The sequence below is a fragment of the Camellia sinensis genome, chromosome 3 (genome assembly GCF_055761805.1).
Source record: "Camellia sinensis isolate YWXY chromosome 3, ASM5576180v1, whole genome shotgun sequence".
NCBI lineage: Eukaryota > Viridiplantae > Streptophyta > Magnoliopsida > Ericales > Theaceae > Camellia > Camellia sinensis.
Window position 1 is genome coordinate 188756622 of NC_138963.1, and position 144179 is coordinate 188900800.

At 35.5% G+C, this 144179-nt stretch overlaps 8 protein-coding genes and 1 long non-coding RNA gene across 21 annotated transcripts; 3 read left to right on the forward strand and 6 right to left on the reverse strand.

Moving 5' to 3' along the window:
- Nucleotides 1-12298: 12298 nt before the first annotated feature.
- Nucleotides 12299-33966, forward strand: LOC114286005 (putative ubiquitin-like-specific protease 2B). 7 transcript variants are annotated; one of them, XM_082921730.1, is made up of 16 exons: nt 12299-12814; nt 14134-14465; nt 14554-14638; nt 14743-14792; nt 15769-15963; nt 16054-16129; nt 17528-17636; nt 19129-19203; nt 27511-27642; nt 28010-28210; nt 28302-28357; nt 28450-28543; nt 29424-29514; nt 30321-30440; nt 31747-32178; nt 33063-33966. In XM_082921730.1, exons 1-16 carry the CDS (start codon nt 12682-12684, stop codon nt 33765-33767), a joined length of 2886 nt encoding a protein of 961 aa, XP_082777856.1. In that variant the 5' UTR covers nt 12299-12681; the 3' UTR covers nt 33768-33966. The 7 variants fall into 7 exon arrangements, with proteins under 7 accessions (XP_082777856.1, XP_082777855.1, XP_082777857.1 ...); XM_082921729.1 differs by having other exon boundaries at nt 12397-12814; nt 19126-19203; XM_082921731.1 differs by having other exon boundaries at nt 12411-12814; nt 16060-16129; nt 19126-19203.
- Nucleotides 33967-42307: 8341 nt separating this feature from the next.
- LOC145822108 (serine/threonine-protein phosphatase 7 long form homolog) lies at nt 42308-43246 on the reverse strand. Its single transcript, XM_082918701.1, has 2 exons — nt 42837-43246; nt 42308-42745 (listed from the first exon to the last, which is right to left on the reverse strand). The coding sequence occupies exons 1-2, from the start codon at nt 43194-43196 to the stop codon at nt 42308-42310; spliced, it is 798 nt and encodes a 265-aa protein (XP_082774827.1). The 5' UTR covers nt 43197-43246.
- A 73-nt stretch (nt 43247-43319) lies between these two features.
- LOC145821223 (serine/threonine-protein phosphatase 7 long form homolog) lies at nt 43320-44515 on the reverse strand. The gene is made up of 3 exons (XM_082917749.1): nt 44417-44515; nt 43642-44307; nt 43320-43562 (listed from the first exon to the last, which is right to left on the reverse strand). The coding sequence occupies exons 1-3, from the start codon at nt 44486-44488 to the stop codon at nt 43335-43337; spliced, it is 966 nt and encodes a 321-aa protein (XP_082773875.1). The 5' UTR covers nt 44489-44515; the 3' UTR covers nt 43320-43334.
- Nucleotides 44516-45152: 637 nt separating this feature from the next.
- On the reverse strand, nt 45153-49736 carry LOC145821224 (uncharacterized). Its single transcript, XM_082917750.1, has 3 exons — nt 46980-49736; nt 45824-46854; nt 45153-45723 (listed from the first exon to the last, which is right to left on the reverse strand). Exons 1-3 carry the CDS (start codon nt 48165-48167, stop codon nt 45282-45284), a joined length of 2661 nt encoding a protein of 886 aa, XP_082773876.1. The 5' UTR covers nt 48168-49736; the 3' UTR covers nt 45153-45281.
- A 3621-nt stretch (nt 49737-53357) lies between these two features.
- Nucleotides 53358-63834, forward strand: LOC114286004 (O-fucosyltransferase 31). 2 transcript variants are annotated; one of them, XM_082921738.1, is made up of 11 exons: nt 53401-53532; nt 53566-53759; nt 55089-55151; nt 55244-55325; nt 55478-55548; nt 55696-55784; nt 55882-56085; nt 62111-62378; nt 62532-62759; nt 63085-63282; nt 63487-63834. In XM_082921738.1, exons 2-11 carry the CDS (start codon nt 53631-53633, stop codon nt 63694-63696), a joined length of 1542 nt encoding a protein of 513 aa, XP_082777864.1. In that variant the 5' UTR covers nt 53401-53532; nt 53566-53630; the 3' UTR covers nt 63697-63834. The 2 variants fall into 2 exon arrangements, with proteins under 2 accessions (XP_028084891.2, XP_082777864.1); XM_028229090.2 differs by having other exon boundaries at nt 53358-53759.
- A 161-nt stretch (nt 63835-63995) lies between these two features.
- On the reverse strand, nt 63996-75917 carry LOC114285977 (mechanosensitive ion channel protein 2, chloroplastic). Of its 5 annotated transcripts, none has more exons than XM_082921734.1 (14): nt 75588-75917; nt 73941-74095; nt 73767-73826; nt 69153-69310; nt 68464-68587; nt 68240-68334; nt 68024-68137; nt 67572-67632; nt 66898-67047; nt 66638-66748; nt 66271-66438; nt 66045-66158; nt 65329-65385; nt 63996-64943 (listed from the first exon to the last, which is right to left on the reverse strand). In XM_082921734.1, the coding sequence occupies exons 2-14, from the start codon at nt 74016-74018 to the stop codon at nt 64173-64175; spliced, it is 2061 nt and encodes a 686-aa protein (XP_082777860.1). In that variant the 5' UTR covers nt 74019-74095; nt 75588-75917; the 3' UTR covers nt 63996-64172. The 5 variants fall into 5 exon arrangements, with proteins under 5 accessions (XP_082777860.1, XP_082777859.1, XP_082777862.1 ...); XM_082921733.1 differs by having other exon boundaries at nt 68240-68337; XM_082921736.1 differs by having other exon boundaries at nt 69153-69304; nt 75588-75871.
- A 13326-nt stretch (nt 75918-89243) lies between these two features.
- LOC114286002 (P-loop containing nucleoside triphosphate hydrolases superfamily protein) lies at nt 89244-100151 on the forward strand. Its single transcript, XM_028229088.2, has 28 exons — nt 89244-89377; nt 89697-89845; nt 89963-90109; nt 90359-90511; nt 90615-90871; nt 91943-92121; nt 92338-92462; nt 93374-93410; nt 93538-93629; nt 93711-93827; nt 93911-94024; nt 94127-94210; nt 94294-94513; nt 94709-94809; nt 95547-95645; nt 95729-95842; nt 95951-96067; nt 96154-96234; nt 96837-96908; nt 96990-97074; nt 97155-97186; nt 97363-97448; nt 97819-97890; nt 98012-98239; nt 98332-98467; nt 98571-98669; nt 98815-99456; nt 99542-100151. The coding sequence occupies exons 2-28, from the start codon at nt 89726-89728 to the stop codon at nt 99866-99868; spliced, it is 3936 nt and encodes a 1311-aa protein (XP_028084889.2). The 5' UTR covers nt 89244-89377; nt 89697-89725; the 3' UTR covers nt 99869-100151.
- A 1278-nt stretch (nt 100152-101429) lies between these two features.
- LOC114286003 (L-Aspartase-like family protein) lies at nt 101430-107789 on the reverse strand. Its single transcript, XM_028229089.2, has 7 exons — nt 107348-107789; nt 106336-106599; nt 105763-105879; nt 105371-105519; nt 103417-103708; nt 102950-103114; nt 101430-102005 (listed from the first exon to the last, which is right to left on the reverse strand). Exons 1-7 carry the CDS (start codon nt 107684-107686, stop codon nt 101742-101744), a joined length of 1590 nt encoding a protein of 529 aa, XP_028084890.2. The 5' UTR covers nt 107687-107789; the 3' UTR covers nt 101430-101741.
- Nucleotides 107790-111000: 3211 nt separating this feature from the next.
- On the reverse strand, nt 111001-113749 carry LOC114285959 (uncharacterized). Of its 2 annotated transcripts, XR_003637367.2 has the most exons (3): nt 113512-113749; nt 111820-111855; nt 111001-111293 (listed from the first exon to the last, which is right to left on the reverse strand). It is a non-coding gene; the product is annotated as an uncharacterized LOC114285959 (long non-coding RNA). The 2 variants fall into 2 exon arrangements; XR_014363256.1 differs by lacking the exon at nt 111820-111855.
- Between the last annotated feature and the right edge of the window lie 30430 nt (nt 113750-144179).

Genomic DNA, 144179 nt, shown 5'->3' on the forward strand with positions numbered 1-144179 from the left:
TAAATAATATCAAAATTATCTTTTTAAAAACTTCACACTCATTGAAATGCATACTCCTCAGCACATTCTTAAAAATCATTTACTGTTTAGTTCTAGAAAATTTAGTTCATTTTTCAAAAGATTGAAATTTTTATTTTTTGTATTTTTTTTGTTTTTAGTTAATTTTTATAATATTTGATGCAATTTTTTATTTTTTAAATACATCTAATATAAATATACTTAAAAAGTATAATATTTGTTAAACAAATCTTTAAAAAATTCACCAAATATAAAAAAATATATATAAAATAAAAAGAAAATTCAATATATTTTCATATTTTGTTGTATTCAATAATTTTTTAAAAAAAAAAAAATATTTGTACACATTTTTTACTTTTTAAGTATATTAGGATAAGTGAATATAAAATTTTAAAAAATGATTAAAATATTTTTTAAAAAATCATTAAAAATATAAAAATACAAATTGAAAATTCAGAAAAAGCTGTTTTTTCAAATTGAAAACCAAACAGGGCCATCTCCTAAAATCCTAAAAGTTCAAATCTGAAGTTCATCATAAAGACCTCCCTGTCGATCACGTTAACCACTCTCATGGAAGTATCTCTCTTGCTATCTCCCATGGCGATATCTCTTTCACTCTTTACAGTTTTTTTCCTCTCTCTCTCAAAAGTTGTTGTTCTGAAACCCATCTTCTCCTCACTCTCCCTTGCGATATTTGAGATGGGTATTTCAACAAACAACCATTAAAGGCTCTGCTAGTTGGCATTTAGGTTTTGAATTTCCATGGAAATTCAAAAGAATGTTCGCCATCACCTTAAAATATATAACAATACAAATTAAATTTAAGAATGTGATCGGTAAAACAAGTCCAAATAAAATTCATATGTTCAAAACTAAGGTGTTGAATGTATGAATAATGTTCAGTTATTCGTTGTAGAACCAATGTCTTTAATTCGATCCTGTATTGCCCTTTTTTTGTCATATGTTCAGGAGTTTAATATTAAACAAATTGAACCATTTTCACAATTTTTATCCGTATTTTTTAATAGACTTACCATTACAATATCAACATCCTCTAACTTGCAAACACCATATGAACCTCCTTTGAGTTTACATTGTTGTACTCCATTCGTCTAATGGAATTGTGATTGTCAGAAAAAAAAAAACTTCCATTCATTGTTATTGCCGGAGAAATGTGTATAATCGAATGATTGCTACCTTTGTCGGCAGCATATTGCCACCGAAAGGTTATCAAGGTTTTTAGGTTGGGTAAGTTTTGAAGTGCGTGGGTGATGATAGAAGTGGGTGTTCTCATAAATCACATCTTATGATTAAGTGGGTGTGTGGACTTAATTGTGAAATGGGGTATCTTAGAATAATTGATATTCTTTTTAATAATTTAATTTGAGATTATTAGTGTAAAAAAAAATGAAAAGTCGAAAGTAATAAGTGGGTGCTAACAGCGACACTCATATTCAAGAGTTTAACAATAATAATAATAATAATAATAAAAAAGTGCTTATAAACAATATTAAATGTATACAAAAACATGGAGCCGCCACTACTTAACCCATTCCATCATACTAGCTTTGGTAAGTACTTTATTCCCCGTTGTTCCCAACTCCAGCGACCATCGACAGCCACTCTTTCTCCTTGTTCTATTTTCTCTTAGTCACTCTAATTCTCTTTTCCATATATAAGGTCCCAGTGTCCCACATCATAAATGGATGGAGAGTTTATGGGCTATAAAAGTAAAAACATGTAACCTTATATAGTATCCAGGTCTTTTCTTGGGTAGTGAAATCCCTAGCAGAAGTATGCAACTAAGTGTGTTTAAGCTGGAGTAATTTTAGGATGGGTACCCATTAAGAAGAAAAAATCCGTGTGGACGTAACCTAAAGCGGATAATATCGATGACATGTGAAGGGTTAGGTAAGGTGTTGCAAATGGTATCAGAGCTGGTTCTCCGGAGTATCGAGTGTGGGCCCCTGGCGTCTCTCGGTGCATGTGGGTGAGCTTATGAGCTGGTAGGCTATTGAACGGGGATATGCAGCCCTAAGATTGGTGGATTGTAAAGTCATTGTGCCCCACATCGGAAATGGATAGGGAGTTCTTGGACTATAAAAGTAAAAACTTGTACCCTTATATAGCATCGAGACCTTTTCCCAGGTGGTGAAATCCCTAAGAGAACTACACAGTTAAGTGTGCTTAGGCTGGAGTAGTTTTGGGATTGGTGACCCACTGGAACGAACAAATCTGTGCGGCGCGTGACCTAAAGCGGACAATATTGATGACATGTGAAGAGTTGGGGTGTTACACCATAACTTTATCTTAGTCGAAGTTGATGCCATCAATGTGCAATGACACGATGGATTGGTTATGCAATTGTAATCGCAAATGGTAGTTATCACAACAATATTAGATTGTGAAATGTGGGTATTGCGAAGATAAGGGTAGGCTTGCAGCAAGGAAAGAAAACATTGAAAGGGAAAAGTGGGAATGTTTCAATTTGATGGGGTTGTTGGATGAGAGATGATGGAGAAGGGTCGTTGAACTAGACACAACGATGACCATAGGTCATAATGGAAGGTAGGGATGATACTTAGACATTATTTGACATAAACTAAGCCCCAGTTTGGTTTTCATATTGGGCTAAATATTCACAAGATGACAAAAAAAAATCAAAAAGTCAAAAAAATTAACAAAAAAGTTTGCCATTCCAAAACCAAACAAGAAAACCAAACAAGCAAAAAGTCATAGTCTAAAAAAGTCAAAAAAACCAAAAAATTAAATAAAAAAGTCATTGCCAAACGACCCCTAGATAAGTGCACTTATTTAGATAAGTGCACTTATTTGGATTACATCACCTCTCTACTTTTCTGCATATTTTTTCGTAAAAAGTCAAAAAGTATACTTTTTAGATTATCCTAAACAACCCATATGGCTGGAGGATTTGGAAAATGAAAGGAAAAATATGTGTGAGACTAAGTGAAATGTAAATATATTTTCTTTTTCCATTTATAAATCTCTTTCCAAATCTTCTCACCAAACACAGCTTTAGGGAATGAAGGTAGAATTTTGAATAAGGTTAGGGTAAAAAAAAATAAATTGGAGGTGATGGCCTCGTTTGGGATGTGGGTTAGTTTTGCGACTTTCTGAATTTTTTAGTTTGGGGCTAAAAAATATCGTTTTGGGATGAGTTTTTTGTTTTTTTTTTTACTTTTGTGAGAGAAAAAATAAAATTATTATGGTTTGAATGTGACGTTTTATCTTATTGACTTTTTAATCTATTTTTTTTTTTTTTTTACTATTTTAGCCAAAAAATTCAAAACTTTTTCTTCCCAAACGAGAGCTAAGTAAATTGACAGAGGCAAATAAAAGCACTTAATTTGCAAAATTATTTGGCATATTTTTCTTCATGTTGTTTGTTTATTTAATTTTTTTATTAAAAATTTTGTTTGCCGAACAGATTTCAATATATATATTGGTTGAATACACCAAATTTCAAGAAGGAAAATGTTTGGACCTCAAAATTTTGTGGCTCAAATGACTTAAATTTGTCAAAACGATATTGTTTTAAAATCATTTACAATAAAAACGACGTCGTTTTGAGTGATTTGAGTTATTTGAGTCACAAAATTTTGAGCTACCTAACATTGTTGTTTCAATAAATATAAACAAAGTAATTTTGAAAACTTTGAAATCACAAAAAGAAAAAATATATTAAAATAAATTTTGTTTCCAAAACGTAACAATCATAAATACAGAAAACAATCCCCAAAACTTTGAAATCACAAAAAGAAAAAATATATTAAAATAAATTTTGTTTCCAAAACATAGCAATCGCAAATACAAAAAACAATCCCCAAGACTTGGAAATCACAAAAAGAAAAAATATATTAAAATAAATTTTGTTTCCAAAACATAACAATCATAAATACAGAAAACAATCCCCACTTCTCAATGATTCCATGATTTCAATCTTCTAATAAATTGGTAAATTAAGCCAAAAAGCATTATAAAAAAATTAAAAAAAAAACACATAAAATTGCTATACTCATAAAATTCATGTATAAAAAAATGTTCAGTGTGTTTTGTTTCAATTTTTTGAATTTAATTTTTTTTAAATTGAGTTTTTTGTTTTTTGTTTTTTGTTTTTTGTTTTTCGTATTTTTTATTTTTAGTGAATATTTTTAAAATTTTAAACATTTTATATATTTTTTTAGATGCATATTTCTTAAATATTTATAAAAATAATAAATACATAAGAATATGAAAAATGTATTGAATTTTAATTTTTTTTATATTTTTGATATTTAGCGAATTTTTTAAAGTTTTTTTCATAAATATTATACTTTTTAAATGTATTTATATTAAGTATATCTAAAAATTTTAAAAATTACTTAGAATATTAAAAAAAATTAGTGGAAAAAAAATACAAAAAATAAAAAAATTAATTTTTTAAAAAAAGAATCTTGAATATCCAAACCAAACAAACTGATTTACAGTATGATCCACATTCATCATTTCACTTCAAGTTCATATATTTATAACATTTATTTATTTTTTGTACCATTTTTTTTATTGAATTATTTTTTATAGCCCTTTAAAATAAAATCTTGAATTGTTGTATACGATTTTCATTTATAATGAAATCATTATCCTTATTCTTATATTTTATTTGTTTTTGATAAGGGATTTTTGTTGATAAATCCATTTTAGAGTTATTATAACCCATTAGGTCCACAAAGGAATATTATAACCTGATTAGTCTCATATACTTTTCTTTTTATTCCATAAGGTCCATTTTACTAATTTTATATTTTTACCTGGACTATTATGCCCTTATATATATATATATATATACACACACTGTGTTAATACATAGCACGTTTCTTATTTTTTCGTTGATTCAGTTTTGGAGTTTTGGTGTTTTTATGTGCTTTGGTTCGTCACGTAATTGTTGGAGATCAGTCATTGATCGGAGGTGGAGAACGATTACAGAATTTCTTTCTCAAGGTTAGTATCATCTTGTTTATGAATGCATGTTCATTTATGTGAAGGATTGCATGCTCTGTTTTTTATTCATGTGCATTTTCTAAAATACATGGGTAATGCAAGTGCATGTTTGATGAATGAGGTTCTGATTTTTTTACTAGTAATGCATGTATATTTTTGTTGTTTGAGTTTCGGATATTTAACAGAGATGCATATACAGTTGTTTGAACAAATTAATTATGGTGGATCATTGGTGAAAAGTTGCATATACAGTTATTTTGATTTTTTTGTTAACCTTATTATTAATCAGTATTAATATTCACATTATCTATAATGGAAATTTGTTATTTGTTTTATCAATCAATGTGAATATTCACACATCCATATAATATTGAATAGTGTACATATTTTCATTGTGTTCATTGCCACTATGCAAAATGTTAAAGTTCACATTAGATCATTGTATTCAATCATATAATTACAAGCCACAATGTTTATTTAGATACAAAAATGATATGAATATTCATTTCCTTATTTTGTTTCATCTCTGTTTGGTTAGATAATTCAGAATATGTGAACAATGTAAATGTTCACATATCATTGGCTATAATGTGTTTATTTATTTCCTTGTTTTTGTATTTTTTGCAGCAGATGGATACATTTATGTTTGTGGTGTGCTCATATAGGTGTAGTACTATTGTAATAAATGTGGTGCAAGCTCTGTCTTGTTCACTTTTCGTGGAGTGTGTGTGTGAAAAATTGAGCGCGTTATCTACTGATTGTGTTTCATTGTTCTATCGACTACTTGGGATTAATAGGTGTTATTTTGGACGGTGATGATGAGCTTCAAAGTATGTTCTTACTTGCCAAATCAATAAGGGTTCAACATGCAGAGGTTGTTGTTGGATTGATGTAATGTTGGAATTGCATGATGAAGATGAGAATATGGGTGATGGTTTTTTTGTTTTTTTAGAGTTTGAGATTTTATGGGTTTTTTTGTTTCTGGATTTTTGGTTTTTTGTATTGAAATTTTGTCATATGTATTGTCAATTAATGTTAATATTTACACTTTTATATAATATTGAATGGTGTATATGTTTTTGTTGTGTTCATTACCATTATGCAATATTGATGATATGAATATTCAATGACCATTTTGTTTTAGACACAAACATGATGTGAATATTCACAATGTAATAAATAGATGTGAAGATTCACATTAATTATGATATGTTTGTTCATGGGCAGTACACCTAATTAATGTATAATGTGAATATTAGCATTTGTAGTCAACCACAGTTTGATGTGAATATTCACAATGCAATAAATAGACGTGAAGATTCACGTTTATTCTAATATGATCATACATATGATTAATGTACAATGTGAATATTAACATCGGTAGTTAGCCACAATAAACATAAGACATAATTTGAACATTCACATTTATTGAACATAAATTAAGATGTAAACATTTACACAAACTTCAACATAAGAAAACAAATGTGAATGTTCACAGTCTATATTGTTTAGCACACGCAATACATCAACACTAAATATACCATCAAAAGACATAGGCATGTGAGAAGTATATCATTGATTTATATATATATGTTGTCAAGTGTTTTCAACTGCAAGTTATCAAAGTTACAAAAAATAAAAAAAAAAAACAAAAAAAAAAAAACTAGCACTATATTCTGGTATAGCTAGTGAATAGTAGACAACCCCAACTATCGAACAACGAAGTTTGCCTCAAGTAGTCCAGCTGAAAATCCGAGAACTTGTTGCTTCTCATCGGTTTTACTTAGCCTGTAATGTTTGATCAATAATTGACATGTCGCATGTTGATGTGGGTGTTGCTCTCTAGAGGCATGCTCTCTTCTTTGACATAATAATCCTCCCTCTTCCTTTTTGTGCAAAATTTAGATGCAACATCTGTTACATGGGCATGTACAAATAGTGAGTGTTTGTATGAACGTTAAATTTGATTTCAATAGAATTTGTAGGGTAGGCATGTACATTGACATCAGCACATCATTAATCAGTGTGGATGTTCACATTCAACGATATTCATATAAGCAAAAGCAACAAAGTGCTATTTAAGTGACGAACATAGCAATGTGAACGTTCACATCATTGGAGATATGAATATTCACATTACTACTAGGGTACAAATAGTAGTGGTCACACCAAATGTTAATATTTAAATATCCATATAATATTAGGTATGTCTATGTGCATAGAAGAGAATGTTAAAGTTCACATCAACATTTGGTTACAACAATTCACAGTATGACAATGATTATATGTACACATTTGTAAGCAAATAGCACCAATGTAAATATTCATAGTGGCTATAAACAACCAAACAACATGACAGCATCACCCATTCATTACCCACAAACCACAAATTTTCAATGTACACAACTATGATGTGAATAATAAGTGGATAAATATAAACAACATTAACCCTCACAATGTCAAGGTTCATGTCAAAATTGAACTACAAGTAGAAGAAACGTTTTTATTTTGAGATTTGCTTGACACAATGTTCACAATCATGTAACAAATTTATTCATGACATGTCTCCACGTGAATGTTGACATCATGCCAACAACAACAATATCCAAAACAATGACAATTTTATGTTTTCTAAGAAAGCAACAAATTTGGGAGTTTACATAATTTCAACAATACCAACAACAACAAAAAGAGAAAAAATAACAGCAAAATCATGAACAACAAGGACCAAAAATAATAATGGCAACATGTGAGAAAGTTTGCATTAGGACCCAAAAAAATGTAATTTGATTACACAAAAAAGGAAAAAAAAGGGTGCTTGCATTTGGTCTCCATGTTGAGTTGATACACTCTGATAAATATAAATCTTCACAGCGTTATTTCTTCTTCGTTGGAGTATGGTTCCAATAGTCGACAACATTTCGATAACGGTGGAATGGTTGGAGAACGGAAAGACACAAACGATGGGTCGACCCGCCGCATGTCAACATTGTTGCTAGTGTTTGCATGTGGGTTTTCTTCTTTGACATGATACTCATCTATTTTTCGCTTTGAGGCTTTCTTCTGTGCAATATTTGCAAAATAAAGCATAAAAAAAATTAAGACAAGGCTTATGTGATTAAAACAGTGGCACAAATGTAAACATTCATAACATTGGCATAGATGTGAATGCTCACAGTTGTGTGCATGGGTGCGAATGTCTACAGTTGTGTGCATAGATGCGAATATCCATATCTGTCCATGGATGTGGATGTTCACTGTGTCAACAAAAACAGAATGTGCATTGCGTGTGTGTGTGTAAAAATCAATGTGTGTTTATATATTAATGAACAACATTCAAGAACATATGGATGTTAATCCAAATAGATTAAAGGATGTTGTGAACATTCACAGTACTAATTTGGCTAACAATACACAGACTTACTACAATCATGTTATGCCAATTTTATAGTACAACCTCAAAATTGAAATATGGTTTCAAACATGGGATAACAAAAGTGATATATTTCTTCTAAATATAGTAGTGAATGTTCACAAAGTGTCTAATTAATTTACATATGTTATGTATATTCACAACATAATTATACATCACAACAACATCTGATATAAGGAAATTGGACCATGATTCTTTATTTTCATGTGAATGTTCAATACGGTTAACAACAACAATTTGATTGGCCAAACATTTTCAATCCATATGAATGTTCACATCTTTCAACAACAACAACAACAACAATAACATCTGAAACAATTTGATTGGCCCAACATTTTTTAATCCATATGAATGTTCACATCTTTCAACAACAGCAACAACAACAACTAAAATAATTTGTGTGTCCAACAATTTTCAATTTCATGTGAATGTTTACATCTTTCAACAACAATAACAATAACATTTGAAATAATCTGATTGGCCCAACATTTTTCAATCCTTATGAATGTTCACATCTTTCAACAATAACAACTGAAACAATTTGCTTGCCCAATAATTTTCAATTCCATGTGAATGTTTACATATTTCAACAATAACATCTGAAATAATTTGATTGGCTCAATATATTTCAATCCATGTGAATGTTCATATCTTTCAACAACAACAACTAAAACAATTTGCTTGCCCAACAATTTTCAATTTTATGTGAATAGTCATATCTTTCAACAACAATAATAATAACATCTGAAATAATTTGATTGGCCCAACATCTTTCAATCCATTTGAATGTTCACAGATTTAAACATAATATAATGGCAACTGTAATGTTTTTGGGTGAAAAAACCCATATAATTGGGTATAGGGATTGAGGGTTAAAATTAACGATTAGGGCATGAACAATAACAATTTGAAGTTCCATATATTATATGCATAAAAACAGGGGATATTGGTGAAAGTTCACAATATTGTTTGTTGAATAAGAGATTTAGGGTTTGCATATAAGAATGATTTAATTACTTACATTTTTTGCCCATTTCGATGATTGCGTTGTCACAAATGGTCGTTGATAGTGATTTTGACGAAGATAGAACTTATAGATGCTCAACAATGGTGATTTCCATGATTTTAGCGACTGGCGATGTAGGGATGACGAAGAAAATGATGCGATGATGCGATAAGGAAAGTCTTTTGGGCGTTGAGACGATATGGAATTCAATTTTGGATTTTTTGAATAGTGGAGATATTGTACATGATTTTCTGCAAAAAGAGAGGGGAAGAGAGAGATGACTATTTTATTCAAAGATAGGCGCGTGTTTGTTTGAGGGTTTTTCAGTCTTTTAGTATGAAACAAGACCTGATGGAATATTACAAAACACTATGGGTGTGTTTGATTGGGGGGATTAGGAGGGGGGACTATCCACTATTTGGATTGTAATCCAAATAGTGCACCTTATCCGTCGTTTGATTTTTTTTTAGTCCGGTGAACTCCATGTCCGGCCGGACTCCATGTCCCCCATATGGGGGACTATCCTGTCCTGGAGGGGGGGTGGGATAGAAAGTGGGGGACTAATCACTGTTTGGATTATATGCGAAAATGACCATTTTGACCCTCTACTATTTAATTATGTATTATATTTAATAAAATTCAATAAAATTTAAATGTCTTAATTTAAAAATAAAATAATTTTATTTAACTTTTTATTAATGTTTTATTTATTTAATTTTTTAAAATAATTTTTTATAGATATTTTATTGATGTTTTATTTTAAAATTTTGTTTATGTTTTATTTAATTTCATTGTTTAAATTTAATAGATGTTTTAATAGATGTTTTATTTAAACAATTAAATGTTTAATTTCAACAATAAATAATTTCATTTATTTAAATTATGTTTTATTTAAACATTTAAACATTTGTACATCAACATGTTTATTAAATTATTTCAACATTTGTACATCAACATGTATATTTATTTAACATCTATTAAATTATGTTTTAATACGTCAACATTTGATTACATCTACATTTGTTAATTGTTAATTACATCAACATTTGTTAATTGTTTAAACATAATCTATACATCAACATTTATTTAATTGTTAATTGTTAATTGTTTAAACATAATCTGTACATCAAAATAATTTCAATGTTAATTGTTTAAATAAAAATTTAAACATTTAACCATTAGTATGTTTAATTTCAACAATAAATTTTTATTTGTTTAAATAAAAATAATCTATACCAGTCAAATTTTTTTATCAATATTAGTATGTTTAAATATCTTTAAACAAAATTTAACCATTAGTATGTTTAATGTTTACTAAAAATAATTAAAATATTAAAGATATGTTTAATATTGCTATTACATAGTAAACAATTGAAAAAGGGTAAAATAGTCTTTTGTTCATTTATCCTATCTAGTCCGTCCAACCAAACGTTGGATTCACTGAAAATAGTCCTATCCAGACATCTAATCCCATGAAAAAACAAACACAGGATACATATCCAATCCGACCAAATAGTCCGGGGGATTCACAGTCCCAGGACTCAAGTCCGATGGATTCTAATCCCCTCTTTTTCAGTCCGTCCAATCAAACACACCCTATAAGTCCAATGAAATAAGACTCTGGGTGTGTTTTATTGGGGGGATTAGGAGGGGGGACTATCCACTATTTGGATTGTAATCCAAATAGTGCACCTTATCTGTCGTTTGATTTTTTTTTAGTCCGGCGGACTCCATGTCCGGCCGGACTCCATGTCCCCCATATGGGGGACTATCCTGTCCTGGGGGGGTGGGACAGAAAGTGGGGGACTAATCACTGTTTGGATTATATGCGAAAATGACCATTTTGACCCTCTACTATTTAATTATGTATTATATTTAATAAAATTCAATAAAATTTAAATGTCTCAATTTAAAAATAAAATAATTTTATTTAACTTTTTATTAATGCTTTATTTATTTAATTTTTTAAAATAATTTTTTATAGATATTTTATTGATGTTTTATTTTAAAATTTTGTTTATGTTTTATTTAATTTCATTGTTTAAATTTAATAGATGTTTTAATAGATGTTTTATTTAAACAATTAAATGTTTAATTTCAACAATAAATAATTTCATTTATTTAAATTATGTTTTATTTAAACATTTAAACATTTGTATATCAACATGTTTATTAAATTATTTCAACATCTGTACATCAACATGTATATTTATTTAACATCTATTAAATTATGTTTTAATACGTCAACATTTGATTACATCTACATTTGTTAATTGTTAATTACATCAACATTTGTTAATTGTTTAAACATAATCTATACATCAACATTTATTTAATTGTTAATTGTTTAAACATAATCTGTACATCAAAATAATTTCAATGTTAACTGTTTAAATAAAAATTTAAACATTTAACCATTAGTATGTTTAATTTCAACAATAAATTTTTATTTGTTTAAATAAAAATAATCTATACCAGTCAAATTTTTTTATCAATATTAGTATGTTTAAATATCTTTAAACAAAATTTAACCATTAGTATGTTTAATGTTTACTAAAAATAATTAAAATATTAAAGATATGTTTAATATTGCTATTACATAGTAAACAATTGAAAAAGGGTAAAATAGTCTTTTGTTCATTTATCCTATCCAGTCCGTCCAACCAAACGTTGGATTCACTGAAAATAGTCCTATCCAGACATCTAATCCCATGAAAAAACAAACACAGGATACATATCCAATCCGACCAAATAGTCCGGAGAATTCACAGTCCCAGGATTCAAGTCCGATGGATTCTAATCCCCTTTTCCAGTCCGTCCAATCAAACACACCCTTGGAGAATGAATTTACTAAAAAAAAAGCTCCCTCTTGATAATGTATATTCTTTATTAATTTTGATAATGTATATTCTCCATTAATTTTCGATGATAATGCCCTTTATTTAATTTTTATGTAAACCGGAAGCCAAACAGATCCTTTACACAATTTCCCCCCAGAGCTGACTCGGACGCGCTTTCCCTCGTCTCCGGTCAAAACTATTAATCCCATCTCCCGTCTCTCTCTCTCTCTCACTGATAAACCCTAACTTTGCTCCGACCCCCAAAACTACGTACAACACAACGATTACGCTTGCAAGCGAAACCCTAGTTTGAACCCTAAAACCGCCTTTGATCTCCGACTCCTCGCCCATTGATCTATGTCTTTTTGTCTTCTATATCTTCAACGATGAACAGTTCTTGTAAAAATTTGGACGTTTTCGATTTCAAGGAGGACGAATTATCGGAGTGTCCATCTTCCAAGTTGTTCAGCAAATTCAAAAACCCTAATGCCATTGACAAATATAGTTTCCTCGAAGAGGGTAAGCGTGTATATGTTTGTATGTATTCAATTCTATCAGTATTTATGCAATTCTGTGTGCTAGCTGAGACATACATTTGTATATATAGATATCTGGGGTTTATTCTAGATATAGCTAGAATTGTATACAGACATTTGGTTTGGTTTGTTTTGTTTGAGGAGGTAATTGGTAGATGTGTATTGTCAATTATATTTGCTTTTTCTGTTTTGGTAATGCTTAACTGGTTGATGGGCACATGTGGAGTTTGAATTGAACTGAGATGCCAAGTTGTGTTGTATGAATGTCAGTTGAATCTGTTTCAAAAGTCCCTTAGGTCATGTTGGTATTGATGCTTTCTTTTTTCAGGGAAAGCAATAGAAACAAATGGGCATTGGCCACATAAGTTTTACTGCGGGCAAAATATTATTTTTATATCTGTCATGAATATAAAGTAGAATTATGTAGCTTGTTATATATTTTTTTTACTTGAATGGTTGGAGATTACATTGTGAATGACTTCTATCTCAAGTTTGCTAGCCCAAATTGAGTTTCATGCCTGCACTGTATTGGTTAATTCTTAATACATTGCAGATAATAAAAAGGACACGGTACTGTGAATGGCCGTACCTCCAATGGTTACAAACTTACAGTGTTATTTTTCCCATGATTTTTAGTACAAGTTTTGTTTTGGCCTGCCTATAATTAACTAGTTCACTACTTCAACATGGCACATTTTTCCCCATTGCATGTAAATACAAGTTTGTTGCTTTTGTTACTTGATCTAACATTTCAGTAGGCCAGAAACCAAATTTTCCAATCTTGTGACAGCCTTCTTACATCTCCATTGCTTTTGGTTATCTGATGCTTTTTTTTTGTTTTGTTTTGTTTTTTTTGCATATATATATATATATATATATTTTTGGGTGCAAAACAAAAGAAAGAAAATCCTCTTTGAGTGTAGTGAGTGGATGTATGGTGTTATGTTTTTCCTATGCGGAAATGACTGCAGTCAAAGATCTTGATATGTCTTTGAACAACTGACATGCTATATGTTAAATATGGCACTGGTCAACTTTTCATTTATCAAGTGATTTATTACTTTCTCATACCAAACTTATCCTATCACCCCTCCAAAACAAAACAAATCTCAGGCCAGGCTCCTTTGTAGTTGTCTCTAGGTCAAATAATTATTGCTTGTTCCTATTTACTCAACTATTGTTCTCATTTTAAACTTAAATGTAATGAATGTAATCTGAAAGTACTTATTGTCAATGTCTCTGTGCCTTTTTTTTAAAATGTTTTTTTCTTTTACTTTTTAACTTTTGTGGTATTGCTTCCAGTTGCTGATGGAACCAACTTTCAATCAAAAGAAATAGATAATTTACCATGTGTGGATGTTGATGCAATGGACAATGTTCACAGTTGTGACAATGCTGTCTCACATATCCCAATTGGCTTGGAAGGAGAAGACCCTGCTCCCAATAAAATGTCTGGGTTGGATGATTTTTTGCTATTTAATTCCACAAATCATGAACAGCAGGCTCAATTTATTCCTGATAAACTCAAACCTGGAAGTTTCTCTGCTCAACTAGAACCAAGAGCTTCAAACCCTGGAGAAGTTTCACTTGGCATCAGCCAATTAAAATTTTCCCTTCAAGAGTCTCCATCCAGCGTAATTAAATTTCTATGTTTAACTTATTTATGCTGAGAATCCAGAATGCATTATTAAGATATGCTCATTCAAGCTGAAATCTTTTCAGGATGAGTCAGTTGATGTGATTTCAGATGCTGATGAAAGCATATGTGAAAGTTCTCCATCAACTTCTGATGTTTCAGGAGATGACTGTACATCATCGCTTCTATGATTTGTTACTTTCTGCCTTGTCATATGTTTATGCAAGCTGAATGCACCATGATGTTTCTAACTATAATCTGTTCTGTTTTTGCAGATCCTTTAGATGGGCCATTATCTGATGATTTCTTGGGTGGTTGGGAAATGGTATTTTCTCTCATTGTCTCTTTGATAAGTCCAGTGTGCTCTCTTTCTTCAAACCAAGTGTTTTACTATGCACCAAAAAATGGGGAAAAAAACACACTCAAGTATGTGAAAGATGAAGATCTGAAATAAAAATGTTGTTTGTGCATGTTAAAATGGACAATTTATTTGTTTATAAAATTGTTTATCATGTTATTTGTTGGTTATCAAACTACTCCTTTCTGCTGTGTCTACCTTCTTTTTGTCTTCTTAGTTTATCAAGTGATGCTTATTCATATTTCTTGAAATGGATTTTATGCTTTGTTTTCAACCTAATATTATTTGGTTTCAGTTGTAATTATGGCTTTAGGGAATTTTTCAGTTGTATTTGGTTTCTGTTGTTTTCAACCTTGGTCAGAATGCTTCTTTTGTTAAATATCAGCCTAGTTATGGCTTAAGGGAATCTTTGGTTGACTAACACTAATCTTCAGATGGTAAACATGTTTGAGCCATTTTTCTTATGTAATTAACTTAGACGTCATTTAATTAACAAAATGCTTTTGCTTCAGTTGGTATGTGGTCAAATTATCTATTATGTTGCTATGTAACTTATACTCAAATGATATAGAATTGCATAGAATAGTATAGAACCAGAAAGTTGAAAATTCCACTTTGCATTTAGTACAGTTGATGTGAATAATAGTTAATTTTTTTTCTCTCTTGGGTGACAATAGTCGAGCTGCATTTTTTAATGTTCATGCAAATACCAATAACATGATGTTATCCGTGCAGTTAGCTTTGTATTTCTACAAGTTCTACTCTAGTTCATAAATTTCCACTTTTTTTTGTTTATTCTCAACATTCTTTTTGCTGTTCTTGTGGGGTTTACAAAATGTTTCTTCTTCGCTAGCTGGAACATGCATTTATAGCAGGACTTCAAACTGCACATTTGTCAACTGTATTCCTTTAGTTGTGACTATTTATTTTGTGTGGTTGGCAGGGCGACAGGAATGCGGTAGTCGTTTGTCCCGATTATATTGTATATTGCGGTAGATTTTGTACAGAGTCCGTGTTGATTTTTTCCAGCAATTGCATTGAAGTGAAGGGTTCAACTACCTATAGAAATGACAGAACCTTTAACTTTCAATGGGGAATCGATGATATTGTTGATATTGAATCACAGTGGTCGCAAAGTGTGAGTCCCAAAAAACTCTTATTTGAGTCCCTTTTTTTATTATGTTGCTTGTTTATGAAAAACTCATTTTCTTATGTTATTTGTACTCAGCTTCAGATAGCTAAGGTAAAGCTTTGCTTGATGTCAAAAGATGCAATGCAAGCTGATGATGCACAAGGCACTTCAGGTTGGTGCACATTAGGCGAAATCTATTCCCATTCTGCTTCCTGTTTATTTCAGTTGGTTAAATTCTCATTATTACCGTTCTTGTTTGGTTGGAATTTTTGCCTTAGTTTTGTTTAGTCTTTGGAATGTTTTATGGTTGAAATAGAAGCCTTCCCAAAGGTTCCTGTAATTAGCACAGGCATCCCCTGTGGTTTTTTTTATTAGTACAACTTCTGTTCAGGTTCTGTATTATCGTTCAATTAGCTTTCCTCGTCAGATTCTTCAGCAAGTTATGTCAGCTCTATTTGTAATAGACATTCCAGTTTCCCTCAGGGTATAGAGTTGGTATGTTGCATTTTGGAGATGAAGTTACCGAGTTGATGTTCTAGAAGGTTTTTGGACATGTGCATGTGGAAAAGTGAGTTATATGCAAATGGGGATATGGGACTAGTGAGAGTTGTTAAAATGTGTATTTTATGATTCAACATCAATTTTTTTGTTTTGTTTTGTTTTTTTTTTTAATTTGAAAATAAGTTGGAAAAATAGAAGCGTTTAATCAAAACTACTTAATATCTGAGAAATGGAGCAAGCAACAAGCAGTGGCCATGTTGATAGAAAACAAGTCAATGTTCTTACAGTCAACTATTGGAAAAGTAAGAAGTACAAACACTTCTATTGAGAAGATGTGTCGTGTCGAACACCCGTGTCAAACATGACACTCTGCAGACACTCTTAAAAGCGTGTTCTTCTTCAATGCGTCTTAATTAAAAATTTAAATTTGAATCAGATACTTTGCTGACACTTCTCAAATATTTTGATGACACTTCTTGATCCTTCCGAGCATGACCTATGTGGTGAATCTCTTCATTCAGCTTTCTTCAGAATGCAACTTGTGTACTTAAAATATGTTTTAAACTTTTATAAGATTAATATATTATGTGTATTTTAAATGTTTCACAATTGTTTTGCATTTTTTTAAATGCAATTGTTGTGTGAATGATATCTTGATGTTTAAGCTATGAAATATAGGATTTTTTAATTTTAATTAGGTCTCTTTTGGGATGAACTAAAAAAGCGAGGTTATTGGCTTATTTGGGTCACACCATCTCTCTATTTTTCTGCATGTCTTTTCGTAATAAGCAAAAAAGCCAGCTTATAAGCCACACCTTAGTGTTAGATTACTTTTTTGCATTGCCTTCAAATAAATTGTTCATATTTTGACAAATAATAAATTTATAAAAATTTAAAATTTTAACATGTCCTAAGTGTATAACGTCCTGCATATTTTGAAAATCATAGTGTGCGCGTGGAAACCTTACCTTTTGTTGTGGTGTTCTATTTTTTCTACTATATGTTTGTGGGGTTTAATTTGATTTATGCAATGAATGTCAATTTTTTTCCGTTCCTTTGCAAATTGCAGGCATTGAGGAGTTAAAGTTTGCTGTACATGACTCTAACTGGTACGAGAAGCGGGAACAGATAACATCTTTGGACGTGCGATATAAGGCACTATGGAAAGTTGAGTTTGAGTGAGTTTTTTATTTATTTTTATTTTTTTAAATTAGTTTATTTCTGTTTATGTTTCTTGTTATTGTTTGTAGTTTTTTTTTTCCCCTAATAAATTATAAACCTAGGTTTCCAGTAATAATCACTAATTTTGAATAGTTGATTGTTGAGTTTGTTTTTCCGAATGGATCTGGCTTCCAATTCTGAAGTAATTTCACTTATTTGTACTTAGATATAGATCTCTTGCATTTGTTGAGGTAACATAGATAATGAATTTTTAAATGAGATTATGAGAGATATGCATAGTATACAAAAGTTATTATATGGTTGTAAACCTTTTGGGGGTTTATTATAAAATAATTTGCCATTCTCTTTTTGTCATGCACAGAAAAAAGAGGGGGAAAAGGGGGGAATCATATCAGTTTATTTTGGCCAGTGTTACATGGACTCTTCTCTATTCCACTAGTGTACGACCTCCCATTCAAATTGGAGGCTTGTATCCTCTAATATCTGATGATGGAAGAGGAAGAACTCATAATTGTTAATAAAGAATTCTTTCTTGCTTCTCACATGGATATGGAAATATCCCATTTAGTTTCAAGCATATCCATAATTAATAACATTCTCTGTACAAAATAAAATACAATGTATTTGATATATATGATGTGCACCAACTTTTGGGTACATATCCTTGTACTCCAAGGTTGTAGGTTTAGGGAGGTCTGATACTCATACTAGAGTGTCAAAAAAAAAAAAAAAAAATATTGTGGCTGGTCTCCATTACTTTAGTAGCACTATGCTATGGCTGTTTGTATAGGATCAATAATTGGACATTTACTGTACGTTTGAATAGATGGGAATCGCTCACCAACTTTCTCGAGATGGAACTGATGGCATTAATGCTAAGAGACAATAATTATTGTTGTTATTAGGATAGTTGATAGTGTTTAACTTTAGTGGGTATCATAGATTTTTCAATCCTTGTTAAAGAAAGGATTATTTGAAGGATAGTGGCAGGTCAAGTTAACAAGCAAAAACATAATCTTCATTTTGTTGAGTTTGTCATGTTCTAGTTTGTAGGGGATTGGTGGGAGTCCCTATGGTTTGGCCCCAATGGCATTGCACTTGAATTCAAGCATTTGGGCAACGGAAAAAGCACATTATCACCCAAATCTTGTTGTGGTTCATTGTTTGTTGTATACTATTATTGTTTTACCCTATTAGTTTTGCATAGAGATGATATAACAGTGGTTTTTTTTTTTTTTTATATCTTGCTATCTGCGAATTTGTTTTAAACGTTTTATCATGTTCTCAAAATATAAATCTGGGCTCTTTGCTCAAATTGTTGCAAAGTTGTTTGGATTTGAATATTCAATATTGTTTTGAGGGACCTTTTTTTGGTTTGGTATTGCTATAGTTGTAGTATGCTTTGGTTTTTAGTTCTTATCCATCAAAATGTAACTTGTTTATTGCCGATCAAAAAAAAAATGTAACGTGTTTATTTCCTTGTAGTAGTTGCATAGGAGGTGATGGAGTGGCTTTACCTGGGCAGAATGGCATACACATTCCAAAGAAAAGATATTTTCCCAAGTGAGTGACTGAATTCATATTTTCTTTGTCAAATGCCCTTGGAGATGCTACTTTTGGTGCTTATTGGATTCATTTTGTTATTTTGTTGCTTCTTTTGCTATCTGTCAGCATTCATATGCTCATTCAAGTTCCCCCATTCCAATTTGTACTGATGGTATATTCTTGTTCTATTTAGAAATTTGCAAGCTATTTTAATATCTGATTGTTTGTGGTATTTGGCTGTATTACTTTGGTTTACCATCCATGGCCAATTTTGTACCCAGTGGTGATGTATGCTGAATTCAATGAGATGTCTTATTCTTATTTTTATCAGCAACAAGACACTTTTATTGAATATAGAAAAAAGGGTAGTACAAATAAGTTCAAGGAGGACAAGTGGTTCCCTAAGAGAAAATAAGACAAAAACAAAATAACAAATCACACCCAGGCATGGCTTTCCAATTTCTAGGAATTAAAAACAAATGACCCCCTTAAAAGTGGGGCTGACACTGAAGCCCATAAATCAGACAAGTGACAAATCTGATCCCATAAGCCTCCCCTATAATCAAACTTATCCTCAAAAGTTCTTGGTTTTTTTCTTCTTCATTGACTATGTTAAAAATTGTTGATTCATGTGAAATTTACTTTTAAGTTAGTATTAAGTTACTATTGTTGCTTGGACTAGGTGATGCAAGCATCTCTTGGGGACAACTTGACAAAGATCTCCTTTCATGCAATTAATTGTGCTCCTTGATGGGAAATATGTTTGTTTTAGAGAATATCAAAACTTAGGGAATGACAATAACATCATCCCCCTTTATATTCGTCAACCAACTGTTACAAGGAGAGTCCTAAGGCACTAATTAAGGAATACAAAATAATCTAAGGAAACAAATAATAAGGAAACAAATAATAGAAATATTCTAACATACATTCTAACACTCCCCCTCAAGTTGGTACAAAGATATCTCTCATGCCCAGCTTGCCAAGAATATCATAAAATGGTTTACTCTCAACTCCCTTGGTGAGGATATTTGCAAGTTGTTCACCAGACTGCACAAATGAAGTACATATTGTGCCACTAGTGAGCTTCTCTTTGATGAAGTGACGATTAATCTCAACATGTTTTGCTCTGTAATGTTGAACTGGATTATGAGCTATGTTGATGGCAGCTTTATTATCACAATATAGTCATATAGAGTCTGTTTGGGCAATTCCCAAGTCATGCAACAACAACTTGATCCACAAGAGCTCACACACACCTTGTGCCATAGTACTCTAAACTCAGCTTCTGCACTAGACCTGACAACCACATTTTGTTTTTTACTTCTCCAAGTAACCAAATTGCCTCCAACAAAGGTACAATACCCAGAAGTGGACCTCCTATCAGTGACTGATCCTGCCCAATTAGCACCTGTATAAGCTTCCACACTAAGATGATCATGTTTGAAAAAATAAAGACCTTTTCCAGGAGAAGATTTCAAGTATCTCAAAATTTTCATAACTGCTGCCAAGTGTGTTTCATGAGGAGCATGCATAAATTGGCTGACCACACTAACAACAATAGCAATATCAGGACGAGAATGAGATAAGTAAATGAGCTTACCCATTACCCTTTGATAACGCTCCCTGTCAACAACTGCTCCCCCACTATCATCACAAAGTTTCTAATTAGGCTCCAGTGGTGTGTTACAGGCGTTGCTTTCGAGCATCCTTGTTTCCTTTAAAATAGGTCAAGAACATATTTTCTCTGACAGATGAAAATTCCATCTTTCAACCTAGTCACTTTAGTACCCAGAAAGTATTTTAGGTTCCCCAAGTCTTTGATTTCAAACTCACTTGCCAAATACTTTTTCAACAAAAGAATTTCCTCAACATCATCTCCTGTAAGAACTATGTCATCCACATATACAATGAGAGCTGTAGTCTTACTATGAGAGGAATGTTTAACAAACAGAGTATGATCAGCTTGACTCTATTTGAAGTCACATTTCAGCATGGCTTGAGTGAACCTTTCAAACCAAGTCCTAGGAGACTATTTGAGGCCATATAATGACTTCCAAAGTTGACACACCTTACCCTGAGTTTGAAGAGTTTCAAAGCCAGGAGGAATATTCATATACACCTCCTCTTCTAGGTCACCATGCAGGAAAGCATTCTTCACATCAAACTGATGAAGTGACCAATCTAGATTAGCTGCCAGAGAGAGAAGTACTCGGACTGAATTCATCTTCGCAACTGGTGCAAATGTTTCTTGATAGTCCACACCATAAGTCTGAGTAAAATCCTTTACCACAAGTCGAACTTTATATCGCTCAATTGGACCATCTGCCTTGTGCTTCACAATATACATCCATTTGCATCCCACAGTTCGTTTGCGCCTAGGTAGCTCAGTCAAATCCCAAGTGCCATTTTTATGAAGTACTTTCATTTCCTCCACCATGGCCAGTTTCTACTTAGGAATAGTAAGAGCATCTTGAAAATGATTAGGTATACTAACAGAGGAAATTTTTGACACAAAGGCTTTATATGAAGAGGATAAATGAGAATGAGACACAAAGTTAAAAATAGGATGATGAGTGCAAGATCTCACACTCTTTCTCTTGGCAATGGGTATATCAAGATCAGTAGGCTCAAGCTCAGGAGTTTCAGGGTTAGCGGGACCTTTATCGAGAGAAGGAGACGGCAATGATTGATCAGAAATGATCTCTTGTATCCAAGTAACTTTATGCCTTTCTTTATCCATAAAATAGACCTGTCCTTCTTTATTCTTGGCAACATCGGATTCAATATTGCTAGTGATAGATACCACTGGCAGTGATAATGGATCAGGAATAATAGAAGCAACTGGATTCTCTACACACCAACACTCCCCTTGAAGAGATGCCTGGGACATTGGACTAGAGAATAAGTAGGATTGAGACTCAAAAAAGGTGACATCCATTGACACAAACTATTTACAAGAGGGAGGATGATAACACTTGTACCCTTTTTGTGTAGGTGAGTAACCCAAGAACACACATTTGAGATAACGAGGACCCATCTTACTCCCAGAAGGAGAATGATTGTGAACAAAGCACACACGCCTAAAGGTTTGGAGGAATGGAAAATCGAGACTCAGAACCTAAGAGTACTTGAAGAGGTGCCCGTTTCTGCAAGACTTGGGTAGGAAGACGGTTAATGAGATAGGCAATAGTGAGAACAACCTCAGCCAAATAGCCCAAGGGACACCTATAGAATAACACATACACCGAGCCACATCAAGGAGATGACGGTTCTTGCGCTCAGCAATACCATTCTGTTGAGGGGTGTCAGTGCAAGACGTTTGATGGACAATGCCATGAGTGGAAAAATATTGGGCCAACCCCTTATCAATGTACTCACCCCCATTATTAGAACGCAGGACTTTGACAACTGCCCCAAATTGAGTACCAACCATCTTATGGAAGTTTTGGAGCACAGAAAAAACTTCACTTTTCTTTCGCAGGAGGTACGCCCAAGTAGTACGAGAGCAATCATCTATAAAAGTAACAAACCATCGATGACCCTTCATAGACCTTATACGAGAGGGACCCTAAACATCCGAATGAATTAAAGAAAAAAGAACTGAACTTTTATTATTACTAGGAGCAAAAGAAGCTCGGTGTTGTTTGCCAAGTTGGCAGGACTCGCAATGAAACTCCGAGACTTTATTTTTAATGAAAACGGAAGGAAATAATTACCGAAGTAATAAAAAAGATGGATGTCCTAGACGGTGATGCCACAGCCATAAATCTTCCTTGGTCGATAGAGACTGGATGGAATGATGAGCCTGCTACTGGTCAGTCTGATCGAGGACATAGAGACCATTTTTTGTTCTACCACTACCAATCGTCTTCTTCGTGAGAAGGTCTTGAAAAAGACAAGAATCAGGGAAAAATGTGACACTACAATACAAATCGTAAGTAAGACGACTTAAAGACAATAGGTTAACAGAAAAATTAGGAACATGTAAAACAGAAGACAAAGGTAGAGAAGGGGTGGCACAGATTAAATCTTTCCCAGAGACAGAGGAAATAGTACCATCGGCAATCCTAACTTTATCCTGACCGGAGGTTGGGGTATAGTCTGAGAAGAGATTAGAAGACCCAGACATATGATCTAAGGCACCAGAATCAATAATCCAAGGCAAGGTCTTATGGGATAAAAAGGCACTAGAAGATGAGGCTAAGTTACTTGAACATGCAAACGATGAAGAAGCAGAAGATGCGCCTGGAAGAATAGGAGACCATCGATCCAACAGATTGCGCATAGCGTCCTCAAACTCAGAGGATGACATACTAGAGACTAGATCAGAAGTTTGCATCATTGAAGAGGAATCATATGGCTCTATAGTACTGGATTAATGAGCACGAGAGTGAGACCCACTTCCTCTTGACTGACTAGAACGACCGCCTTGATGACCAGAGCGATCTCCTCGACCTGTTGATGGAGTCCCATGAAGCTTCCAACAAGTCTCATGGGTATGCCTTGGTCGACGACAGTAATCACAGAACAAATTATCCTTCCCGGAAGGATGAGAAGAAGGAAGTGGCAAACTAGCCCCATCCCGAGAAGGTGCAGAAAGTAATGTTGATCGGTCTATAGAAGTCGGAGGTAACATAGCAGAATGATGACTTTCTTCATTCTGGACATAAGCAAAGGCCACCTGAAGAGATGGAAGAACATCCATGCCAAGGACACGATTCCGAATAGGGTCAAACTCCACATTGAGGCCTTCTAGGAACTTGAAGACTCTCTCTTGGGCAAGAAACTTTCGATAACTAACTGAGTCAACTGTGCAGACAGGTTTGTAATCCAAGAGATGATCTAAACGTTTCCAACCATTAGTCAGAAAGGTATAATACTGAAGAATTGTCTGTTCCCCATGTACTGAGCGCTCAATAGATCGGTGCAACTCAAATGTCTGAGAAAAATTTCCCTTTCGGGAATATGTAGCAGGTACTTCCTCCCAAACGTCTTGGGTAGTCTCCCATGGATAAATAACCTTCACCAAGCTCAGGAACCATGGAATGAACGAGCCACCCCATGATCAAAGAGTTGGTAATCTCCTATTGGTCATTGCTCAGATTAGTGATGCTTGGTGCCGGGATCCTCCTATCAACATAGCCCATCTTCCCTCTACTCTTCAAGAAGAGTGTCAGACATTGTGACCAAGCAAGGTAATTCTGACCATTAAATGGGGAGGTGGTGATTTTTATGTTAGGATTTAGGTTTTCAGATGTAGTAATCATAATGGGACTCCCCCTGTAGGCTATGTTACACGGACTCTTTAAAATTTCGGAGGTACCCGTGTCGACACGACACGACACGACACGACACGACACGGGTACGGGTGCGGGATGCGGCCGGGATACGGCTCATTACAAATGGATACAGCTATGTTTTGCCCTAAATATAGAAGCAACGAAATAGCCCTAAGTACAGAAGAATGGAAAGAGGAGAGAGCAAGAACTTGGTCGTTGACTTCTCTCTAGTCGCAGGCTTCGATCTCACCCCAATCGATCCTTCACTCTTGATCTCATCTCTCGATCGACCTCGTCTCTGTCTCGCGCCAATCGATTCTTCGATCTCGTCTTTCAATCGATCTTCTCTGTCGATCTCCTCTTCTCTCTCTCAGTCGATCCATCTCCTCTTTTTCTTCTTCTTCTCTCTCTCTCTCTCCCCCCGATCTGTTTTCTCTCTGTTATCGATATGTTCTCTCTCTCTCTTCCACTCTTTTGTCGATCTATTTCTTTCTTCTCTCGCTCTTCTCTTGTCTCTGGTTTACCATATAATAAATAAATCATATAATTTGTTATATAATAATATCTAATTAAATCATATATAATAAAAAAAAATAAAAAATCTAATAAAATCTATAAATTACATTATTTATTTTAACATAATTTGTTATTCCTTATTTATTATATATTTTTTATTTATAATATATATATGTCAATTAAAAGTAAAAAAATAAATTAAAAATATTATCAATAAAAATAATACATAAGATAAAAAATAATAAATATATTTAAAAAATAACTATTTAACTCATCTTTATATAATAAATATATTTTAAAAAACCAACTATTTAACGTATCCCCGTACCCATATTCAAATTTGGATCCATATCTACGTATCCTCAATTTTTAATTTTGAGATGTCCGACCCCTAGATACACACCCGCACCCGATACCCATAGCCGAGTCCGTGTAATGTAGCTTGTAGGCGGCTGAGAAGTAGTGGTGGATTCACTAGTAAGGTCAGCCATTTAGATTCTGCAAACTGAATAACAACTTGCACTAATCACAAATACTGGAAGAGGGAATAAAATCAACTAAAATCAATTGGACCAAGTAATATCAATTACAGACCATGATAGGAGTATACCAATCAGTCAAAGCTGGGTAAGGGGGCCATATAAGGACCTGAAAGATAAATAAAATAAAATAAAGTATCCTCCAATCAAAACAGTGGCTGGAATATTCTCAAAAGAAAAAAACTTAGCTTTAGGTAAAGATCCAAATTTTAGATGGGTCAATCAATGCATATGGTCGACTGGGTAGACATGCCAACCCAAGAAAAGAAGAAACAAGACCAGCAGGGGCTCACGAAGCTGTCCACAGAAGGGTGGTAGATGGTGTGCAGCCCTTAGAAAAGCATCAACAAGGGCTGATACGGACAGAGAGGGTGTCGGAAGTGCCAAACAACAGAGAGACTGTCGTAGATGGTGAGCGACCCTTAGAGAAGCATCAGCAAGGGCCGACGCTGACAGAGTGGTTGTCGGAAGGTGCTGGGTGGTCTCCAGCTGTGGTTAGAAGCTGTTGTGAGCCCTAGAAAGATGAGAGATGGGCCAAAACAGGGTGGGTAATGATCGGCTGCAGATGGGTGATGATGGAAGGTGAGATACTAGCCTTAAAGCTCTGATACCATGTTTGTTTTAGAGAAAATCAAAACTTAGGGAATGACATTATCATCACTTTTTATATTCATCAACCAACTGTTACAAGGAGAGTCCTAAGGCACTAATCAAGGAATACAGAATAATCTAAGTAAGGAAACAAATAATAGAAATATTCTAGCAAAATAAGCATTCAGGAGTATATTTTGTGACTTCTTGTCCAAATGCACGAGTGATGTGCACTTAATGATTTTTGTTTTAGAATTGTTGAAGTGGAAGGTTATACAAATGAGTTGTTTCAACTGTGTTCACCTCTTTGAAACTAGAAGGAATATTTACGTTTTCAGCAAATGTGGCAAGCAATAACTAAGGCTAAAGGATAAAGAGATAAGTTGTATCTATAATGGAAGACATGTTCGAAGAGTAATTTGGTATACATTCAGTGTGTGTGTGTCTAGGCACAAGATCTGAAGTGGGTGATCTGGGGATGTCACCCAGGTATCAAAGCATCCCAAATATTTGTAATGATATAAAGGAAGGTTGGTGGTGCCGAAGTCTGATTGATGTGTGCAATTGTCTAAATAAATGTTTACTCGGCACTTTTGTTTCATGTTGGTGGTGCTGAAGTCTGCTTGGTTTGTGCTTGTGCTTATGTTACATTAGTATTATTACTAAGTTTTGATGAGTGGGAAAAATTGAGGGGCTGCTTGGTAAATATACAGATGATTATTTTAGTTTGTGATGGTTTATCCTACTATGATTTTGCTGTTGATTTTGCATCCATGTTCTCTTTATTGAAAGGATTAATCTTTTTTTAGGTAGCCACTATCGGATATTGCTAGTGTGTGTATGTAAATATATATACATATACATGTATATAATTGTCACGTATTGAATACACACAAATATGTACAGGACCGATGTTGAACTTGTAAAAGTAAGTGGTGTTACTATTCTTGATATTTGTAGTGTAGTTATTACAATTGGAATTTAGCTTTTAGATCTTATCTTAAAGTTGACTTGCAATTTCCTCTTCTAGCTTTTCTTCAATGTCCTTAATTAATTAATTAACTAGTGTTTGGTGCACGTGCGCAATTCAAATAAGTAAAAACAAAACAAAGCACTTACTATATGTCGTGTGCCACTCAAGTAGTAAGAGTATTCTTCCTTAAATCTAAGGTCTTGGGTTCAAGTCTTCCCACCCTCGAATACAAATTGAGGTTTTATTTTTTTTATTTTTATATAGAAAAATGGGACACTTGGCATAAAGAGATGCAAAGGCTTTAGGATGCCAACTGAAGCCTTTGCGTTATGTAATAGTATAGATTATTTTAATAAGCAACACAATATATTTAATTTATGCTTCATTCTTTATGAGTACGCTAAATCAATGTCAAATGTTGCAGGTTTGATGAGCCTTTTGAGGAAGTTGTCTATCCCAAGGGTGATGCTGATGCTGTTTCCATTAGTAAGAGAGATGTTGATCTATTACAGCCAGACACATTTGTCAATGATACAATCATTGATTTCTACATCAAGTATGTTACTTTGTGCATTACATTATCTAATTCTGGTTTTCAAGAGTTGTTGAGAAGCAAATGATTTTCTTTGGCCTAAAAGAAAGTCAACTTCTGAATTGGAAGATTTAACAGTTCTACCCTTAGACTTGACCCTTTTTTTGGGTGGCAGGTGATAGCACTCAAACTACAGAGGGGGTTGGGGGGGGGGGGGGGGGGGGCGGGGGGAATTACATAAATGAAATGACTTTAATTGGATTTTTTTTTTTTTTTTGGTGCAGTATTAGTGGGTTCCTATATCTTTTTCTTTACTTTTCGTTTTGAGGATTTTACCATAGTTGCTTTGCTGCATCTAACATGCTTCACTGAACATAATGATTGATGACAGATATTTGAAGAATGAAATGCAACCTCAGGAGAGGCAAAGATTCCATTTTTTTAACAGTTTCTTCTTTCGGAAGCTGATTGACCTTGATAAAGATCCATCTAGTGCTTTTGAAGGCAGGGCTGCGTTTCAGCGTGTTCGTAAATGGACAAGAAAAGTGAATCTATTTGAAAAGGATTATGTCTTCATTCCTGTAAACTTTAAGTAAGTCATTAGCTGACCAATTCTTTTCTTTTCGTTAGAAAAGATCTTAAATCGAGGACTTACTTGCAATGTGTACATGTGTTATTGATAGTTATCACTGGAGCTTAATCGTAATATGTCATCCTGGTGAAATCTCTAAGTTTCAAGGCTAGTTCTTCTAGAACTTACAGTTCTTGTGATTCATGTGTGGCAAATTGCTAATCTTTTCTTATTGATGCCTGTATGCCATAATATTTCAGATGTAGACATGGAGAAGTCACTTAAAGTGCCATGCATATTGCATATGGATTCTATCAAGGGAACTCATACAGGCCTGAAAGATCTTGTTCAGAGGTACTATGGTTGTTTTGAAATTCATCATGTAATTTCATTCATTGATTTATATATTTTGTTGCTTTGAAGATTAAGGCTTTTTGCTTATCCAATTTTTCTTTTTATGCTTCTTTTTTAACTTCCATTGAACGTATTTATGTTAGTGGAGTTGATCTAGAAGAGGAATTTGTAAGGCAGTTGCACTAAACTCTGTTGGAAATTATGTTTCTTCGTTATATAATCTAAGAAGCACGGGCGTTGACCCATATGTGGACACAGACACAGACATAGACACACAACACAGTGATTTAAAAAAAATTGGGACACAAACACAGACATGGTAAGGATATGACAATAAAATATTTTTTCATACGTGTCTCCGCTGTGTATGGCATGCCTGACACTACTACGGCACGTCGACACTTGTTTTGAAGTGTCTGCTTCATAGGTTATAATCTTTTTTCTATCATTAATTGTCGATACCGAAATGTAAAATAAAGATCTTATATACATTTTTCCAAACTTAAAGCTCTGTCAGTTTTTAGAACTGATGAAAACTAGTCATTGTAGCTCGTTATAATTTTAGCTGAGGTCGATTCATGCAGACTTAGCGTTTTGACTTGAATAGGATCTTTTAGAACGACAAGGACTAAATTGTCACAAGGGACAAACAACGTGCACTACGAGTGTAATTTGCCCTTTGTTTTAACTTTAATTGTCAATTGCTATCTAGTTTTTCTTTTTGTTTAAGGCTTACATTTGTCTGTACCTTGTTAATGTCTAAGTATCCAACTTGTAACTGTTTTAATAGCTGATTTTGATAGTTGTTAAACTTCACTTCTTGTTTTTTTTTTTTTTTTTTTTTTTGGGGGGGGGGGGGGGGGGTGGTTTCAATTTACAGTTACCTATGGGAGGAGTGGAAAGAGAGGCAAAAGGAGGCATCTGAAGATTTCTCCTCAAAATTTTTTAATTTGAGATTTGTCCCACTTGAGGTATTGCGTCTGCTCTCAGCTAATATTTGGCATTTATTTTTTAATTTGAGATTTGTCCCACTTTCAAGCGATGCTCATTGTAAAAGCAGATTCTAGTTTCTAGGATGGTGAAGGAAAGAAATGAAGTTGAGGGGCTGAGATGAGGCATCTTAATGTTACACTTACACCTGTAATATATTAGTTAGGGTAATGAGGTGCCATTTTCAGTTTTCTTTATCTAATTAGTTATTCTCAAAGTCAAAGACGTGATGAAGGCAATAGAAAAATTTTCAATGGATTTTGTTATCTGATATTCGGGTGAGTAAATAATTGCCAGAAGAGGTTTATGAAGCTGAGTGAATAATTGTAATTTATTATTAAATACAATCCCAAAGTACTGTATGTTCAGTAAATAATTATGTAGTTTTTGAGAAGAGAGGTGGTTCTAGCAATTGTAGTTGTCTTCTTATCTCTTTCGAGAGGTTCATCAACTCATTGGAACATATTCCTGAGCAGGAGGTTTAGAAGTTTAAAGTGAAACAAGATATGCAACAAAAAGCGAAGCAAAGGAGTCAATAGGATATCTAGCTTCAAATGGAATATAGAACTGAGAAATTATACCTGAGAGATTCTAGGCTCTTTGAAAATCAGCCAGATGAAAACCTGTGCATTAATCTGGTTTGAACACCAAAAAGTAAGCAAATAGATGGGTAGAGTATTAATATGTGTTTGCCTTGTACTCTGACCTTGCTTAATTCTATCTCTCTCTCTCTCTGGGTAGGGGTAAGTACAGGGTTGTACTGACGTTTACTTTATGCTTTGTACAGCTACCACAGCAGCAAAATTCATTTGATTGTGGTCTCTTCTTGCTCCACTATGTGGAACGCTTTTTGGGGGATGCTCCTCTTAACTTCAGCCCTTTCAAAATAACAAAGTTCTCCAACTTTGTAAGTGGACTCCTAGTTCTCACTTAATTCCCTGAGCTTCCAATTGTTTTAATTCTTTGGTCTTAATGCTTTGCTTTGGATGATATATTAGTACTAGTGGAACCAGATGATACCAATTCTATGTGCACTGGTGGGGCATAATTTTCTCATTATATCTGTTTCTCATTTTGAGATTGTTCAGAGCCTCTTTTTTTTAATCTTATTTTATTGTTTGTATCATGTGAAATGGGGAAAACTTCATGGATTCTTTGGCTGGATGGTTGTTTAGAATTTCTGCCACAATAGTGTAAAGGGAAGTAGTTCGTGACCATATGCAATAAATCATATGACTAATTTCATATAAAATTGACAAAACTATTATATGTAAGTGTCAACAAATTACTGATTCCACAATATTGTCATGGGATAAAATATTAATATATTGAATCCGCTTCTTGGTGACAAAAGCATCAACTCAAACATACATGTACATGAAGAAATTTGTGCCAAAGGAGATGAAAGGAGAGTAATTACATATGCTACCAAACTTTTAATAAAAAATCAAAATATAAGTACCTGATTTTATAAAAATCATTAATATTCTCTTTCTAACAAAGGAAACCATGCATAGATTTTGATTAGTGAATATTATTTTAGGACAATAAATCTATGAAGAAGAAGAAAAAAAATTTTGAACCCATTTCTATAGTTTCAATAAGATTCTAATGGGGTCAATTTTTAAAAATCTTAAAATTATGAACAATATTCAACTTGCGCGTCTTTTTGAAATTTGAGTGGGGCCAAGTGACACCACTAAGATTCATGTGTACCCATCCATGCCTTCATCTATCAATCTATTTTTTGTGCATCTCGTTGGAAATTTCATCCTTATTTAGTTATGTGGGCACACATTGAAATGCATCCTATCTTATTGTTCAAAGGGAAAAGGCCTGATTTCTTTTCCCCAATATTTTAAAAGATCCTGAAATCTTTGCTTTAGGGGTTTTAATTGGTCTACTGTGTGGACCTATTCAGATTTAAAAGCCCTACTGAATATGGATGTATGTCTATGAGCCTTTGATTGTCAAATTTTGTGCTGAAAATTGCTTTCAGGACCTTGGGTTCAAACTACCTTCTGCTATCAACTGTTGAGAATTGGATATCCTAAAATGCTTCTTAAGATTGTTTTTAATAGTCAGCTATACTGATTAGTAATTTTTTTAAGAATTAATTTTATTAATGTGTCTCACAGGAATCTCAGTTTAATTCATGGCTTTTTCATTTTAATGCCTTTTTGTTTTACATAAATGACATGTCCCTCTTCCAGCTTAACATGGATTGGTTTCCGCCTGCTGAGCCTTCTCTCAAGCGTGTTCACATCCAGAGGCTTATCTGCGAAATCCTTGAAAGGGAAAACCCTCCAGCTGCTTGCCGCGGCGAGCCTTGTGCCTCTGACTACCCTGAAAGTAAAAATGAGATTGAAGCCGGTGTGGATTTTACTTCAGAGAGACACATTCATTTAAAGAGTTGTCATGGGAATTTATCAAGCTCTCAAGCTAGTCAGGGGATTGAATTAACTTTATTGCCATCTTCTTCGTTCAAGAGTTCTGAATTTACTAGTGATTCAGGCTCAGTTTTAAGGGAGTTTTTGGAGGCAGGAGCCACTGCATCTGCATTAGCATTTCTTAATGGACAATACCCAACTTTTGAACGAACGTCGTCTTTTAGTGAGTTTAAAGGTGCTATGTCATCAATTGAGGTATTTTGCATTTCATCATCTTCTAATAATCTGGCATAATTGGAATCAAAATAGGCATGTGATATTGAATAATTTGGTTACAACCACTCTAAGTTGATATATTCCAATTCAAACTCTCATTGTGTTGGGATATTGCATTGAAGTGCACTTTCTGTCATAATTCTTAAGGGCTATAAAACATGTATATTCTTGAGATTTAAAGGAACAATTTTCTACCAAAAAGTGGAATAAATTTTTACTTCAGAAAGTAACAAGATTGCTTGCAGGTTTGTCATTGGATGAAGCTTGGGATTTTCAACAGCCTCTAGATGTTAGTAATTGATTTTCTTATCAATAAGTGAATGACATTGGAGAAAGAGGAAAAAGGAACTTTCTTTTTGTGTTTTAGTTTGCTTTTGTAGACATATGGTAATGATAATGTGTCAAACAGGTGAAGAAATAGACACTAGTTAGGAATTTTTTGCACAAAGATCCCAAAACCTCCCCATTCCCTTAGAAAGTAGAGGAATAGTATGATACATTTGGATTCTTCATAGAAAAATCATTGTATTTTTGGTTTTAGGGAAAAGAAGCATTTGGAAAAAAAAAGGAAAAAAAAAGGAATTTCAAAGATACGAGGGAAGGTAGCACTCAGCAGTCATTTCCCATGAATGAAATGGCTTTATAGCTGGTGTGGTTGTTGTATATTGCAATTAGTTAAGGTTTCTTGAAACAAAGTGACACATAACCTGTATCCATGTTGATGCAACGACAATTTATTTGGCTCGTTTCACCTTCAAAGTTTTATTTGCTCTTTTGGTCTATGTCTACTTCTTAGCTGGCTTCATCAACAGGCTGCAAAGTTTTGACTGGAAATTGCATAACCATTTGTTTCTGTGTAACAGGAAGATGTAGAACCTGGCAAGCAATTCGTCTATTCACCATCAAACAGAACCGGTTTTCGGGAATTAAATGGAATCACCCCCGAAGGTTGTGTTTTTACCTATTCATCCAGAGATTTTGGAGCAGAGACTTCCTGGAACCTGGGAATCTCTGTTCACCAAGCTGGGCATGAAGATATTGACGCATCGCCAGCAACATCAATTTGTGCCTCTGATGATTCCTTAGAAGTCAAGATCAACCAAAACAACATAGATCAGGAAGATGAAGATCTTAGTAAAGAGAGAATAGCTCAACCAAGATCTCCATCAACAGAAAACGTTGTGTGTCTGACTGAAAACTTTGCCTCTGTTCCTAGTGATGTGGTTGAAAATTCTCAGTACTCCAATCATGATGCTGACGGTAATGATGATGATCTTATCTCTTGTCCATATAATCTTCCTGGATTGTCAAATCAAGAAAATGGGAATGGTGCGTGTTTGATTGGAGATAGTTCAGTGCCCGAATCAGATGAACAGAAGGTTTTAGAAAGAACCGGCAATGATTCAGTGCTAGAGTCAGATGAGCAACAGGCTGGAAAAAGGATTGGTGATGATTCGGAGTTGGGGTTAGATGAGCTTCAGCCGGTTAAAAGACTGAAACTGACACTACCCTTAGAAGAAGAGGAAAGAAGGCTCACAAGAAGTCTATCAGAAGATGAGCAATTGTAAATTGGGATGGCTAGGTCTTTTTCTTTGTCTCTTTTATCCTCTCTTTTCTAACCTTAAAAGATGGGATCTCACTAGGATATGATATTTGAGTGCCATGCTGTCAATAGTGTTATGGTTTTAGAGATTGACAATGTATACACCTCTCAAAGTCTTCCATTTAGTTTGGAGAGTGATATTATAGGACGCTTTTGATTTTGTATGATCTCTTGCGTGGCATGCATTGGTGGAGGCTTCTGATGAGTGCAACTTATTGGGACAATGTATGAATTTTGATATTGGGAATGTGCGCTAGAATGCTTCGTATGAGTTCTAGCTAAATTGCTTAAGTTGAAAAAATATAGATTATTAGAAGTTAGGTAAATTTTATCTTGGATGATCGACTTACAAAACTCTACGCCAAACAGAACTGGTGTATTATTTGATTCAAATCTAAACCTCCATCGCTTTCATCTATGCAAAATATATACAAAAGCAATGATTTGTCTATGATTATTGTTTTCAGCTTCAAGGGTGGATGCTAGTGAAAGAGCAATGGAAACTTGCATTTGTGTGTTGCAATTAAAATTTAGGATTAATAGATAGTCTTTAATTTATTTATTTTTTAATTTTAGCTAAAATCGTTCAAAAAATTACTTCAGTTTTCCACGTGGGAGCTCTTTTCGCTCTCTCCTAGCATCCCGTTGGCATTCCTATGCGAGCCTAGGGGATAGTACTTCTCATTGCTGGTATTAAAATAAAAAGAAAGCTATTAAAAAAATGCTATCAATCTCGTGGCTCTTTTCTCATACCGCATCGGGAGATTTAAATCATAAAGCTGGACATGAACATGTATGAAGGAATGTAATCGGTTCGGTACGGTTAGTATTTAGGTAAAAAATTACATCGAATTGACAATGTCGGTTTTATTATTTTGAAAACCGATACAGACCATTACTCACGTCAAACTGCACCGAACCGAACCAATTGAAATGGTTCAGTTTTGTGCGGTTTAATCGGTTTAGAATTTTTTAAACTTGAGCCATTTTTAAATATAGTCATTAATCTATATAAAAATATTAAACTAATTATTTGTCTACCATTTCAAACATATCCAATCCATCCATTTAATACATATTTTTTAATTCCTAAATTAACAAAAATAAAAACAAAAAAAAAAAGTTTAAAAATACTAAGGTTTTAAGAATAATGAGTTAGAGTTAAAATTGTATATAATAAGAATTTACAAACTTAGGTTATAAAGATGATAATGTTAATTAATTAATGTTAATAATTTATTATACTTATTAATATCATTAGATTATTAGATTATATATATATATATATATATATTATAAATACAATATATGTTGAAGCTGTCGGCTTCGATTTAGGTTGGTGCACAAAGTGCTTAAATCAATACCGAACCGAAAATCGAAAAAATTCAAATTTTAAAACCGTATAGACCGATTCTTATTAAAAAACAGACCAAATGTAGCCGGTTTGGTCTGGTTCAATCAGTTTAGTCGGTTTAGTCAGTTTTTTCGATTTTTCTTACATCCTTATGATTTAAGTTGTTGAAAGTTGTTGAAATTATATTTTTGCCTATTAACTTGGGGTTCATATTGAATTCTCAAAATTTTAAGGACTAAATATATAAATTTGATAATTTAAAAATAGAAATAAATAATAATTATTATTATATAATTAAAAAAATAAAAGTAAAATTCACCTGAAATTTTTGCGTACGGGTTTAGATATTACCAATTCTACAACTCTCTGTGATTGTTCGTTATTTGGAAATTGGAGCGTTCGTTCGAGGGGCATTTCCCAATATAAGCCATTTTTGTATCGTATTTCCAAAACTAGGCCAACTTCTGACGGAATTCCAAAACTAAGTTAAAACGCTATTACTATTCGCGCTTTCACTGTTAGGAGCGGAAAAGTAGGTGAACAGTAAAATCGCTATTACAAATAGCGACTTTGATTAATAAGTCGCTATTACAAATAGCGCTTCTAGGGTTATTTTTTTCCCAATAAAAAACGCTGTTCTTAACAGCGCTTTTCACACAAATTTTTGTTGCAAAAAAACGCTATTATCAATAGCGATTTTAACAAAAACAAATTCCCCAAAAAACGCTGTTTATAGTAGCGATTTTAACATAATTTTTTTTGCAAAAAAAACGCTATTCATAATAGCGATTTCAGTTAAAATTTTGTTCCAAAAAACGCTATTCCTAATAGCGATTTTAACAGAAATTTTTTTTTTACCATAAACTTTGTTGGAATAAAACGCTATTTTCAAGATAAAACAAAAGGAAAAAACATAAAGCAATTATCATGTTAAAATATGTTTTTTTTTTTCTTTTTTTTGTTTAGAATGTGTAATTCATAAATTTTACATAATATGAAAAAAAACCTCTTCTCATATATTAATTTTACATACTATTTTTCATATATATAATTTCAAAATCATATTCATGTAGATTATTGAATTTTTTTTGGGAAAATTTTACATAGCGATTTAGCTATTATAAAAAATGTAATTAAAGCTCATTTAGCTATTATCAATAGTATATTAATTTTACATAGCGATTTTTCATTATTTCATAGCGAATTGTTTCAAGTTAAATGAGCTTTAATTACATTTTTTTAATTACATTTTTTTGGGAAAATTTTTTTTGTTAAAATCGCTATTGTTTTACAAAATGTAATTAAAAAAAAATTTTCGTCTTCACTAAAGTTGTTTTCATGTAAAATATTTTTTTGCTTATTGTTTTGTGTAATTAATTATTTTTTTTTCGCTTTACTAAAGTCGTTTTCATGTAAATTTTTTTTTTCTTTTGTCTTTATTTTGGGTTGGAATGTGTTATTTTGAAAATTATTTTGGCTTTACGAAAGCCGTTTTCATTTAAACATAAATATATATTTATTCTTTTGTTTTGGGTTAGAAGGTGAGAATGTAATTCAGAAAATCAGTTTAGTAAACCAGTTTAGTAAAACCGTTTTGTACCCGTTTTCATTTAAATTTATTTTGTTATGGGTTAGAATGTGATATGCATGCTGTACAGTTCGAAGCACACCCACACATTGTGCAACTCGACGAGCAACGACGAAGGGTGAGACGCGAAGACCACCGCGGAGTAGGCCAAGAAGACAAAGGCCACAGCGAGAGCTCCTAAAATAAATTTTCTCAACATTTTTGTAATAATACTTAATACATAATATACGAAGTCAGTACTTTACAAAATACTCTTACGGGTATGAAAACAACATAACTGAAGTTGCAAATGTAATAGTTTTCAGTTACGTAGGTAGTACAGACATAATTCTCCCACAAAAATACATTATGGACACCATGAACTGAACACACATTACATACATCCTGGACACTCTTAACTGAACACACAATACATAAACATAACAATTAGATAGAGAAACACCTAATTCATGACCTAATATTGCATATTAGTAGCCGTAACATTTGACAGACACAATACATATACATAAACATAAACTTAAACATAAACATAACATAACATAACAGTTATACTTACTCTAACACAGACATTACATATTAATGGAAGTTGTTATATTGCCGAAGTGTAGACATTAACACCTAATTCGCGCTTAAATCGGCAGGTGGCTCAGAATCTGAACAATCCGAAAGCTCAGCGTCAGAGACAAGTTCAGGATCCTCCATGATAGCCTTGATAGCCGCAACATTTGGTTCTGTTTTGTTCTTCTGGGCATCCTTCTTAAGTATGAGTAGCTGCATATCGCGGGCCAATCTACGACCCATTTGAGAAATCTCACGTTCTAGTGTTTGACATAGTCGATCAACATTATCAGGATCTTCCTTTTGGATCTCAACAGAACGTGCTTTTGGCACCTTCAGTCCTCTTTCCCGACATAATCTTTCGTTTTGCACTCGCTCTATAAATAGTGCGGGCCACTTAAGAAGTCTAGCCTTTGCATAACCATATCCTGTTTGATTTTCTGATGGATCCTCCACCAAACCACATGGATCTCGATAGTACTTGGGCATGACGAAATGTCGCTTCCCAAACCTATCATGATAAGCACAAGAGGCATCCAAGAAAGGAAATGGTGTTTCATCTTCAGCATCGCCACTTCCCCTTCCCCCTCCTCGTCGTGAACTTTCACCCCTTTGCAAGTTCCTACCACCTCTGCGACCCCCACTCCCTCCTATGAACCATGTAGCCATGCTAATTTTTTAAAACAAATGAATAATAATTTCGTAGGGCGAAATGAGTTGTAAGGTTGTGTCTTCACCTTGAGTTGTAAGGTTGTGTCTTCACCTTTACTCGTTTATATAGTTGATTATGAACGGATAAATGAGAATCCCACATATATGCATGCTGACTGGAAGGTAAATCAGTAGATTCACTGTTGCCATGTGACTTTCTAAATTGAGAATCCCACATATATCAATACGAGATGAGTTATCACTGTAACAAAAAAGTCGAGCAAAAAATGGAGAAAACCAAAGCATGTGGACCAAGTCACATCACTTCACAATCCATCTGCATATACGAACAAAATAAGGGCATGGTGACTGTAAGGTAATTCAGTGAATTCACTGTTGCCATGTGACTTTCTAAGTTGAGAATCCCACATATATCAATAATAGATGAGTTGTCACTGTAATAAAAAAAATCGAGCAACAAATCGAGGAAACCAAAGCCTGTGCACCAATTCACATGACAAAGACCATCCATCTGCATATAAGGACAAAATAAAGGCATGCTGTTGTTAACAGATGACAAAGAATCTCACATATATCAATAACAGATGCGTTGTAATAAAAAAAATCGAGCAAAAAATCGAGAAAACCAAAGACTCTGCACCAAGTCACATGACTTCACAATCCATCTGCATATACAGACAAAATAAAGGCAGGCTGACAATAAGGTAAATCAATGAATTCACTGTTGCCATGTGACTTTCTGAGTTGAGAATCCCACATATGTAAATAAGAGATGAGTTGTGACTGTAATAAACAAATCAATAAAACCGAAGACTGTGCACCAGGTCACATGACTTCACAATCTATCTGCATATACTGACAAGTCTCTCCACGATTTGACTACTCAATGTGTGAAAAAATGAAGGTCATGAAGCTTACGACCCGCTATTTGTATTTCATTGAAAAGTATGACTATTTTAATTGTTCTTGTCATTTGGGAAGCTATTTACCGACCTACCTGTTATGTTTTATGTGTTGTTGAAGGCGGTAGTTCGATTCACCGAGTTTAGTTTTTTGTCAACCCCTCATTCATTACCGGAGTCATAATTTTTACTGGACTTTCAATAATTGTAAGGTGACTCTTTCTTCTTTCCTGATGGAGATTGAAATTCGTTGTGATTTCATCCCTATTTCAGCAGCCCCAGTTAAGGGAACCTTTTCTCCGAGTTGCCTGATCTATTTTATGTGTTTTAAGTATTCACATAATTGAACATACATTAATCCATTAATTAATCCAGAACATTCATGAACAAATTGCAATTCAATAAAGAAAGTCATGAACTCATAAATGTGTACTTATAAATGTAGGTATTTCATAAACTTCAGGTGCATAACAAAAATACTTGAAATACATCCGTACGTTACACCAACAACAACGTTGTCTTACACTCCAGGAACGAACATATGAAAGATAACGGTGTTTGATTTCTTATTCATCATCTGACATGTAGTAGTCAGAGAGATATTTTTCATTGTTGAAGACATTATTTCGCTCAACCATTGTCAAATCTCTGTTGCTTGCTTCTGCCATTTCAGTGGCTAGCTGAAGCATGAAATGTCGACATCTCCGCATCAACATCCTGTTGTTCTCCTTCTTAATTCTGCTAACTGCTTTTTCATAGTCACTCACATTTCGTCTAGCCATGGTCAATGAACGACGATGAGGTACCGGTGCCCCAAAGTTACGTAGATCATTATACAATCCTTCTTGCTCCGTTACCCTGAACGCCCATTCTGCTCGGATACCAGCATAATAATCCTTCGGACTTGAGTACTTTTCGCTCTTGTAGTCATACATAAATGGAGGTAGCAGCCACACTTTCGGATTTCTTTGCTGGCGTGAACTTCCTGCACCTCTTGAAGACATTGTTAATAAAATTAAAAATAATAATAATAATAGTAATTGTATATCTATTACTATTGTTATGCCTTCAACAAACATCATACTGGGGTATTTATAGACATGATAGTGGTGCTAGGGCACTATGGAATAAGTGATACACGTGATATTATTTGATATTGTTCATTTCATGTAATTTTGATTACCCGTGACTTTGTGTACCTGTGATGTAGTCACGGATGTGGTTGTAAGATAAAATAATAATTGTAGGCTATAGAATCACAATGCTATCCCTTCATATTCGAGCAGTGCGTTGTCAAATAAAACAAAATGCAGTGAGTTGTCACATCTGCACATGAAACTATTTTGTCATGCTTACTTTTGTAATACAATAAGTACTCACTTGGAATTGACGATTTCAGTACGTATAAGTGTTTTCGAGAAATTATAAATCAAATCGAAAATGAAATTTTCTTTGTATTCAAGTAATATTGTTCATAAACTATCATTGTTTTTCTCACCAACATAACAAAATGGTCACCTGCTAGGTAAACACGATTGGAACGTTGGTGCCTATATTTTATCTTATTTTCAGTTAAAGAACTTCACAGTTATCCGATTTTTATTGTCATTACACAATCGTCCATCATATTTTTTTACCAACATAATAGCATTTCTGCTTCTTTTCACAGTCATAATAATGTGACTTAGATGAATTCTGAAATGTGCGGAAAAAACAAAGCATGTAAGTTGCACTGCAGAAGTCACATGCATCACGTAATGTCAAGAAACAAGTCACAACGTATACAAGCATGGCAAAGTAAGAAAGTCACATGCATTACTGCATCACTGCATAAAGTGACATGCATCATTGCATCACTGCACAAAGTCACATGCCTCCTACGTACTGTGCCCATTGCAATTATGCACAAAGTCACAGGCATCGCTGCATCTTCGGCACAATAGCCGATGCTACAGGCCGTTGATTCGTTCATGACTGCACAAAGTCGAGTCCTGACAGCCGTATCCACTGGATAAGGTCAGTGGCATGCATGTGATCGAACAGGAAATTGCATACACACAGGTACCATGTGTGTATATGGTATAAATATCGTAGCATACCACAACAAAAGTTTTACAGCTATTTCTACCGATATGATCATGACATATACGGTGGTTGATCTATATTCAGCAATGGGTCGCTATTGGGTTGCAGATGGAGATGAATTTCAATACCCATTAAATCCAAATTTGCGTTACTCACGTGCCACCGTCAATACCATGAGAGCTGAGTGGGAATTTCGCAAAACTCGAGCAAACGTTCTCGTTGAGCTATGCCGTGAAGTTAATCTTAAATTTCCTCGCCGGTTAGCCATGCGTATGCCAACTGACACTCCACAGTTGTTGCAAAGGGCATTGCATCGTATCCGCGACGAGGTTAATCGCATGACACAACGTTTGCAGAGGTCTGAACTAATGAAGACCGCAAATGAGCGTGCCGAAGATGGGTTAATGGATGATGCACACCAGTACTACGCCTGGAGCATGGATGTTATGTATGAATCTGATATTGAGATGTCAGATGATGATGATAATGAATGAAATTGTTTGGATGAACGCCCAGGGCATTTCTGTAATGCATGCAATTTGTAATGCTTATCCATGACTTATCAATAAAACGAGATATTTCAATTATTTTTAGCCTTCAACGAACATTTTTTTTATAGCTTCTTTACACATTTTGTTCAAACCAAACGCGTTTGTAATTTATGTTCTCCTAAATTACGGATAATGAGAGAGGGGTAGAGATGTGAAACAGATTTGTGTGATTCATCAATATAAATAAGAATAAAAAATTGTGAAATGATAATTGCGAATAAATAAGTATGACACTTACATCAGCTGTACAAGTTTGACACATACAAACAAAAAAGAAAAAAATAAAAAAACCTATATAGTCCATATCGCAACCGCTAATGCCCTAACCTGCCCCCAGTCCCACAACCCCGACCGTGGATCTCCCTCCTCGGTCTCCTACGGTAGACTCTCTGAATATCTGGCACTCTCTCCCCTGCATGCTGCCCTCCACTGACTGCCTGCGGAGCCTGTGAGTGTGAGTGTGACCCCCCCTCTCCTGCATCTGATGCCCCTGATCCTGCCTGTGCCTGTAGATCATATACTGCTGTGAGCTGTGAAACTCCCACTCCCTCATCTGGTGCAACTGTATCACGATCTGCAGCTCGACCACGACCTCTGCCTCTGCCCGCACCCCGACCTCGGCCGCGACGTCCCCCACGACCATAACCTCTCCCTCGCGCTCTGGGGGGGGGCTCAATATGGCCCTCATCATCAATGTGTGAGATGTCAGTGAGAACTGCATCATGTGTACTCCTGGGCGCGGTCGAAGTAGTCCCCATAAAAGCAGGTGATAACTGGGTGGGTGGGGTAGCAACATCATGCATGAACGGGGGGGGCGGTCGAAGTACTCCCCAGAAAAGTAGGATGTAACTGGGTGGGTGGGGTAATAACATCATGTATGAAGCGGGGCGGTGACCAATCAGGGTCAGGGTCAGCATGCTGGGTAAGATGTACGTGTGGGGAATATGGAGAAATGTATGGGGTATCATGTGGTGGGGTGCCTGAAGTCGAAGGACCTGCTGTGGCTGGCGCTGAACTGGAAGGCACTGACGTGGACGGGACTGATGTGTCTGGAGCAGCTGCTGCAGTGTGTACACCGTAGTCCCCAAAATGCAGACGATCTACCCGATGGGCATGCTGGATCCCCTCGTACAATAACTCTCTGATCTCTACAAGGGCCTGCAGACCAAGCTGTCCATCACGTCTGAAAATAGCATCCTCAGCCAAGTGATATGACCTCCCAGCTCGAACCACCTGTCAAAAAAATAGATATATTAGGCTATAGTTGACTGAAAATAATCAATTATGATATTAACAATTATCGGAGATATAGTACGCTACTCACCAATGACTCGAGAGAAGGCCCAACTCCCTGATATCCGTCCTCGGACAGGTGGCTCGGATTACCGACAAGTAGGTGTGTATGTCGCCGATACCACAACATGTAAGGGTCGGGAGAGGGGAGGACCCCATCGCTCCAGTCAGCCTGTACAATAGTGTCGCGACGGGCATCCCACAACTGTATGTATCGCATATGATGCTGACTCCAGTCAGTGCTGCCTCGGCCACGTCTATCCGTCGCATGCAACCGCCACTCGGTGTCACATCGATCCGGCACGGGCTGGACCCGACCAAACTGTCGGAGGACACGATCAGGGAGATGCCACTCAACCACGTCATAACAAATGAGTGGTACTCTCGCCATCCATATATCCTCACCTAGGCGGCAGTAGTCTGGGAGCGTGTGCAGGACATCAGCATAAGGCTGCCAGATAAACTACAATAACGACAAGTCTATTAAAAATCGGTCATAAACGTATACAGTCCATATGACAATTAAAATTTAGGTATATAAATTTGATACCTCGCCGTCTATCATCCGGTCAAGCTGGTCTCTATACACGACCACTACGTGGGTCGATACGACCTCGTGGCTCATGTCAACCCTCCATCGGCTACCTCGAGGTCCGGCCGGCATCTGCATGTCTCCCTGCCCGATGGGAACCTCACCAGGAGCAACTACTTGCCGCCTAGCCGGGGCAATGCGAATCAATCTCTCCCACGCCCAAATCTGCAATAGTTTGAACGCAATTACAATACTGATATATGCCATACAATATGAATTGACATGTAATAAAATTCTTACTAACCTGTAGCAAGACAAGGGGTCCTCCGATCTGAGTCACACCCACCTGAGTGGCTCGACATAACATCCTATACAAGCATGCCAAAGCCGCGGCGCCCCAGCTGTACTGGCCGATGACGTCAATGTCTCTCAACAGTGGCAAATACATCAGCTTGAGCAGGTTCTGTGACTTATCAGGGAGAAGTACCCCCCCAATAAGCCACAGAATATATGCTCGCGCATGCTGCTGTACTAACTCATCTGCAGCATCATCTGGAAAATCGCCCTGAAAATGCTCCGACAGCCACCTCACCCTCACTCTACCTGCCTGTAAGTCTGCAGGTGTAGGTGCTACTCCCAATAGCTCAGCACATAGCGCTATCCACTGCTCCGTCGTCAATGATGGGTCAAGTCCAGTAACTGCTCGCCCATCAATCCGTAGACCGTATAGGACAGATACGTCCTGCAATGTGACGGTGGCCTCACCGGTCGGGAAATGAAATGTATGAGTCTCTGTGCGCCATCTCTCGACGAGAGCAGTAATGAGTGGGTGGTCCAGTCTGATATGGCCTATACGATATACACCATAGAATCCCGCGCGTAGTAGACACTGCAAGACTCTATGGTGCAATGGACGATCCCACAGGCCGGAATCTCCCCGTCGGCATGCCACCACGGTGCGTGACTGGTCCTGCATAACAGAATGAGTATTTTAAATTATAGCATTATCAAGGAAATGAAAAACAAAATGCAGTGTATTTTCATTGTACGCGTAAAGTCCAACAAACGTTATTGCATACCGGGTCCTCCCATATACTGTCAGCCCGATGTGGATGACTAAAAAGGGGGACCTCATCAGGTAGATGTGCCATGAAGCCTGTACAGTTGAAAAACAAATACATTTTGACAAACTGTATTGGTGAGCATGTAATTTAACTATATCAATTAAGCTGAAATTATTATGTACATGACGACTTGAAAAATAAATGTGGTCGATTATTTTAAAAGTATAAATTTGTGTGCCATTAACTAAAATCAAAAGTTTGCATATTATGTGCCCATTAAATATGATAAACAATTCAACATAACCTATCGTTATCTATGCTTCAGACTAATATAAAAATCTTTTACAAAGTCATTTTACGATATCAGTTACATAAGCTTAATAATGACCAATAACATGTGGATAGTTTTTGTATGTCAATATTTACAAACAAAATGGAATGATCAATTTTTTTTTTTCAAAACTTCATTATTGATTTTGGCATATTTGACATAACGTCATTATTGATTTTGACATATTTGACAAAATTCGTTACATTTATGGCATATTCGACAACTTCATTATTGATTTTGTAATTTTTGTTTTGCAATAAAATAAAAAATTTGTAAATTACGTACATGTAATTCACAAAATTCTGTAATAAACATTTTCAATGAAGTAGAGAATAAAAACTATGATAGTTGTAAATTTCGTCAAGCAAATAAAACAATTACAATATATAAAGAATTAAACAACAGAAATGATATATTACAAATAAAAAATGTTCTATTACATGTATGGCCCCGTTTACAAATAATGAATTACAAAAGAAAATAAAATGATCTATTACAAATAAAGAATTACAAAAAGATCTATTACAATATGTAAGTATTACATAGTCTTCATCGACCAAGTCGCGCCGGACATGTTCGCCTGTCATGACCTGTCTGCTGGCACTCACTGCAACGAGCGGTCAAACGCCTATCTGATATGTCCATCTCATTCGGAATACGAGACATAGATGCACGACCCCGTTTCACTTGTCGCAGACGCAGTACATTAGGCATTAAAGTCCACTGCGGATCAGCCCAATAATCTTGATGCGGTATTGGATTGAATTTAGTTTCCCAAACTCTAATGTATACAGGAAGCCTATATACTGGATCAACGTACTCGAATGGATTGTCACCGCATTCAGACATTACAGCGAGCATATGAGAACATGGATAGTGTCGTATCTCATATTTCCCACAACTGCACGTGGGTTGATTCATCCGCACAATTTGTGTATTGCGACCTCGTCCATGGCGAAAAGATGTTTGCACCTCAAACACGCGGCGTGGCCTATAAAAAAATTATAGTAGAAACTAATGAAGTTCATGTTTTTAGGTGTAGTTAAATTGACAACATAATAACAATAATTTAATTTATATTACAAACTAACCTGTCATATGATATCAACTTGAAAGTATTTGCCCTTGCGATGCCATCCTCAATAGTTTTTTGCATCTGTCTAGGGTATTGGAACTCATTTCGTACATCTAGTTCAGCTTGGGCTCCCATCTCGTCAAAATATTTTACAAGCCGCCGAAATGTAAATTCTACCATAGCTGAGATAGGTAAGTTCCTTGCACCTTTCAAGACGCTATTGAAGCACTCTGCATCATTGCTAGTCAATACCCCCCAGCGATGCCCACCGTCATACGAAAGGGCCCACTCCTCAGGATTCATCTTGTAAACCCAAGTGATGGCTTCTTGGTCAATAGCCTGTATTTGTTGTAAGTAACCATTACACTTTCGTCGTTGATGAGCACTTCCTGCTTTCCATAGAAGTTGTTTCAGCTCCTTATTTCTGAACGTAGTGTTAAAGTTACTACAAACATGTCGAAGGCAGTGCCGATGATATCCAACAAATTGGAGCGAGGGATTCAACCAATGCCGCCTCACAGCAGCTAAAATACTCTCAGCTCGATCGGATATCAAAGTCACTCCCTGTCGGTCCATGACAATATGTTCCTTGATATTTGAAATGAAGAACGACCAAGACTCCAAACTCTCCTTGTCGACAACAGCAAATGCAAGCGGTAGTAGTTTGCCATTGGCGGTGACAATCGTTGCTACAAGCAACACACCAGTGTATTTCCCGTATAAGAATGTACCATCTATGGTTATAACAGGCCTACAATGTCTGAATCCATCGATGACGGGTTTGAAAGACCAAAAAACAAAGTGGAAAACGGGCATAATGGTTGTATTTCCGGTATATCTATGCTTCCATTGCACGATGGTACCAGGATTAGATGTTTGTAATGCATACATGAATTTAGGCAACATCATATATGATTCATCCCAATCTCCGAATACCATTCGAATTGCCTTTGCCCTTGCATGCCACGCCTTCTTGTAATGTATAGTATAGTTCATGGATTTTTTTATGTCTTCGATGACATTCTTAATGGGCATATCAGGTTCGTTCTGCATACAACAATACCTATGAGTCAGATTATTTTGGTGTGAACACTTTAAAGACACAATTTTGGTGTGAACACTTTAAATGAACAATGTGTATATAAATGTAAACATTTATTTTGTATACTCACCGCAACTTGTCCCAAAAGATGAGAAGCAATGTAACTGGAGCTAATATTTGTGTGGTCCCTATTCGTTCGTGGGTATAAACAATGGTGAGGACCCCTATACTGCTTTATTTCAAAAAGCCCATGTCTCTTACTAAGAGATGCACGCAACCACCATCTACAGTCGTGCTTGCAAGCACACACCCAAACGTCTCGCTTGGAGGTTACGACTTTGTACTCTCGATTATTTGTTGCATGGTACAATTTGACAGCATGTACGAGTTGCTTCTTATCAACGAAAACCATCCCTTTGTCCAACTCTGGATTTTCAGCATTCCAGATTCGGTTACGGGGAACGACATCGCGGTTACTAATGTCAAAATCACCACCCATGTGAATGTTTTCAAAGAAAGGGATTTCAGGTCTAGGTGGAATGGGGGCATTCTGAATATCAACGGGAGCGTCGACATCATCTTCTTCTTCATCATCATCATCATCTGATCCGCCCAATAAATTTTCTTCATCACACATTTCATTCTCATCATTGTCTAGGGCGACATCAGGACCGTACATGTCACTATCAGCAAACTGCACAAAATTAACCGTTTCAGCCATATTACCAGCAACTTCAACTGGAGTCGTATGATGGCTATAGGTGGGCACATCTTGGGTGTTATTGTGAAATTCAGTCTCGTATCCACCATGTGAACTTGATTCTCCACCATGGCCATGAAATGTCTGTTGTGTGTAGCCAGCTGCATAACATTCATTTGATTCATACATAGGAGACTGAAATGCTGTCGTGTCAACCCCATGTGTCAGCAATGTAGTGAACGGATGCGATTCCATCTGTGTTACATTCGGAAGATTCTGTACAACCTCTTTCTGAATGTACACTTCCAAACAATTTGGTGGTTCGAAATTTCCACCGATACTTAAAACGGTGTTCAACGCCTCATCGTCATTTATCGGTAATATTTTGTATTTGCTGGTTGCTTGCCACTGGCGATAAGGATATCTACATTTGAAGATCAATCGGACTGTTTCCCCGTAACTTGCGACCTTGGACATAAACATCTCCTCCAAATTGCCAAGTGTGGTGCCAAGTTGCACCATATATATCCCTTTCGGCTCAGCATCATATGACACACCTTCATCGGGATCCCGAATTATGTTTCCCCCCCAGTAAAAGATAATTGGAACAGTTGCCATATACTTGCTTCAATGAAACAATAAATATTAAAATATCAACAATATACATATATTGAATTGTACTTGTAAAATAAACATTAAAATTTGCAGAAGCCACAAATAAAAGCAACCCTCTAATTTTTTATCAATTTATATTTTCCAGGGTTGAAGGAACTGTAGAGGTGAAACATTAATTCAATTTCTATTTTGTCAACTATATATTTGTGTCTCAACTTGATTATTACTTTTTATTCAATAATCTTGTTCACTTATTTTTATTCGTATAACAGAACAGCTGAGATTTCATCTATACGTGGAGTTACATATTGTGTCTCATTTACTTCGTATGTGAAGACTCTTATCTTTTCAACGTGAATGTTCTTTGTTGTCATTGCTCTATTGTCTTCATCTAAAAAACACATAACAAGAAGTATACATGTTGTCTTAATTCTTTCGAATTAGTGGCGAAAAATAAAATAGGTTGACAGATATTTAGTAGAGGGTGACGCGATTGATTTGGACAATATAAAATACAGGGTGCAAACATTGAGAGAGATTTTTTTAACCTGGTGATGTAATTGTTCAGATTTATGGAAAATATAAGTTAATTTGATTTGCTCCAACTTGTGCCATTACGGACCTTAATGACAAAGTTATTTCCTATGTGAACTAGTAACCCTCGTCCATTTTGTAGAGGGCATAGAGGCTTTCTTATAAAATTAAAACAACAAACTGATTTTGGATCATTTTGGATTGTTCTGAAAAGTAAGAAAAAAATTAAATTTATTTACTCCTTTTTTTTCTTACACATACAAAAACAACAAAATTATTACAGAGATAATTTATAATGGCCAAAAATTAGAGATAATTAAATTGAAGTTGGTGGTTAAATGTATGGACTACATTTTGGACAGTTATCCATGTGAATCTATCGGGCCATCCGTACCAATTATTTGGTATTACAAAATACATGCTTACCCATCAACGTGCCAATTTTTTTTTTTCCCTTCTTACGTACGAAATTGCTACGGACTATTAATTAAAATAATTTATTACTCTTTTCATGCATATATGTCTGCACACCTCTATGGACAGAATAATTATGATATTTGCTTCCGCCAACCCCTAATTTTGTAAATCTATTTAAGTGGCCTTCGGTAATCTTAGGATTACTGGCCGGTCATACCTATAGTAGCGAGTTTGGGTCGTGATAGAGTGGTATCAGAGCACGAGTTGATTATTTGAAGTGTTTCCATGTTGGATCATTTTGGATCGTTCTGAAAAGTAAGAAAACTTGATTTTGGATCATTTTGGATCGTTCTGAAAAGTAAGAAAAAAATTATATTTATTTACTCCTTTTTTTTCTTACACATACAAAAACAAAAAAATAATTACAGATAATTCAATTGAAGTTGGTGGTTAAATGTATGGACTACATTTTGGATAGTTATCCATGTGAATCTATCGGGCCATCCGTACCAATTATTTGGTATTACAAAACACATGCTTACCCATCAAAGTGCCAATTTTTTTTTTTTTTCCCTTCTTACGTACGAAATTGCTATGGACTATTAATTAAAATAATTTATTACTCTTTTCATGCATATATTGTAACTACTCTAAAATAGCAGCCAAAGTAGATTTTCATTTTCAATGGTAGTGGACAATCACAAAGTGAAAAAGACGATAAGTCAGTTCGTTCAATACCCATTTCAAAAACTTTCTCAAATTTTCTTCAGTTTTATCATAAAATTTTAATTTGTACTAGAATACTATTATATGTATTACAAATTCAGCTCATTAAATGTTTTAATCATATTTTGGCTGCTTCACCCCAAATATGACCCCAAATATAGTGAAATAAACCAAACGAAATTAAACCAATTTTTTTTTTTTAAATCAAATACAGTCAAATTTAAATATTTTCAGAAACCAATAAAAATATTTCTTTTCAATAAAATAGAGTCAAAATTAAATATTTTGATAAACCAATAAAAATATTTCTTTTTAATAAAATAGAGTCAAAATTAAATATTTTGAGAAACCAATAAAAATATTTCTTTTTAATAAAATATAGTCAAAATTAAATATATGAATTTCGGATTTTTTAATCGCAATTCTTAATTAAAAAAAATTACTTTTAAAACCCTAATTTCCTTTTAATTCCTCTTCACAAGAAAAAAAAAACAATTTCCAATTCAACAAATGTACGTTGGTTTATTCAATATTCAAAATATAGACATTTTCATTCACAAACAAAATTTAAAAATTCTAATTCCTGATTTGAAATTTAAAAATATAAACATTCAAAATATTCAAATTTATTCAATATTCAAAATATTTTTCTTTTGGGTCCAATGCCAGTGGTGCAATACATAGTAATTCATGGGTGGACATTGGAGATTCTTCTTTCTACTAATAAACCCACTTCGCAAAAGTATGAAACAAAGAACTAGCTTGTTGGTCAAGAGTCTTTTTATAGCTATTTTAGCCCAAACATGACATGCCAAACGAAACCTAAGATTCACAAAATTTAAATTTAGAAGGCATAACACTATTTACATACATCCTAAAATTATATATATTACAGCTAAATTAGCTAATTGCCCAATAGAAATCCAGTCTATGATTTTGCATAATGATGAGTAGCTCTTTCACTTGTTCATGAATTCCCTTCATTTGACTTGATTATGATTGTGTTTGAATCATAACTTTGAACACAGATTAAAAATAAAATAAAATAAGAAAAAAAAAAGAAAAGAAAATAAAATAAAATAGAAGAACAAATTAGATTTTATTTTACTCACATTTTTCTTTCTCTTAATTCAAACTCAGTTTTAAGAGATTGATTGACTTGACAAATGAGACACTTTCTTAATCAAAGTTGTATTAGATTTATCATTGCAGAATTGATTGTAAAAAGAGAAAAAAATACTCTCTTTTTTTCTTTTTTTTCGGCTGAAGGTTAGATTTGATTTCAAGTTTTTGGTACACCTATTAAAAGACTTGTGAATTAAGTTAATGTGGTCATTTAATGTTGTACCCGAGCCTTGGATTTACCAAGAGAAATAAATAAATTCACCTCATTTTCTTTTTGTCAAGATAAAGAAACATAATCTTAGGGTGTTGTCATTTACTGCATTCCAACAAAAAAATCAAGATTGAGATCTGAGTCGATTTTTTGATATGAGTCGATTTTTTGACAAAAAGGGTTTGTTTGGATATGAGTCGATTTTTTTACTATTTAATTTGGGGCTAAAAAATGTCGTTAGTGATATGTTTTTTTGACTTTTATGAGAGAAAAAATAAAATATTTATGATTTAGATATAACATTTTGTCTTATATGAATAAAATAACTTATTTTATCTTATATGACTATTTCTTTGACTTGAAACCTTGAAATTTGTTTATGTTCATTTTATTTTTTATTTTATTTTTGGGTAGCCCTATTAATATTTTGGTTTTGTTGTAACGGTCCATGAAATTTTGGGATGATCAAATTATATTAAATCTAGCATTTAGTGAATCTTATCACGTTTTCAAGAGATGAGGATATGTAAAATATTTTGATCCTCCATGTAATTCTCTCTCCCTTAAATTAATCAGAGTATACATATGTGACAAAACTTTCCTATTTTTTTTTTTAAAATTTTAATTTAATTTGTTTTTTGGGGTAGGTCATCCATATGTGATCCTAACACATTCAAAACCCAATAAACAAAACCCCTAAATAGTCCCAAAGAAACATGGATCCTTTGTCTCTTGGGTATCACAATGCAGGTCTCGAGTCTTGACCTCTACAATTTCTCCCAAATTAATGACATTTACATGCTTTGATTTCTATTTTAACTATCTTCATTTGTATAGGAGAATGTAAAACATAAATAGAAATAAATATGATGAAACTTAGATATTTTTGTACATAGACAAAAATGTTCTCACATTTGAAATAATGAAATTAACTAATTTATAAAAAAAAACATAACAAAATAAAATGATAGTATCCTCTTGAATAAAAAAACAAAAAACATTAATATTTCATTATAAATAAAATATAAATTTATAAATCATTTAAATAATATTACTTTCTTTATTTGGAAGCTCATTTAACTTGAAACAATTCTTTGAAATAGATTATTGAATTTCACTTACAATTAGATTTTAATCTATTAATTTTATAATATTAGAACCAAAAGAAAATAAAATCCATTCATGCTATAATATTACAAAAAAAATAAAGCATTTCAATTTATTCCAAAAAATAAAAAACCAAATAAATAAAAATACTTTATTTACAAATTATATAATGACAGTATATGTTTCAAATTAAAAATACTTTATTTTGATAAACCAATAAAAATTTCAGAAAAATTCAAAAACTAACCATGATTCCAAAAAATTCAATTTCATTTCAAAACCCTAACATTGACAGAAAAACCCTAACCCGTATGCCAAAAAATTCCAAACCCTAATTTCATAACCACAATGATAAAAACCCTAACACATTTAATAATTCACAAGTAAAACCCTAACATTGACAAAAAAATACAACACAAAACAAACACAAAAAGTAAATACATAAAATTAGGGTTAATGTCATACCACGGAGAGAGACAGACAGCAGAGACAGAGAGCGAGAGCGAGCTGAGATGGAGCGAGAGCAGAGAGAGAGAGAGCGAGCGAGAGCAGAGAGAGGGAGAGCGAGCGAGAGCAGAGAGCAGAGAGAGCCAAAAACCTAAGTCGTATGCAAATGAGGGGGGGTGAGGGGGGGGTTTGTTCGTATATATGAGGAGTTTGAAAACGCTGATACAAAAAGCGATTTCATTTAAATGAAATCGCTATTACAAATAGCGTTTTTTGGCAAAAAAAATTTGTACTGAAATCGCTATTAGAGATAGCGTTTTTTCCGGGGAAAATTTTTTCTTAAAATCGCTATTACGAATAGCGTTTTTATTTTAAAAAAAGCGCTGTTAGGAAAAGCGTTTTTAACAAACTCTAGAAGCGCTATTTGTAATAGCGACTTATTAATCAAAGTCGCTATTTGTAAACGCGATTTTACTGTTCACCTACTTTTACGCTCCTAACAGTGAAAGCGCGAATAGTAATAGCGCGAATAGTAATAGCGTTTTAACCTAGTTTTGAAATTCCGTCAGAAGTTGGCCTAGTTTTGGAAATACGATACAAAAATGGCTTATATTGGGAAATGGCCCTTCGTTCGAATCGACTGTGTGAGTCGGTGACCGACTCTTTGTACACTCGTCGGAGAGCGAATTCCTAGCCGACAACAATGGCGGTCTCGTGTCAAATTCTCAATCGACGATCAAACCTCACTCACGTTCCTTCGTGCTCTATGAGATGAGGCTTTTCACTTGTTGATCTGATCCACTTCTTCTTCTTCTTCTTCTTCTTCTGATTCTTCTTCTTCTGATATCTGCATATATATATATATATATATATACATATACACATATATAGGGTAAGACATGAAGGCAGACAGCCATAGCAACCAGACTCAGAGAGTTGCCTTCGCCGGCCTCTTGGTGCTCCTCCTCCCAATCCTTTCCCCCAATCTCTTCGATCCCTTGGGCCGCGCTTCTCCTTCCATGTTCTCCGTACGTCTCTCTCTCTCTCTCTCTCTCTCTCTGTTTGGTTACTGAGAAAATCTGAACCATTAAAAGCCTCTTTGTGTTGTTTTGATTTGCTTTTTTTTTTTTTTGGCCCCTCAGCAATCAAACGGAAGGAGTAGAAATTTTATTGTTGAAATTCGGTGGTTTTGAGGTTGCTGTTTCCTCACGCTAATGAAAAAAATTATCCGAGGATTACATTTTAGGTTTTTTAGTGAATCCTGATTCCTATGAAAACTATGAGCTGCTACTACCTGTTGAATGATAATGGCAAGGTCTCAATGACTTTCAGATTAAATTTATTCCAAGTTTGTTCAAATAGTCAGCCTAGGTTGACTTGTAGAGGCCCAAAACTGTTTGTACTCAGTAACTCAAGCTGATAACTCTCAAATAGCTCAAACAATTCAAAAGAAAATCTTTATTTAGAATAGAATTATTATTCGTCAAGTAGACAAAAGAAACAGAATTAAAAACTAAAAAGTTGAACTATTTTGCTTTGATTTGGAATCTGTAAATTCTTTTGTTTCGCTGCACAAAACTTATGGATTAGTGTAACAGTGAGAAGTCAATTAAGAACTTGTATTTGAAATGTTTTAATCCCGTTGTTGATATTTTTGTTTCTTGTACAAGTCTAGGTTTTGTTTCCTGAAATGCAGTTTATTGTACAAGTCTATAGCTGAGTTTTCTGAAATGTGGCAATGTTGGGTGAGATGTCATGAACGCAATTGAACGCAATTATTGTTATGTTATTCAGTTCATCAATGGTCATAATGGCCAACCTGTACCTGTTTCTTACTTTAATTAGCCCAGAAAAAAAGTTAGGGTAGCTTCCATATAGCAGTTTGTTTGTTTATTTAAATGCATCCTTTATGAATGCCTATGTGTTTCCAACTTTGAAAATAATGTTTACATTATATCCATGAGCATCCATTCTACTATAGTAATGGCCAATGTTAAGACAATAGGACCTGATTGATAAAACTGAAAATTAAGTTGTGAAAATTTTTAGCTCTGAAATTTTTAAGTACTGATTTTTTAAATATGAAATTTCAAGATAAACCTGTGAGGTGAGAATGAAAATGAAAATGAAAACTACCTCTCACTAAGCATTTGCAACATTCCGTGACAAGTCAAGCCTCTCGAACTTAAATTTATGACACATTTTCAGTCAATTTTTAGATCTAAGTGATACATATGTTATCAAACACATTTAGCTGTGAAATCATTAAGTTCATTTAGCTTTAACCGAAGTGTTATTATCTTGCCAAATAAGGCCTTAATCTTGTTGCCTATAACAAAAGAATTCTTCCATGTTAGGAATGGAATGCTCCAAAGCCTATGCACTTGCATCTATTACAGAGTGCTTTACAACGCCAAACTGTGAGTATGTGCCAAGATGCCAACTATCTGGTTTTCTTTCAGTAAATTGTTCCAGAACTCAAGTGATATATGTTCTGACTATGCATTATCAGTCTGACAGACAACAATCCGAGCTCTGGTCTCCCCTGGCCAACCAAGGATGGAAACCATGTATTGACTCTACAAATATCCCTTGTGAGTGCCTTAAACTAGTACCATCTCAAATGTTGTCTTTCTTGGTATTCTACTATTTTCTATGATTATATCTAGTAGAGGAAAGAGTTCTTGGAATCAGCATGGTTTCATATGATGGAAATCTTCTTATGACACACATATGTACTTTGTAGCATTGCCAAAGAAATCTCAGGGGTATATCCAAGTGTTTCTTGATGGAGGCTTGAACCAACAGAGAATGGGGGTATGTGAGTTTTATGTAGCATGTATATTCTATGAGCATGAGGCACATGAGAATTTTTATGTACTCCATATTAATAATTGTAGCAATCAGTTATCTTGTAGTAAGAACATATTGCAGATTTAACTTCTTTTGTTTCTATTTCCAAAGATTTGTGATGCAGTTGCTGTTGCTAAAATTTTAAATGCTACACTCGTGATCCCACACTTTGAAGTGAATCCTGTTTGGAAAGATTCAAGGTATAGTATGAGTAACTTTACTTTTGCTTTGCTTCCCGCATAGTAGTTTTAGTCTCTAGAAGTAGATACTAACAAAGAGTCACATGTGGTTCTGCAGTCCATTCACTGAAATATTTGATGTGGATCACTTTATTAATGTCCTGGATGATGAAGTTTCCATAGTGAAAGAGCTTCCTAGCAAATATTCTTGGAGCACCAGGGAGTATTATGGTACAGGAATACGAGCCACTAGAATTAAAACAGCTCCTGTCCATGCATCGGCTAATTGGTACCTCGAAAATGTGTTGCCCGTATTGCAGAGGTCTGTATAATGTTAGCTGTTTCATCTTTCTTGCTTAAGAGTACAGTAGCTTATTACCTGGGTTATCATGAATGCATCCTGAGTTATTTTTTTCTTTCTTTTTCTGGTTGAATTGAATGTTTAGTTATTTAGATCCTTGTCTTGTCCATCAGAAGTCCATCCTAGTATAGCTGTGCTCCAAAGTATTGGAGTAGATCAGAGGACTCACGGTAATAGTTTTATAAGATCATACATATTTACTTTTACTGCAATTAAAAGAACTGGATCAGTTTCTCCATTCGCATAGCATGCTGCTTGCTCATGCACATATGGCAAATTGATGTTAATACACTGTAGGCCCCATCACTTTTCATGTTTGAAGGAAAATTTCCTTAAAAACAAAAACATAAGGATGTGTTCTGTTTGTCTTTTTTAAATTAAAAATAAAACATAAAAATTTGAGCACTTCATTTTAGAAGAAAAGTTACTAGTGCGTGGGATATGCAATGCGAAATTGCAATTTGTTTGAAGGCTGTGAGAGAAAATATTTTCAACATATGTTTTTGACATCCTCATTCTGAATCTGTTGGTTTTACTGCTCAGCTGGGTTCTGAATTTATCTGTCTGCAGTGGAGTTATTGTAGTTGTAGCTTGGATTGTCTGATATCTTTTTGTTAAGTGTTAGGGGTATTTTGGTCTTTGTGTCTTATTCTTATTAGTATAAATAGTTGTGTGTTAAGGGAGAAACCCTACGTTTTGAATAATATATACAGCAGCTGGTTCTCTCTCTCTCTCACAGTTCTTCTTCTCCTCCTTCTCCTTCTCCTTCTCCTTCTCATCTATCCATTCAACATGGTATCAGACCAATATCTTCCTCCTTGAAGATTGTTCTTTCCTTCCCTCGTTCTTGTATCTGGTACGTCTCAAAAAAAAAAAAAAAAAAAAAGAAAAAGAAAAAAAGAATTTTAGTATGCTCGAAAATTGATGGGCTTTCATCCTATAATCTCCTTTTTATTTTTTGGTTATTATTGATTGAGTTTTGCAATTTTTTTTGATTTTTCGTCAAAAATGGGTGATTTTTTGAAAGTCACTGGTGCACCCTTTTTTGCTTGATTTTTCCTCTCTCCCTCACATCCTAGGGAGCCGATTGGGCCTTTATTGGGCTGTGTTGTCCTTGTTTTGTTGTTTTTTTGGCTCTCCCTTGGTTTTTTCCTGGTTTTTGGATGCTCTGCTTCAGTGTTTGGGCTCCTATGTGATTTGGTTACGTTATTCTGGGGTTATTTTTGCATTGGTTTCGCCTTAGAAGGTGCTTTGCTATACTGGTTAGGTTTTGTCAAGACTTGTTTGATATACTGTTGTGTTTCTGCCCCATCTTTCTCTTATCTCATGGCTGAGTGCGAGGGTCAGTACTCTAAGGGCAAAGAGGATAGTGGACTGAGTGGTGGTATGACTCTGGGTGATAGTCCTTCTCTCCAGATTAGTCCGGTCAAGCTTAATGGCACAAATTACTTGATTTGGTCCCGCTCCTGCAGCCTTGCTATTGCCGTCCGGCGTTTGACTGGCTATATTACTGGTAGTACCATGCAACCTACTGAGGACAGTGCTTTATCTGTTCAATAGATTTCGGAGAATGCTTTAGTGATGACATGGCTGATCAATTCTATGGAACCTACCATTAGTAAGACTTTTCTCTTGATAGATACCCGCTCACAAGATTTGGATAGCGACATCTCAGATGTATTCTCAACAGGGTAATGATGCACAGGCTTATGAATTGCGAAAGAAGATTAGGGGCTTGGATCAGAAGGATCGCTCTCTGGCAGTCTACTATGCTGAGTTGAGTGGTTTATAGTAGGAGCTAGATTACTACTAGAGTTTCCAACCCGTTTGCTCCACGGATGCCACTATGTTTCAGCAGGCTGTGGAGAAGGAGTGGGTGTATGATTTTCTTGCTGGCTTGAATTTGGAGTATGATCAGATCCGGGTTCAGGTATTGTGTCGCTCTCCGTTTCCCACATTACGTGAGGCTTATGCCCTGGTTCAGTAGGAGGAGAGTCGTCGTCGTGCTATGGTGCATGCCCCTGTTCAGGATCGGTCAGCGATGGTTGTCGGCCCCAAGTCCCGTGATACTCCACCTTGTCCGCCTCAAGGTGGTGGTAAGGGTTCATTGGTTGATCGGGACCGGTTGAAGTGTGATTATTGTGGGAAAGATAGACATGATAAAGAACACTGTTGGAAGTTGCATGGTCAGCCTACTCGAGGCCGTGGTCGTGGTGGTAGTGTTCGTCCTCAAGCCCATGTGTCTGAGACTGCTGCTAGTGCCTCGGATGATGCTGGTTCTATTTCCCAAGATGAGCTTCACACTCTTAAACGTTTGATGGCTTGACTTGATTCTTCTTCTACCTTAGCTCCTTCCTCTTCTGCCTCTTCCAACTTTGCCCACACAGGTATTTCTGCTAGTGCACTTAGTGCCTCTTCGTCTCCTTGGATCATTGATTCCGGTGTTACCGACCACATGACGGGTACTTCTAGTTTTTTTCATTCTTATTCACCTAGTTCTGGGCGAGATAAAGTTAGAGTGGCTGATGGCACTTTATCTTCTATATCTAGCAAGGGTTCTGTTCATTGCACCTTTTTACTTTCGTTTTCCTTTGTTCTTCATGTTCCTAATTTTTCCACTAACTTACTTTCTGTTAGTAGCCTTACTACTGCTCTCAATTGCTCTGTAACCTTTTTCCTGACTCATTGTGTCTTTTAGGAACTGGCTAAGGGGAAAATGATTGGCAGTGGTAGCGCACACAGTGGATTGTACTTTCTGGATGCCGCTTCTGCATCAACTTTGTCCTCTCCGGCTCTTCTATGCACTTCTAGCTCCTCCCTTCACCTTTTCATCAATGGCATCGCTGTTTGGGGCATCCTTTCTTTAGTATTTTAGAGAAACGTTTTCCTTCTTTAGTTCGAGATTCTTTAGTTCGAGATTGTCTTAGGAATAACTTTGTTTGTGATGCTTGTGAGCTTGCTAAGTATAAACGTACTTGTTATCATTCTATTAATAAAAGAAGTATTTTTCCTTTTATGCTTATTCATAGTGATGTGTGGGGTCTTTCCCTGTGGTTTCTACCTCCAGTTATCGGTGGTTTGTCACGTTTATTGATTGTTATTCCCGTGTGACTTGAGTTTATTTACTCGCACTAAAAATGAGGTTTTTTCGTGCTTCAAAAATTTTCATAAAATGGTTTCCAATCTCTTCAATGCTACTATCAAAATTCTTAGGAGTGATAATGGAACTAAATATGTTGATGGAGCTTTCAAGGCATATCTCGAGGAGCATGGCATTCTTTATCAGACTAGTTGTGTTGGCACTCCTGAACAGAATGGAGTTGTCGAACGCAAGAATGGCCACTTCCTTGAGGTTTCTCGCTTGCTCACTCTTGTTTACCATGAACGTTCCTAAGTCTTTTTGGGGGGATGTTATTCTTACCGCGGCTTACCTTATTAACCCAATGCTCTCTAGTGTCCTCCACTTCCAAACTTCTCTTGAGCTCCTCCCTGTCACTTATCCCACTTTTTCCCTTCCGCCTCGGGTTTTTGGTAGTGTTTGTTTTGTTCATCTTCAACCTCGTACTCGTGGGAAGCTTGATCCTGTTATTCTACTACTCAAAAGGGTTACAAATGCTATGACCCTTAGACTCATAAGCTGTATGTCAGTATGGATGTCACCTTCCGTGAATCTGAGTCATTTTTTCCTTGTCATCCACTATCTCCTTAGGGGGAGAGTGGTATAGATGAGATTACGGATAGGACGGATATGAGTTGTCTTTTTTCTTTCCTAATCAGCGGGCTATTATTTGTGGTGAGGGGAGCCTACTAGTTCTGTTGATGAGATTGATATTGGTGGTCGTTTGGACAGAGTTGATCTTAAGACTTATTCACGGCGTCAGAAAGAGCGGGCTTCTCTTGTGCCACCGAGTCAATCATCTCCTATGCCAGTTCCACAACCAGTTTTCACTGACTCTACAGGTAATGATCCTCAGTCCATTTCTTCACCTGTTGTTGATAGTCCTGTTGGTAATAATCTGAGTCTTCCTATTACTCTCAGAAAGGGGGTTAGAGCCTGTACTCAACACCCCATTTCTAAATTCGTGTCATATGATTCGTTGTCTTCTCCATATCGTGCTTTTGTTTTGTCTCTTTCTTCTGTGTGTATTCCGCAGGGTTGGAAAGAGGCCATCAATGATCCTAAGTGGAAGGTAGCTATGTAGAAGAGATGCAAGCTTTGAGTAAAATTAACACATGGGACTTGGTGTCTTTACCTAATGGAAAAAAACCAGTCGGATGTAAGTGGGTGTTCACTTTCAAGCACAATGTAGATGGGACGATTGAACGGTACAAAGCAAGACTAGTGGCCAGGGGATTTACCCAGACATATGGAATAGACTATCAAGAAACTTTTGCCCCAGTAGCAAAAATGAATTCCATTCGAGCTATTTTGTCCTGTGCTGCTAATTTGGGATGGCTTCTACAACAACTAGATGTGAAGAATGCTTTTCTTTATGGGGATTTGGAGGAGAAGGTATATATGGATGTACTTCCAGGATTCTCATCACAATCTACACTTGGAAAGGTTTGTAGATTGAAGAAGGCTTTATACGGTTTGAAACAATCTCCTAGAGCCTGGTTTGGTAGATTCCTGAAGGCAATGCTGGGATTTGGGTATCAGCAAAGCAATGTCGATCACACATTGTTTGTCAAACACAATGTACATAAGGTAACAGTGCTTATTGTATATATGGATGACATAGTTGTGACAGGTAATGATGAGGAGGAGGTGACCCATCTCAAGATGTTGTTAGCCAAGGAGTTTGAGATAAAAGACCTTGATCCATTGAGATACTTTCTTGGGATTGAAGTTGATAGATCTGATAAAGGCATCTTCATTTCTCAAAGGAAGTACATTTTAGATCTTCTTGCGGAAACGGGCATGTTAGGCTGCAGACCAGCTGAGTCACCGATTGAGACTAATCATCGCCTTTGTAGTTGGGTTGGTGAGCTTGTGGAAAAGAAAAGGTACCAAAGACTTGTGGGAAGACTGATATATCTATCTCATACTCGTCTAGATATTACCTATGCAGTTGGGATAGTGGGTCAGTTTATGCATGATCCTCGTGCAACTCATTTGGATGCTGTCTATCGCATTTTGAGGTATCTTAAATCTGCTCCTGGAAAAGAAATTTTGTTCTCTAATCATGGTCACTCGAGGTTGAAAGCATTCATAGATGCAGATTGAACAGGCTCTATAGATGACAGACGCTCTGCCTCTGGTTACTGTGCTTTTGTAGGGGAAAACCTAGTCACATGGCGTAGCAAGAAGCAGGCAGTAGTATCTAGATCTAGTGCTGAAGCTGAATACAGGGCTATGGCACATGGGACATGTGAACTAATGTGGCTTCAATCTTTGTTGAGTGATATAGGACTTGATTGCAGTGATCCCATGACTTTGTATTGCGACAACAAGGCTGCTATTAGTATTGCACACAATCTTGTTCAACATGACCGGATTAAGCATATTGAGATTGACAGACATTTCATTAAGGAGAAGTTGAATAAGGATGTGATATGTATGCCTTTTGTTAAGTCTGAAGATCAACTGGCGGATGTTTTTACTAAGGGTCTTAGTAGTAAAGTCTTTCACCCTATTTGTTGCAAGTTGGGCATGAGAGACATCTCTACACCAACTTGAGGGGGAGTGTTAAGTGTTAGGGGTATTTTGGTCTTTGTGTCTTATTCTTATTAGTATAAATAGTTGTGTGTTAAGGGGGAAACCCTACGTTTTGAATAATATATACAGCAGCTGGTTCTCTCTCTCTCTCACAGTTCTTCTCCTCCTTCTCCTTCTCCTTCTCATCTATCCATTCAACACTTTTATATGTGCTGATAGAGTTTCTAATTTAGATATGCCTTTACGCTGAAAAACTTAAGGGATGCATTTACTTACCGCATATCAGATGATTGATTTGATTTGGAATGCTCTTTCTGACTCTTGCAGCTATGGGATTGCTGCTATAGCTCCATTCTCTCACCGTTTGGCATTTGACGACCTGTCTTCAGACATCCAGCACCTACGGTGTAAAGTCAACTTTCAAGCACTGGTTTTTGTTCCACACATCAAATTGCTGGGGGATATCCTCATCAATCGCCTTCGGAATCCTAGTAAGAGCAGAGTAGGTGGAGCCAATTACCTTGAGAAAAGATTAGATGTTATTGACAAACAAGGAGCTGGAAAGTTTGTTGTGTTACATCTTCGCTTTGATAAGGTATGATGTCTTTTCATCTAGTTATTATGTGCAAACATTTAGAAGTTTTGGCTTGTGTTTTATTTGGTACTTCTGGGTGGGGTGGTTGTGGGGGGAGGAGATTTCAGTTGGAGTTTTTTTTAGCCAAGTCTTCACAAACCTGTCCTTGTACAGGATATGGCTTCCCATTCAGCCTGTGAATTTGGTGGGGGTAAAGCTGAAAGATTGGCTCTTGCAAAATACCGCAAGGTGATTTGGCAGGGAAGAGTCCTCAATGCTCAGTACACTGATGAGGAATTGAGAAATCAGGGCCGTTGCCCACTCACTCCCGAAGAGATTGGACTGCTATTGGCAGCTTTGGGCTTCAACAACAATACCAGCCTTTATCTTGCTTCCCATAAGGTTTGTCATCTACTTCCACAGTGAAGATTTACTCTTTTGTTTTATCATTAGTGCATAACACCATGCTGTGCAGTCTTAAGAAAATAGTTAAAAATAAAATTTGACATTAAACAGTAACAAAAAAATTAAAATTTATAGGAAAAATAGTTTAGAATTAAGTAATTTCAGCTATTTTCATCATAGCTACATTTGCACTGAAAATTTGCACTACTGTTATGAGCTTGACAAAGAAGATACATGGTTTGTCTTGTACCTCTCAGTGAAAAAATGAGCTTTGAAGTCAAAAAAACTTTTGAAACTGGATTATTTTTTTTTTTACCCGCAGGTTTATGGTGGAGAAGCAAGGATCTCTACTTTGCGCAAATTGTTTCCACTAATGGAGGATAAGAAAAGTCTCACTACCACGGAGGAGCGGTCCAAGGTTGAAGGAAAGGCTTCTTTATTAGCTGCTGTAGATTATTATGTGAGCATGCAGAGTGACATCTTCATCTCAGCTTCTCCAGGCAATATGCACAATGCAATGGTAAGATCATCCAAATAAATTGTTTGAATCCTGATTTTTTAATGTGGATGTATAGTATTAGAAAAATATTTAGTTAATTGATTTTTGTTAAATGCCAAAACTGAGTCCTAATTTTTGTTGTGCAACACAGACAGATTGAATTTCTTAATCCAAATTTTTTTAATTTCAAAATTTCATCCAACTTTAGTTAATATTATTTACCAGCTAGGATATCGAGCATACAAGAACTTGAAGACCATTAGACCAAACATGGTGCTATTGGGCAAGGTCTTCCTCAATAACAGCATTGAGTGGCCAGAGTTCCAGCGATTGGTACAGGGTGGGCATAAGAGCAGACAAGGGCAAATCAGGTTAAGAAAGGAGACACAGTCCATTTATACATATCCCGCTCGTGATTGCATGTGTCAAGCTTAAATCATATAATCCTGAATTTGTGTGAGTGACTTTTCATAGCATTAGGGTTTGCAATCTATCTATTCTTTTTTTTGTTGCCGGTACAGTTAACAATATTCGAATATTATGTTCTTCATTTATGGAATAGATGTTCACTCACCTTGACTCATCATGATGAATTGTTTCTGGAATGACATTTTGCTTAACAAGATCAACAGTATTGTGTTTTGTGTTAGGTGTCTGATTTGCATATAAAAATAATTACAGTATCTAGATTGAAGACAGCATCGCAGTGACGACAACTAGAGAATTAGAACAAATTGAAACATTAATAAACTCTCATTGATTGCCAATGCTATATTGATCAACAAATTCTTTAATTCAACAATGATTTACAATCCTCGAAGAATTTGAGCAAAAAAATAGATATACATTGCATGATGCGAACTTCAAAAAACACAAGCTTCATGCATTTCTAGGATCGCTTTTCATCCAGGTCAGTCACCTTTCTTTGCCGGAATCTGATCATCTTTGTTATCTACACCAACCAAGGTAGATCCATTCCCATTCCAGGAAGCAGCCAATTCCCTCAGTTCTGCATTTGTGCATGGAGTTATTTCTTCCTCAATTGGGAGTGTTCGTTTCGATCCCTCTAACGCAACACCAAGAACAATGTTATCTTCCAAGGCAGGCCTAGCCACCGAAGGTGATGCAGCCGGCCTCGCACTGTCTTGCTTTCCGTGTGAAATGAATGGAGTGTCTGTTTTTACACTGCTCGGTTCTTGGGAAATAAGAGGTGGTTTGTCAACAGAAATCACTTTTTTTGCCCCATCTGGTGCAGTTTTCTTCAAGTTCTGCTTCTCTGAGTCTTGGACTGGACCAACTGACCCTGGATTTGGAGTTTTGGAATCGGTTGTCGACGCTGCTGAAACCTTGCCTTTATCATCTATTTTGGTCTCATCAAGAATTGTAGTAGATCTGCCCTTGACATCCGTCTTTGAGTCCGATGTTGAGGCTGCTTCCACCTGAGCTTCTTTTTCTTCATTTGTGCGCGTTGTTGTACGAGTTGAAGCCTTGGCTTTATCATCGCCGTTGATTTTATAAGAGGGCTCGATCAAAAGCAATGGACGGTTATCAGCAGCTGCTCCAGCGATTGGCACATTGTCAATATCAGCATTGGTATGTATTTTCTGAATTGTGCGGATTGGTGTGGCAAGCCGTGCCCGATGATGACTAATAACCCTCAGAAGATCCAACATTATTGTTTCCTGTTTCATTAATCAATTGGTCTTTAGTGGGCTAATCAACCAACCACATTTTACAAAATATGACGATGAAAAAAAAAAAAAAAGGAACCAAAATAACTGTCCAGAAAAAATTATAATGCGTAAAGCTAGACCTGAAACATGTGTAAAAAAACAATGAGGTCGACTGAGTATCAAATAAAACAGGAAACAAAAAAAATTAAAAATAAATCTTCCCAATTCAAGGCTCACAAAATGGCAAGCGCAATCACTGAATAACAATAATGATACCAATAAATTTCATCCTCCATAGTTGATTTTTATAATTTTCATGATATATTTTAGTTGTAAGTTGCATGAACCATCCATTCACAATCACAAAAAGCTAATTGCAATGAATGTCACTTACCTTGACACAAAGGTACTCTTCAAAACGTGAGGTTTTCACAAAGCAAGACACCAAAATCTGTAACACAACACACGCAAAAATGGAAAATGTCAACACTTCGTGCAATAGAAAAACCATCCATTTATATATAACCAGTAATAGGAAAGCAATATAGCTGATTCCACAGTTCCAAGAGCACAATTGAGTGCTTTACCCATTTCTGAATGAGAGCAATCAAGAACATAAATTTAATGCAAATTTCCATGTATCAGTGACCTTTCTTTTTTTGCAAATAACTAAAAATATATGCCCGCGATGTCAAGGGGATGTTTTTGCTAATGTGTAGTTTGAGCGAAATACAATTTGTGTGCATATCATCCGAATATATTGTCAACTAAGACATCTAAGCAGCCATGAGTCTGTAGCACATTGTTTCCATAGGATGCAATTCGAACAAAGAATTCCATGTCCATGTTGAGTTTTAGTAACTCGAAAACCCAAAAAAATCAAATAACTTTCTGAAAAATCCATCTTGCTCAGCGAGTTGTACATTCAGTAAAGAGAGAGCCTAGATGCACAGAAGATTTTCATAGAATGGGACATGTGTGGGACAAAAGGCGGGCCCCACATGTTGATCCCACTTATGTAGGTCCCACACTTCTGTCTTATCCTGTGAAAATCTTATTTGTTCCTAGCATAGTTAGCAAAAGTTAAAGCGGGCAATAGAAGATGCTAACCATAAGAGATTGATTCTCAGGATTAATATTTTCCAGAAACACTCTTCTATGCAACCTTTGCTGTTCTACTTGAGGATTCTTGGCCAAAACTTTGCGCATATCAGCTACAATATTCTGCCAACAGAAGTGATGACCAACAACACTTCATAAAATGCAAGAAACAGAAGTGTGCTTTTTGATGCACAATCTATTGTTGACAAACAAATGAATCAAAATCATTCCTCACATTAATCTTATTCACATCCAAGTGACTGATAGCAAGGTAGGTTTTGATGCGCCAATGAGTCTTCTGGCTAAGATTCCTCACCACATTCATTGTGAATTTGTGGTTTGGAATGTGAATCGCTTCCCGATCATCACCTCGTATGATTGTTGGGGACCACCAGCCCACATGCTGAAACAATTTAAAATACTAATTAGAATAGTCTGTCAATTTCTAACCTGCTATCATTTTACAAAAAATCACATCATTATGTTCGTGTGAGCAGCTGCAACTGTAGGAATGAGATGCATGAATTTGCATCTAACTTTTGTAGTTTCTTTTCTCCACATCTCCTTTTTCTGAAGTATAAGGAAAGACAGAAATTACAAACCTCCACTGTACCAGAAACTTCATAGCCTTCGACCTTTGTTTGAATCCATTCATTCACAACAAAAGGTCGAGTCGCGTGGATCATTACGCTCGAAAGGAAATTTGTAAATATCTGATGAATAATAAAAAAAAAAATTTGAATCATGCTTTAGTAATTGAAATGTTTTTGTACTCCACAGACTAGCTGTTAGGTGTAAACTAACATATACAAAAAAAAAAAAAAAAAAATCTAGAATGCAATGAATCAGAAAAAGTTTGTACCTCACGTCCAGCAAGGGTGAGCAATACTGTGCCAAGACCCCCAGCAGTAAGCCACTTCTGGGTAGAGAAACCAAGCAATTCCATAAACAATGAAACAGCAGCAACCCATACTGCAGTATATACAGCTTTCCCAACAAATTGGAAGCCCATCTGCAAAAGCAAGAAATCATTGTTGAAGGGTAAGGAGAGTTTAAGGTTCTCTGGCGCCATACTCAAGGTAGCTAGATTACTGATTCATAGCTCCCTAACCAAAACAGCCAGGCAACTATTAAAAAATCAAATGTCAGAACAAAGGATGAAATTATGCATCAATCAAGGTCAATCAACTAATTTAATCTGTAAATAAGATATATCCTCAAATAGATTCAGAAGAAAGCATAAGAAATAAACTGATCAGAACAGAATAATAGAGACCCCAGTAACTGATGTCATTCCTGGTAATTGTACTACACTATTAGCAGCTATTTGATAAGATTGTAGCCTAGGTTTTCATTTGTAAGTTCATAAATACCAGTCCTCAATACTCTCGCTAAAATCTATGATCATTGCGAGTGTTTATGGCAAGTGTGTCAATAAAAAGTCATTTTCTGTTCTAAAACTAACTTCAAATCTTTTTTCATCTTATGCCAATAAAATATGATAAGCAATTGAAATTTTGAAGTAACAGAACATACATTTCTTGCATCAGTAGTGTCATTTGTCTCCATTACGAATTTTTGAGCTTGTTGGATGAAGCTGCAAAAACAGAATATAAATGTATTTGAACATCATGTAGAAGTGAACAGAAATCCAACAAGCTCAACACAAACTGTGGTAAACAAAAAAATTACTGGGCAGCTGTCAAAAGGCAAAAAATCTTAAAAAGCTACACCTGAATGTTTGTGGAGTTTCAGTAATCAAAGAATGTTGATTGCAACAAATTTTCAGTGCTTCAATTTATTCTTTGGTTAACTCAAGAAAATTATTATCTTTGATTATCTTAGAATGATTATCATCTTTGAAAAAGATACCCCATAACAATCCATCAATTAGCCACTCGATGCTTAATCAACACTTAAATTAAATAGTTTGATAACCATATTTCCCAGTTCTGGAAGAAATATGATTGTGAGAGCAATTACACCACCTTGATAGACAGTATGCAAAGGCTAGCACCGTAGATAATGATCGAACAAAACTCAAAAGTCGTTGCTTGATAGCTTGGCTTGCTTCTGTAGGTAAAATTACTGGATCCAATGCTCTGAAGGAAATAGTATTGTAGTTAGTATCAACGAAGCTAGCAATGAGGGTTGAGTAATAAGAACATTAACTGCTTGCAACAAAGAAATGAAAGTACCGAAACCTGCAGATGAGTGTTGCTCCAGTCCACAGTAGAAGAGGTTGAAAATACGAGATCATTACATAGCATGTGTTACTCTTGTTCCAACTACTGTCACTCTTCTGCAAGAAATTGTCATCAAGGAAAGCATCAGCCAATTAAGGGATGCAACAATTGCTGAGAGGAACAAAAGTAAACACAATGCTGGGCAAAAGATTATATAAGCAAAAAACCAAAAAAACACATACATGAAGGAAAAGAGTCCTGGTCAGACGCATAAGCGGCCCAAGACCCCATGCAGCAAACACAATTATACCAACTGCTGGAACCAACTGAAGTACAACAGGGCTTCCATGTAAAGAATTACATGATCTGCATAGCCATGAAGAGATCATAATAAAAACTTGAAAAAATGGAAAAAGAAAGAAACCGAAAGGAAAAACCATGGAATGTTTTAGAATGATTCTATGATGGAATGGAATGTCTTTTCCCTAATTTAGAGGAGAAAGAATAAGAATTCCCACTTTTTGTTGGAATATTCATTCCAATTGAATGATTATTTTCACTTGTGTAAGTCTTACCAAACAAGAGAAAGAGAAAGCAAAGATGAAATACGCAGCCCATTCCGGCGTACCAATCATAGCCTACGTTTCATTCATTATCAAATGCGATCTCAACAAGCCTCAGGGAAAGGGGAAAAAAAAGTAAAATTGCGAACACCATGAGGTCCACGACCCAAAAAGAAAAAAGAAGATCTGCATCTCACAATGGTAAGTTGTACATAGTGAGCTTATAAACACAACAAAGATAGTCATGAAAATGAATAAATTTATCAAAAAAGAAGAGCTGTATAATCCATGGCATGAATGCAATGCAACTGTGAACTGACACAAGTAGATTAAGAACTAAAAATAAAAATAACAAAATATATATATACCTCGTTAGTGCTGTGGCAGCAGTTTTTAAAACAGGAATCCCATTGCCTCCACTTGGTACTAGAAACGATCGGCACCGGAAAACATTACATCTCGAAGATAGATAAATTTTTGGCCCACGAACACGGTTTAAAAGATGGTGAGTCCAAGCATCCTGTTGCTGAAGATGTAGAAAACATAAATTTGCATGCTTTAAACTCAAGTGTTAGAACAATTTAAAGCTTCACTAATGTCACATGTATGAATGAGCACAAAAAAGCATGCAGAATTTCTCAAAAGAAAAAAACATAAGGGCAGTATAAACCAAATAATAGCTGCTTAAATAGATCTTTCTTTTCAGTTCAAGTAGTTTAGAAAATAACTTCTCCAATACCACCTATTCCGACTCTGCCGGTCCCAAACTCAGGTTAAGGAGGAGGGTTGTGTGTTAGGTAGCTGACAACCAACATGTAAAAAAGCCGCTCGGATCCCTTATGACAATAAATGCTAGGTCGTTCCCCTCAAGTGACGCGCTGCGCCTGCCTCCGGGTGTTTCGAAAAGTGAGCAAGGGGCGCCGCATCGACGCCTTGGTGCAGTGAAAAATGGGCAAAGGTTCCCGCGTTTCTCTGGACAAGCGTGGTTAAAGAAGCTAGTCCAAGACTATAGGTTTAGGTTAGCCACTTGGAATATAGGAACCTTAACTAGAAAGATGATGGAATTGGTAGATGTTATGATTAGGAGGAGAGTTAGTATAGCTTGCGTACAAGAAACTAAGTGGATGGGTGAGAAAGTTAGGGAAATTGAGGATACCGGTTTTAAACTGTATTATAGTGGTAAGGATAGACATAGGAATGGAGTAGGAATCATAATTGCCAAGGGCCTTGTGGAGAATATAGTGGTGGTCATTGGGAAAGGGGATAGGATTATATTAGTTAAACTAGTTATTTGAGGGAATATAATGAACGTTATTAGTGCATACGCCCCTCAAGTAGGATTAGATGACCAGACTAAGAGGGATTTTTCGAAACAAATGGATGAGATCTTATAGGAGATACCCGTAAGAGAGAACCTGGTTATAGGTAGAGATTTTAATGGCCATGTAGGCATAGATAAACTAGGCTATGAAATGGTGCATTTTGGATACGGTTTTAATGACAGAAATGAGGCTGAAGAGAGTATCTTAGATTTTGCATTGGCTTCTAACCTGGTGGTGGCCAATACTATGTATAAGAAGAGGGAGGAGCATTTGATAACCTTTAAGAATGGGTCAGTTAAGAACCAAATAGATTACTTCTTAGTAAGAAAAGTAGACCGCCTAAAATGCAATGATTGTAAGGTGATTCTTGGAGAGAGCTTGGTCTCTCAGCATAGGATTTTGGTACTAGATTTATGTTTTAGAGGGCAATACCAAGCTAGGAAGGATGGTGGGCGTCGTAGGACGAGATGGTGGGACCTAAAAGGGAATAAACTAGAAATATTTAATAATAGAATGGATAAGGAAGGTACTTGGGACTTAGAAGATGATGTTAACACTATGTGGAACTCGATGGCCAATTGTATGAGGAGAATCTCAAGGGAAGTGCTTGGAGAGTCAAAAGGGACAGGACCCAGCTCTAGGGAAACTTAGTGGTGGAGGGAAGAGGTTTAAGCGGTAGTTAAGGTTAAAGAAGAGTGCTTTAAAAAGTGACAAAAGGATAGAACTGAGAAAAATCTTAAGAGTTATAGATTGGTTAATAAGGAAGTCAAAAAGGTGGTGAGAGAGGCCAAGTTGAAAGTTTATGATGACCTATACACTAGGCTAACTAGTAAGGAGGGAGAAACAGGGTATACAAACTTTCTAAGCCACGGGAGAGGAAAACAAGAGATTTCAATCAAGTTAAGTGCATCAAGAGTGAGGATTCTAAGATATTGGTGTATGAGGAAGAGATTAAAGAAAGATAGAAGAACTATTTTGAGAAACTATTAAATAAGGAACATGGAGGTACGGCAATAGGGGAAAAAATAGCCAGTAATACAATAAACCAAGACTATAGGTTCTATCGCAGGATTAGAAACTTTGAAGTGGAGATTGCACTTAAAAAGATGAAATTAAATAAGACTTTAGGACCCAATGATATCCCTATTGAAGCTTGGAAGTGTTTGCGTAAAAAGGGAGTTGCTTGGTTGATTAAGTTGTTTAGCAAAATTTTGTTGACTAGGAACATGCCAGATGAGTAAAGGAATAGTATTTTAGTGCCAATCTATAAAAATAAAGGACATGTCCAGAATTGCAACAACTATAGAGGAATCAAGCTAATGTGTCATATAATAAAAGTGTGGGAGAGGGTGATGGAACGCCGATTGCCAGATATAACAAAGGTGTCAGAGAATCAATTTAGGTTTATGTTTGGCAGGTCAACAATGGAAGCGATTTATCTTTTGAGGAGAGTAATAGAAAAGTATAGAGAAAATAAAAGAGACATTTATATGGTGTTTATCGACTTTGAGAAAGCATATGATAGAGTGCCCCGAGATATAATATGGTGGGTGTTAGAAAAAAGGGATGACAAAATGTTACATTGATGTGATTAGGGACATGTATGAAAGGGTGGTGACCACTATTAGATCACCTGTTGGAGAGACAAATGAATTTCCTATCACTGTAGGGTTACACAAATGATCTACCTTAAGTCTTTATCTTTTTACTTTAGTTATAGATGAGTTGACGATAAATATTCAGGATGACGTGCCATGGTGTATGCTTTTTGCAGACGATATTGTGCTAATGGATGAGACTAAAAAATAAGTTAATACAAAGTTAGAGATTTGGAGAAAAGCTCTTGAATCTATAGGATTTCGAATAAGCAGAACTAAGACAGAGTACATAGAGTGTAAATTTAGTAAAAGTAACAATGAAAGCAGAGGAGAAGTAAAGATTAAGAACCAAGAACTGCCTAAGAGTGAACATTTTCATTATTTATGGTCGATTATCACAACAACGGCGGAGATTGATGTGAATGTGGCCCATAGGATTAAGACGGGATGGTGTAAGTGAAGAAGTGCGTTTGGGGTACTGTGCGATAAACGAATTCCCACTAAACTAAAAGGTAAGTTCTATAGAACAGCTATTAAACCAGCGATATTGTATGGGACGGAGTGTTGGGCAACCAAGAAACAACATGTATATAAAATGAGTGTGGCTGAGATGAGGATGCTCAGGTGGATGTGTGGCAAGACTAGATAAGACAGAATTAGGAATGAGTGTATTCGAGAATGGGTAGGAGTAGCACCGATAAAAGACAAGTTGAAAGAGAATCAATTGAAACGGTTTGGTCACATTTAACAGAGACCAATAGAGGCAGTAGTGAAGAGATGTGATACTGTAACGGTAGGTGGGAGTGTTGGAGGATGGGATAGGCCTAGATTAACGTTAGCTAGCATTGTAAATAGAGATATGGATCTACTTAATTTAACTAATGAAATGGCCTTTGATAGGGCCGCGTGGAGAAGAAGAATTCACGTAGCCGATCCTATTTGATGGGACTGAAGACTTGGTTTGGTTAATAACACCTATTCCAAAGGTATTAACTTGCTAAAAGAGCTTTGAAATACAAATTTTAAGTGACAGGCTGCTGAAATAATGCACTAAACCACCTTCAAGTAAGAGAATAAAATTATGAAAAAAACCAACTCTTAGTCTGGAAAAAAATCTTCCTAAATAAGGTCAAGCTTGGTAACATAATTAGGCCATGTTTGTTTGGCCAGACATGTACTTGGGATTGGACTAATAGTCCAATAAAATTATTAATCCGGTGTTTGGTTAAAAACTTGAAACACGGACTAATAATCCATTCGGATTTGATTTCCCACATATGATGGACTATTCAATCCTACATAGGGGATGCGATATAAATTGGGAGACTAAGTCAAAGTCTAGACTAACTTATCAAATGACCATAATAGAGATATTATGGTCAATGTATTGGATGTCCTATGTCCAATCTATTCCAATCCTCTTAAACAAATATCAGATTGGATAATATTTTGTTAATCCCTTCTTAGAATCCTAACTCAATCCAAATATAGGATAGGATACACAATCCAAATGATTTGTAATCCTAGGACTATTAGTCATCGGAATGCTAATCCAACCTAATCCAGTCCGTCCAAACAAACATGGCCCTAGTGTTTAAATTTATAAATAAAAAAATACTGCTAAAAAACCATTTAAGTCAAACTTGCATACTTCTAAAGGGAGCACACCAATTTGGCATCCCCATATATAAAGGGAGCACACCAATTTGGCATCCACCTGTTTTTGAACTCATGTCAATATTTTTCGAAGGTCATATTCAAGAGGCACCATTGGAATGTAAACACATCAACAAGGTTATATTAAATCCACTAAACTGCAGAATGTAAGCACATCAGAAGCTCAAATCTCTTGAAACTTTCAAATGATGTATGCTGTATACAATCTATCTGGAAAGCCATACCAGATAAGGCCATCACACAATACCATACAGTGATTGGTGCAGAACATTCACTGCTGTGCATTTCTATGAATGCCTATAAAGTGACACAGATATACACACTGGCAAGTTTTTTAAAATAAAAAGAGAGGGAAATAAGATTTCCAATTGAAAGACAAGAATACCAAAGCATGTGATGATTGAGAAAAGCTGAACAACAGTAAGCTGCCCTTGCCTATCCTACCCTGTAATAACATTTAGACCAAACAAAGAAAAAACCAAATAAATTATCCACATTGGTAATCCTGGCAATACAAAAATTAGTGAGAAAAGTATCATTTGACATGCAAATCACGCACCTTAGGTCGGTTATTGTATCTATAATCACTGTGAATTCCCAAATCACGGGACATTAACAAAGAACCAGAAATAGCCATTTTCGGTAAAAGCTGCAATGCCTCTAGGAGTACAGTATCATAATGACTTTCAAAACAACTTCACTCCAAACCCAGACCTATCTTGTCAAAGGAGCAAAGAGTATAACGATTTTATGCTAACATGAAATATATAATATCTGCCAAGTTTTAAATAAAAAAATTCAGAGAATAACAAGAGAACCATAAAGTAGCCAAGCCAACAACATGATGTCCATCTCAGGAACTACCCACAGCACTAGGACCATGGTATCAATATGTGGTTCAAAAATCAAACCTTGGCAATATTTTCTTTGTGTATGTTACATTATAGGTAGTGCTTTTTATTGCCACGAAGCTGACTTCAATTTTGTTAATATTTTATTCAATGGCAACGTATCATTTTTATGAAGAAAAGAAATTTGTTCAAATTTGTATAGGGAATACTTTCGTCAATTTTGTATAAAATTAGTCACACAATATATGGGCCCCGTTTAGTAGAGCTGTGGGAAAGTGATTATAGCTTATGACTGTGAACATAAACTGAATTTTGACTTATAAATTAAGCTTCTCCTCCCCCACTCAAAGAATAAGTTGATTTTTAACTTACAAAAAGTTATAAGCTGTATTGTTAAGCTAAACCAAACACATCAAAATAGTTTAAATTAAGATAAAAGGTAAAATAAGCTGAAAATAAGCCCTACCAAAAAGGGCCATAGTCATGTACTACTAAATTTTATAGAAGAAAAAAAATCATGGATAATTAGCTCATACTTCGATCAAGTAGAAATTCTGACTCTGACACTGTATATACCAAATACATGTATATGAATCTATCTCCCTTCTGGGTCGTATGATTCCGTAACTGAATCGCAGTAACTCAACCTACTTGTTTGGCAAACTCTACAGAAGCTGTTTTTTTGGCTAAATAAGCCAAAAAGCAAAAGTCTTTTGTTTGTTTCAGCTAAAAAAGTAAGGATCCACTCAACTTTCCCATTAACCAAAAAAAATTAGCAATTAACAATCGCATTAGTTTTTTTAGATTCTATAAAATAAATATAAAAAAAACAAAACAAAAAAGCAGTTGCCAAAGTCAGGAATGAACTACAATCCAAGAGCTTTGTCTATATCAAATTGTTTAAACACAGGAACTAATAGCCTAAAAACATCAAATCTGACATTCCAATGTTTCAGAGAAATTGAAACCCCCCCCCCCCCCCCAAAAAAAAAAATAATAATAATAATAAAAATAAAAAACTAAAACCTGATTATTATGTTCTCTGATAAATTCTCTTCTCACAAAAGATATGAACAATTTATCAGTTTTTTTTGTTTTGTTTTGGCCTAACCCTAACTAATGTACATACGGATTAAGAAACTTAATTTTCTTTACTTTCTCTTTTACAGTTTCTCAACAACGAAACAAAGCTTCGGCGATTCAGAAATTAATAAACAGAAAACTTCAAAATCAAAACTAACCCTAGACTTACAATTGCCTAGCAAACTCGCAAATTCACGAATGACGAAATTCCCAAATGTTCAATATATAAACAATAAAATTAATTTGAAAAGATCGACGATAAGGATAATTACCTTCGAGTAAGCGAAACAATTAGGTTAAAACTGTGTGTACTTTCTCCGTGGAAACTGGTTCTGCGATGGAGAAGAGAAGAGAGAAGATAGAAGGGGAAGAAAAGGAAAAGTCGAAATGGAGGGAGATAACTTGCGCAGTACGTGTTGGGTTCGCACTGTTCCGTTGCGTGGTCAAATCAAAGAGCACTGTTTTGGATATTTGTATGAATTTGTGTGCCCATCGCTTTACGTGGCGGGCTGGCAGGGGGTGTTCCTAACGTGCGCTGGTATGTGGTGTGTGTTTTCGCTTCACCGAGTCGCAGCAGCGATGGCATTTTGTTTCGCTTGCGTGGATTAATTTAATTTAAAACGTGTTTTAAATTCCGGAATCTAGTATGGGTACAAGTCGGGTTCGGATATACCAACCTTCAATCGGTTTTTGCAGTTTCTCAAGTCGGGTTCGGATATACCGAACTTAGATTTGGTGGGTAGATAATTTATGAAAAAAATAAAATTAGTTTGGCTAATGTAGTTACATAATTTTATCATAGGATTAATATAGAAACTTGACTGCTTTAGTTAAGTAATTTTTGTATGCAGATAGAGTATATGTCATGTGATTCATTTTACTGTTGTGATTGACTTTGAAAATAGATTTTATTACATTTATGTTGGATGTTTGAAAAATAATAAGGGGCATATATATTTGTAATTGATGGAAGATAGTATCACGTGATATCCTGTTAGCATATAAAAAAATTTCATTTTAGTTGATTTTTTTAACTATTTTAGTCTAGTTAAAAAAATTATATTTTGGATGATAGTTAGTTTTTTTTTGTAGTTAATTTGATGATTGTAAGATAAAAAGTAAAATAATTATAATTTGAATGTGACATTTTATCTTATTAATTGTTTTAATTTATTTTGCCTTTATTAACTATTTTAGCCCCAAAAAAAAAAATTAGTTCAACCAACTTTTCAAACACACAATAATTATCTTTAACTAACAAAAATGACTTATAATTTAAAAGTAAAATGTTAATTTTTTTTTTTGAACACAGGTTGTTTTGAGTATGTTTATAAGATGATTTTTCGGCTTATTATAAAAAAAATTAAAATAGAGAAATAATGTGATTTAAATAAACTAATAAATAACTTATTTATGGTTTTTCAAAAAATTACTAAAATCATGTAATTAGGTTTATCAAAACAATAAGCACACTAAGATCTAACAAATATAGAAGCAATTTTTGAAGTGAAGCCTATTTCAAGCTCAATGGGCCACTCACAATCTTGACAAAATCCAATTTCATCGTGTAAACACTTTTATTTCTAAATTGTTGGTCTATTTTTAGTATTCGTACAATTTAATCTAATAAATAAATAAAGTATTTTCATAAATAAAAAAATTATAAAATAAAAAATATCAACCATTTATTATAGATAAAATCTTCAAAAAAAAAATTTAAAAACACACAACTATGAATAAACAATATATTAAAATATCAAAAATAATAAAAATAGATAAATAATTTAATAACTTTCAAACCTTGACGGGTAATTATTAAAAAAAAATAATAATTTAGACAAAAATAGCAAATGGAACACGGCACCTGTTAAAATTGCCGCCGTTGTCCCAATGGAAGAGTCCATGGGATGGGAATATTCTTCGTAACATTCGACGGCTGGATTTGACAGTGAGTTTGAAATTTTATGGGCAAATTATAAACGCTTTTTAAGATTTGAAAAATTATAAATTATTTTTTAAAAGTCAAATTTTTATGATAAATTTACAAAAATTAAGAGAAAATTTATATGAAAATAAAAATCTCAGGGGACAATTTGTTATGGAAATATAAATCTCAGGGGGTGGGATGTAATTTCTCAAACCTTAAGGAAAAATCTATATTTTTATCAAATCTCAAGGGGGTGTTTGTAATTTGTCCAAAATTTTTATCAAAAAAATGTTATATACAATCATTTTTTTTTTATTTATACCAAAAATAAAGTAAAATGTGTACAATAAATTTAAAATTTAACCTAAAGAGAGTTGGCTGTGCAATTTGAGATCTAAGAGTGTACTTGTTTGGAATGATCTAAATAAGTGTTGGGTTTGGATTGGGTTTGAAATGGTGTGAGAGAGAGTTGATGTGACTTAAATAAGAGTTGGCTGTGCAATTTGAGATCTAAGAGTGTACTTGTTTGGAATTATCTAAATAAGTGTTGGGTTTGAAGTGGTGTGAGAGAGAGCTGATGTGACTTAAATAAGATGATGTGACTTAAATAGAATAGTGACTTTTTAAATTTTTCCAAACATGCCAAACTAGCCCTCAGTTTCAACTTTCACTATTATTCAATGTTTTTGGTTTGAGCTTTTTGTTTTTCGTATTTTTTTGTTTTTAGTGAATATTTTTAAAATTTTAACCATTTTTTTACTATTTTAGATGCATTTCACTTAGATGTGTCTTCAAAGTAAAATATTTATAAAAAAATATTTTAAAAAATTAATAAATATACAAAAATACGAAAAATATATTGAATTTTCATTTTTTTTTTGTATTTTTGGTATTTAGTGAATTTTTTAAAAAAAAAATCACAAAAATTATTTTTAAGAGTATTTATGTTAGGTGGGTCTAAAAGTTAAAAAAAATACTTAAAATAATAAAAAAAATTAGTAAAAACAAAAAAATACGAAAAATAAGAAAGTAGAATTTTCTGAAAAGTGTTTTTAAAAAACTCAAACCAAGCAAAATGATTAATTCTTTGGGGTCACAACCCGTAAGTTCTGCCCGACATTTGCCCAATCCACGTGAAGAAAACACTTTGCGTGATTCTTGAGATTAGTTGAGATACACGTATACTGGTTCAAACACTTAATCATCAAAAAAATTAAATTTAAAATTTATGAGATGTAAGCCACATTTAAAATAATTGTGATTTACAAAATATAATTCACAGTCAAAATAATAAATAATTGTAATTTACAAGTGTACTTTTATAAACACCTTTTCTGAATAAATTTTTTTGGGAAAATGCATGAGACCCCCCAGTGGGGGTACTGGGGGTCCCTTCTGATTGGTCCAAAAAATTGTTTTTTTTTTTTTTTTTTTTTTTTTTTTGGTTTTCAGCCACAAGCAGCCCCCCACGTGGAGGTGGGGGTGCTGGGGGTGCCCTGGAGCTGGGGGTCTCCAGCATTTCCCATTTTTTTGCATATAACTGTTGTAATATGTCTTTTACTTATAATAACCTGATATAATAGAAAAAATACATGCTTACTTTGTTTAAGAAAATAATATACAAATTAAGAGCATTTCCATTGATTTGGCCAATGACTTGCCGTTGGCAATTTACAAGGCTCCAATTTTTCCCTCCAAACTTCCCCTAATGGTATAGTAAACAATTTTGAAATGAAAGAAATGAGTTTGAAGAGAATTGGTTGGTAGATTTTTCTTATTCATCACATCATTGGGGGAGAGTGTGTGCGTGGGGAGGGGGATTGTGGAAATTGGGGGATGAAGTATTAATCTTTGGTAAAGTTGTCCAAAAACACAGTTCTAATGTATTACTGTAACTCGTTTTAAATTTTGACAATATAAAACATCTTCAATGATTCGTAAAGAGATATTTATTGCTATTATTTAGCAATGAATAGTGTTGAAATGTTTGATTTTAACAATCTTACCCCAATCGTATAATGTAAAAAAATTTCAATTTTTCTCACAAAATGTTAAATTAAATTAAAATGCTATATGTAGGTTCCTAAGGAGATATAGATACAAAGTTTTAGCTAGGTAAACAAATATTATTCACTTTTGCTTGGTTATAATTTTTCAAAAACACTTGTCAAAAGATTTTACTTTCTTATTTTTCATATTTTTTTTATTGAATTTTTTAATATTTTAAGCAATTTTTTTGACTTTTTAGACATACCTAACATAAATATGCCTAAAAAGCAAAAAAATTGTGAAAAAAAAACTTTTTAAAAATTCATTAAATACCAAAAATACAAAAATACAAAAAAAAGAAGAGAATTTAGTACATTTTTTGTATTTTTATGTATTTATTAATTTTTTTAAATATTTTTTCACAAATTTATTACTTTTTAGATTCATCTAAGTAAGGTACATCTAAAAAAGTAAAAAAAAAAATGTTTAAAATTTTAAAAATATTCACTAAAATCCTAAAAACACAAAAATTAAAAATTTTAATTTTCAAAAAACTTAATCTAAAAAACTCAAACCAAACACACTGATTATTTTTATTTATTTATTTTGGCTATATTTAACACTATGTTCACTTATAGATAATATATGGCTTGGAAGCATCTCCAACGGTTTGCTAATGGGTTGCTGAAGGCAAAATATAGTCGGTGTGGAAAAATTTGGTGCTCCAACAGTCAAGTATTAGAGCTACTAAAAATAGCAATTGCTATCTCGTGTCAAATTTGACACAAGTTTTATCAATAGCTAAAGTTGCAAGTACAATACATAAAGAGACAGGCGACAAATTTTGAACAACTATCCGGACGACCACCGAATATTTGTTAAGGCCAAGTTTGGGAAGATCCAAAAAAGTCAAAAAGCCAAAAAGTTACTCAAAAAGCTAAAAAGTTAACACTATTCACCAAAAGTCAACAATTACGGCTGCACAACTCCCAATTCAAATTTTTCCCTACAAATCAATTTTTACAATTTTTTATTACACATTTTTCAATAAAAAGTCAAAAAGTTAACCCAAACATCCATATTTTCAACCTCAATTTTTTAGTCCAAAAAGACAAAAAGTGCACTTTTTTAGTCTTTCCAAACTTGGCCTAAAGTTGCCAATTTGGACGATTGCCTGGACAATCACTCGAAAGTTTGTTAAGTTGAAAAATAGCAATTTAACCATTGGAGCAACATTGTTATCCTACTGCTATTTTACATTGTTCATTGTTAAATTATGACTTTAACTATTCATTTTACCTATTCATCATTGGAGATGCTTTACAGCAAGCCAAATAACTTGCCATTATAGTGGAAAATTGGAAGCTTCAATGCAAAATATAGCAATAGTATGCCATATAGCACACCATTGAAAATGCTTTAAGTTATTTTAACCAAATTTGATAGCAAATTTGGCGTTGTTGAAGCATCTCCAACGGCTCAGTATTTTTTTCATCAAATTTGAATAAAAAATAGCTCATTTTCTCAATCTGATATCAGTTGCTCCAATGGTGCATCAAAAGAAGGGTCATCTCGTAGGTCAACCGGTTCGACCGGTAAGACCATCTCCAACGGTGAACCAAACCTGGCATCAAATTTAAAATTTGGTGAAAAAACCACTTTTTTAAGCTCCAACGGTTTCACCAAATTGATATCAAATCCAGAATTCAGCAAAAATGGTACCAAACTGAGTGCAGACGAAGCATTTCACCAAATCACTGTTCCTAACCGTTGGGATGAGACGAACGGGTCGACCATCCGGTTGACCAACCGGTTAACCAACCGGTCGCCCCGGAGAAAGTTCAGACCGTTCACAAAAAGGTTCAAACCAGTAAAAAAAAATAAAAATAAAAAAAAATTTGCCTAGGTGGTCGACCGGCCGGTGGACCACCCGGTGGACCACCAAAAGTTCAAAAAGTTCAAAAAAAAAAGGTTCAAACTGGTAAAAAAAATAAAAAATAAAAAAAATAAAATAAAAATTGCCGTTACCGGTTGACTGGCCGGTCAACCAACCGGTTGCCTAGCGCAAATTTGATGAAACGGATTTGATGTTGAACCGTTGGAGCGCGAAGTATCAAATTAAGGAAATGACCCCTTTTGACTCAGATTTTGTGAAACATTTGGTACACCGTTGGAGATGCTCTAAGGGTAATTTTTTTTTTAAAACCTTTTTGAACTGTTTGAACCTACTTATTGGAACTGTTTGAACCTGTTTCTGGTCGACCGGTTGGTCGACTTGTTAGACGTCCTGTAGGTTGACCGGTGGACCTACTTGCAACGTTACAGCACAGTGAATTGGTGAAGGCTCACGCAGATTCTCAGTTTGGTGAAAAAATGACTCCATTCTCAGTTTGATATTAATTTGGTGAAACCATTGGAGCAGAAAAAAGTGACTTTTTTTCATCAAATTCAAATTTGATACTGGATATGATGCAACGTTGGAGATGGTCTTAAACCTTACAACCTTATCAAACTATAGAAACATATATATTCCTCCAAATCTTTTAACAACTAATAGACACAATCAACAAATTATCAAAGAAAAACAAGAAATTTTAAAATCAAGAAGGGGTGAGATAATCATTGATAGAATTCCGATCTTTGATGACAATGTGAACTTGGAGATCATTGTTGATAAAGTGAAAGAGAGCGATAGATAAATAGAGGGGGAATTAGAGTCTTGATTTGTGTGAACTTAATAGTTTGAGCAAAAGAAAGGCTATAATTTAATTTAATGATGCGCAACTCAGTATCCAATGGTTAAAATTGATTCTCATGCAATTGCTACAAATTGATGACAAAAATGCTCATCTAATGATGAAAAATTGGGTAGCGGCTCATTGGGTAGCTCAAGCTTGCCTTCATGATATGCTTCCCTTAGATTGGGTGGCCAACCATCCTCCTGCTCTGTCTTGTTTGGTTGGATTCTTTTATACTGTGTTTGGTTTGGGGATTTGGGGAGAGATTTAGAAATGGAAAGGGAAAAGGTGTGTGTAACTATGTGAAATGTAAGTATATTTTTTTTACATTTCACCTACCTTTTCCATTTTCCTTTCCAAATCCCTCATCAAATCCCTCAACCAAACACAGCATTAGTGTTTTGCTTTGTTGGGCGCAATTACCTCTGTTCAAATAATAATAATAATAAAATAATGATGAAAAGTTGATTTGATTGTGCTAAAGTAGCATTTGCAATAGTGGAACAACATTGTTAAAATTTAACATTAGCATGCTCAATTATGGCTTTGGCAATTAAGATGCTCTAACAATTCTTACAAAACATTTTTACTAATTAATATGTCATGCAATGATAAACTTTCAAAAACAAAACTGGTTTTTAAAATTTATTAATTTATATATCATTAATACTTTGTTTATATTTTTAACGGGTTGATTTATCTGCAATGGTTGTTAGCTATATAATATGACCTATCAAATAATTTACGGTGGATGATGGGGGCTTACAATATGTTAAAGGTCATCATATGTCTCTATTATAAGTGCATATGCATGAAATTTGATAAGAGTTTTTTCATGGCATTTTCTATCTCACATTATAGGAGGTGAAAGAACCAAATAATATTTGTACTATTAAAATATAATTGTCAAATTCTAATACTTAATATAATGCCAAAATATATTAGTCATTAAGATGGGGAAACCGTTGGCCATTATCTAAAGTGTTGCATAAGATGATATTCAAATATGATACCAACTTGGGGACTACATTATAAGTGAAATTTCACTAACTAATATTTGTGAAATTTGATTGAAGTCAATAGAATTTTACATTCATTGACTAAAAGTCAGTTAATTTTACTATCATTCATAAAAAAAGCAATAAACTTTCATTGACTAAAAGGTAGAGAAATTTCACACTCTTTTTTAAATAAAACTTTCAATTGAAAACAAAAAATTGCAAAATTGAAATCGGGCAAGATTAGGGGCACAACCACAAACTAAACAAGTCAAGGTACAAATCTTAAACTCCAATATAAGTCTTACTGGTTGGTTGGTGGGTTACCATCATAACATGTAGATAGGGCTGCAAATGAACTAAATTGTTCATGAATAAGTTCGGCTCAGCTCAGCTCAGTTTGTTTAGTAAACGAGCTGAGCTCGAGATCGAATATTAGGCTCGTTTAGTAAACGAATTGAGTTCGAGCTCGCACAAGCTCGGCTCATCAGGCTCGACTCATTTATTTTTATTTGAATTATAAAATACATATATTATTTATACATTAAATGATATATAAATATATATATAAATAATAGTATAAATATATTATTTATATATTAAATAATATAAATAATATTTTTTAAAAAAATTTCGAGCCGAGCTCAAGCTCAATAAATGAGCTCGATAAGTAAACGAGCCGAGCTCGAGCTCAGCAAAGCTCGACTCGGTTCGGTTCGATTGCAACTTTATATGTAGAGTATTTGTTTGTCAGATAGTATCTTACAAGATAATAAAAGGAGCGGGGACAAATCAATCAAATATTTTTTTATAAAAGCATACAATATGGACTTAATCTCTATAAATTTAAAAACCAATAAACATTATCATTAAAATGTGTTGGGATGTTCTTTTTCCAATGACAAATATATTTTGAGGGACCTTTTCCTAATTTAGCAAAAAGAATTTAGTACCCATGACAAAGGAATTGACTATCATTTATTTTTGTAATAAAATTTTGAATAACATTTTTGTTATTTGTAGATCATTATTTTTTCCTTATTTTAACAGCTTGCATGCAACAATTATCTTTACAATACTCAATTACCAATTGCAACAAAGAAACAAAAAAATTGTTCCAAAAAAAAATCTGTTTTGATTTCCAAGCAACCGTCAAGTTGTGGGATATCACCTCTAGAAATGGCCCATGTAATCCACTTTTTTTATGAGAAGGACTTGTTTTTTTTTTTGTTTTTTTTGTTTTTGTTTTCTTAACACAATTCCTTGTGATGATGAGATGCATAAAGGGAAGCACTACAAGTAAAAAAATAGGGACTGACCGTTAGTAACTGAAATTTCAAATGTCATCCCGCTTGTTTGATTCGAAACCATCACTTGAGTCCCAATGCTGAATTTGAACATTACACCATCCCATACATTGAATGGTCTTTTGTCACAACTCAGAATCTTCAAATTAAATTTTGACAGTATGACATTGAGGTGCTGAACAACTGGACAATTATTATTATTATTATCATTTTTTTGTAGTTGGTAGGAGAATATTTATAAACTACAATAAAATTACATTAAATTTAGGTGTGACAAGTTCAATTCGAATCCTTGAACCCCTTAATTAGACAAATATAGAATCCATTTAAATCCTTCTAAATCTATAAATGGAAATGGGTTAGACATGAGTTAAACCCACTCAATTGGGTACCACCACCACTGACATCGCCAATGGCCGTAACAATGTGTTACAGCATTATTATTTATTTCAAATGTTAATCATATTATTTAATTTTGATGATATCTAAAATATATTAGTTAATATATATATTATTTGACACAAATTATTATCTTTTTAAAATATATATATTTGTTAAATATTATTTAAATAAAATAATATTATCTTTTTAAAATATCTATGTTAAATATTATTTTAAATATTTTCAAAAACTTTACTATTCACTTTTTGAAAAATAGGGTTAATTACTATTCATCTTTTGACAAATCGATTAATTATATTATTTTGACAAAAATGATTGATTGGTTGTATTATTTTGACAAATTTGATATTTATGGGTTGTCTTATTTTGACAAAATTAATATGGAGTGGTAAAATATATTTAGTTTAAAATCTCTACAACATATACAATATTTTAAAGATGACATATATTTTCAGATCCATCATAAATATAATTTATAGAGATTTTTCTGTATGCAAAATTTTGATCAGAACTTATATAACATTATATGCAGAATACATCACGTGCGCTATTAAATTTTTTACATTACATTGATTATGTCATATCACACTACACTACATTGATTATATCATATTATAATTAAACAAGAAGAAAAAGATGGAGTTATATATATATATATATGTATATATATATTATAAACTAGATGGAGAAAATTATTTGTTTGTTTGAAAGTTGTGAACTTTGTATTAAATTGTCTACAAAAATGGTGGCTCCATGTTTGAAATAACAAAAAGAAAAAATCAGTCTTATTTTTTATCTTTTGCTGACTATTCAAAATCTATGAGTGTGCTTATGTAAGCGATGACATCAAGAGTGTGCTTATGTAAGTCATGACGTCAGGAGCGTGCTTATGTAAGCCATGACGTCAGCAAGGAGCGTCCAACGGGTATAATTTTGTGTATAAATAGAAGTGTTGTGTGTGGAGAAAATCATCAAGAACTTGAAGAGAAAATATTTCTGTGAGCTCCAAAATTCTGAGTATTCTGCTCTTTCACTTTCAGATCTAAGTCTAGCTTTTGTTCTTACATTTTCATATATACTCTTTGTGAGAGAATTATTGTAAAAGTGGGTTCAATTACCACTTACTCTTATTCCTTATTTTTGTGAGAGATTTTGTAAGGGTAAGGCATTTATTGTTGAGTGAGGCTTAATAGATAAGAGTAAGTCCTGTGCCAAATCCACAAGCTTGGTGGTGTATTTATTCAATTGATAGTAAAGAAATTCTCAATGAGGTTCCTTGGGGAGTGGACAGGCCTGGCGTGTCGAACCACTATAAATCGCAGTGTTTGATTTTCTCTCTCTATCTCTTCTACTTTTATATTGATAATTATTATTCCTTTTTTTTATTAAAATTCTGAATATTGTGTTATTTTTAATATTGTGAAATTTTTAATAACCCAATTCACCCCCCCTCTTGGGTTGCCTATCTGGGATAACATCAAAGAAAGACAATAGTTAGCTAAAAATATAATATAAAATAAGGAGTGATTTGACATTCCCTATATAATTCATCTTTTTATTTTTTTTTATCACATCACTTCTTTACTTTTCAGTACATCTTTTCGTAAAAATATAAAATATACCACTTATTTGAGTTTACCTTTTTCTTTTTTTTCTTTTATCAATAGTAATTTCCATTAAATTAAAATTAGCCAAATGACATTTACAAGGAGATCAGTAAGAAACTTATAGCAAATTAAGGAAAAATCCTAATTCAAAAAACAAAGGCAAAAACTTCAAATAAAACACCAAGGTGAAGCTATGCATATATCAAGACATAAAATTCGTACTGTAAAACAGAAGTCGATCATAAAGATTTGTCAATAGAAGTAGTCTGAAATAAATACATAGGCTACATTCATTTATGTGGGTAAGCTACAATCACACTAAAGAAAAAACACAAAATCCCTCAGACTCAAAATGCCTAGGTAGTGGTGGTGGCGGATCTGACGATGGAAGGCGGTAGATCTAGTTGAAGGAAGGCGACAGATCCGACGGAGAAGAAGTGAAAGGCGGCAGATTAGGTTTATGGTGGCCGAATAGGATGCAATGACATAGTAGCGACATTGGAGTGAGGCGGAGGAGGAGAGAGAAGACAGATTTGATGAAGGCCACGGCCGGAGTTAAAGCAAAAATAAGAAAACACCTCACAAAAGGAGAGAGAATGGTGGAATGACAAAGCTTTCTAAGGGTTGGTTTGGCAAGGGCTCATTGGGCTTTTTGGCTCAATGAGCCATAAAAGATAGAATAGGCTCATGAGCCACAACAGACAAAACATCCCATCCAACCCCATAATCATTACACTATTCTCTCACAAAAAAATTAAAAAAGCCAAAAAGCCAAAAGCCCTTCCCAAACCAAGCTTTTGAGCTCAGGCTCATATAGTCAAAAAAGCCAAAAAGCCAACCCACTTTCCAAACGGAGGCTAAGTTATTTGAACAGAAAAGCAAGAAAACGAAAGAGAATAGAGGTAAAAGGAGGAGAGAGAAAGTCGGAGGCTATTGAAACCACCTTCTCCCACCTCGATTGCCGCACACAGACGAAACCCTAGGGGAAGAAAAGTTTGGAGAGAGAGAATTTTCCAAGAGTTTACCCTTTGAAAACAAACTTTATAAGTTATAATTATACTATATTATTAAAAAATAAAAATAAAAATATGACAACAAAATATAACATTGAATTAAGCTCCTTTTTTCTTAAAAAAAAAAAAAAAAAAACTGCAACAATGTAGTATTATTATTTCCAATAGAATAAACGTAGTATTATTTACCTTATTTGGTTCTAATTTTTTGAATTTAATTTTATGAAAATTGAATTTTATTGTTTTTAGTGAATTTTTTTTACTATTTAAGTAATTTTTTTACTTTTTAGATACACTTAATATAAATACAATTAAAAAGTATAATATTTGTATTTTTTTTAAATCACTAAATACAAAAAATACACAAAAAAAAAAATTCCACACATTTTTTTATTTTTTTTTGTGTATTTATTGATTTTTCAAATATTTTTTTTTTTTCAAATATTTTACTTTTAGGTACTTCTATGTTAGGTCAATCTAAAAAGTAAACAAATTACTTACCCACTAAAAATAAAAAAATACGAAAAATAAAAAACTCAATTTTCATAAAATTGAATTATGAAAATTGGATGAAAATTTAGGTTGTGTTTGGTTGGGTTTCCAAACAATGACCCATATTCAAATATGATGTTTGGTTGGAATTCTCAAATTACATTTCCATAACTCTGCTGAAAACTCTGTCTGGGGCGCATTTTTCAAAATTTTTTTTTTTTTCAAATTTGGTTTAACCGGTTGTCTCACTGGTTGTCCGGCCGGTTCACCGGAACAGTGGATTTTTTTTTTTTTTACAATTGACATATGTTAATTTTTATATATTCGGAAAAAATATTTTCCGAATGTTTTAAATTTTTTTATATGCTTTAATAGAATTTTGATTTGTATGTTTGATTATGAGTTGTAAGTTTTTGTATCAAATATTATATGTTGCATCAAAAATTCCCCTCTCAATTCAAAACTCTTTTTACCAAACAAATTTTTTACACTTAAATCATAATTCCAAAACTCACAAACTCAAAATACATCTCATACTCTCAAATCATATTTATAAAGTTCTACCAAACGCAATCTTACTTTTTCCTCAATTGTTTACATGAAAATGCATGGCGTTCTGAACAATCATGTCTAAATTTATTGAGCCTATCATCACTATCATCGCCACTAATACCATTCCACCACCAACTTACCATTACACCACCAACTTACCATTACCATTACCATTACCATCACCACTATCTAAAGGGAAAAAAATTCCAATAAAGTAAATAGGTTAGTTGGGGTCATTTGTTCAACCTTAATGTAATTCAATTGACCTATTTAAATTCATTATCAATTAGGTGTATTTGAGTTGAATTATCCGTAATGTATATCCGCTTTAACCTATTTGAATTTGATCGTTTGCCACCTTGAATTAAACTAAACATTCAACTATGTAAGAAAGTACAACAACATATACGACAAGCCCAACTCTAATTATAACAACATAAAAGAGATTGTTATAATGAGAAAGAAATAATTAAAGAAAAAAATAAAAAACACATACAAATAAGCTAAACTCCAACTATATACATTGGACTTGTGTGCATAACTTTTTTCAAGTTAAAAATTAATAATTAGCAAATAAAATCTAAAAGCATTTATCTTTCAACTTTTAAATAATCAATTATTTTCAATGCATCATAAATTATAAGGAGACGTTTCCCCAAATAAAAAAAAATTATAACTAAAATATAATCCATAGTGTAAGGACGAGCAAGAAATAGACAAGTATAAATAAACACACTTGGCAATGAGTTGAAATTCTTACTATTAATTTTAAAATTATTTACCAAATAATTTTGTGGGCTTGCATTATTTGCTAAATAATAAATCAGTGGAGCAGCTGTCAATGCACGTGACAAGCACGGGAGCTCTAACACCATTCGCTTCGCACGTGACACTCCTCCGTTATTTGAATTTGGACCTGAGCGCCTTCACTTCAATTAAATTTTAGATCGTTGGTATCACACCCCTCTCTCTCCTTTCGTTTCGAAAACACACAGCCCTATCTTTCTCTCTCTACCGTTCCTCTCGCATCCCCACAGGTAATTTCAAATCACATTCTCTCATTCAATCTCTAATATGTATATATATATATATATATAATTCGTTTTCCTCAGATCGATCACAACATGAATATACATAGATATTTAGATTTATGTTGATTGATATTGTTAAGTTTACGTATCTGATAACTTGTTTATGTTTTTTGTTTTTTGGTTTGATTTAACGAGCAAAATGGTGTATTGAACCCTAACACAGAAATAGTAGTTGTTGATTAAATTCAAACCTAACTTTGCAGAATCTAGTGATTTGCACCTTAATTTTGCTGATTTGTATTTTTTTTTGTTTCAATTAAATTAGGGTTTTGTGTTGCGATTTGTTTTGAGGATATGGATAATTCCGAGACCAAGGATTGCGTGAGAGTGGCAGTTAACATCAGACCTCTGGTGACCTCAGAGCTTCTGGTTGGCTGCACAGACTGCATTGCCGTTGTTCCCGGAGAACCACAGGTGTGGTATTGCAATCTTCTTAACCTCATAAATGTCTCACCAATGAGTTGTTTAAATTTTATGATATTACAAGTTTAGATTTTGATTTTTTGGGTTTTTGACTGAGTGCACAAACAGGTTCAAATTGGATCACATGTATTTACATTCGACTATGTCTTCGGCAGCACTGGATACCCGTGTTATCGGATTTTTGATGAAAGCGTTGCTCCCATTGTCGATGCCCTTTTTCATGGTTATAATGGCACTGTGCTAGCATATGGCCAGGTTTACACCCAAATGCTATTTTGTTATGGAGACATAATTACTGGCTTGTTTTTGTATGATTCAATTAAATCCAAGAATATTAACTCCATAATTTGGTTGGATGAAGTGAGTCAGGTGGTGGAAATTGCATTCCCCAAATTTTGGCTTCACAAACATTGTCTTTTCTGATTCATTATTTGTTTATATTGTGAGTTGGGTTTTTTTGCTAAATAAAGTATGAGCTCACTAAGTTTTATGTGGTTATGTAAGACTGGATCGGGAAAAACATACACAATGGGGACAAACTACAATGGAGAAGAACGTAATGGTGGAATTATTCCTAAAGTGATGGAAACTATATTCTCCAGAGTAGAGGCAACTAAGGACTCAACTGAATTTCTAATTAGAGTATCTTTTATTGAGGTATCTATGCAAACTACATTCTGTTTGATTTTATTATACTGTTTTGTTCATTCCTTCTGATAAGGATGTTGACTTGCTTCCCAATGAATTTGTGCTATTGCAGATATTTAAGGAAGAGGTATTTGATCTACTGGATCAAAGCCCACCGGCTCTTTCCCGAGGAGATGGGGTGTCTCTAGCAAAGCCTGCTGGTGGACCTGCAAGAGTTCCTATCCAAATCAGAGAAACTACAAATGGGGGAATAACACTTGCTGGTGTGACGGAGGCAGAGGTCAGGACAAAAGAAGAAATGGCTTCATTTCTATTGCGTGGTTCATTAGCTCGTGCTACTGGGAGCACTAACATGAATAGCCAATCAAGGTATGTAGTTTGTAGAATGTACATATCACAACTGGTTGGATGCAAATGTAGCTCTATTCTTTAGTTATTTTGTGGTGTATCTGTTATTGTTCCGTGTCATTTTTCAGTTCATTTAGTTCTCATGTACACATGTTTAGCATAGAAAGAAAGCATCTTTTTGGTCATGTGCTGCATTTATATCGTTTGAAAAAATTGTTGGCTTATAGGGTTATTTTGCTAGTGCCTTTTTTTTAATAGCACCAATATTAAATACAATTAATCTTCTCTCTCATATTTCTTTTTTTTTCCCATTTGACACAATTGCTTATAGCAATGTTTCATATTGAACTGGTTAATCAAGCATTGGCTGTAAAATTAGTATATACTTTTCTGATTAGGATTCAGCTTATTTTATATTGTTCATTTTTCTATTTGACAGATTGAACTGACTACTTCCCTTTTTTTTGGTTTTTTAATTACTCTAAATGAAAAACTTGTATGTGTCGTGGAGACTCGAGAAGTAATGAAAACAAATAATCCGTAATGTATTAGTACTTAATGTTGCTGTAACATGAGGTGATTGCACTTGCCTGAAGCACTAAAGAATGTTGAGCCTTGTTGACTTGCTTTTTGTCAAAAGGATAAACTTACATCACATAGGATTTTTACATATTTACAAAAATAATAAAATATGAAGTGATATTTCAGATTGTTTGATGTTTGGTAAGTAATAACCAACAAGATACAATTTTAACAGAATACAATTTAATTCGAAAGATTACGTTAGATTAGATATTTTTTTGCGTGGATCTTATTTTGTCAAAACCTTCAATATTGATACCAAAAGAACCTTCTTGCTTTTTGCTCATTCTTGGAAACGTATGCAAAAATTAACATCTTCAAATATCAGTTTGTCTTTACTATTATTTTTGCTTATACTTTTACATATTCTTTCTATGTTTCTTTAGATAATGTGTTTCCTTTTGCGTTTGAATTCCAACGAAAGAACACATACTTTTATCTGTAGGATTTGTCTTCTTGAGATGGTATTAGTTTGCGCAAGTTTTCACCTACATTTGCATAATGTTTCAGTCGCTCACATGCTATATTTACAATATCAATGGAACAAAAGAAAAATACTTCTTGTCCAACTGGGGCTACTCAAGATGATGGTGGTGATGATATTCTGTCTGCAAAACTGCATTTAGTGGACCTTGCTGGTTCTGAACGGGCGAAGCGAACAGGAGCAGATGGGATGCGTTTCCGTGAAGGTAGTCGAAATTTGTGATTTTTGAAACTTCTATTAGATTAGGTAATCAAATTTGGTACAACAGGCTTAAATTAGGGATGTGTTGGTAGCAAGATAGACAACTTCAAATCTGTTGTTTTGGCTGCAAAATTTGATAAAAAGCATTTAATTAATTTTGTTCTTGTTTTTTTGAATTGGATAACTTAGGAAGTTTTATTTTTTGGTTTACATGGACAAGGTATTCATATCAATAAGGGACTGCTGGCCCTTGGTAACGTGATTAGTGCATTGGGAGATGAGAAGAAGCGAAAAGAAGGAGGCCATGTTCCATATCGTGATAGCAAGTTAACACGCCTCTTACAGGCAAGTAATCAATTTTCCTTTTATGTCTATACATCTAGAGAAACTATTCTACAAAATTGTCATTTTTTGAATTTTATTGATCTTGTCTATGGTTTTGAATTACCTGCTCAACAATATTAAACTGATGAATCAGAATTACCACTTCAATACTTCCAGAATTGACAATGAGAATGTCTTTAGCATGCTGACGTTGAAGTAGTATATAGGAAAGAAACATAATGGGGACAATGTAAATCTGATTTGTACTTGGCTTGTAGTGAGCTCTAACTTTTCACAATGGTAAAAGTATAAATTAGTTTGTTCCTTTTCCTCATTTATTATTGAAACGTTACCAATAATAGATCAAATGAGTTTGTTTCTTTTCCTCATTTAAATTGTTACCAATAATTTAATGCATAGATCCCAAGATTTTTGCAATATCATTTGAAGTGTATCAGTAATATAATGCACACTTCCTACAATTTTATACATAGTAATCAAAGTTATTTCATTTTAAGCACAAAAAAATGCAAATGACAAATGCATGGTTGTATCATATTATTAGGATAAAAGCTAGTGTTTGTATTTGTCAAGGGCATTAACATCTAAGGAAGTTGGAAGTAAGAGCAGAAGCAAATTTAGACTGGAGAAATGTACTTTATTATCAAAGCAAATTTAGTTTGGAGAAACATACTTTATTGTCATTCTTCTTCTTGTATCCCTAATTATGGTTGGAGACCGTAATGTGAAAATTTAAATTTGATTATATGGTTTTTCTTATATGCTTTCATTAGACATGCCTTGCAAATTGATCCCAGATAGTCTCTAGTTCATTTTTGGCTGTTGAGCAAAGTTATTGTTCATTTGATTGCTGCTTTACTTCATTCAAGTAATGAAAATATGTGTGACTAATCTGGCATGTGATATTCTAGGATTCCCTTGGAGGAAACAGCAAAACAGTTATGATAGGTACACTTATCATATATTTTGTGTTTATGTTTTAGTTAGTAATGAACTTAAATTACCTAAGATATCTTATACTTTTGCTTTCTAATGCCCCAGTGTCCTTTTTCTTTTTCCCTGTTTACAAATGTAGCTTGTGTAAGTCCAGCAGACACAAATGCAGAGGAGACCCTAAACACTTTGAAGTATGCAAATCGTGCTCGCAACATTCAAAACAAAGCGATTGTTAGTTTTCTTATCTAACACTATTTTACTATTTTTGTGTGCTATGCTTTTAGCTATGTCTAATTTTGTTTCTGTTTTTAGATCAACCGTGACCCAATGGCAGCTCAAATGCAAAGAATGCGAAGTCAAATTGAACAATTGCAGGCTGAGCTTCTTTTCTTTCGTGGAGACTCGGGTGCTTCATTTGAGGAACTTGAGGTATAGCACAGAATTTTCACTTTTTCAGAATGTGCTCCTTGGTTTGTGGGCTTTGAATGTAAATTTTTCTTTCTATTTTCCAGATTCTCAAGCACAAGATCTCTTTGCTTGAAGCAAGCAATGCAGAGCTACGGGTGGAACTTCAAGAACGTCGAATTGCTTGTGAACATCTCACACAACGCGCTCTAGATGCTCAGGTTTGTTTCATTTAGTAGTTATACACTATTTGACTAACTTCTTAATATTTTTGCACTTTTAAATACTTATTATCAGATGTATGTGTGGAATAAATATTACAGGTTGAAAAAGATAAATTGGTTATGAAAATTGAATCAGCTCGAAATGGTAAATCTTGGGATGAGATTGACTCTAATTCAGATCAGGTATGAGTGAGTTTTTTGTGATTGGAATCACGATATATATTATTGCAGTATCCTGAGAGCTAAAATGTTTTTTTCCCCTTCAGGATTTTGATTTGGTGAAGACTTACGTGTCAAAAATTCAAGAACTAGAAGGACAACTGTTGCGCTTGCAAAATTTAAATAGTTCAAAAGAATCAAAACATAGTGTATTTGTTGTTGATTGTCTTGAGTTGGATGATAATGGGCTTCACTCAAAAAATTCATATTCCACAAGTATTCACGAGCTTTCATCTGGATCTGATATAAAAGATGTCAACATAAATGGTAAGCTACAATAATTTGTTTTACAATGCATACATCGCTCTTTGTCATGGCCAATTCTTAATGCCCTTTGTTGTTGGATTCTGGCCCAGGATTAGAACTGAAATGTTCCATCTTGGTGCTTATATTGTATTAAGGCAATTGAGTCTGTTGAATGCTTTCTGGTTAAAGATTTTATGCCTGATGGGACATGTGTAGGTGAGGTTGAAGACGAGGTGAAAGAGCTAGAACATTCTTCTCTTCAAGAAACATTAGATAGGGAGCTCAAAGAATTGGACAAAAAGCTTGAACAAAAGGAGGTAAGCCCTTGTTCATGAAGAAATTTATTAGCCGCTTGCATATCTTGGTAGCTTCCGATCGTGGAGCCTATTACTTAATCTATTGCATGATGGAGATCTTAATCTGCTGCAGCTGGTTCCGTGTTTTTTAGAAGAATGTTGGTCCTCTTTACAAGATATGACCGATGAATATAATATATATGCCTGTGTGTGTATATATATATGCAGAGAGGGCCAAATTATTCATCCTTATTAACCTAACTATGAACCTATCTTGATTGCTTGGTTCATATATGTATTATTTTTATTGTGTTAAGGCACTTTAATTGTCCTTCCTGCTAGATGTGGTGGTGGAAACCAAAAGAGGCGAGATTAGTTTAGGAATGCGAAATATGCGAAATCCGGATGGGGTATTTTGCTTGTTTTCTTGTCTATCTTTGTTGCTTTGGGGGACAAATTAGAAATCTTGTAGAATGGTGAAGGCCATTCACCTGATACCAGGTGATGTGGAAATAAATATAGAACATGAATGATATCTTCTTATAAAAGCAATGCCATAATTGAGCCATGACTTCGCCTGCGGTCCTATCGTACTCTTTACACATTAAGCTTGATGAAGACAGAAAGACTTTTAATATGATGCTTTGGGGTTGTAAATTGTAATCACTATTTGTTAATCTACTAGGGTGTTACTTCCTTTTTTCTTCTTCATGCTGCGGTCCCTTTTGTTTGCTCAGTAACCCCTTTCTTTTGTGAAGGCTGAAATGAAGCGATTTGCAAGTACTGATACCTCAGTTCTTAAGCAACATTATGAGAAGAAAGTTCACGAATTGGAACATGAGAAGAGGACTCTGCAGGTTAGCTTTCAAATAATAGTGACTATGCTCGATGGACGTCATTGTTCTTCAGTAGTTTTCTCATTACTCTAGTCAATTGGCAGAAAGAGATTGAACAACTGAGGCACAATCTTCAAAATATTTCATCTGGTTCTGACGAAAATACTCAAAAGCTGAAGGAGGATTATCTTCATAAGTTGAATGTCCTTGAAGCACAGGTGAACTCCATTTTGTTGGCTCATTGTATCTTTGATTACTTGTGAATCTATATTTTGTTTGCTCATCTTATCACTATTACTTGCTTTATAACAAATTTTCCTTTGCAGGTTGCAGAGTTGAAGAAGAAACAAGATGCTCAAGCTCAACTCCTGAGACAGAAACAGAAAAGTGATGAGGCAGCAAAACGACTGCAGGATGAGATTCATAGAATAAAGACCCAAAAGGTAACCATTTCATGGTATCCGAGACCTGTGTACATGGAAGCATTTTGTGTATGCTCTCACTGTTAATGCAATCGTGCATTTTCTAGGTTCAACTACAACAAAAAATAAAGCAAGAATCTGAGCAATTTAGATTGTGGAAAGCATCACGGGAAAAAGAAGTTCTTCAGGTATATTTGTTATTTTGAGTGTTCCCCATGTTATCACTCTGGTTTAATATAATACTTTTCGGAATAATGTTCTTAAAGTATGCCTACTAAATAATTAGCCAAATGCATATTTATATTTACACCTTGCACATTTCATGAATTAATTGTGGGAAGTCAATAGTACTTCAGAAGCACAGTGGGATGATCAATTTGGGCATGTGGATATATCAAGATTTGCCATGTTCTGTGCTTCAGGTGACCTGTATGTGGCGTAAAATAATTTGCATAAGAGACTGTAAATCCTCCGTGGATTTTGCGAATACCAAGACATATTGTGTAATATAAAAAATGTCTTTGCATAACTAACATGTAAAATTGTTTGAGTACTATAGTGAAAGTTGAAAAAATTATTGGGTGCTTTGATAAGATTTTCTTTGATGGCTTGGAGATATATCTCTTCAAAGATCTCCTGGCCTTTTTCCCTGCATAAATTTTATTTATTAATTTATTTATTTTTTGGAGTTACTGGTTTGTTTTTGGTATTTGTGCTGCTTGTTTTATATCAATTTATGTTTTTGTTCCCGTACTAACTTCCTTTGAAATGCATTTCATTTATCAAACAGCTTAAGAAAGAGGGAAGAAGGAATGAGTATGAAATGCACAAGCTACTAGCTTTGAACCAGAGGCAAAAGATGGTAACTTCACATTAGGCTAAGATTCTATATTCTTCGTAGTGTAAAAAGATTATCCTTCCAAATCTCTCCTTTTTGTTTCAGGTTTTGCAACGAAAGACAGAAGAAGCTGCTATGGCTACAAAACGACTAAAAGAGCTGTTAGAAGCTCGAAAAGTTTCATCACGTGGTGAGGATATTTCTGATTCTCGCTGTTCTTGTTTGTTCTGTCTATCTGTAATTTGTTGACATCTTTTGTCCTTTACTCAGATGCTGGAAATGGCAATGGTCCTGGAATTCAGGTAATCTATACTAAGCCACAAGGTTCAATTCTGTGTGTGCCTGTATATGTTGATGAGTGTATTATGATGCACATTTTATAACATGTGATTTCGGTGTGCTTTTGATGAGGTTTGAGGTGGAAGTTGCTTGTAGATTGTCATTATTTGGTCCTAATTATGACCTTTCTGTTGAGAAGGCATTGATGCAGGCAATTGAGCATGAACTTGAAGTCACCGTGCGGGTGCATGAAGTACGTTCAGAATATGAGCGGCAAATAGAAGAGTAAGTTACATTATTTATTCTTTTATTGAAGAATCAAATATATAATTTTCAGTTGTTGAGCATTACAAATATACTGAAGCTTCAGTCCTTGGTTTGAATCAACTTGGGTTTAGTTTCAGAGTTCTAGATAATTCAGGTGCATTTGTTTTTGGCTTGTTTAGTCATCCTCATATTTGTATTGTTTTAATCTAACACTTAGTGGTAACATTTTTTTTCTGCTTTATAATGATGATGAGATTCATACAAAACTGATTTCCAAAACACTTTCGAGATCTGTTCGAGTCCCAGTTGGGACATGGGCAGAATCAAAGGCTCATATTAGTGTTTTTGCTATTCAAATTGATTGATGTAATTTGCTTTGGGTTTCTAGGAGGTCTAAAATGGCCAAGGAAGTGGCAGAGCTGAAGGAAGAAGCACAAAAGTTGAAGCAAATAAATTTAAGGTCAGAAACATTTTAAACCATTTTACTTTATTTATGTTTTCCAGGTCATGTTTTTTACCACCTCAACATTGTTGTATGGAGATTGTTGCTTAAACGCCTTGTCTCAATTTGTATATTGCAGTGGTTGCCCCCAAACAATGTCTCCTGGTGCAAGAAATTCAAGAATTTTTGCACTCGAGAACATGCTTGCCACTTCATCGAGTACCCTTGTTTCTATGGCATCACACTTGTCTGAAGCAGAAGAGCGTGAAAGGGCTTTTAGCGGCAGAGGACGTTGGAACCAAGTTCGGTCTCTCGCTGAAGCAAAAAATCTAATGAATTATCTATTTAACTTAGCATCCTCCTCCAGGTAATATCATCTTAGATGGCAAATGCAACCCTTAAAGTACATAACATGTCTTTAGTTTTCTGTCACTGAACTCTATTCCTTGCTCTTTAAAGGTGTCAGTTATGGGATAAAGAAGTTGACTGTCGAGAGAAGGATTCAGAAATAAGAGAACTGAAGGAGAAGATTGTCAGCTTGGTTAGACAAATCGAAATGCAAAAAGGTGCACTTATTCGTCAAGAAAAGATGCTGGTTAGTGCACTTGTGTCTCATGCTTTAATTTCATTGTTTTGTAATAAATAGTATCCTTTTCTAATTTATGGTAAATAAATTCTCATTTAATTTTTTGTGACAGAAATTAAGTATGAAGAAACACTCAGCGGACAATACAACAAAATCTGGTACTTCTATCCAAAATTATGGGGAAGGGCATGTGTATGACTTGCGGCCCAAGGTATTTTTACCACTTGTGCACATACAAATGCAACCACAAAACCTTAAGAGTCGCTGCAATTTTCAGTTTTTTATTTTTATTTTATTTTTTTATTTTTTATTGATGGATTTTCGTTGATAAATATTTGGTTGTCATTTGATCATAGGGATTGCGGAGCTCCATGGTTTTCAACAACGGGAAGGATAATAGTAACATTCAGATATTGGAGGACATGGAAATATCTGAATCAGATCATTCAGATCTCGATGCAGCTGATGATGAATGGGCTCAATCTGACATCGAAGATGACACAGAGTGGGAAGCTTCCGGAAGACAGCAAGTTAAGAGAAGGAACTCTAAAAATAATAAAGGCCGTTTGGGAAACCCGTCACATCTAACAGATATCAGTGACTCTGAAAGTCTAAAAATAGAGTCTTCCGGTGATGGAACAATCGCTGGGAACCAGAAAACTGCATCAGGAGTCTGTTGCACGTGTAGTAGAGGTTCTCTGTGCAAGACAATGAGATGCGAATGTCGAGCTGGAGGGGGTAGTTGTGGGATTTCATGCAATTGTTCATCCAACAAATGCAGCAACAGAGAAGGGTCTTCTCAAATCAAGACCGTTGATCACTTGCCGAAATCAGAACCGGCTGATGAAGGAGATAATGATGAAACAGAGAAGAGTCAAAGTCTTGCTTCTCAGGGTGCAATGCTACTTCAGAGTGCATTAACTGAAAAACCTGCCGAAACAAACGATGAAAATGTGCCGCCTGGAAGGAAGGCTTTATCTGACATCGGGAATACCTTGGTACAATTTTTTCTTGCATTTTCTTGAAAAAAGAAAAAAAGAAGATATATATTGAGCTGACTAATGATTTAAATGCCTCTGATAGGTTAAATCCAATGCGCCGAAACCTAGTCAGAGGAAGAAATGGAAGAAATCAATGATTCAGCTTGTTCCTGTAGCCCCAACTTCTCAGCTAGAGAGCAATGAAGTCCAGAAGAAACCAGAAAGCAGCACCATTGGGGTGGAAATTCCTTCACAGTTGCCTCGGGCTATGCGATCTGCAGCAGCATCAAATAGCAGCAACCTATTGAGAGAGAGGAATTCTGAACAGTTGGATGCTTCTTCTGTTGTAAATAAGGAAGGTGGCGCTCCACCTCCATTGCAGCAGCCTCAAAGAACTAGAAATGAGAAAGAGAACCGAGGTGGCCTTTGAAAAACACTCAACAATATGAAAACAAATCCAGATTTACCCTGAAATTTGGGTTGATTTACATCTAACAGAAGCAACAGTAATGTGATGTTTGAGGATTGGATCGATCCTCCATTGATCGACTTTATCTGATTGCTGTAGCAGACTGTAAAATTGATGTGATTTAGTTGAACAGCATTATTATGCTCAGCAGTACCATTCATGTAAGTTAGTTGAACAGCTACTGTATTAAGCAGTTTGTTCTATTGCTGTTTGCTATACAGCCATTGTTGTTTTTGTGTACTCAGATTCAAGTTTCTTTCATATTTACACTGTTTGGACTGATTGAGGGGTTTGATCAGAAAAGAAAAGCAAATAAAAGAAATGGTGAGAATTGAAAATCTTTCACTTGTGTGGATGGATAAATAATGTGAGAAATAGTGAGAAATTTCTCACCAAACTTGTGTTTTGTTTTTCACCAAAAATGGTGAGATTTGGTGAGACAAGGATTGTGTTTAATGAAATTTGTTTAAAATAATCAAAACTACTCTTCCGAAAAGCCTAGCTTATTAATATAGAAGATTATTTTAATAAAATGAATAAATTACTTTCTTTTTCTTTTTCTTACTTATTCTATTCAAATAAAATAGGTAATAAATCATATTTTCTTTTTTATTCATCCAAATATAACGGTGAAAAACATAATAAATTTCTTTTTTCCTCGCATAAGTGAGAAATTATCATTCTTTGCCAAGTGCATTCCTTAACCTTGTCGGTTGTTTTCTTTTCTTTCTCTTTTACTTTTCTCTTAATTGTTAGTGTACTTGACTGTTTTGAATACAATTTTCTTCAAAAACAGAAGCGCTTAATGTTATAATAACTAGAAGTGTCGGCACACATTATGCGTGAATCAATTAAATCGACAGTTAGTAATTAAAATAGTTAAATGGGACAAGAAATTACTCTAGGTAGTTAGTGATTCGGCTTTATTTACATCTTTTCATCTTTTCCAATTTCCTTTGTAATGAAGACATACAGAAATAATTCAGTCCACTATTTTTGTAGTGCAAATCCATGTAAAAGTGAAAGAAGTGATTATTAAATTTGTCCAATGATACTTTTTTGTTCGAACATATCGTTCTTTTTTTTTTTGAACTATGATCCGATGATACTTGACAATCCTCTTTATATGCATTCTTGCATTATGTAAGTCTATTTCCTTAGTTGTATATCTTCAAGTCATCAATCAAAGTCAAAAGTCCTTAAAATACATTAAAACAATCCTATCTAGTGTCTTTAATTTTTAATTTAATTTTTTTTTAATGAGAAACACATGTTAATTCTGAATCCACTAACGTTCACATCAATTTCTGGTGTAAAAGCATACAATGATGAAATACAATAGCATCATTTAGGAGAAGCTACTTTTCAAGAAAGAATGAAACCCGAAATAGCACTACTTCAACGAAAAGAAGCACTGAGGCGAAAGAAAATCTAACAGATTCGAAAATCTGTAAGAAGAAAGGGGCAACATACAAAACAGTGTCCTCAGAAATCCAAACACGAAGTTGTTTAAGACAAAATATGAATAATAATGTCGAAAATAATTCTTTATTTCATTGCATATACCAATGCTTCCAACCAAAAATCAAAAAGGGTCAAAACCAAAAAACAAAAACATCCAGGGAGAGAGAGAGAGAGAGTCACTAATTCATGAATGTCTCGAGCTCTTCCATACAACAACAATTGCATAGTAAAGATGTCAATTGTGACCGAAAAACTTTATTTTTTAAAAGGTGAAGATCGGATTCTTTTGCTATATATTTCCATTTTTTCACGAACCAAATCTTCAACTATAGCACACACTTGTCTCAAAAACCCTCCATCGCACCATTCATTACTGGTCATTCCCTCTGTTGAGGTCAAGCTTATTAATCCAGTACTCGAGTTGACTAGCAACTTGTTCTGCACCTGTGGAACCATACGAGCAGAATTTCTTGATAGCATTTTCTACTCCAAGAAACCCATATACATCCTTGTCGAACACCGGATTAATACTTCTCAACTCCTCAAGACTGAGATCCTGCAGCTGGCAGTTTTTAGATACACATAATGCAACGGACCTTCCGACTATATCATGAGAGGTTCTGAAAGGAATTCCCTGCAGAAAATACAACGAACACCTTAAACTCCTTTGTCATAAAGTCAGAAAAAGCAAACAAATAGGACGAGTTGGTGAAGGGCATAGTTGGCGGAGATCATTTAGAAGATGCTCCTGAATTTATTTCAAATGTGTGGAAACAATATACATCAAGAAACTACTTCTGAAAGTCATAGCAGCTGCACTTCTAGCTCCGTGAAGAAAAGTTTTAAACCTGAATTCTCTTAATCTTTTAATCTAATTTTTAACCTAATTTCTAATTTAATTACATATTAAGCTATACATATATATACACACTGTCAGACAAGTAATTAACTAATGGCTAAAATCCATTTTATTTACATGTGGTATGCATGCAGAGCACTTCAGCCTCCTCACCTTTTGAAATATCCAAAGAAAAATGTTTCAAACCCCCTTTCCCTCCCATCGGCCAGTTTTTTTTTTTTTTTTTTTCTTTCTCCTCCAATCACCACCCGCCACGTGTGTGTGTTGGGGGGGGGGGTGATTGGAGGGGGTCTTATCAATGTTGATATCCAAATACCATCATGTGTTCGCTTCTGTGTTTGACACGTGTCAAAAATGTTCCTGCTTTGTAAAAAAATATCCAAGTGTCTTTCAATTTCCATATCATCTGAATGATTTTATTTGCCTGATGTATATTTGAATTTATGTTCTCAAGGATTTTAGGGAAAAAAAAGCGTCCTAATCTTGTACAATTAGTTTTGCAACAAATCAAATTGAATGATGAGAAAGATTGTTGAAACTAGGGATAAAATCATTTCAATTTATAGGGTATCCGAATGTTCCATTGTTATTTGGGATAGCTTAAACTTAACAGTCATAATCAACCCATCCTGATGTATATACTTAGGGAGGGAAAGAAAAATGAGAAGGTAATGTTCTGCAAGTATAAAAATGATGAGCGAGTTAGGGGCATGACTTGCCTTTTTCACCAGATAATCTGCGAGTGTAGTGGCATCGAGATGACCAGCTGGTAAAGCCTTCTTTATTCTCTCCCGATTAAAGGTAATGTTCTGTGCGAACTCTGCTGACACTTCCAGCATTCCTATGACTGTTTTGACACTGTCAAATACAGGTTCCTTGTCTTCCTGCTTGAAGAAACTCATATAGGAATATCTTTAAAAGAAAAAAAAGACATTGTGAAAAAGGAAAGGGAAAAAAAAAAAAGCAAATCAAATATTTCAGACGTGGTGAGCAAATGTGTGGTAGCACTAAACAAGCTACTAGGGTGACATTAATCACAAAGGAAAAGTTTTTATAAAAAAATTCATGAGCAACAGGTGAAGCAAAGATATATTAAGTGTTTATAATCTGGGAAAAAAAAACTACAGCACTGTTCAGAATGAGCACTACTGGCTGTTCCACTTGTCCTTATATAAAATTATCCTACCTGTAAATCGCGATTGTAAGCGAGAGGAAGTCCCTTGCACAGAACAAGAAGAGAAACCAAGTCTCCAACAACTCTAGCAGACTTCCCACGAACAAGTTCCATTGGATCTGGGTTTTTCTTCTGAGGCATTATACTACTTCCGGTTGAAACTCTATCACTAGGAGTTAGAAATCCAAATTCCTCTGACGCCCACAATACCCATTCTTCGCCAACCCGAGAAAGATGAATAGCCGTGATGGAATTAGCCGAAAGAAACTCCAAGACAAAATCCCGATCTGAAACTGCGTCGATGCTATTCCAAATAATGATGTCACCAAATATTAGAGGTAGCCAGATAACACCTACTAGGCGGAACAACAGCAGATAAATACAACAAGCAAGTACAAATAAATTTTACATTTTGACCGTTGGGGCTCATTTATGCCTTGATGTGGACACAATTAAATGACAAAGATGACTGTAATAAAAACTCTTGTGCATAAAAGAAGTCAGCGATGAATAGTTTCCTTCGGAGATGGTGTCCATCAAAATGAATCTCTCAGATAGAAAAGGGAACGTTTCTGGTTAAGTATTTGCTTTGCAGAAAGTTCTTCACTGCCACAACTTGGGGGATGTATATAAAGGTATGTGAATATTTCAGTTAAATGTTCAATATCAATAACTTAAGAAGGAAAATAAACAAAAGAGAATTTTAAAATGATCTATCAAACTACATCGAAATACACTTCATGAGTTCATGTAGGAGGTTTTCAATGCTTCTTAGAAGTAAGTGTATTTCTTGATGATATTATGTCATGAAAAACTATAATTATTCTCAAGATTGGAAAATTTTAAAAAATAATTAAAATGCAGAACCGCAGCAATGATTAGTTCAATGTCATCTAGGAAAAGTCTCTCTTTATTTCATCAAAGTTGACTTTTATATTAAACTTTTTCCCTATCAAATTGCAATCATGTTATTAGGGATGTAAGAAAAACCGAAAAAACTAATCAAACCGATTCCACCGGACCAAACCGGCTATAATTGGTCTATTTTTTAATAAGAATCGGTCTGTGCGGTTTTTAAATTTGAATTTTTTCGATTTTTGGTTCAGTATCAATTTAACCACCTTGTGTACCGATCTAAACCAAAATCGACCGTTTCAACATATATTGTATTTATAATATATATATATAGATAATCTAATAATATAATGATATTAATAGGTATAATAAATTATTAACCTTAATTAATTAATCTTATCATCTTTATAACCTAAGTTTGTAAACTCTTATTATATATAATTATAACTCTAACTCATTATTCTTGAAACCTCAGTATTTTTAATTTTTTTTTTGTTTTTATTTTTGTTAATTTAGGAATTGAAAAGTATGTATTAAATGGATGGATTGGATATGTTTGAAATGGTAGACAAATAACTAATTTAATATTTGTATATAGATTAATGATTATATTTAAAAGTGGCTCAAGTTTGAAAAATCCTAAACCGATTAAGCCGCACCAAACTGAACCGTTTCAATCGGTTCGGTTCGGTACTGTACGGTTTGATGGGAGAAGCGGTTTGTATCGGTGTTCAAAATAATAAAACCGACATTATCGGTTCGGTGTAATTTTTTACCTAAATACCAACCATAATGAACTGATTACATCCCTACATATTATCATTAAAATAGATGTTACTACATCATATAATTGACTCTTACTTTTTTGATAGTCCATTTTATGCAACATCTACGCCCTCGGGGCCACTGAGGACATCCCAAAGCCCATACATAGGTTGAAGCTGATGAGCTTAAGAATCCTAGAAGGATATGGATGACCAGTATGAAATATTACACTGAGAATCTGCACCAGGTTCCTCACAAACCATGGATGAGTCTATACATTCCATAGTGCACCAGTCAGTAAAACTTTAATTGGAAGTTAATTGGCTAAAATTGATTAAGCACATACCTGTTACTCATGGGAGCAGTGAATCCCAAATCTTTAGACGTCATAAACCTATCAATGGGAAGGCCAGTTCCTGCCAATGCACATGCACCTAGAGGGCAGAAATTTAGCCTAACTCTGCAATCCAGTAAACGACCAGCATCACGTTCGAGCTACGGAACAAACATTTTGGCCAAAAGTTAATATTACAGAGGCTAAGCAAGAAGCAAAGAGCAAAGCATCTTTAGCAACTTAAATTGAGAATGTAATCCAGTTGAATACCAGAAAAACAAAGGTTTTCCGTTTCTCTTCTTTTTTTTCTTTTTTTGGGGTGAAAACATCATCTTATCTTTTCCATTGATGTTAATAACAAGTGAACCTGCAGTAGAACATGTTGCTAAGAGAAGATTTTGAACCTGCTCAACAAATGCTAAGAGAAGATGTTGCAGTAGAACAGGCTGTGCCCTCTGTAAATGCGTATAACCTGGAACTATCAAGCCTTCATTTTTCTCAGCCAAGGTCACCAGTGCAACCTGCAGATTCCACAGCATAAGATCCTTAGTGAGTGCGGTAAAGACACACTAGGTCTTATCTTTTAATCATAATAGAACAGATGTGGCAGATCCATAATTTCTACTCCAAGGCATCACATAATTTTTCTCTATCCTTTTTTCTCTATCTTTTTCCCCAATCTGTAACAATGCTTATATATGGTAAATTCATAGTCTGTGCATATGCGAGAGACAACAAAGCAACTATGATGGGTTTTTTACAAGGTAAAACTTTCACTTGCAATATCAGTCATATTGTATCCCAGTGATTTTGTCAGAATTTCAATAACATTTATGCTGTATAGGATGATGAACCTCTTGGATGGACCTAATAGGAATCAATTGAATAATTCTTGGATTAAAGTTGTTCTCTACAAAAAGGGACCCATGTAAATTCTCCAAAATATGAAAATTAACAGCACAGAACAAGTATACAACCTGAAGGTGTTTAATGCGTGAAAGAATTGCATCAATAGCATCGCGACACCACAAGCGAAAATCAGTCAAAACTTGATCATTTCGACTCCGAGCTGTATGAAGTTTCTTTGCCGGTTCGCCAATCAAATCTGTAAGTGCAGCTTCAATGTTCATGTGCACATCCTCTCTGTCAGTCCTCCACTTAAAATTCCCTCCTTCAATTTGGCTCTCTATCTCATCTAGACCTTGTAGAATACTATCTCTATCACTGCAGCTCATTAATCCCTACAGAACACACAGAAATCAGCTAACAAGAATGCATTTTCTTTTTCTTTTTGGGTACAAATCTAACATGCATGCATTTCGCCAAAACAAAGGAATCCAATGTCTGTACTCAGGAAAGATGTAGGATATGTGAAGAAATCAAAATATCAAAAACTCAAACTTTTCTTCATATGCAAATCCAAGAAATAAGAAATGAAAAAAAAAAGAAAAGAAAAAAAGAAGAAGATTGAATACATTTCATCGACAGTTTACTGATGAAATGCATGAGATGAAGAGAAATAAAGCTGATCAAACCCTAAGAATTTACATTTCTGGAGCTTGTAAGCATCTCCAATCCTTCGTCTTTTCTTTTATCAAATTTAAATTTTATTAAAGGTACTCAAAAATCATCTTCAATCATTTCATCAAATCAAGGATAGTCATTTTTTTGAACTCATCAAATTTGATGGAAGGATTGGAGTAATTCATATCAAATCAAACTTTATACGAATCAAATTAGACGAAAAAATTGGTGAACAATTGGAGATGGTCTAAAACTCAAAATTTTCTTGTATTCATCGCCAAATCCAATGTTCTTAATTTTCGTATCTCTTTTTCTCCCTTATTCTTCATCAACCAAAACTAACCAACCATTACACAAATCCAAAACATAACAACATTCCTCCAATCAACCAACCAAAAATTCCATTCCATTTCATTTTCCTCATCCCCTTTCTCATCAACCAAACCCTAAAACCCGAAAACAGACCTGATGAGCGAGCATGGAGGCATGAGCACGACTCCCCATGATATCGTGCTTGTACAGTTGCTTGTCAAATGAAATCGACTCCGTGAACCTCTCCACGGCGTCAGTCACACTCTCTTCGAACCGACCGCCCCATAGCTTTGTCTCCTTCTCCGGCGACTGAGGCTGATGGCTCGACCGCTCTGCGACACACGAGATCGCGGGAGGTCCTCTCATGGTGGTCTTGTCGGCGGTGAGAGAAACAGAGAGTCGATGAGGTCTAGTGAGAGAGTGAGTGTGGTGTGAAGAGAAGAGAGTAGAGTAAGAAGAATAAGAAGAAGAAGGAAGTGAGAGTGACTCCATTCACGCAACGGCGAAGAGTAGTGTGGTTAGGTAGTACGCAGCTTTTTTCGTCAGAGTGTTTGTTTAGGTTTTTTTTTTTTTTTTTGTTTTGAGATTTGGTTATAAACCTGTTACTTTTAATTTATATTTTAATTGGACAATTTTCAAAATCTCATACTCCCTCCGTCCCAAAATAATAGTCCCTTTTGGGGAATCTAACTTTTTTTGGTAGTACAATTATTGTACTTTTAAAAAGTTGATTTTCCAAAATTACCCTTTGATAGTACACTTTTTTGAGAATATCAATGTCATAATTGTACTTTTTATATTATTTATGAATTTAAAAGAAGGGCAAAATGGGAAATTTATATTATTTTTGTACTTAATTTTTGAAGAGGGACTAATATTTTGGGACAATGAAAAATGGAATAAGGGACTAATATTATGGGACGGAGGGAGTAATATTTTAAAATTTATTTATTTTATTATATTACTTTCATATTTATCCGTTCTTCTATTAAATCATCTTCACAGTGTATTTTAGAATAAAATTTTATTTTGAATCATAGTAAACTTTAGGGGTTTGGAATGTTCTAAATAAGTGCACTTTTTGACTTTTTATGAAATATGGCTTGGGTTTGAAGTGATGTGGTAGAGATGTGATGTGACTTAAATAAGATGATGTGATTTAAATAGGATAGTGACTTTTTGAATTTTTTACGAGATGCCAAACTTAGTCTTACTTTGATTCAGAGTAAAATTTTAATCTGAATCAGAATAAAGTTTACTATGATTCAAAATAAAATTTTATATTGTTAAGCAAATTAGCATGTTTTTAACCAGAGTAAAATTTTGATTAAGAGTAAAATTTTAATCATAGTAAATTTTACTCTGATTCAGAGTAAAATTTTATATTGTTAAGCAAATCAACATGGTTTTAACCAGAGTAAAATTTTACTTTGAATCATAGTAAATTTTATTATAATTTAGAGTAAAATTTTACTTTAAAAGTACAATTTTACTATGATATAAGGAGAGTATCCACTTTGAATCACACTAAGGCCTGGTTTGGCATCTACTATATAATCCATCTTTTTATCTTTTTTCCATCACATCACCTCTCTACTTTTCTGTACATCTTTTCGTAAAAAGATAAAAAGTGCACTTTTTTAGGACACCCCAAACCAACCCTAAGTGTCATGTATTAATAACCTTGCGTGTTTGGTTGCTCAGAAAATCACAGAAACATAATAAGAAAACCAAATATAGTTTGGTTGTTGAGAAAATCAACATGTTTTTAATCTCAGTAAAATTTTACTGTTCCAAATCTATCTCATACATACATACAATCACAAATATAAATACATACTCTCACAGATATACATACATACATACACTCACTCACTCACAGATATACATACATACGCTCACACACTCACAGATATACATACATACACTCACTCACTCAAAAATATACATACATATACTCACAAATATACATACATACACTCACTTACCGATATATATACATATACACATGTATGTATGAGTCATATATACATACATACGTGCACATACATATAGATAAATACTTGCATACACATATACATAAGAAGAGCAAATCAGTGAAGACGTGGCGGAGCTTGGCGTGCTCGCTGGAAGGAACGGCGGAAGAGGATTGGACGCCGACGGCGTTGGCGAGGTCGACATAGGAGTTCCAGAGGCGGTAGCTGAGCTTCCAGATCTGAAGCTTGAAGGAGTTAGAGAAGGTAGAGAGGGAGAAGAGAGACAGAGAAGGTGAGGTGAGAGTGGATGGAGAAGGTGGGAAGATTTAGTTGAGGGTATAATAGTCTAATAAAATATTTAAATAATAAATTTTATCCTTTATGCAAGATTTTATAATTATGAAGGGGTTTAGAAAGTATAATTTTTTTCTTAGTCCTTTTAACAATGAAAAGAATGTAAAGGGAGTTTACAACCAAATTTATTTATTTATTTATTTATTTATTTTCGCTTTGAGCCCAAACAGTTCGAGCCAGCTAGACAGGCATATGTGCCAGCCCAATGTTGATTATTGGTATTGGGTGCGTTTGGTTGTAGGGTGTGCACAGAGGATTTGGATTTTCTCCAGCACTGTCCAGCACTTCAAAGAAGAAGGTGACACGTGGCTGGAAGAACATCTCACGGACAGAAACACGCCCATGTTGCAGAAATTAAGGTAGCGTTTGGTAGAGTTTTGTAAATGTGATTTGAGAGTATGAGTTGTATTTTGAGTTTGTGTGTTGTGGAATTATGATTTGAGTGTAGAAAATTTGTTTGGTAAAGAGTTTTGAAAATAGTTTTGGAAAAGAGGTTTGATTTGAGTGGGGAATTATTGATGTGACATTTGATTTGTGATATAAAAATTTACAACTCATAACTAAATATACAATTCAAAATTATTTTAAAGCACATAAAAAATTTAAAAATTTTCAGAAAATATTTGTCCCGATTATGTAAATCAATTGCAAAAAAATAAAAAAATAAAAAATAAAAAATAAAAAAAAAAATCTGGAAATCAGCCGGACATCCGGGTGGACATCCGGGTGGTCTATCGGGTGGACATCCGGGTGGTCTACCGGGTGGTCTTCCTTTGGACAGAAAACACGCCTGTGTGCACAGAGTTCTCTGCAGAGAGTGTAGAAAATTGATTTGAAAACGTAACCAAACATCATGCTCCAAAACACACGTAGAAAATTGATTTGAGAATACAAACAAACAGAGCCTAAGAAACTTAATGGACCATCGTTTTGTCGAAAAGGACACCGTTTTGAAGTAACAAGCATAGTAACTTTAAGTTAATCATGTGATTTATAATAATTATGTAATTAGTATATCACCGTGCTATGTACGGATTGTGTTTATAATTATCTATATATGTGAATTCTAATTTTTAAATGTCTCTCTCTTTTTTTTTTTTTAATGTCTTCTTTTTTCTTTTTTTATATAATATTAAAGTTTAATATTTTGATAATAATCATATGTGTTGGATTTTTCAAGAAATTAAATGTCTTTTTTATTTTTATTTTATATATATATTATGTTAAAGTTTAATATTTTGATAATAATCGTATGTGTTGGACTTCTCAAGGAATTTTTTTTATGCTTGTTCTTAATGCATTAAAATGTTATTATGAGGGACAATAATCATATGTGTTAGACTTTTGTCACGACCCAAATCCGCCTCTATAGGTTTAGCATCGTAATCGGCCAGTAATCCTGAGATTACCGAAGGCCTTTGAGACAAATTGACATAATATTAGGGATTAGCGGAAGCAAATAACAAATATACAACGTTCATTGAACTGTGCAGATTTATATGAGACAAAAAATTTTTAAACTTTTTATGTACATATATACACATCATCCTTACGTCATTATATAAATACAGATTAAACAAAAAGAGACTTAGCCCTATTTACAAAATACACAAGACTTGTTTAACCAAATAAGAAAACAAAACTTAAACTTTAAATCACATAGCCATAGCCACTTGACATATCCGGAACCTCCACGGGAGGCACATAGGTTGGCTGACAAAAACAGATTCCAGGCAGATGCCTTTAAGCCTGGTCACACGCCTGATCACCTACATACATAAATAATACAGTGAGCTAGAGCCCAGTGAATAATAACAGAGTAAAAGGTTTTAATGAATGATGTTCATACCAGATTCAGAAATCATAATTCAGATTCATATTCATATTCTTGTTCAAATCAAATACAGAAATAAGAGTTTATGCGTAATCATACGTGGTACATCCATTAGGGCTAACAGAACAGATACAGAACAGATGCAGAACATATGGTGGTTATGAATAACCAATTCCATAAAGGAACCTCCGGATCCGGGTAACAGAGAATAAACATGCTGAGCTCCATGATCGAGCCTCCGGAACGGGTAACAGATGACAGACATAATAAGTCCCATAATAGGACATTCGATATCGGGTAACAGCTAACAGATATCACATGATGCTAAGGATGCCACAGATACATGTCAGAAATTGAACAATCATTCATTGTACAGAGCATAATATTTCAGAAAACAAATCTTATTTCATCATATAGAAAATAAATAAAGTTGAACATAACTTTACTATGTTATTACTCACAGTGTTTTGGTGCTTGATTCGTCCCTACGCTTGACCCTACATAATTCATACACATTGGGTAATATTATAATTCATTATGTTCTTTAACTTGTTTAACATTCTTAGGCTCCTTTTATGTTCTTTAATTCATTTACAATGTTTAATGCGCCTAATAGTGCTTTGAAATGAAAGAGAATGGAAAATGAATCATAAAACATCTTTTTAAAATTTCTGAAACAGGGCCCTCCGCTCGAGCGGACCCCTTCGGTTTGCAAAAGTACTGATTGCTTGTATTCTACGCTCGAGCGGCAACTTCTCCGCTCGAGCGACGAATCGATTTATGGGTTTTCTAAAATGTTGATTGTGCTTCAAAACATAACTTTAAATGATACAACTTACATGTTTTAACCCTTATATCAACCATACAACTTCTAATCATGATATAATGCCAATTCTACAAGATTCGAAGTTCATATCTCTAAGGATTCACCATACAACCCCAAATTACTTCAAATTCATTTCCTTAAACTACATAACTCACAAATTCTAAAACTTGAATTGAGCTTTTAAAATAATTTCAAGACTTGGGTTCATGCGTGGCTTGTCTAAAAATATACAAACTCTTAAATAATTAAGAAAATAAGAACCATTTTAAATCATTTACATCAAAACTCCTTTAATTTAAAAACTGAACTCATTTGTTCATAAATTCATAATTTTCCAAAGCTTAGTTCTTATTTCTTCAAAACATGAAATCAATTCCAAGAAATCTATGATGCATGTAAATTTACATCTCATATATATCAAGGTTTCCAAACCCAAGCTCAATTGAAGAATTATAATTATTTCTATATTGATTAACCTTAACCATGTTCATGAATTAATTCCTTAATTTCTCCAAATTACATGCTTATAAAAATAAGGCTCAAATTCCTATAAGATATTCAAAATCAAACCAAAAATAATTAATTTCTAAGTTAATTTTCACAATCATGAACCTAACTCATTTTCTTGCTAATTTATTTTTTTGTTTACATAAAATTGACTTCAAACTCTTTTCTATCTCCCTTCAAGACATGGAATTAAAGTTATAAACTTCTTAAATAACCATTTGCATGTATGGAACTAAGATCAAAACTAAATAATTTTAATTAGAATAGTTCTAATTTGGATTATTTTTTATCTTCTTCATATTAGACCCAAATTCAAAGCCATAAACCTTTTAAACATAAATTAAAATCTCAAAACCTTGAAATTCCATGATGCATGTAAGGTTGAGTTTCAAATTTAAGAAGAATGGTAAAATCAAACTCAAACTAACTATTTCCCAAACTTATTTCCTTAATCTCAAGCTTAACTCAATTTTTAACCTCAATTTAATTCATAATCATAGATGTTCCAAAATATGCTTAATTTGAGTCAAACTCTTAAATTACATTACATGAATGGGTTAATAATCAAAATCAAAACCCATATCTATTCTTTAATTCATCCAAATTACATACATGTAGAAATAAGGCCCAAATTCATGCAAGATATTCAACATCAAACAAAAAATAATCAATTTCCATGTTTATTTCCATAACTATGAATCCTAGCTTTGTTTTCTTGTTCAAACCCATTTCTTTACAAATTCCATGGAATTGATCTTAAACTCTTCTTAATTTCAAGTGTAATGTAAAGATTCTACAAAAATAAAGTTTAATTTCATACCTTAAACTTTAATCTCAAGAAGTTTAGTTGATTCCTTCTAATTCCCTTGTTCCTCCAAACTTCTCTTCCCTTTGTTTTCCTTCTTCTTAAGTTGAAATTGCTTCCTTCTTTCTCTCGGTTCATTCGTTCTCTCTCTCTCTTTCTCTCATGGGTTTGCCCAAACAAATATGAAGCCATACTCCTTTTTTTTTTCTCAATCTCTTTCCATCACAATAATGCTTCCAGCAAGAAAATAAAACAACAATGATTCATCCCACTAAAAACATCACCACTAATAGCACTAATGCATTAAAAAAGTAAAAAAAAACAAAAAAAAAAACACAACTCCAAGACCAAAACATCACATCATTAATGGCGGGACCCACTGCCACCTAATTAGTGGGAGCACTAATTAGTGCTCCCAAGCATTTTTCAAAATAAAATAGAGTTGCCTACTCTATCTCTCCTCATGTATACGCACTCCTCTCTTCACAATGCACATATGCACACTTATTGAAGCCTCCAGCACAACACTCACACACACAGAATTTCTCTGCAAACCTAGATTTCTCAACACACACACACACCCACATATATCCTCCAACTCTAAATCATTCTACAATTTAATTTACGGTTAAGATTAATTTAATTAAATATCACTTATTCTTAATAAGTCTTTATTAACATATAATTAAATTAACCATAACTAATCACAAATCTCTCATAATTTAATTAATCTAATTGACTTCCATTAGAGCCTAATTAAATATATTTAAATTTATCAATCCGAATCAGATTTTTAATCAAACTCCCAAAAGGCTCCAAATATTAAATTAAACTTATTTTCATCCTCAATTTTGGTTTTTTAAATCATTTAAGCCTTCAATTTCTAATCAGACTCAAAATTTCGTCAATAAATTACATATTCAAATTAGGCACCACATAAATGAATTTAATTCGTAATTATCTTAATTCCCAATTCTCTTAACTTAATTAACTCCAATTCGGACCCAATTAATCAAATCCCAATTTTACAAATCTAAAATGAATATTTAATTAAACTCCCACGTGGTCCAATACTCCAAAATAAAATAATTCAATTCACCATTTGTACTCTCTTGAGCCATTTAGGTTTTCAATTTCTAATTTCAAAATAAATCCTCAATAGAACCATATACGAATCAGTCTCCATAATTTTCATAAATCCCGGATTAAATCAAAGTAATGGGCAATTAAATTTAAATCTCTTTGATTAATTAAATGCTAATTATTATACGTGATGGGTTCATTACAACTTTTCAAGAAATTTTTCTTATGCTTGTTCTTAATGCATTAAAGTGTTATTATAAGGGTAAGACTTAGGGGTTGGGAGAAGTTAATAAATGCTAAGGTTTTTTTTTTTTTTTTAAATAAAAAAATCAAGAAATTTAGATTGGGATATTAGAGCTCCCACAAGGCTTGGGGGTTAGAAACCCCTTTTTCCTTAATATATATGTATATATATATATAGATATAGATAGATATTATGTATTAATTATGTGTTAGTTGAATTGTGTTATTGTGAACAAATATGTATATATACAAAATGAACTTGTCTGAATCAGTAATTTAAACAAGTTAGAATTAAATATTTGGAATAAGCAATTAGAACCTACTTCATATTAGTGTGATTAAATTTAGTTTAATTTAAATTAGATTATGATGTGTAAGATGAGAAATGAATTAATTTAGTTAATTTAACTTATTAGCTAAACTTATAAGTAACTAAGGCTTAAGACAAAAATTAGTAAATGAAATAATTCCTAACTCTATCCAGTTAGTTAAGAATGATGAGCAATGTTTGAGAGAGTGTAAGTGAGTTTTGTTGGGAGATATTTTAAGAAAGAGAGAGAGAGAGAACTTAAGAAAAGAAGAGAGGAAGAAGAAGAACAAGAGAGAGTTGAAGGGAAATCAAGCAAAATTTCACCAAATTAACTATCTAAGGTAAGAATCCTCCTCTAATTTCATGACTCTAAGTTGTATTACTCAGAAAACCATTGAATCTAAGTTGGATTGAGGAGTTTTGTTGTTGTAATTGAAGGGTTAGGTTTTGCATGGCTTGATATGAAAGATTTGAAGAATAACTCATAATTTTGACATATATGGCATCATTCATGTTCAAACACATCTTTCTTGCATGATTTTTGAGAAGTGAGGAGGAAACTTCATGAATTTTGGAAGATGGGAACGCAACATATGCAAGGTTTGCTTTTGAATTCAAGGTTTTGATTTTGTAGATAGAAAATTGAGTTTTGTTTTGAAGTTATGATTTTTGTTGAAGTTAGGGATGTGAATTTCAAGATGTTTTTAAGGGTTTTGAGCCTTGATTTGCATAAAATTGAAGTTGGATTTTGAAAATAATGAGTTTTCATTCGAAAGTAGATTTTTGGATAGATTTTGACCCAGAACCGCACGTGCGGCAGGAAGCCCTGCACGTGCGGAACACAAAGCTCAGCAAGCTAAACATTTTGAAAAAATTGCACGTACGGCCACACGTGCAGTGGAAGTTTCGCACGTGCGGCTAGGGCCTTCACATGTGCGGTTTTTAAAGCAATTTTTTGGTTTTGTTTTCTTTACATTTTTTTGACTTTCGGGCCTCCGTTTGCATAGTTTTCACGTATATTTCAAAGTCATAAGCATGTCATGATCACGAAGGAAAACAAAGAATGAATAGGCTTAAAATCAACGGAACGATTGGAAAGTAATTGTGACGGTGTTGTGTAGGTCACTTGTACGCGGAGTATCATTCGGCCAAGCATGGCGAGTGATGTCTTTGTAAAGATATTTTTGTATATGAATTACGTTGAAAATGACTATGTTATTCAATCCTATGTTTTGATATGAAATGGTTGATACAATAAGTTTTTGAAAAAGAACTTTGGAACCGTTAAGATATGCTTTGAAACTCTGAATTGTGTACGATACGATACGTTTTAAAAAATGAGATTTTGATAAGAATGAATAAGATCCTCTTTGTGCTTATCGAATGTGACACCCATGAACACATGCTTGAATGTTCGAAAATTCATTGCTGTTATGTATATGTCAATCCGTTGTGATCGATATATCTATGTCCTCGGTTTATTGTGATCATTTTGGTAATATTCTGTTTAGTACTATTGGTTATATCACAAAATATAAGTAACTCTGAATGATTTGATGAACCTTATGAATTATATATATATAGATCTGATAAATGCTTCATTTCGTCGTGGACATTCTGTATGATCTTTTGCCTAAGGTGTAATAATGCTTTTGAAAATGTTCTGCACTATGAGTCAAACTATGAAAGGTTCTTCGAAGGTTTGAGGAACTATATTTATTATTACGAGTATCTGGACAATGCTTTGATCATATTAAGAATGCTGTTTGGATTTTATAAGTTATGAATCTCATTCATTTAATCTCTTTATATTGAGATTATTTATTGGACTCTAGTTCACAGTTTATATATGTATGTAAGTGATCAAGCACAGGAGAGGACTTAGTGGCGTCAACCTGAACCCTATTTTGTTAAGCCAGCTTCCATACCTCACTGCGAGGTTCCAAACTGTCAAGCGTTCAGGCTTTTGGGTGGTTTTGAATTCACATTTTTACAATTGTGATCTAATGTTATGAAGTCTTAGTTTAAAATCTTTTATTTTTGTTTAATTTTGTCATTGGGCTCAATTCTTGAGGTTGTGTAAATGTTTGTTCATATGTTTGAGATGGATCATATGTCACGACCCAAACCCGCCCCTATAGATTTAGCGTCGTAACCGGCCAGTAACAAAATATTATGGGCTAGCGAAAGCAGATAACAAATATACAACGTCCATTGAGCTGTGCAGACATATATGGGACATAAAGATTTTAAACTTTATATATATATATATTATCACATCATTCTTACGTCATCATATATATATATATACAGATGAGACAAAATGGGACTTAGCCCTATTTATGAAATAAACAAAGACCTGTTTAACCAAACAAGAAAACAAAATTTAAACTTTAACCACATAGCCATAACCACTTGACATATCCAGAATCTTCAAGGGAGGCACATAGGTTGGCTGACAAAAACAGATTCTCGGCAGACGCCTTTAATCCTGGTCACGTGCTTGATCACCTACATATATAAATAATACAGTGAATTGGAGCCCAGTGAATAATAACAAAGTAAGGGGATTAAATGAATGATATCCTATATCAGATTCGGAAAACAAATTCATTTTTATTTCAGAAACAGAAACAAAAGCAAATCTATATTCATATTCTTGTGCAAATCATATATAGAAATCAGAGTTCATACTTAATCATACATGGTACATCCATTAGTGCTAACAGAACATATACATAACATATGGTGGTTATGAGTAACTAGTTTAATAAAGGAACCTCCAGAGCCAGGTAACAGATAACAGATATGCTGAGCTCTATGATGGAACCTTCGGTATGGGTAACAAATAATAGATATACTAAGTTCCATGATGGAACCTTCGATACAGGGTAACAGCTAACAGATATGCTAAGGATGCCACGAATACTTGTCAGAAATTGGACAATTATTCATTGTATAGAAAATATCATTTCAGAAAACAGATTTTATTTCATTCTACAGAAAATAAATAAAGTTGAACATAGCTTTGCTAAGTTATTACTCACAGGTAGCTCCAGAAGTAGAACAGACGGATCAGACAGACGATAGCGCGTGACCTAAACAAACACATAACATATGCACATTAAAAGACAATATCACTTCTTGATCAAACTTGACTTCTCTTGTCTTTTTCTGTCTAAGTAATCCAAGGTTCTACCACGTGTATTCTCTCTTTATTCAAATGAATAGGGTTCTCATTTTACATATTCTTTTATTACTAAGTCTTTTTTCAATAGACCGATTTCTTACTTTGCATCTTAATCAATTATTATTAAATCAATGACTTATTCCTTAACCAAGTTATGTTGATTGTTGGCTTATTAATCTTTATTGGGTAATAAATCATGTCTAGAATACTTCGGGAGGAGATGAGATGAAAATATAAACAAAGTGTGATTTTTCAAAATATGCTGAAAATAGCCTGGCCGCTCCAGCCACCACTTGGTCGCTCGAGCGGACTGTACTGTCTATAAAAATACTTGAAGCTCATAATGTTCACTCGAGCCATCAATTGGTTGCTCGAGTGGTCTGTAAATTTTTTGAGTTCCAAAATTAAAGATTTAGCTTCCAAATTTCATTTCAAATTTAGATTCATGCATGACTCAATTTAAACATGTAATGTCATTAATAAAAATGATCATATGACTAATTTCGAAATCTCAATACAATTCTTAATTTGTCCAAATTTGAATGTAATTCCAAAACTTAGGTTTAAACATGGCTTGGCTAGAAATATACAAACTCTTAAATAATTAAGAAAATTTAATCAATTTAAACCATTGACATCAAGACTCCTTTAATATAAAATTAAAGCTCATTCTTTTTAAACTCATACTTTTTAACCCAAAACTTAATTACAGATATTTCAAAGTATGTTAAATTTGAATAAAACTTTTAAATTGAATTACATGCATGAATTCAAAATTAAAATTAAACCAATTCCTATTTTTCATAATAAAATCCAAACCTTGTGTAACTTTAGGATTAATCCCAAATTTCCATAAACTTGATTTTTATAAAATTTCCTCCTTCTTCTCTTTAAAACATGAAATTGATTATCTTAAATTCTTCAAAACCCATGATGCATGTATAAAACACTTATCAAAATCCAACAAACTCTACATTATCAAGCTCAAACTATAATTTGACTTCTTAATTTATATAACAACTTAATCTCAAACTCATAAACTTTAAAATATGAATTAAATTCTAAAGTCTTGAAAATCCACAATGCATTTAAGGATGAGTTTCAACTTATGAAGAATAACAAAAATCACACTCAAACTAATTAATTTCCAAATTTATTTCCATAATCTTACACTTAACTCAATTTTTCTTCATCATCTTGCTAATTCTTTTTAATTATATGATATTGATTCTAATTTCATCTTTAATTTCAAGTGTAATGTAATGATTCTACATAAATTAAACATAAATTTCATACCTTGAGTCTTAATTTCAGAATATTTAGTTGAATCCCTTCTAATTCTTCTTGGGTTTCTTTAAAAACTGGAGCTTTCCTTTTAATGTTTCTTCTCCTCTTTTGTCTTCTTTGTTCCAGCAACTCTCTTTTCTTCTTTTTGTTTTCCAGCAGCTATCTCTTTTTCCCTTTCTCTATTTCTCTCTCTCTCTCTCTCAGTTTCCTTCTTCTCTCTCTCTCTCTCTCTTTCTCTCTCTCTCTCTCTCTCTCTCTCTCTCTCTTTTTGAGCTTCACTAGCAGAATGGAAAATGAGTTCAACCGCACTTCTCTCATTTACATATAACACATATACACACCTCTTACTTCAACACGCGCACACCCACCTCACATATTGAGGGTCCAGCACAACACTAGGCACTATAATAATGTGCCAGCACACTCTCACAAGAATTATAATCCCCTACGCACAACTTCACAATTAATCACATTACATAGGTAAATTTAGCTTGTTTCTTGATCACACAATTAACTCAACTAAACTGTGTTTTATCTTAATTAATTTTGATTAGTACATAACTTAATTAATCATACTAATCACAAACCCACACAATTTAATTAGTCTAATTGACTTCCATTAGAGTCCAATTAATTATATTTAATTTTTCTCAATCTGAATCAGATTTTTAATTAAACTCTCAAAAGGCTCCAAATATCAAATTGTATATGTACGGGAAAGAAATAATCTTCTCATATAATCCTATTGATCAAGTCTGTGCTCCTCTAAACATCGTCGCTTTACTCCCTGAAAACACAAACGTGAGCTAGCCAGCGGGTGTGTGCCGGATACCTCTCCGATGCCTAAGTCAGCAAAATAGACAAATAGCCAAAAGCTCTGTGTATTCGGAAATCAAAGTTGTGTTACCTCTCCATAGGTGATGTTATGGGCTTTTATAGGTTCCGCATGGCACAATCCTAGTAGGACTCTTACTCTTTCATGTAGAGTCCTCCTAGGAATCATATTCCTGAAAGAAAATGCTTATCTTTCAACACCCCCTCACTGCTTAAACCAAGTGAGATGGTTTTACCATAGTTGGATGTTACAACCGAGATAACATGGCCATGCTAAAGCCGCAGACTAGATCGAGCTCCCCCTAGCTCTGTTCTTCCTTTCACTACGTGTACCTCGGTTTGACATATTCCAACTGGGTTGTCCGAGACCGCACTAACCACAACGAGCTTGGACCGAGCTAACCAATAGCAGGGTTCTGAGGAAAGCTCAACACACTTCGGCTCAATATGGTATGACCGAGCTAACTGTTACCGCTCTAAGTGTAGTGATCGAACTAACGGCGGAGCTCTCTTGGACCGGGCTAACTATCTACTCTGACCGTGGCGACCATGATTATTCCCGGACCGAGCTAACCCTTGCTAGGTTACTTCCATACCTGGATCGAGCTAACACCTGGACTACGGTCCACTTACTAAGCCCTTCTTACTATGGCCCATAGAACGGCCTATTACCCAGCTCGGCCCAATTTACTCATAAATTACCCTCTCAATTGCTCCTTAATTCCATCTGCGCAGCATGATTGGGATTACCTGTTACCAGCCGAGCTAAAAACTTTAGCATTCCAACCGAGCTAAATTCACACCAGGCTATTTTAACATGTCCGGTCAAAACGTCTCTTTGGTTGTTGTACTGAACCGCTTCCCATTCCATGGCCACGTGGCAAACTGTCATTGGCTCAGCGTAACTGTCACGCTGTCTTCGTACTTCGTGTATTTTGAATAGTCCCGCCTTTTTGTCCTTCCCTCTACACAAAACACCCCTTCATTTTGAATCATTCATTCCATTATTCATCTCCTTCTCTCTCTCTCCGAACCTCCATTTTCCCCAAACATAGTGCCTACAAAGAGCTTTCTCTCATGGCTTTGATCTTCATCAGCTCGTCTTCAAACTTGTAAGTAGCCCAATCTTATTTCCTTTTTGTTGATTTTGCATCTGTTTTGTAATACACAACACATGTATTTGTACGTTTTTCAAAATACACGCCACTTTCACTTTCAGTTTTCTGGGAAAACCTTGTGATAGAACCACTGCATTCATGAATAGTGTGAAAAAACACTGTATTTGATCCAAAATCACATCCCAACCGAACTAGGATATTGTTTGCATTAGGTGCAAGCCTAGCCACACTCAACAACCGAACTAAAACCCACACCATACTTGTAGTTTCCATAGGTTAGGTACCTTTAGCTTCATCTAACCGAGCAATCGAACCGTACTAGGTTTGCGCAATACCGTACTTAGAAAGCCTTAACTTCCGACCGAGCTACACTTTGGGGCTAAACCAGCTTCCTTAGTAAGGATGCTACCCCAAAGGCTCAACCGGGCTAAAAAGCCCCTTGCTCAAACTGAGCTAAAAATTGATAGCATCTTGTGTAGCCGAGCTAGGACTTCATTTATCTTGCCCTTGTTTTTTGTAGCATGGTCCAGTGATCAGTGCTTAACACCTTTCTTTTTTACTTTGTAGACTTAGGTTGGCCAGGCACTCCTCTGATCGCTCAACCGAACTACTAGGCGCCTTTTCTTGACCGAGCTAATCCTTCAGCTAATTTATTGATAATTTAACAATCAATGGGTAAATATAGGTTTTTAGTAAACTCACCAGGGGCCATAGCCGAATTCCGTAAGGACTACCAAATTCCGGATGATGTCCACCTTTCACTAGCCGAACTAGACACCGTCCCCTGGGGAAAACAAGGCTTTGTCCCTTTTAGCGTTATTTCCATCGTAGAGTGCGGTCTGCGATTCCCTGTACAACCCCTTCTTTGTGAATTTCTTAGACAAACCAAGCTCTGCCCTACCCAACTTTCCACCAATTCTTATCGCATAATAAATGGCATTGCCGAGCTAAACCGCCAGGCTGGCCTTAATCTCGGTCTAGCTGAGCTCTTCCATCAATACTCCATAAGATCGACCGAAGATGGCTGGGTTTACTATTTAAGAATAAGGCACCGGCGTGAAAAAATAATAAAGGATACCCCGGATAAAGACGTGAATGATAATGATTTCTTCTGGGTATCTGGAAACTTTGAGGACCATCAAGCCCAGATCCCTGGCCACAAAACAAATTGGAACAAGGGTGTAGCAGGTAGGGTTACCTCGGCTTTACTGCATGCTTTTCTTTACTTCGATTTTCACTTCCTGAACCGAACTAACCGTATTCTCCTTACTTCATGCAGATTTAAACTTCCTCAAGTCTCAGTATAGCTACCCAAACTTAAATGTATTTCGTGCCGCACTCCGATATCCAAACAGAGGCAGGGCCAAGCTATTGAATTTTGAACTGACCTACCGATATAGTAGCCGCAGGAAGACCAAAGTGACCGATTTCCTCCTTGAACCTTCGCCAAAGCCAGATCCATCCTTGCCTCAAATCAATCTCATCCCACTAACTGCCGAACAAGAAATAGCCAAGAAAAGAGCAGTGAGGGCCTTTCTAACCGAAACAAACCAAGCTGAGGTACCACTAGCAAGCCAACCACAAGAGACCGTGGTGGCCTTACCAACCGCTCAGCCCTCATCATCTCGTCCAAGCAAGCGTGCTCGTACTTCCATAACCGAGGCACGCCTTGTCGACGAGGATGAAATTGTGGTGCCTCGAACCACTTTACCAAGGCCCCCACCTGAGTGCTCAGACCGAGCTAGCCCCTCAAATTGGGTACCAAAGATCACGTTTTAGAACCGCGCTATCACGAATTCTGACTCAGTGGTCGCAGAAAAAGACCATTTGATGGCCTTCAACCTTGCTTGAAGCGTTTGCCTTCCAGCCGACATGAGGCACCATGACCACCTAACTGAGCTGAAGGCCCTTCGCTCGCCCACAAAATCAATGGTGCTGGTAAGTTGCTCCTTCGCTTTATTTTTTAGAAATTCTTACGTCTTTTGGCTCGATTTTACTAAAAATTATCTTACCATCCTTTTGCAGGCCATATAGAAAAACCACTTCGCTCACAAGCGAGTGTTGGAACTTCGAAAAACCACCAGGCAGGCCATGGCCGTGGTTAATGAAAAAACCGCTGAGCTAGAACAGGCTAGGAAGCAGATAACCGAGCTACAAATCGAGAATGGTCGTCTGATCGGTCTTGTTAGCTCGGCTGAAGCAGACAAGCAAAAGGCTGCGGCCATGATAAAAGATAAATATCTGCGCGAGCTGGCCAAGCTTGAAGGAAAAAAGAATACCAAAATAACAAAGCTCGAGAAGAAGTTTGAGGATGCGGAGGACCGTGGTTTCAAAGAAGGCGAAGCCCTGTATATCAAATAGTGTGAAGCTGCGAAGGACCTGTTCTGTAAATGTGGGTGGATGGGGGTTGTGGCACAGCTTGGTCATGGACCTGAGACCGAGGTCTTCAATCCTCCTCCATATTTCATACCAAGCTTACTGGCGGAGTATGCTGCTACCGTTCAGCAACAATTTCTGGAGGAGGAGGATGAAGATGAAGCTCCAGAGGACAACACTCAATCCGGTCGCCAGTCCACCTCCCCAACTCCAGAGTTCTCCGTCCCACCTTTGCCAACTGTGTCCGATGTTGTGCTTCCAACCGAGCTTAACCAGAGCGTGGTTGCCACAACCGAGCTACCTCTGGGTGAAGACCGGGTGGTTTTAGATGCTGACTTAGATGACCTGTTTGCTTGACTTATGTATTTTTCTTCTTTTTTGTGTTTTGGAAAGAGACTGTAACCGGGCTGAAGTCCCTCATTTTGTACTTTGACTTTGTATGATCAATGAAATATCTTTTGTTCCAACTATTATTTCGGTTAACTGCCATGCATGTAACTTTCTAACTGTAATCTGAATGAAGTATAACATTCTCTGGTCAAGATACTTTTATCCCAGTCTTAGCTTTGCAATCTGACTGGCCAAACCTGCCAACCTTTTTAGCCTTGATCCTTATCTCGGCTAAAAAACAATAAGCTTTGGTTTTTCTAGCCAACCACTCTTCAGCCTAGATCCTTACTTCGGCTGAAGAGTACTAAGTGTTGGTTTTTCCAGCCAACTTCTTCAGCCTAGATCCGTATCTCGGCTGAAGAATAATGAATGTTGGTTTTTGCAGCCAACCACTCTTCAGCCTAGATCCTTACTTCAGTTGAAGAGCACTAAGTGTTGATTTTTCCAGCCAATCACTCTTCAGCTTAGATCCTTACTTCGGCTGAAGAGTACTAAGTGTTGGTTTTTCTAGCCAACCACTCTTCAGCCTAGACCCTTACTTCGGCTGAAGAGTACTGAGTGTTGGTTTTTCCAGCCAACCTCTAAGTTGGTTTTTCCTGCTAACCTAAAGTAAAGTGTTTGGTTATTCCGACCAGACGTCCTGTAGCGTGGATCCTTATCCTGGGCTTAGGAGGGGTGTTGGTTTTTCCAGCCAACCTCTAAGTTGGTTTTTCCTGCCAACCTAGAGTGAAGTGTTTGGTTATTCCGACCAAACGTCCTGCAGCCTGGATCCTTATCCTGGGCTTAGGAGGGGTGTTGGTTTTTTCCAGCCAACCTCTAAGTTGGTTATTCCTGCCAACCTAGAGTAAAGTGTTTGGTTATTCCGACCAAACGTCCTGTAGCCTGGATCCTTATCCTGGGCTTAGGAGGGGTATTGGTTTTTCCAGCCAATTTCTTCAGTATTGATCCTAATCTTAGTTGAAGAGAGTGCAAAGTTGGTTATTCCGGTCAACTATGCTTACAGTGCTCCTAACTCACTAAAACAATCTTTTACAGAAGGAAATAACTATATTGAAAAGAAACTACTTGTTTTATTGAGGAAAAAAAATATAGATACTTGAAATAAAAGCTAAAAATAAAATAGCATGAGATTGGCAGTGTTCCATGGCCTGGGAATGGCTTTGTCGTCCTTGTCTTCTAAGTGGTATGCCCATTTTCCTGCTAATCCAACCACCTTGTAAGGTCCTTCCCAATTAGGCCCTAACTTGCCATCTTTGGGTACCAAGGTGTTTCCCATCACTTTGCGCAGTACCCAATCTCCGATTTTGAATTGTCTTGGATGTACTGTTTTGTTATACTTTCTGGACAACTCTTGCTGGTACGAGGCAATGTGAACCAGTGCTCTTTCTCTTCTTTCTTCCGCAAGATCGAGCTCCAGTGCTATGGCTTCTCCATTTAAGTCTGGATCAAAATTTTCACTTCTAATTGTGGGGAGACCAACTTCTAGTGGGATTACTGCTTCCATGCCATAGGCCAAGGAAAAGGGTGTTTTGCCAGTAGACCGCCGAGGTGTGGTACGGTAAGCCCATAAAACGTGGGGAAGCTCCTCAGCCCACTTGCCCTTTGCTTTCTCTAATCTTTTCTTCAATCCATCCAGGACAACTTTGTTTGATGCTTCTGCTTGGCCATTTGCTTGGGGGTATGCTGGTGTAGAGTTGTAGAATTCTATCTTGTACTCTTCATAAAAGCCTCTAAAGATTTTGCCGTCGAACTGAGTGCCGTTGTCCGATATTAGAGCTTTTGGTATGCCGAACCGAGTGATGATATTCTGCCAGATGAACTTTTTCACATCTTTCTCCTTGATTGATGCCAATGTTTCTGCCTCCACCCACTTTGTGAAGTAGTTTGTTGCTGCAAGGAAGAACTTTCTGTTGCCTAGTGCTGTTGGAATTGGTCCTACTATGTCCAAGCCCCATATTGCAAAGGGCCATGGGTTTGTAAATGGTAGGAGTTCTCTGGCTGGCTGATGTATTTGGTGTGTGAACTTTTGACATTTCTTGCACTTCTTGACATACTTTTCTGAATCTGCTTGTATGTATGGCTACCAATATCCTTGCGAAATTGCTCTGTAAGCCAATGATCTTCCTCCTTGATGGCTTCCGCATACGCCTTCGTGAATTTCGTACAGGAATGCTTCGACTTTGCTGGGATGGACACACTTCAGGTAAGGTCCTGTGAAGGATTTCTTGTACAAGGCCATTGATGGGGAGAGCCAAAATCACTGCGACTTTGCTCTTATTTTGTTGGCCTTTTTCTTCTCTTCCGGTAGGACACCGTCTTTTAAGAATGCTATGATGGGATCCATTCATGAAGGGTCTAGTTCGGCGCAACATACTTCTTCTACTTCAGGTTCTTCAATGCTTGGTCTTGGTAAGTAGTCAATCAGTAACAGATGTGGGACGAATGTATCTGCCATTGAAGCAAAGCCTGCTAGTTCGTCTACTCTACTGTTTTCTTCTACTCTACTGTTTTCTTCCCTGCCAATCTGCTCTATTCGCACTACTTCAAATTTGTTGATCTCTTTTCTGACTAACTTTTGGTACTTAGCCATCCTGTCGTCCTTTGCCTTGTAGTCACCTGAAATTTGGTTTACCACCAGCTGTGAGTCACTGTAAACCATTGGCTTGGTGGCCTTCATGTAGGATGCTGATTTTAAGCCTGCCAGAAGCGCTTCGTATTCCGCTTCGTTGTTTGATGCTGGGAAGCCAAGGTTGACTGCTTGCTCCACCACTAGGCCATTTGGTGAGATGAGGACTATGCCTAGTCCTGCATCGTGCCTGTTGGACGCTCCATTCATGAAGAGCTTTCACATCTCTCCAACGAACAATTTCCAGCAAGTGGAGGGATCAGATGATGCCTTGGGATCAAGAGTGTTGCTGGTGTTTTCTTCAAGGTCCATACTTGCTTTTTGCCCCTCGCTATCTGATTGTACCAAGTCTTTATTTGTTGGTGACTCTTGACTTGGTGTAGCATGGTTTGCTTCTTCCTCCCTTACTTTACTCTGGTCTGCCTTAAGGTCTGACTGGGTATCCTGCACCAGGGGTTGCGCTACTCCGGCGCCAATTTCCAACCCTAGTTCGGTTGTATTAGTCAGGTCGACCGGGCAGATATGATGACTTCCTGGGGTGAATTCTGCGACAAAGTCTGCCAAGGCTTGGGTTTTATCGCGGTTCTGGGTTGGAACTTGATGTCAAACTGTCCCAACTCGACTGCCCACTTCAAGACTCGTACAGAAAAGTTCGCTATCTCAAACAAAGCTTTTAATGGAAAGGTTGTGAGGACGATTATTGTGTGGGCGTGAAAATAGTGCGACAACTTCCTTGAGGCCATCATCAAGGCTAAGGCCAGTTTTTCCAATGGTAAGTACCTGGTTTCTGCGCCCAGCAATGCCTTGCTGACATAAAACATGGGCAGATGTTGGATTCCTTCCGCTCGGACCAACACTGCGCTAATTGCGTGCTGTGAGACTGCCAGGTACAAAAATAGTTCTTCTCCAGGTATTGGGGTCACTAGCAGCGGTGGAGAGGACATGTATTCTTTCAAACTTTCAAGGGCGCGGTCGCATTCTACATCCCACTCAAACTTGGCCTTTAATGCTTGAAAAAATGGTCGACATCTGTCTGACGACCGACTTATGAACCGGTTGAGCGCGGCTGCCATACCGGTGAGATGCTGTACTTCTTGTACTGAGTTGGGCCTCTTTAGATCCTGTATTGCTTTGATCTAAGAAGGGTCTGCTTCTATACCTCGGTTGGTCACTAGGAAGCCTAGGAATTTGCTAGACCCTACGTCGAACGCACACTTGGATGCATTAAGGTGCAACTTGTGCTTCTTTAGGATCTAAAACATCTCGCCTAGGTCCCTGAGATAGTCATTCTTATCCTTGCTCTTGACCACCATGTCGTCGATATAGGCTTCCATTATTCTGCCTAACAATGGTTCGAACATCTTGGTGACCATCCGTTGGAATGTTGCCCTTGCGTTCTTAAGGCCAAAGGGCATGACTTTGTAACAATACAGTCCTCTTGGCGTCGTAAATGATGTGGCCTCCTGGTCTAGCTCATACATAGCGATCTGATGGTAACCTCTGTATGCATCAAGAAAGCTAAGACGGTTGTGTCTTGCCGTCAAATCTACCAGTTGGTCAATCCGTGGTAGAGGAAAGCTGTCCTTTGGGTATGCCTTGTTGACTATTTTGTAGTCCACACAGACATGCCATTTTTCATTCTTCTTTGGCACCACTATTGTGTTGGACATCCACTTGGGATAGTACACCTCTTTGATAGCTCCTGCCTCTAGAAGGTTTCCCACTTCTTCCGCTACTATCTCGGCGTGGTGGAGTGCTGATCTGTGAGTGCGCTGTATGATTGGTCTTGCAGTTGGGTGGACATTCTATTGGTGACAGATGAAGCTTGGGTCAATGCCAGGCATGTCATATGGTGTCCAGGCAAACACTTCGATGTTAGAGGTCAAGAATTCCATGACCTCTATTCTCTCAGTGCTGGACATAGATGAGCCAAGCAAAAAGAACTTATCCGGGTCCTTTTCATCTATTCTTACCTGTACCAAGTCTTCCACTGCCTTCTATTCAGCGGCTTTGCTAACATCCGCAAACAATTTATTACTCTCTGGTCCTTCCACCATTTGAACAAACCCTTTGGCAGCTCGGCTGCCATTTACTGTGACAAAGCATTGTTTGGATATAATTTAGTCTCCATAGACCTCTTCAATTACTCCGACTTCGTTGGGGAACCGCATTACTTGATGGTAGGTTGACGTTACCGATCGTATGACATGCAGCCATGTCCTCCCCAAGATTATGTTGTAAGTGGAAGGGATTTTTAATACCCAAAATTCCACTTGTTTCGTCATGCTTCCTGCTCTGGCTGGGAGGATAATCTTGCCCACTGGCCACTCTGGCATTGAGTTGAATCCGATCAGGGGAGATACGGCATGTGCCAAGTCTTTGTCTTCCAGTTTCAATTGTTTGAAAGTTTTGTAATACATTATCTCACATGAGCTCCCTTGGTCGATCAAGATTCGCTTGACGTCGTAATCCTTGATGCGGAGAGTGACGACCAGTGCATCATTGTGAGGGCAATATATCCTTGCCAAATCTTTGTCTGAAAAAGACATGACGTTCGTGGCCTCTATTTTTCCCTTTTTAATGGTGGGCTGCACACTTAATACCTCCCTTAAGTGCTCAGCCTTCTTTATCATTCTTTTGAGCTCACATACTCGCTCAGGCTTGAATACCCCATGTATTTCACGCCTTGAGGTGGGGCGTCAGTCGGTGTTCCATCTGGGTGATCGTGGTTTTGGGGGGCTGGCTGCGTCCTTCCTTCTATGTATCGGTCCAGGTGACCAGCTGCCACTAACTCCTCTAGATGCTGTCTGAACTGTGTGCAGTTTTCAGTATGGTGCCCCTTTTCCTTATGGAAGGTGCACTGAGATCTTTCATCGTAGTCCTTCTGTGCCTCTCCCAATTTAGCTGGCCATTTGACGAAAGGTTCATCGCGTATCTTGCTGAGAATTCGGTAGATTGGTTTCTTGAATACTGTGGTAATGGCAGTGCGGACTCTCAACCATCTTTTATCTCGGTCCTCTTCGTTGTCTCGCCTGCCTCGTCCATTCTTGCTTGGACGTTCTACCGTGTTGACTTTTGTCATAGTCTTCTTATCTGGTGTTGCTGTGGTACCAAATTTTGCCTTTGCACGGGCGCCATCCTCCTCCACCCGAATATGTTGGTGCACTCTCTCCATCAAGGCCTCCATCGTGAGGGGTGAAGTCATAGTAATTGAATCCTTCAATCTATTTTCGATTGGAAGTCCTCTTTTGTATTGTGCGATGGCGAGATTGGTAGGGCAGTCCCTTATCTGGTTGAACGTCTCCCAGTAGCGACTGTTGTAGGATCTCAACGTCTCCTTGTCGCCCATGTCAATGGAGAGTAGCTGATCGATTTCTACTGGTGTCTTGGTGTTCGTTCTAAACATTGTCACGAATGCCTCTGCTAATTGCGCCCAGGAGGCTATGCTGCCTTCTAGTAGCCTTTCGAACCAGGTTAAACCTAGGTCGCCAAGGCTGGATGGGAATAGGATGCACATCAAAGCCTCGTTCTGCCTGTATATTGCCATGACCTGGCGAAAGTGGCTTAGGTGCATATAAGGGTCTGTCTTCCCCTCGTACATGGTAAATTTAGGCTGGATGAAGCCTGAAGGTAATGGTGCGTTCTCAATCGCCAGAACGAACGGCGAGCTATGTAGTCTTGCCAGTGCTTTATCTGTTGGTTCGTAGGCAAGGTGCGGTATTGGCATTCCAACCTTGACGCTTCCATGCGTTCGAGGAGCTAACAGCTGAAGGACTGAAACTCTGTGTGGGTCGCGTGCCCTGGCGTCCTCCTTCCGTCGTGCCCTTTCATCAAGCACAATCTGTAAGTCGGACGACCTAGGCAACTCCGTTTGCCTGGATGATGTTTGGTGCGTGCGTGAGGGCCGATAGGTACTTCCCTCAGTGTAAGACCTTAATGATCTCGTTCTCTCAGACCTGGAGTAACGAGTTCTGGAAGTCCTTGATTGAGTGTCGCCTGTCCTGAGGCTTCTACTCTCTGCTTGCGATGGCATGGTATGCCTACCACGATCTTCTGAGTGGCGAGGAGGCGTATTGCTCTTGCGCTCCCGCTCTTGTTGCCACCCCCTTCCCTTTTATCTGGCGTTTCATCAATTTCATGTCCGCCGCCATCTTCCTGATTATGTCGTCCTGCTCCTTTACCCGATCCTCCAAAACTTGAGGGTCGATCCTCCGCCTTTGCCTTTCAGGACTTTGTGAGCGAGAGCGACGGGGGCTGTTGTTCCGCCTCCCCCTTGTATCCCTTCGGGGATTCTGTCGCTGGGGCTCTAAGTCCGCCATGGGAGGGATAGAGGGCAAACCTTCGCGCCTCCCACCCCTCTCTGGGGTTTGTCCGTTGATGGCGGACTGCGGCAAATCTTCGTTGTGCGCCATTTAACTAGCGAGGGAAACTTGATCAAGAGGTTTTGTTCTTTGTCTGATATTTCCACAGACGGCGCCAATTGTACGGGAAAGAAATAATCTTCTCGTATAATCCTGTTTATCAAGTCTGTGCTCCTCCAAACGTCGTCGCTTTACTCCCTGAAAACACAAACGTGAGCTAGCCGGCGGGTGTGTGTCGGATACCTCTCCGATGCCTAAGTTAGCAAAATAGACAAATAGACAAAAGCTCTGTGTATTCGGGAATCAAAGTTGTGTTACCTCTCCATAGGTGATGTTATGAGCTTTTATAGGTTCCGCATGGTACAATCCTAGTAGGACTCTTACTCCTCCATGTAGAGTCCTCCTAGGAATCACATTCCTGAAAGATAATGCTTATCCTTCAACACCTCCCTCACTTCTTAAACCAAGTGAGATGGTTTTACCATGGTTGGATGTTACGACCAAGATAACATGGCCATGCTAAAGCCGCAGACTAGACCGAGCTCCCCCTAGCTCGGTTCTTCCTTTCACTGCATGTATCTTGGTTTGACATATTCCAACTGGGTTGTCCGATACCGCGCTAACCACAACGAGCTTGGACCGAGCTAACCAATAGCAGGGTTCTGAGGAAAGCTCAATGCACTTCGGCTCAATATGGTATGACCGAGCTAACTGTTACTGCTCTGAGTGTGGTGACCGAACTAACGGCGGAGCTCTCTTGGACCGGGCTAACTATCTACTCTGACTATGGTGACCATGATTATTCCCGGACCAAGCTAACCCTTGCTAGGTTACTTCCATACCTGGACCGAGCTAACACCTGGACTACGGTCCACTTACTAAGCCCTTCTTACTATAGCCCGTAGAATGACCCATTACCCAGCTCGGCCCAATTTACTCATAAATTACCCTCTCAGTATCACTATTCTCAATTTTGGTTTCTCACATCAATAAGGCTTTCAATTTCATATCAAACTCAAAATTTTCGTCAATAAATTACGTACTCAATTGAATGCCTCATAAATAAATTTAATTCATAATAATCTTAATTCCCAATTCTCATAACTTAATTAACTCCAAGTTGGACCCAATTAATCAAATCTCAATTTTACAAATCTGAATCGAATATTTAATTAAACTCCCCTACGGTCCGATACTTGAAATTAAAATAATTCAATTCACTAATTATACTCTCTTGAGCCATTTAGGCTTTCAATTTCTAATTCCAAAATAAATCCTCAATAGAATCATATACGAATCAGCTCCCACAACTTTCATAAATCCCAAATTAAATCAGAATAATGGGCAATTAAAATTCAAATCTCCTTAATTAATTAGATGTTAATTATTATACGTGGTGGGGTCATCGTAGTCTCTCCCTTTTTGAAAGTTTGGTCCTCCAAACTTAAGACACTTGTACCGAAATCAGTCATACGGCTTGGTCGCATTTTGTTTCCTCTCCTAGGTAACTTCCTTTTCATTGGATTTTCTTCACAGAAATTGAACTTATTCCCAATCCCTTAACGGTTAATAATCGAAATTGGCGTTTCATTATCGTCTTTATTGTCATCAATCACATAACTCATATATTTTAATTCATCAATCTATAATTCATATACTCCTAATAGTAGGAGATTTATTTTAAGGAATGTTCATGATTCTCTTTATTTTTCAAACAGTTCAAAATATTTTGCTATTGACATGTTCGATTCTTCAAATTGAATTTAGTAGTTAATGCATTACTAATAGCAAATACAAGTTCTTGGTCTTTCAAGTATATTGACAATAATAGTTCTGACATTATTCCTATGCAATTCGTAGTTCATTATTTCCCAAAAGAACGATCATTTAACTTTCTTTGACCATGTTAAAGATTCGTAAGTTATGTATATAATGCAGCAATCTCGAATAAAGTTCCATGTGCTAATCTATAATAGAAATTTCCAAAGTATATGGAAATGTAATCACATATTCATGGTCTCAGTTTCAAACAGACATCTTGGACACCAATTATGATGGTAACTCCAAAACAGAGAGGCACATCGGATTCAGAACAGAAGCGTATCAGAGTCACAACAGAAGCATATTTCATAGAAATTCATTGAGCCTTTTGTAAGTAACAGGTGTTGGGTTGTACTCATATAGTAGTAGGTCATACAGATCAAAGCAGAACTTTACATACATCTGTTAAATTAAAATTACCATTTTTGACAATCTTTCTCATACTATCATTTCAAAGTGGTGATTCGATTTCACAACAGTCAACGTTTTACGCGGTCTTATTAGCTTCCTTATTTACTTAATATTACACTTATATAAGTAATTCAAATTACATTATCTTCATACTTATTCTAAATCTTAGACCTCTATAAATATATTCATTGACTTTGATCAATTATCACATGGTACCTTAGGGCTAAATTTTTAACTTTCTCAACCATTACAATTAGCCAATTGAAATTCGTACGTTTCCAAAAGGTTCTTAAAGAACTATGTTAGGACCCTACTTGTTGTCAAATTCCATGGACAAACTTATGTTTAAATCGAGTTGTAATTTTCCAGTTTTTGGTCTTCCTACTCGAACGGGAAAAGTGGCATTCGAGTGGAGTTTACACTTTCACAGTATTTTGTGTGTCTGCGAAAATACTGAGTGATGTGTTTTTACGCTCGAGCGTGGGATCTTCCGCTCGAGCGTGGTTTGGAACACGTGATATAGAGTCCTCGCTCGAGTGTCCATTCCCACGCTCGAGCGGACCTCGTGATCTCAACCTTTATAAGACCACTTGTTGCTCCAACTCTAGGGTCACTTTTCCTAGATCTTCTTTAAGGGTCTTAGGGTTTTCTTTTGGAGATATTATTCTGGTTTTCTTTGATGTTTGATTGAGTTTGAACTCATGTTCTTATAAGCACACATCAAGGAGTTTGTTTGATCTTTATTTGAGAGCATTCTTCTTTGGTGGAATCCGAAGATTCAAGCACAGAGTAATCAAAGGAGTTTAATGCTGTGTGTAGTCGTTTATTTGACAATTGATGTTGTGGATTCAACATCAAGCTAATCAATTTTGTATGAAGATTGCGGTGAAAGACATACAGAAGATTTGAAGACAAATTGGAAGCGGTTTTGGTAATTTGTTTGGAATCTTTGGAATCTTTCTTTCTTCAGTAATGGATTGATTTGTGGCGTTTCGCCTGTGATTTTTTGATCACAATTGAAGGTGCTTCAATTGTGATTTTTCTACGTAAAAAATCGTTTATGTCGATTCGTTTTTTTTTTTAAAACAACAATCTAAATCACTTTCGTAAGTGCTTGATGATTTAGGTTGCAAGTTTTAAATGTTGGGAATTGAAACAATTAAATCTTGATATAATCACGAATCACTTAGGTTTTTCAATTGGTATCAGAGCGGGTCACTCTTTGTTTTTATCAAAACTATAGGAGTGTGATTTTGTGTGATTGGTGATATAGATTCAATTCGCGAAGGTAACTCGACCCATAGACCTCCGTTACTTGATGATACAAACTATTTTTATTAGAAAGCTCATATGAGAGCATTTTTAAAATCTATCGATGAGAAAGTTTGGCACTGTGTGATCTATGGGTGGAGTGAACCTATTGTCACCATTGATGGTGTTGATATTCCCAAACCCCTTGATAAATGGGACGCATTCGATTATCAAAACTCGAGTTGGAACAGTAAGGCTCTCAATTTCCTTTTTTGCTTCGTCACACCTGAAGAGTTTCATCGCATCTGTACGTGTGAGGTAGCAAAAGAGGCTTAGGACATTCTTGAAACGATTCACGAGGGTACTACTTCTGTTAAAAGGTCAAAACTTTAACGTCTCACCTCTGCATTTGAAACCCGTTTTATGCGTGATGATGAGAAGCTTGATGATTTCTATGCTAAACTTAGTGACATCGTGAATTCTTGTTTCACACTCAGTGAAAAAATCCCTGAAGCCAAGGTGGTTGGAAAAATTTTGAGGTCTTTACCCGAGAGGTTCCAATCAAAAGTGACAGTTATTGAGAAGACTCAGAATGTTGATACCCTCAAGCTTGATCAATTGGTTAGAAACTTGCAGACTTATGAAGCCCACCAGATTTCTAAGAAAAAACAAAAAGATAGTGTGACTTTCACTAGTGCTCGTGAGACTGCAAAAACTCCTGAGACTGAGTTTGATCTAGAGTCCGAGATGATGGCTATGTTTACTAAACAGTTCAAAAAAATTTTAAAGAAAAATAAGCCGAATTTCAAAGACCCTAGTTTAAAAGACAAGAGTAATGACAAACCCAAAACTTTTCCACCAAAACTTGCTCCAAAAACTGAAAAGAAGATTGTAAAGGGGCAAGGGGTCAAGTGTTATGAATGTCAAGGATTTGGACATATTGCTCTTGAATGTCCATCGAAAAAGAATAAGAAGAAAGTCTATACAGTGACTTGGGATGATGAAAGCGGGTCAGAGTAAGAACCCGAAGAAACTGAATCCACTGAAGACGGGGATAGTGCTTTCATGGCATTCTGGTCCACTTTCACTTAACCTCCTTCGAAGCCAGTAGAATTTGGTCGTGGTCAGAATTTGCACCGTGCTCCTACCTTTGATGAGAGTAATTACTTGTATTGGAAGATCAGAATGAGGGCGTTTCTGAGAGCTTTTGACCGTAAAGGCTGGCAAGCCATTGAAGAGGATGTTGAAAGTACTGACAATCCGAGTAATCAGAGAGTTCTAATTACTATTTGTGAAGCAATTATTGATGGAGAACAGCAACGGTTTGCTTATTGCATAAAGGCCAAAGATGCATGCGACATTCTAAGTCAATTTTATGAAAGAGGAGAGTCATCTTCACCACCATCTGTCACCTTTCCTACCTTAGTGGCTTGACTGGATGAGGTCCAGGAAAAAGAGGAGCAAGAAGAAGATGATGAAACATTAGAAGACAATGATGAGATTGATAGTGATGATTTACAACAAGCTTACGAAAAGATTTACATTGAATCTCTGAATCTGTCCAAGATCAATGACAAACTCACTCTCAAGCTCAAAGCATGAGAGAGCGAGAATGTCAAACTAAAAGGAGAAATTGCAACAGCAAAGCAGAATGTCATCAAGATCTCTAATGAAGAACTCAGAATTGCTAGAGCCATAATTGCCATATGAAGCAAAGGTTCCAAGTCATTAGAAGACATCCTCGGGTCTCAACAAATGGGTTATGACAAAAGTGGGCTAGGCTATGGTAATGCGACAGCTCATAAGGGACAGGCCTTTACATTTCATGACCTGAAGACTCAAGAAAATGGAAAGCTGAAGGTGCACTAGGGTAATCTCTCTCTTCATCTGCCTAACGGGGGTAAGTTTAACAAAAGGGAGGTAAAACCTGTTTTTGTTTGTCATCATTGTGGTAGGTATGGCCACATTCGTCCTTATTGTTTTGAATTGTTTGGTAAGGTGTCTTAAAAGGGTAGAAATTCTAATACTTTTTGGGTTAGGAGACAACCTTACATGTCTAGGCGAAACACCAAGATACATGAGGGTGTTCACAATGCTAAGACATTTACGAAGATCGCCAGTCCTGATTTTGTTAAGACCAAAAATATATGGGTAAAAAATGATGACTTGACTTGTTTAGTTGTTCACACTGCTCTAAAAGCATGTGACTCACACATGTGATACCTTGATAGTGGGTGCACTCGTCACATGTCAGGTGACAAATCCTACTTCACCTCCCTTGAAAAATATAAAGGTGGAATTGTTACCTTTGGAGATGGTGGCACTTCTAGAGTCATTGGTAAGGGCTCTATAAGTGTGATTGGTCTTCCCAAGCTTGAAAATGCATTACTTGTTGATGGCCTCAAAGCTAATCTTTTGAGCATCAGTCAAATGTGTGATTCACACCATGAAGTATTGTTTTCAAAAAACAAATGTGAAATTTTGGATAAAAAAGGAAATACTATCATGCATGGGGTTCGCACATCTGATAACTGCTACGGGATTGTTACAACTAATGATCTCACTTGCCACTCAACCATCATTTGTAATATTGATCTGTGGCATCAAAGATTAGGTCACATGAATTTCAAAGACCTAACTAAGATAGCCAACAAAGAGCTTGTGAGGGGCGTGCCTAAACTAAGTAAGAATCTGAACCAAGTGTGTGGACCATGTCAACTTGGAAAGCAAACTCGTGCCCCTTATAAAAAGGTGAACAACTTTACAACCAAATTTCCTCTTGAATTGGTTCATATGGATCTAATGGGACCTACTCGCACTGAAAGTATTGGAGGTAAAAGATATATTTTTTTAACTGTTGATGATTTTACTCATTTTTCATAGGTAAATTTTTTAAGAGAAAAATCTGATACGTTTGGTGCTTTCCAGGCCTTAGTCCTTAAAATCCAAATTGAACAAGGTATTTCTATTGGGCGTATTATAAGAATCTGAACTAATCATGGTCGTGAGTTTGAAAATAGTTCATTTTCAGATTTTTGTGATGTGCATGGAATTAAGCATGAATTTTCTGCTCCTATTACTCCACAACAAAATGGAGTTGTTGAGAGGAAGAACAGGGTTGTTTAAGAGATGGCTAGCGTCATGCTCCTTAGTAAGAAAGTCCCTCCAAAGTTTTAGGCTAAAGCCCTAAATACAGCTGTTCATGTTATAAATCGTGTGTATTTAAGGCCCGACACTTTACAGACTCCATATGAATTGTGGAAAGGATTGAAACCCAATGTAAAATACTTTAAAACTTTTGGGAGTAAGTGTTACATTTTCAAAGATAGAGAGCCCTCGGGCAAATTTGACTCCCGAAGTGATGAAGGTGTTTTTCTAGGGTATTCAATCACTAGTAGACCTTTTCGTCTCTATAACCTGCGGCCTTCATCTTTAATGAAATCGATCAATGTGTTTATAGATGACACAGGTTCTCCTACTTCAACGACAAATGAGAAAGAAAATGGTGAGTCTCCAATTATGGATACTGAACCACAAAGTTAAAGAGAAGTTGAGGTCCAAGCACTAGAAGTTGAGACAACACCAACTTTTCAGATAAGTCAGAGTTCGAAGAGTGCATAGACAGACACCACTTCTGATGCTATTGTTACCACAAGTCCTGAGTTCAAACCATCAACAAGGGTGAAACTGAATCATCCAGCTCAACAGGTGATTGGAAGTGTCTCAGATCGAATGAAAACTCGAAGACAAATTCGGGATGAGGTATCTCATATGTGTTATGTTTCATTAATTGAACCTAAGAATATAAAAGAGGCCTTACTAGATGATAGTTGGGTCAATGCTATGCATGAAGAATTAGGTCAATTTGAACATAACAATGTTTGGACTCTTGTTCCCAGACCTAGAGACATGAATGTGATAGGTACCAAGTGGATCTTTAAGAATAAATATGATGAGAATGGTACTGTGGTTAGAAATAAAGCTACATTGGTTGCTCAAGGCTACACACAAGTAGAGGGTGTTGACTATAATGAGACGTTTGCCCTAGTTGCACGTCTTGAATCTATTCATATTTTACTTGGTGTTGCATGCTTTCTTGGTTTTAAACTGTTTCAAATGGATGTGAAAAGTGCTTTCTGAATGGGACTTGACAGAAGAGGCTTATGTTGAGCAACCGAAAGGGTTTGAGGACCCTAAATGTCCAAACCATGTCTGCAAGTTAGACAAGGCTTTGTATGGGTTAAAACAAGCCCCTCAGGCTTGGTATAATAGACTTACTACCTTCCTTCTTGATAATGATTTTCAAATGAGTAGTGTGGACAAGACTTTATTTGTAAAACATACTAAGTCTCATATTCTTGTTGCTCAGATTTATGTTGATGATATTGTGTTTGGATCCACTGTTGATCATCTTGTTAAATACTTTTCGGATTGCATGACACATGAGTTTGAGATGAGCATGATGTGAGAGTTGTCTTACTTCTTAGATCTTCAAATTAAACAGTCTCCTTCGGGTATGTTTGTTTCTTAGACTAAGTATGCCAAAAACCTTGTCTCTAAGTTCGGTCTTGAGTCGGCCAAACATGCTCGCACTCCCATGAGCACCAGTCTTCACCTTTCCAAAGATTCCTCTGGTACTGATGTTGATCCCACCCTACATAGGAGTATGACAGGGAGTCTCTTGTACCCCACTGCCAGTCGTCCTAACATTGCATTCAGTGTAGGTGTTTGTGCCTGTTACCAAGCATGTCCTAAAGAGTCTCATTTGATTGTTGTCAAATGTATCATTAAGTATGTGAATGGGACATCGGGGTATGGGATTTGGTTCTCGACCGACACTACAGCCGAAATCACTGGTTTTTCAAATGCCGACTGGGCAGGGTGTGCTGATGATCGTAAGAGCACATCTGGGGGGTGTTTTTGTCTTGGGAATAATTTGGTTGCTTGGCATAGAAAAAAGCAAAATGCCATCTCTTTTTCGACCGCTGAGGCTGAGTACATTATTGCAAGGAGTTGTTATGCACAAATGCTATAGATGAAGCAAATGCTTCACGATTATGGGATAGACCAAAACACTCTCACTCTTTTCTATGATAACACAAGTGCCATTGACATTTCTAAAAATCCTGTCCAACACTCTCGCACCAAACACATTGACATTCGTTATCATTTTATCCGAGAGTTAGTAGAAGAAGGCCTTGTTGTACTTGAACATGTACCCACTGAGTATCAAAAAGCTGATATTTTTATAAAACCCCTTGATCTTCTTACGTTTGAGTTCCTTTGAAAGACCTTAGGTGTAATGCTTAGTTACTAGGGTGTTGTCTGTTACCAGAGGGGGTGTGAGTAATTGCTTTTTAGTGTATTTGGATGCTATAATCTCATTCTCATTAATTCCTGTCATCCTTGCATTTAGAAAAATATGAACTCCTCTTATGCTGCTTGCTAGATTTCATTTTTCATTGTTCATAGCTCATTCTAAATGCTCATGCTCATTGACTTCATGACCTTATTCTGTATACATTCTTGAGATAAACTGTTGCAGGAGTTTCCGCACAAGTGATCAAAGTTCTCTATGGAGCACTAACAGTGTATCTTTTACATTATTGGAGGAATTGACCGATATTGGTATATCATGGGTGATGTTGAGTCTCTTAACCATCTACCATCGTTTTTCACTTTTACGGTTTCTCCCTCAGTTCATTGAAGTCCGAGCATTAGGAAAAGACTACCTCAGAGGCACCAACCAGGCCATCTTTTCTGATTCCATGCTTCTCTGGTTTGGTCTCTATACTCTTGAGTGTGCAAGCCACCATGAGCACCCACAGAAAAGAAAAGTCTCATTATAAAAAATAAAAGGGGACTAATTGACTGAGGGGGAGCCTCCGCGCTTACTCAACAAATACCCCTTGATTCCTAGTGGTTTGACTTTTCTTTGTGATTGTTTCGCTACTCTTGCCGGAGGTCTTGCCATCCGATCATTACGAGGATTAACTTTAGCTCTGTGGCCTCTCAAGGATTGCACACACACACATTCTTTTTGTGAGCTCTCATGTTTTCTTTGAGTTATGCATTCTCATGTAGCTTATGATCATTGATTAAATTTTATCTGATTTGCTCATGTTCTTGTGGTTCATAATTTCAAAATGTGCAAGTTTGCAGGCTTCATGGTTTGTGGATAATCTTATCTCAGTGTCACAATCTTGCGATTATACTAACATTTGTTTTATAGGTCACACTTTTCTGGCTGAGTTCGTTTTGTTTGTTTGTTTGTTTTTTTTTTTTTTTTTAAGAAAAAAATAGGGGGGGTGTTTTGAGGTTTGTGGTTGTTTCGTCCCCGCTCGAGCGGAAACTCTCACGCTCGAGTGTGGATTTCATTCTTCCAGCATTTTTTTTGCAGAGTTTTGCAGTTCTGAGAGGTTGTTTTTGGCGCTCGAGCGTCCATTTTCTTGCTCGAGCATAGCCACGCTTGTTTTGGCTCATGCTCGAGCGTTAAAACCCACGCTCGAGCGGACTGGTTTGATATTAAACTCCTTCCCTTGTCTCTTCAGTTCAATTTTTTCCCAAATTCGATCTCTCTCTCCTAGGGCTTTCTTGGGGACTTTGTGTTGTGTCATTCCTTGGACGATTTTGTTGGTGATTCTTGTTCTACTTGGCTGTTTCAGGTTAGTATCTCTTAGTCTTTGTCTATTTCCTTCTCGTTATTTGTTTTTTTTCTTTTTGGTTGTAGCTTGTTCCTCTCATGTTTCATACTTCACCCTTGTTCGAAGTGTTTGAGTCTTGTTGGTTTTGTGAGTCTTGTTATGGAATATTGTGTCTTTGGAATACTGAGTTGTGTTAAGGAATATCATTGTATTATGTTCTACTACTTTTTATTGATCTATCTGTTTCTTTGGTTATGGTTACTATGTTCACCTTGGCTCATCTTATATGCTTTCTGCTCTATTGTGATTGTTTTGAGGGTTGGTCATATTGATTCTTACAACAATTGGCTGTCTAATGTTGATAGATTTGAATGTGCTACTAATGCTTTGTTTCTCTATTTTTTCTTGGGTTTTAATTCTTGTCTTGGGTTGGGGGATTTGTGTTTGTTCTTTTGGTTATTTTTTGGTTTAGTCATGTTTTCTTCTAAGCGTAAGAAGTCCACTGCCTCTCGTCTCTCCTTTGACACAAACTGGTTTCCCTCGGCTGATAAAGCCAAATTGTTTAGGGAGTCCTATCCTTCTTGGACTGTTCATCTTGAACGAAATATTTTACCAAACACTTTTGAATCAATCCATATTCATCCACTGTTTGATCCTTTGGGTGGGGAGTTGGTACTTTCCTTCTCGGGTCCTCAAAATCTTAATTGGGTGAGGGAATTTTACTATAATATGGAGAGCATTGATGATATTGGTCCTTCATTTTAAGACTTGGGTCCAGTCTAAATCTATCACAGTTACTATTAACCTCATTTGTGAGCTTTTAGGGATTAGTAAAGTCTTTCCTATTTTCTATCCTTTTCCTGTGAGACCCACTTGTGATTTTAATGAGGTGACCACTGCCTTATGTAGTACATCTCGTCCCTGGCTCCCAGGCTCATTAATCAAGCAAAATGAGCTCCTTCCCCATTTTCGGTTACTCAATCTTATTGTGTGTGCCAACATCATTGTGACCACCCATAGCTCGAAAATAAACCAAGAAGAAGGTTTTGTCCTTCATTGTATTGCTCACCATCGCTCCATTGACCTTGCCACCTCGATCATTCAAAAGATGGTTGCTGCATTTGAGCGTAACAACCTCAATCTACCTTATGGTTGCCTCATTAACCGGCTTCTTGCCAGGTTTGAGGTTCCCTCGTTTGACGAGGATGCCTTTGTTTCTCCTTCCCGGCCTTTCACCAAAAAGACTGTCTTCTAGAGTCAGTCTCATGTTAGGGGGTCCCTACCGGGGTGGGTAGTTCAGGTACAGGTGCAGGGGATGCCGCTATAGCCGAGGAGGCAGTTTTGATGCGGCTGCTGTCGGTGAGGCTGCTGGTGAGGGAGAGCAGCCACCTCCAATCCGTACTATCCGAGGCCAGCTCCATCACTTCGAGCAATCCATTGTCTCTTATTTTGATCGTCTGGAGGGCATGATGGATATTTTCGAGGCCAGGCTTATGGATCTAGAGACTACTGCCGATGCTCGGCTCACCGCATTTGAGGCCTCATCCAGGCACATTGAGGAGTCTGTTGCACAATCCTCTGCTGTCTCAGATCTTGTCTCTTCTCTAGATGCAGTCACCTCCACAGCCACCAATTCAGTGATCTTTGTTGCACAAACATATTTTTTGGCTAGTATTCGTTTTGCATAGATATATCTCTTGTTCTTTGTTGCACTGATTTCTCTATTATTTTTTTTCTCTCCCGGACAAAAATGGGGAGTGGATGATGCATGTTGGCTGTTAGAGATATTGAGATACTTGATGCATGCCTTATTGAGATGCTTTGTTAGAAATACTTGATGCATGCCTTATTTTTGGATGGGTATTATGTTTGGAGTTTGGATATTGGGTTGCTTTTGTTTAGATATATATATATATATATATATTTGGCTATTTATCCAGTTCTATAGTTTTGGTTTGTGTGGTTGTTTCTTCAGGTGGATTATCCAAGAATTGCGTGGTTCATGGTCGTCATATTCAGTTCTTGTGTTTTTTTTTATTTATTGTGGTTTTGTTTTTTGTTTTTGAGGTTGTTGATTGTTTTAGTTAGTTTGTGTTTTGGGTTGTTTGTTAGGAATATTGTTTAGAACAGTTTTGTCCGGGATTTGACAAAGGGGGAGATTGTTAGGACCCTACTTGTTGTCAAATTCTATGGACAAACTTATGATTAAATCGAGTTGTAATTCTCCAGTTTTTAATCTTCCCGCTCGAGCGGGCAAAGTGGTGCTCGAGCGGAGTTTACACTCTCACAGTATTTTGCGTGTCTGCAAAAATACTGAGTGATGTGTTTTTACGCTCGAGCGTGGGATCTTCCGTTCGAACGTGAACCCTGGTTTAGAATACGTGATATAGAGTCCCCGCTCGAGTGTCCATTCCCATGCTCGAGCAGACCTCGCGATCTTAACCTCTATAAAATCACTTGTTGCTCCAACTCTAGGGTCACTTTTCCTAGATCTTCTTTAAGGGTCTTAGGGATTTCTTTTGGGGATATTTTTCTGGTTTTCCTTGATGTTTGATTAAGTCTGAACTCATGTTCTTATAAGCACACATCAAGGAGTTTGTTTGATATTTCTTTGAGAGTATTCTTCTTCGATGGAATCTGAAGATTCAAGCACAGAGTAATTAAAGGAGTTTGATGCTGTGTGTAGTCGTTTATTCGACAATTGATGTTGTAGATTCAACATCAAGCTAATCAATTCT

Excerpts from the sequence above, each read along its gene's own strand:
- LOC145822108 (XM_082918701.1), bottom strand. The coding sequence starts at position 43,196 with ATGGCGAGAGTACCACTCATTTGTTATGACGTGGTTGAGTGGCATCTC. Across the intron at positions 42,746-42,836 it reads GGCCTTCTCTCGAGTCATTG|GTGGTTCGAGCTGGGAGGTC; the intron begins GTGAGTAGCGTA and ends TTTTTTTGACAG.
- LOC114286002 (XM_028229088.2), top strand. The coding sequence starts at position 89,726 with ATGGATAATTCCGAGACCAAGGATTGCGTGAGAGTGGCAGTTAACATC. Across the intron at positions 93,411-93,537 it reads CAGCAAAACAGTTATGATAG|CTTGTGTAAGTCCAGCAGAC; the intron begins GTACACTTATCA and ends TTACAAATGTAG. Across the intron at positions 94,810-95,546 it reads AAAAGCTTGAACAAAAGGAG|GCTGAAATGAAGCGATTTGC; the intron begins GTAAGCCCTTGT and ends TCTTTTGTGAAG.
- LOC114286005 (XM_082921726.1), top strand. The coding sequence starts at position 12,682 with ATGAACAGTTCTTGTAAAAATTTGGACGTTTTCGATTTCAAGGAGGAC. Across the intron at positions 14,793-15,768 it reads TCTTGGGTGGTTGGGAAATG|GGCGACAGGAATGCGGTAGT; the intron begins GTATTTTCTCTC and ends TGTGGTTGGCAG. Across the intron at positions 29,515-30,320 it reads TGAGATTTGTCCCACTTGAG|CTACCACAGCAGCAAAATTC; the intron begins GTATTGCGTCTG and ends TGCTTTGTACAG.
- LOC114286004 (XM_028229090.2), top strand. The coding sequence starts at position 53,631 with ATGAAGGCAGACAGCCATAGCAACCAGACTCAGAGAGTTGCCTTCGCC. Across the intron at positions 53,760-55,088 it reads CTTCTCCTTCCATGTTCTCC|GAATGGAATGCTCCAAAGCC; the intron begins GTACGTCTCTCT and ends CTTCCATGTTAG. Across the intron at positions 55,326-55,477 it reads TGACTCTACAAATATCCCTT|CATTGCCAAAGAAATCTCAG; the intron begins GTGAGTGCCTTA and ends TGTACTTTGTAG.
- LOC114286003 (XM_028229089.2), bottom strand. The coding sequence starts at position 107,686 with ATGGAGTCACTCTCACTTCCTTCTTCTTCTTATTCTTCTTACTCTACT. Across the intron at positions 105,880-106,335 it reads CACGCATTAAACACCTTCAG|GTTGCACTGGTGACCTTGGC; the intron begins GTTGTATACTTG and ends TGGAATCTGCAG. Across the intron at positions 102,006-102,949 it reads CAGATTATCTGGTGAAAAAG|GGAATTCCTTTCAGAACCTC; the intron begins GCAAGTCATGCC and ends TATTTTCTGCAG.
- LOC145821223 (XM_082917749.1), bottom strand. The coding sequence starts at position 44,488 with ATGGCACATCTACCTGATGAGGTCCCCCTTTTTAGTCATCCACATCGG. Across the intron at positions 44,308-44,416 it reads ACAGTATATGGGAGGACCCG|GACCAGTCACGCACCGTGGT; the intron begins GTATGCAATAAC and ends TCTGTTATGCAG. Across the intron at positions 43,563-43,641 it reads GACCCCTTGTCTTGCTACAG|ATTTGGGCGTGGGAGAGATT; the intron begins GTTAGTAAGAAT and ends AAACTATTGCAG.
- LOC114285977 (XM_082921733.1), bottom strand. The coding sequence starts at position 74,018 with ATGGCTATTTCTGGTTCTTTGTTAATGTCCCGTGATTTGGGAATTCAC. Across the intron at positions 67,633-68,023 it reads TTTGCATACTGTCTATCAAG|CTTCATCCAACAAGCTCAAA; the intron begins GTGGTGTAATTG and ends CTGTTTTTGCAG. Across the intron at positions 66,439-66,637 it reads AAGTTTCTGGTACAGTGGAG|CATGTGGGCTGGTGGTCCCC; the intron begins GTTTGTAATTTC and ends AAATTGTTTCAG.
- LOC145821224 (XM_082917750.1), bottom strand. The coding sequence starts at position 48,167 with ATGGCAACTGTTCCAATTATCTTTTACTGGGGGGGAAACATAATTCGG. Across the intron at positions 46,855-46,979 it reads ATCTTTTGGGACAAGTTGCG|AACGAACCTGATATGCCCAT; the intron begins GTGAGTATACAA and ends TGTTGTATGCAG. Across the intron at positions 45,724-45,823 it reads AAGTTGATATCATATGACAG|GCCACGCCGCGTGTTTGAGG; the intron begins GTTAGTTTGTAA and ends ATTTTTTTATAG.